We start from the raw sequence: 144,179 nt of genomic DNA on the forward strand, positions 1-144,179 counted from the left end.
TTCAAGTCTGTGTCTATTATTACCACAATTTCTATTCCCATGGGTCTTTTTTAAATGTCTGCTGTTTTCCTTGATTTTTAGCTTGTGTTTTGTTTTCTTGTTTCATTTGTGTCTGATTATTTTTTTTTTAGTTTAAGATATTGCATATGAAAAACTATTATAACAGTAATTTCACGCCAAAGATGAGTTTTTTTTTTTCTTGTGAAAAAATTTACATTTGATCTAGGGCCACTGGTAATCCCTAATCACCTTATTTAGTCCCTACTCACCTTTTATTTAGTTTTGGATATTGCATATGAAAAACTATTATAACACTAATTTCACGCCAAAGATGAGTTTTTTTTCTTGTGAAAAAATTTACATTTGATTTTGGAAATCAAATGTAAATTTGAAAAAAATTTACATTTGATCTAGGGCCGCTGGTAATCCCTAATCATTTTAATCCAATTATAGGGATTGAAATGACTTGACACTGTGTTCCCATCACTGAGAGTGCAGGTTTATTTACAGAATCATCCTTCTAGGATGGAAATTTTTAAGGTGCCATTCCAAAGGATGGAAATTTTATTAGGGTGTTCCCTTGTTGACAGAATTTAATAAGAATTTTTGTTCTCTTCAGCCATGTAAAGTTCTTAAATTCTATTCTCAGTCTCCTTGTCAATTAGTGCTTCTTATGGAATTAGCAGGTGACTCTAAAGGAAAAGCTACCATAAATACTGGGTTCACATCTCTGGGTTCCCATATTCTCCACATCTTAAGGCCATAGGTATTTACCACAGTTTTAGCTCTTCATTGCTTTTAAGCATGTTTTTGTAATATTGTGCCCAGGTTTTTTAGTTTTACTCAATAGGAGCATTGTTTTATATTGTTTAGACTGAAATTAGGGTAGATATATATTCTTGTCTTATTTAGGTGACTCTAACTTTTAGAAAGTTCTTGCTATTAGTCAAATATGTTTCTTTATAGCTTTCACTAATTGATACAAATTCTACCCTCATAGATTCATAGCAAATATCCGATCCAACTTCTACATAATTACCTATAAAATACTTGAAGAGAACTGCATTAGCATAAGGCTTAGCTGCTAGTAACAGAAAACTCAAACTAATATTATTTCAAATAAGATAAAATAACTTTCTTATCATATAAACAAAATCCAGAGATATGCATTCCAGGTCTGTACAAAAATTCTATGATTTCAGGATGCCTGAGTGGCTCAGTCAGTTAAGCGTCTGCCTTCAGCTCAGGTCATGATCCCAGGGTCCTGAGATCAAGTCCCACATCAGGCTCCTTGCTCAGTGGGGAGCCTTCTTCTCCCTCTGACTGCTGCTCCTCCTACTTGTGCTCTCTCTCTACAAACAAATAAATAAAATCTTTAAAAAAAATCTATGATTTCTAGTGTATGGGTTCCTTCTAAGTTGTTTTAGTACAATTCTAAGATATGGCTTCCACTTTAGGTAAAAAAGTGGCTGCTCCAGATTTATTTACCAGGTCTGCATTCCAGTCATATGTTCAAAGGAAAAGAAAATAGGTCACACCTCTAACTTTGTAGACAATTTCCAGAAGATATACTTATGACTTCTGATGATTCACATTTTAAGGAAACTAGTCATATCATTTAGCTTATGTATAAGTGAAGCTCCTAAATACCATCTTTAATTTTGGAAGGCATTGCCCACATTAAATTGATGGTTGTATTCCTCAGAAAATAAGAATGTGTGTTGCAATACAATTTTCTTTGCCACAGTGATAGATCTATTTCTCTGCCCTCCCAAATGAAATTGTCTCCATATTTCTTTTTATCTTTCCTCATATGACATAATGCTTTTTCTCTCCATCTAATTGTTAGTTAATGGGCATCTCTTATGTACTAAATATTATTATGTTCATGGAATAAAACGTTTAATGAGACTTGGTCCCTGCCCTAATATATAACTATGACTTGTACAAGGTAAAATGTGTAATTTTATTGTCTCCCTAACTTTATCAATTGAGGATAATATTACATTAGCTTTTTGGCAACCATCTTATTCTATTGATTCCAGGTCTGTTAAAGGACAGTTTTAAAATGTTCTATTAAGTCACATTTCTTCAAATATGTTTTTATGTACTTCTTTTTTTTTCTAGCTCTATTAAATTTTGTCATGTTGCATATATTCTCAATGTTTAGTACATTTATATCCAATAGTGTGTTATCCAATAATGTTGCCCCTTACAGTATTGGGTCATCTGCAAATTGTATTATCACAGTCTTAATGTGCTTTTCCAAATCATTCAATAATGATAACAAGGAAAACATTTATATAAATATTTCAAAGGGACACCAACATATCTTGATAAAAATCCTTTCCTTTAGTGTTAATGTTCCTATTTAGTAATTATGGATGGTTCATTTTGAATAATGTTTTAATAACTACCATTTGTTATTAAAAACATTTCAAATAAGTTTCTTAATATTTGTAGATAAAAATGCATTCCCAATAGATATCCTTAGTAACAACAATTGTTTATGTGACTTTTTCTTTTTCCATTTGCCTCTTCAACTATCAGCTTTAATAGATACTTATATAATCACACACACACACAATAGGAGCATTGTTTTATTTTGTATATTTTGGAATATTGCATATATTGCATATATTTAATAGATACTTATATAATCACACACACACACACACGCACACACACACACACACACACACACCAGCTTTCCCACTTAGAAATTTTAGTCATAGATGCCTTAGTATAATTCTATTCACATGGAATAAAAAAGCAACAAAAATAAAAAAATTCAGAGCTGGAAATATTAAAATTGCCAATTGTTGCTGTAAGGAACACCCAGAGTTCTTTCACTTTGTAAATGATTGCCTGTTCTCAATACCCACTTTAGTTTTTGACCTGTGGTCTTCAGGGCTAATTTATGTGAGTTCTTTAAAAATCATTTATTCATTGGTTTTGCACTAAAAATAAACAATACATCAACATTTTGTTTTTATTCTCATATACTATGTGGCATACTAAGTGGTGAAACTATGGAGCAGGCTTTGGCTAACTGTAATCCCATAAACAATAAATAAAAGCTGATTGTATATATACTTTCTATATGCCATTGATTTCCCACAAAACTATTCCAAGTGACTTCTAAATTGTTTTTAATTTCAAGCAAATTGCTTCCTATCTAGCTGCATTTTTTGCTCAAATACCATGTCTAAGTCTAGAAACATAAATATATACTTTAGCTGGATGAATTAATTTGTAAGTTCATGGTAGGAGAAAAGACAAATTTTAGAAGAGAATGAGAAGATCTTGTGTATATATTTATGATTTTCTGATTATAAGTCATATAGCTAAAAGTGTTTATGAAAAATAAACTTTACGTAGTACATCATCTTGATCCACTTTTAACCACAGTTTTTCTCTCTTTTTTTCAAAATAACGTCATTTCCACCTTTTTTTTTTTTGGAAATGATGTCATTTCCACCCTTCTTTCCATACTTGAGTTAATCACCCACTATTTGATTTCTTGGGTAATGCATTGGTCTGTGTCTTGCTATTTGTTAGTGAGAGTTAGACAATCTGATAACTAATTTTCAGAGTTATTAAACAGTCGATCACAGGTATCTGTGTGCATTAACAGGTGCTTTCTGGAGACATTAGCCAAATCTAAAGATATAATTCTAATGCTGACAATTTCAGATAGCAAAATAAACCTGAAAGCATCATTTATGGTTTTTCATATAGGTAACTACCTTCTGTATTTGGGCAGAGCAGAGGCCAATCTTGTTGTTTCCAAGGTCTTTTAAAGACACTTGTCATCTTCAATTATCCATTTAGACCCCAAACAATGTGATTGGCATAAAACTCCCTTTGTCTACAATGAGGTGGTTATCCTATTTATCCTAGTTATCTAATAAATAGATAAAGTGTAAGAACTTTTGTTTAAAAAACATATTAGGCGAAATTAAGTAATAACATGGTTTCCCTTTTTATGGCAGTAGTCTTCAGATTTATCTTTGATGTAAACAACCAGATACATAAAGATATTTTCAGTTTAAAAAGCCAGTTAAGTAATATTCTTACTTTCTAGGTAATATTTCTGGCTAGATTTCAAAATATTCAATTTTAGGAAAAATCAATAACTTAATTGTATTAATATGCATCAAGATCATTAGTATTTGGAGAAAATTTTTATTTACCTATACTACTGAAAACTTTTGTTTATCAGTTATGTATGTTTGGAGTGTGTTCAAGAGAAGATGGGATAAATGGATAGTGATTGTAAACATATCTTTTGAGAGTTTTGCTAGAAAAAGGAATAGAGAAATAGAGGGATTTCCAGAGTGGTATAAAAAGTAAGTTTGCTCTTTTTTTTATTCCAAAATAGAAGATATTATAAGATGCATTAACTTTTAATGCACCTTGGTACATATAACATCTTGGCATATTTGGTAAGAATGCTTTTATCATTTACCTAATCTATCATTTCTAGGATTTTAAATAACATACTTTTATGAACTGATTATATTATTGAATAGATATCTAGGTCAAGGGAGCCCAGAGAGTTTCAAATAAGATGAACCCAAAGAGAGCCACACTGAAACACATTATAAGTAAAATGTCAAAAGTTAAAGACAAAGAATCCTAAAAGTATCAAGAAAAGCAACTTGTTTACAAGGGAACTTCCATAAGGCTATCAGTAGATTTCTCAGGAAAAAAAAAAGCAGGCTTTAAAGGAGTGACATGACATATCCAAAATGCTGAAAAGAAAACCTTCCAACCAAGAATATTCTACCCATTAAGGTTGTCATTCAGAATTGAAATATTGATAAAGAGTTTTCTAGATAAGCAAAAGCTAATGGAGTTTATCACTACTAAACCAACCTTCTAAGAAATATTAAAGGGAATCCTTAAAGCTGAAAAAAATGGCACAAATTAATAATTAGAAAATACACAAAAGTACAAATCACATTAGAAAAAGTAAATATATAATAAAGATAGAGAATAAATCACTTATAAAGCTAGTATGAAGGTGAAAAGACAGAAGTAGTAAAATGAACTAAAACTACAATAATTAATTAAAGGATACATAAAATAAAAAGAGGTAAAATATGACATTAAAAACATTAAATGTGTAGAGGTAAGCAAAAGTGTGGAATTTTGGAATGTGTACAAATTTAATTTGCTATCAACCTAAAAGACTGTTGTACATAGGATGTTATATTTGAATGTCATGGTAACCACAAAGCAAAATCTTATAGTAAATACACAAAAGAAAATGAGAAAAGAATCTAAACCTAACACTAAAGAAAGACATCATACCACAAGGGAAAAAAGAAAGAGGAAAAGGAACAGAGAGAAACTACAAAAACAGGCAGAAAGCAATCAACAAAATTGCAATAAATATGTACCTGTCAATAGTTATTTTGAATGGAAATTGACTAAATTCTCCAATAAAAATACAGAGTGGCTGAATATATTAAAAGGAAAAAAGATCTAGACACTGCCTACAAGATACTTATTTCAAAAATAAGGACACACACAGACTGAAATTGAAGGGATGAAAAAGATATTCCATGCAAATTGAAATAAAAAGAAAGCTGGTATAGCTATACTCATATCAGATTAAATAGACTTTAAAACATAAAAAAGTAGAGCATTATATAATGATAAAGGGGTCAATCCAGCAAAAAGTTATAACATATATAAATATATATGCACCAACATAAGAACAGAAAAATAAATAAATATTAACAAAACTAAAGGGGGAAATTGACAGCAATTCAATAATAATAAGGAACTTTAACACCCCACTTACATCAATGGAAAGATCATTCAGACAGAAAGTCAATAAGGAAACATTGACACTAAATGACATATTAGGCTGATAAACTTAATTAATAGATATATACAAAACAGTCCCTCCAAAAACTTCAGAATAAACATTTTTCTCAAGTACACATGGAACGTTCTCTGGCATGTATCAAATGTTAGGGCAAAAAATAGTCTTAATAAATTCAAGGAAATTGAAATAATATCAATTTTTTTACCATAATGATATGAAACTAGAAATCAATTACAATAAGAAAACTGGAAAAAACATAAATACATGGAAATTAATCACATGCTGCTGATCAACTACTGGGTCCTCAAAGAAATCAAAGGGGAAATGAAAGAATACCTAGAGACAAATGAAAACAGAAAATTGACATACCAAAATCTATGGTACACAGGAAAAATGGTTCTAAGAAGGAAATTCAGAGCAATAAAGGCCTACCTCAAGAAACAAAAACATGAAATAGACAATATAACTTTAAACCTAAATGAACTATAAAAAGAACAAATGAAGCTCAAAATTATTAGAAGGAAGGGAAGCAGATCAGAGTGGAAGTAAGTGAAATAGACATTAAAATACAATAGAAAAGATCAATGAAACTAAGAGTGGGTTGTTTGTAAAGATTAACAAAAATGACAAATATCTCAACTTACCAAGAAAAAAAGAGGGCTCAAGTAAATATGAAATGAAAGAGAAGTTACAGTCAATACCACAGAAATACACAGGATTATAAGAGACTATTATAAAGCATACAGCAACAAATAGGACAACATAGGAAAAAAAAAACAGATAAATTCCTAGAAACATACACTCTTCCAAGACAGAATAAAGAAGGGAAATCTGAATAGACTGATTACTATTAAGGAGATTCACTCAACAATCTAAAACCCCACACAAACAAAACTCCATGACAAGATGGCTTCACTGGTGAATTCTACCAAACATCCAAAGAGGATTTAATACTCATTTTTCTTAAATTCTTCAAAAAATTGAAGAAGAGGGAATGCTCCCAAACTCATTTATGAAGCAAGCATTACCCTGATACCAAATCCAGAAAAAGATACCACAAAAAAAGAAAATTACAGGCCAATATCTCTGATAAACATAGATGTAAAAATTCTCAGCAAAATAGTATAAAACTGAATTCAACAATACATTAAAGGATCATAAGCAATGACCAAATGGAATTTATTCTAGGAATATAAGGATGGTTCAACATCTGCAAATCAATCAATGTGATACACTACATTAACAAAAAGAAGGATAAAAATCATGATTATATCAATAGATGCAGGAAAATCATTTGACAAAATTTAACTTTTTTAATCATAAAAACTCTACAAAGTGGGTATAGAGGGAACATAGCTTAACATAACAAAGGCCATATATAACAAACCCTCAGCTAACATTATTATAGCTAATAAATTAGTTCAGTAAATTTACAGGATACAAATTTAATATACAAACATCTGTTGTGTTTCTATACATTAATAACAAAATAACAGAAAGGGAACTCAAGGGAAAAAAATCCCATTTACAGTTGCATCAAAAAAGAATAAAATACCTAGGAATGAATTTAACCAATGTGTTGAAAGACCTGCACAATGAAAAGTATAAGACTTTGATAAAAGAAATTGATGAATACACAAACACAAAAATATCCCATGCTCATAGATTAGAAATTTGATATGGTAAAATGTCCGTACTACTCAACCAAATCTACATACATAATGCAATGCCTATCAAAATTCCAATGGTACTTTCCACAGAACTAGAACAAATAACTCTAAAATTTTTATGGAACCAAAAAAGATCCTGAAAGCCAAAGCAACCATTATGAAGAACAAAGTTGGAGGTATCACATTAATAGATTTCAAACTATACTACAAAGTTATAGTAATCAAAACAATATTTTATTGGCATGAAAACAGACACATAGATCAGTGGAACAAAACAGAGATCCCAGGAATAAACACACTTAGATGGTCAATTAATTTATGACAAAGGAGGCAAAATATACAACGGGGAAATGATCTTCTCTTCAATGGTATTGGGGAAATTGGACCACTATCTTACATCATATACAAAAATTAACTCAAAATGAATTAAGGGTTTAAATGTAGGACCAGAAACCATAAAACTTCTAGAAGAAAACATAGGCAATAAGCTCCTTGACATCTGTCTTAGCAATGTTCTTTTGGATCTAACTCCAAAGACAAGTTTAACAAAAACAAAAATAAACTATTGGGACTACATCAAACTAAAAAGCTTCTGCATGGTGAGGGAAATGATCAACAAAATGAATATGTATGAGAGAAGATATTTGGGAGAAGATATTTGCAAATCATATATTCAAGAAGGAATTAATATCCAAAGTGTATATAGAACACTTACAACTCAATATTTTAAAAAATCCAATTTAAAAATGGGCAGAGGATCTGAATAGATACTTTTTTCAAGGAAGACATACAGATGGCCAAAAGGCACCTGAAAATATGTTCAATATCATTAATCATCAGGGAAATGCAAATTAAGACCATAATGAGATATCACCTTACACCTATCAGAATGGATCTTATCAAAAAGATAGAAAGCAAGTATTTGGTGGGGATGTAGAGAAAAGGCAACCTTTGTGCATTATTTGTGGTAATGTTGGTGCAGACAATATGTAAAACAGTGTGGAGATTCCTCAAAAAATTATAAACAGAACTACCATATGATCCAGCAATTCTGCTTCTGGGTATCTACCTGCGAAGAACACAAAACAAAACAAAAAAACAAAACACTAATTCAAAAAGATATGTTCGCCCCTATGTTCCAAGATATGAAAACATAGATGTCCATCAATAAATGAACAGATGTGGTGTGTGAGTGTATGTGTGTGTGTTTGTTACAAAACCCAGATTCATAGGCACAGAGAACAGATTAGTGGTTGCCAGAGGGGAGGATGGCAGGGGGGTTGAAATGTGAAGGGAATTTAAAAGGATACACTTCCAGTTATAAAATAAGTCATGAGAATGTAATGTATAGCATGGGGAATACAGTCAATAATACTATACTAATTTTGTATAGTAGGGGATGGTAACTGGACTTATTGAGGTGATCTCTTCCCAATATATACAAAAGTTAAATCACTATGTTTTACACCTGAAACTAATATAATATTGTATGACAATTATACTTCAATAAAAACTATTTTTAAAATAATCCCTAAAAAATTAGCCATGACCTGCAAATTTTGCCTTAAAAATAGTAAAGTGTTCTGGGATCCTTTTGGAGGAATCTTGTCACTTCAGGATGAATTCTGACTGCAAAACTACTGAGGATATTTTTAATATGCAATAAAAATTATACTTTAAAGATAGTTAATTTTCAGGAAAGACAATATGCTGGTTAGATTTAGAAGGGGACACAGATACACAGCCAAAAATACATGATTAATATATGAAAATATGGAGATGTTGTTTAATTATATTTAACAGACAAAAAAACTGAGGCCAAGAAACAGTAGGAGCTTGACTGGTAACAGAATGACCTGGCTGAAGACTTCACAAAATGCTGGTATCATGTTCTTCTCCATGGAAATCAATGTGAATATCCATTTTACTCAGAGTGCTGTCAAATCTTGATTTATTCTCTACTCATTCTCATTCACTATAATTAACTTGTCTTCTACTCAGTGATGTGTAGTAGAGAAGCACTTGTAGTGAGGATAAGAAGTTGATGTCAAGAACCATAAGATGTTTTTATGTAGGACAGGTTAAAAAAAAACACAACCACCAACTATTGAGATGTAATTCATATACCATAAAATTCATCTACTTAAAGTGTACAATTCAATTGATTTTAGTATATTTGCAGAGTTGAGCAACCATCAACCATCACCACAATTGATTTTTGAACATTTTCATCACCTTGAAAAGAAACCCCAGAAACCTAAGCCTTCAGCCCCAGTCCCCCATTCTCCCAGGCACTATGAAAATATTTATTTTCTTTCTCTATAGAGTTGCCTGTTTTGGACATTTTATATAAGTGGAATCATACAATATGTGATCCTTCGTGACTGAATTCTTTCACTTAGCATAATATTTTCAAGGTTCATTCATGTTGTAACATGAATCAGTAGGTTATTCTTTTTAATGGCTACATAATACTTCATTGTGTGGATATACCCTGTTTTTAAAATCCATTCATCAGTTGATTGACATTTGAGTTGTTTCCATCTTTGGCTATTATGAATAATGCTGCAATATACATTCATGTGTAAGTTTTTGTGTGGCTTTATGTTTTCATTTCTTTGGGGTATATATCTAGGAATGGAATTGCTGGGATATATAGAATTTCTGTTTAATGTTTTAAGGAACTTCTAGATGTTTTTCCAAAGTGCCTGCATTAATTATATTCCTACCAGCAACTTCTCCACATCCAATATTTGTTATTATCTGTCTTTTAATTATAGTCACCCTAACAGATATGAGGTGGTATTTCATTGTGATTTGACTTGCCTTTCCCTGATGGCTAATGATGAGCGTATTTTCAGGTGCATATTGGCCATTTGTATATCATTTTTAGAGAAATATATATTCAGATTCTTTGTTCATTTCTCTTTAATATTGAGTTGTAAGAATTGTTTATATATTTTAGATGCAATTACCTTGCCAAATATATAATTTGAAAAATTTTATCCCATTTTTATGTTGTCTTTTCATTTTTTGATGGTACAAAAGATTTTAATTTGATAATATCCTATTTATTTTTTTGTTGCTTGTACTTTTGGTATTACACCTGAGAAAGTGTTGTATAGTCCAAAATCTGGAAGATCTATACTACATTTGCATATGTTTATTCAGTAAAATTTGTTGAAAAGATTATTCTTTCCCCACTGAACTTTCTTGGCACTCAAGTTCAAAATCAATTGCTCATAAACATGAGGGTTCATTTCTGGACTTTCAATTTCATTCTGTTGATCTATTTGTCTATCCTCATGAAAGTACCTCCATTATTTTGATTAATGTAGCTTTTAGTAAATTTTGAAATCAGGAAGTGTGAGTCCTCAAAATTTATTCTTTTTCTATTTTTTTTTTTTTTTTTTTTTTTTGCTATTCTGTGTCCCTTGCATTTCCATATGAATTTTAAGACGAAATTGTTAATTCCTGAAAAGAATGCAGTGGGAATTTTAATAAAAAATTCATTAAATCTGAAGATAAATTTGGAAAGTATTACCATTTTAACAATATTAAGTTTTTAAACTAAATCACACTACATGTCTTGCCATTTATTTAGATTTTCATAAATTTCTTCCAACAGTGTTTTGTAGTTTTCCCAGTATAAATTTTATATTTATTTCTGTTAAATTTGTTCATAAGTATTTTTTTTTCTGTTATAAGTAGAATTGATTTCTTAATATAATTTTTGGATCACTCATTGCTAGTAATTGTTTTTGCATATCAATCTTGTATCCTTCAACCTTGCTGAATTTATTTATTAGTTTTATTTTTTTAATAGATTCCTTAGGACTTTCTTTATATAAGATCATGTCATCAGCAAATAGAAATAATTTTATTTTCTTCATTTCCAATCTGGATGCCTTTTTTAAAGATTTTATTTATTTATTTGAGAGAGAGAATGAGATAGAGAGAGAGAGCATGGGGGGGGGTCAGAGGGAGAAGCAGACTCCCCGCTGAGCAGGGAGCCTGATGTGGGACTCAATCCCAGGACTCCAGGATCATGACCTGAGCCGAAGGCAGTCGCTTAACCAACTGAGCCACCCAGGCGCCCCAATCTGGATGCCTTTAATTCCATTTGCTTATCTAACTGCCCTATCAGAACCTACAGTGACATGTTGACTAGAAGTAATCAGAGTGGATGTACTTGTCTCATTCTTGATTTTAAAGGAGTGGTATACAGTTTTACAACATTAAGTATTACTTTTGTTGTGAAATTTTACTAATGAGCTTTATCAGGCTAAGAAAATTCCCTTCCACTCCTAGTTAGTGTTTATCACAAAGGAATGTTGAAATTTGTCAAATGTGGTATTCTGCATCAATTACAATGACATGTTGTTTTGGTCTTTTATTCTACTAATAGAACATATTAGTAGGTTTTAGGAAAATCATTAATGATTTTGGAATATTAGACCAATCCTTGAATTTTTGAGTAAAGTCCATGGTTTTACTTGCTCCTGGTATATAATCCTTTTTATATATTTCTGGTTTCAGTAAACTAGCTTTGTGTTAATGATTTTTGTCTATTTATGAGATATTGATCTATGATTCTCTTTCCTTGTGATAGCTTGCCTGAGATTTTGCTATCAGGTTACTACTGGACTCATGAAATGAGTTGGGAAATATTCCTTATTCTCCATTTATTTGAGAAAACTTTTGAATAACTAGAATTAATTATCTTTAAATATGTGTTAAAAGTCACCAGTGAATCCATGAAGTCCTGCTCTTTTATTTTTAAGTAGTTTTAAAATTGCCAACTTAGTCTCTTTACTTGTTATAGGTCTTTTTATGTTTTTTATATCCTCTTGAGTCAGTATTTGTAGTTTGTATATTTCTAGAAATTTGTCCATTTCAACTAAATTATCTAATTTGTTGGCATATGACTACTCACAGTATTCCTTTGTAATCTTTTTTTTTTTTCCCTCCAAGGTGATTAGTGATGTCCTCTTTTTCAGTCATAATTTTAGTGATTTGAGTCTTTTCTTTCTCTCTCATCAGTCTCTCATCAGTCTAACCAAGTTTGTCAATTCTGTCAATATTTCCAAAAACCAAATTTTAGTTGTGCTAATTTTCTTTATTGTTTTTCTTTTCTCTAATATAATAATTTCTGCTCTAATCTCTATTATTTTCTTTCAATTTCTTTAGGTTCAGTTTGCTTTCCTTTTTTCAAGTTTCATAAGATGGAACCTTAGGTTGTTACTTTAAGATCTAACTTTTTATTTTATTTTTATTTTATTTTTTTAAAGATTTTATTTATTTATTTGGGAGAGAGAGCATGAGCAGAAGGAGGGGAAGAGAGACAGACTCCCTGATGAGTGAGGAGCCTGACCTGGGGCTCGAGGTGAGGCTCGATTCAAGGACCCTGAGATCGTGACATGAGCTGAAGTCAGAAGCTTAACCAACTGAGCCATCCCAGTGCCCCTAACTTTTTTTTAATCTAGGCAATTCTAACTTTAAATTTCCTTCTAATGACTGCTTTTGCTATATCCCTTTAGTTTTGGTATATCTTTATTCTCATTTATCTCAATATATTTTCTGATTATCTCTGCAATTTTTTTCTTTCATCTATTAGTTGTATAGGAGTGTTGCCTTATTTCCACATAATTTTGAATTTTCCAAATTGTGTTGTTATTTGAATTTCCAATTTCATTCCATTTTCAATGGAGAACATACTTGTATGCTTTTAGTATTTTTAACTATATAAGATTATTTTATGGCCTACCATATACTCAATCATAGAGAGTGATTTAAGTGCACTTGAGAAGAATTTGTGCTATGTTGCTGTTGAATTGAATGGCCTATAGATGCTTATTGGGTCTAGTTATTATATAATGTTGCTGAAATCTTCTATTTCCTTGTTGATTGTTTGCCTATTTGTTTGCTCTGTCGTTAAAAACATAATGTCTTCAAGTCTCTATTATTGTTGAATTGTTTATTTCTCCCTTCAATTTCGTCAGTTTTTGCTTCATGTACTTTAGAGCTCTGTTGTTAGGTGTGTATCTGCTTATAATTTTTATATCTTTCTGATAGATTTACCATTGTATAATATCCATCTTTAACATATTTTAAAAAGGCTATTTTGTTTGATATTAGCATAGCCAATCCAACTACCTTATGGTGCTGTTTGTACAATGGCTTTTTCACCTTTCTATCCTCAAATTATTTGTGTCTTTGAGGGCATTCTGTGTGTCCTATAGATAGCATATAATTGGATCTTTTTTTTAATCCACGGAAAATCTCTGTCATTGGATGGAACTATTTAATATATTCTCAATCTTATTGACATTGGATTTGTACTTGTCATTTTAATGTTTGTTTTTTATGTCTCAATATTTTCTTAAAGATTTTATTTATGAGAAAGAGAGAGAGAGTATGAGCAGGGAGAGGGGCAGAAGCAAGCTCCCTACTAAGCAGAGAGCCCAAGGGGGTGGCTTGATACCAGGACCCTGGGATCATGACCTGAGCCAAAGGCAGATGCTTAACCAACTGAGCCACCCAGACATCCCTGTCTCAATACATTTTTATTTTTCTGCTCTTCTTTTACTGCTTCTTTTTTGCATCATGGCAGTTTTTTATTGTTTCATATTTCATTGCATCAGTGATTATGTTACTCTATTTTTTAGAGTTATTTTGCATTGTTTCCTCTAGGATTTACCACATATACATCTTAATATAAGTGAATCTACTTCAGATTCATAATAACCTAATTTAAGTGAGATTTAGGATTGTTATTCACATAATACTTTAACTCTCTATTTTGCTAATATTGTTATACATATTATGTCTATGCATTAAAACCCAACATTACATTGTTTTAATGATTACTTTGTAAAACACTATGTGTATTAAAGAAGCTAAGAGAAGAAATAAAAACAAATTTGTATTTAGGGATTTTGTTATATTTGCTTTTTTATTTACCAATTCTAGTTCTCAATATAGGTTTTTATGGATTCAAATTACCATCTAGTGTCACTTCCTTATTTCATACAAATTTGCTCTCACTTACCTATTCATGTTATTATTGTCAGATATATTACATTCCAATATGTTATACACCCAGCACTATATAGATAGATAGATATAGATATATAATTATATAATTACTTTGCTGGTGCTCTTTGTTTTATTATGTGGATTTGAATTACTGTCTGGGATCATTTGTTTTTAAGCTGAAGAACTTTCCTTAGTATTTGTTTTAAAGCATGTTCACTATGAAAGGATTCTGTTTTTGCTTATTTTAGAATGCCATACCTCATTTTGATTTTTGAAAGATGATTTTGCTGAATAAAAGTTTCTTGATTGCCACTTTTCCCCCTTCTATTAGCTTTTTAAGTATGTTATCCCACTGTCTTCTGGCATCTGTTATTTTTTTAAAGGTTTTATTTACTTATTTGACAGAGAGATAGCGAGCACAAGCAGGGGGAGCAGCAGGCAGAGGGAGAGGGAGAAGCAGGCTCCCGGCCGAACAGGTAGCCCAATGTGGGGCTCGATCCTGAGACCCTGGGATCATGACCTGAGTTGAAAGCAGACGCTTAATGACTGAGGCACCCAGGTGCCCTGGCATCTGTTATTTTTAAAAAGTCAGGTGTTAAACTTACTGACATTCCCTTGTAGGCAATGAGTTATTTTCTTTCCTGTTTTCAAGATTTCCTCTTCTCTTTGTGTTTATCCTTTGTGGACTTTCTTTATCCTTTTGGATGTATAGATAAATGCTTTCCAGAAAATTTTAGAAGTTTTTAACCATTATTTATTTGAATATTTTTTCTACTCCATTCTTCCTTTCCTCTCATTTTGTCATTCCTAATATGTATAAATTGGTTCATTTAAAGATGTCCCATATTTCTCTGAGACTTTGTTAATTTTTCTTTTTTCTCTGTTCTTTATGTTGCATAATCTGTATTGATCTAACTGCATGTTTACCGACTCTTCTGCTAGCTCAAATGAACTCTTGCACCCTTCCAGTAAATTTTTCAGTTTGGTTATTGTTCAACTCCAGAATTTAAATTCAGTTCTTTGTTATAATTTCTCTTTATTGATATACATTTGATGAGATATTGATATTATAGCTACTTTTATTTTTTAACCATTATTTTCTTTAGTTAATTTAACATATTTGATGTTGCTCTTCAGGGAGCTCAGCCTTGGGCATATACACAGTAACTGTGATTATAATAGTTGAGCAGGGCTCATTTTGACAATTTTTTTCCTTGATTTCTCTGTTAACCTATGCCTCATTTGTTATCAGTTGCAGCTGTTAGGCTCCACTGATTTACCTATTTTTTCAGTAATTCTTTAGGGTATACATTGCTCCACAATCTAATCCAAACAACTTCAGGAATGAGCAGAATTTTAAGCCAGTCTCTGAGGTTTGTTCTAACTTCAGGAAGCCTCTTCTTCTCTGGCTCTTTACCAGTTTTCTCTCATGAACTACCTGGCCTATGGTCTAGCTTGTTGCTATTAATTAAGAAAAGGCATATTTGAGTGCCCTTAGACTTGAACTTCCTTGTATTCTGTTCACATAAAGTCAGTTCATTTGGGTAGGTATAGGTATTTTTAGCTTTCGTTTCTTATGAACTTCCTTTATACCTGTGAAAATTTGCTGAACCACTACACTGGGCTGGGGAAAAGGTTTGAGCCCCTAGCTTTCTTGGCTCGCTTCTCCTGGTGTGGACTCTCTGCCCTAAAAGTGAAGTGGTAGAGCATGATTGAGACTAGTATTTCTCAGCCTGATGCACCTGAAGTAGATCCTTCATTTAATGAATGGTGCCTGGTTGGAGTAAGAGAGCCCCTGATCTTTTGGCTACACTCACAAGGAATTTAGCCTCTTCCACTGAGATGGAAGGTATTTGAAATGTGGAAGCTTACTCCACCCAATGAGAATTTATACATTTGATTGTGCACTAAATGTTTTAGAAGTCCCGTCTTCTTGACCATACCCACTGGATTGGTGCTTTTGTTGAGCTAACCTGCAGACAAGGGAAACTGAGACTCAGGCCATTGTTGAAATACCACAGATTCCACTTGCTCTTAGAAAGTTTTAGTTAATTTTCTTGGATATTCGTTTGTTTGCTGCATGAACATATGACAGTTTCCAGAGACTTTAGATTCATTAAAAAAAAACAACAACAGATTTCGACATTTTGCTTGTTTCACTGAGGATTGGGTCCAGTGAGATCCTTACAATGCCATCTCAGAAGTACAGCTAGAAGATGACATGATTTTAACATTATCAATCTTTATAAGTTTTATGTCATTTTTTCTAGCTCTTAGATTTTATAGAACACTGTGTATGTAGGTATTAACATATAATTCTTTAGTGTATTTATTAGTTTCTCAAGTTAATATGAATTTTCCCATTACCTTCTTTGAGAAAATTCGAGAACATAATAAGAGCCCTCCATTCTATCATTTGATTATATGAACACAAAAAATAGAATCGAGTATTTAATGTATGCAATTCTCGGTGCTATGTAGTGATTGATAGAGGTATAAGCTATGACTTCTGCTCTTGTGGTGGTTAATTTTGTATCACCTTGACCTGCCTTGGGGGCCCAGATTAAACATTATTTCTGTGTGTGTCTGTAAGGGCTTTACTGGGTGAGATGAACATTTGATTTGATGGACTCAATAAAGAAGATTGCACTTCGCAATGTGGGAAGGCATTATCAATCCACTGAGAACATGAATAGTACAAAAATCAAAGGAAGGAGGAATTTGTCTCTTTTTTCTTGCCTCACTATTTGAGCTGGGGCATATCATAATGTCTGCTCCTGCTCTTGGACTGGGCTCTTGGTACTTCAGGCCTTTGGACTCAGAATGAATTAAACCATTGGTGTTCCTGGGTCTTCAGCTTGTAGATGGCAGATAAATCATGAGACATCTCAGTCCCCATAATCATGTGAACCAATTCCTCATAACAAATCTCCTTTTATCTATATATATATATCTATATCTACATCTATCTCTCTGTAATTTTTATTGGTTCTTATTAATCTCTGGAGAACCCTAATAAAGACTTTAGTACCAAAAATGGCCCTAGAGAAAGAGAATTTTAAGGATAAGTTTTCTAAATTGGTCTTAGGATTTCTAAAATTGGCTCTTTAATATAATTGGTTTTGAAAATACTGATATCCCTACTTCCAGTAGTAAAGAGAGTACTGAAAACCCATGGTGTAAACTGTTTATAGAGACATGCAAAATATCTGCATTGGAGGGGCGCCTGGGTGGCATCTGCCTTTGGCTCAGGTCATGATCCCAGGGTCTTGGGATCGGGCCCCACATCGGGTTCCCTGCTCGGCGGGAAACCTGCTTCTCCCTCTCCCACTCCCCCTGCTTGTGTTCCTGCTCTCGCTGTCTCTCTCTCTGTCAAATAAATAAATAAAATCTTTAAAAAAATCTGCATTGGATACACCTAATCAACTATTTACAAGAATCAAAGAGCAAGGTGATTCTGTATATACTTTTGAATATTTTTTTGAACACTAGCAAATATAATAACGTTGGTAGTTTGCTCCTAATTTCCCTTGACAAAGTGGTGAAGGTAAAAGATGAGCTCAGGGTTTCAAATCCCCAGCTCAGGTACCATATAAATGACCTGAGAGCTTCTAAGTGTACCCTGAAGGAGACCTTTATTTCCTGTAGCTGCAGGGCTGAAATTGCTGAAAATCAGACATAGAACCTCATACTGCAACTGACTGAATTACATTGCAGTTTGAACTTCCAGTCTCATAAAGTGTCTACTGTTAAATTGAGGACATTGATTAAGAAACAATGGGATCTAAGTTGGGATAACGACAAGTGGGCAAAACCTATTGAAGTTGGGGACATTAAGCTCCTAAACTTTGATGATACTTTACCTGTAGAAGAGTTCTCTCCAATTGCCAGTGAGATTGGCCATTTTAACTCAAGCAGAAGTGACTTCCCCACTCCCACTGGCAGCAGTATCCCCATCCCAAGTGATATTGGCCTCTTTACCCAAAGTGATATCAACCTTTTCATCTCAATCTGATTAGATTAATGTGGCATTGCATGTGGAAACTGTAATGGCTTTACCTAAGGGAGTTGTCATGCAAGATAATGCTGATTCTTCTTAGGACCAAACTCCACCATCCCTCTTGGTTTCTATAACTATAGCTAGACTCAAATCCCATCAGGCACCTAACGATAAGATCCAGCAAGCCCTTAAATGTGACCCATAAGGAGGTGTACTACACCCCAAAAGAACTACTTGCAGTTTCTAATGTACAGACAGAAATCTGGGGAACATGTTTGAGAATAGATACTAAGAATGTGGAATAATGATGAAAGGAACATAAAGTTGGATCAGGTAGAATTCTTGACATGAGCTTACTAACAAAAGGTTCTGCATTTAATGTTGCATCTGTATAGTTAGAAAGAACCCTAATGGTTTTTTGTTTAATTGGCTGAAGCATGAACCCAAAGGAGACCCACCATGAGCAAATTGGAAACGACAGATATGTTTTGGTTTAATATAGTAGTTGGGAGTCAAAGGCTTAAGGGGATTGGAATGTGAGAAAGGATTTGTCAACAAAGAGTTATCCACACTGGGAGGATCCAGATTATATATCTTTTACCAACACTATGAGAAATAAATTTGTGATGGGAAATAGGCATCCCTGAAGAGCTCTGGGATCATTTCTTTTTAATGTAGGACAGACTGCACAGTAGGAACTGCAATCACTGAATTGAGAAACCAGAATGCAATGCAAGAGTTCTTGGAGTGACTTCAGCAAAATGGTGCTGTAAGAATTTCTACCCTTTGCCCTTCTCCCCAAAACATTAATTTGAGCAACTGTGTGCATATAAAAATACCTTCACAAGAGTGAAGGGCTGCATTTGAGGGATAACAACAACTGGATGAAGACCAGAAATAAGAAAAAGACACATTGAGAATGTTAGAAAAGATAGAACTCCTATTACTCCTCCTCCAAGCCTGGGCAGCCCAACATGGAGGCACATTCCTCATGAGAGGAGAGTAAAATGACCACCTGACTTCACTGTGGATTAAAGAGACTGCCCACCCCAAAACCAGGTCAAATCTTGCCATCCTAAGTGGCTACCTGTGGGCTCCCACAAACCCAGGGCCCAGGCCCACACTAGCACCTGTAGGCTCTGGTGGCCCCAAAGGGATCCTTGGCTCCAGGCTCCTGGCAGGCTCTTATGAACCCAGACCCCGGCTCATATTGGTGCCTGCCTACTTCAGCAGCCTAGGAAGCTTCTATGACCCCAGGCAGCTTCCATGGCAGGGTTCGTCATGGGTTCTAAGGCCCCAGGCTCACCCTGGCATTTGCTGGCTCAAGAAACCTGAGGCATATCCCATAGCAGTAGGTTCCCTTCAGGATCCTGGAAATTCAGGCGCCCATCTCATCCAGTCACCTGCTGGCTTAACATAAGACTTAATGTAAGACTGCATGTGAAATCCAAAACTGTAAAACTACTAAAAGATATCATAGGTAATCAGCTATATAACATTGGACCTGGGGATGAGTTTTTGGATATGACACCAAAATCACAAGCAACACAAACAAATATAAACAATTGGGGCTACATCAAACTAAAAAGTTTTTGCACAGAGAAATAAACAATCAGCAAAATAAAAAGCTGTTCTACAGAATGGGGGAAAATTTGTGCAAATCATGTATCTGATGAGGGGTTAATATCCAAAATATATAGGGAACTCATACAACTCAATAGCAAAATAACAAGCAGACCAATTTAAAAATGGGCAAAGGACTTGAATACACATTTTTCCAAAGACATGCAAATGGACAATGGGTACATGAAAAGATGCTCAACAATGCTTTTATCAGCATTATCCTAACCCATTTACTAATTGACCTGAAAAGACACTAGTTTTGAGTAAGGCCCAGAAGAGAAGGTTCTGCAACTAGTCGAGGGTGCTGCTGCTGTGCAAACTGCTCTGCCACTTGAATTATATGATACCACAGGTCAAATGGTGCTTGAGGTATCAGTTTCAGATAGGGATGCTCTTTGGAGCTTTTGGCAGGCCCTTATACGTGAACCACAGTGCAAGCTTGTAGGATTTTGAAGCAAGGCCTTGCCATCATCTGCAGGTAACTATTTTCTTTATTATAAACAGTTCTTGGGGCACCTGGGTGGCTCAGTCATTAAGCGTCTGCCTTTGGCTCAGGTCATGATCCCAGGGTCCTGGGATTGAGCCCCATATTGGGCTCCCTGCTCAGCAGGAAGCCTGCTTCTCCCTCTCCCACTCCCCTTGCTTGTGTTCGCTCTCTTGCTGTGTCTCTCTCTGTCAAATAAATAAATAAAATCGTTAAAAAATAAAAAATAAAAAATATATATAAATAGTTCTTGGCATATTACTGGGCTTTAGTAGATCCTGAATACTTAACCATGAGCCACCTGAATTTGCCCATCATGAACTGGGTAAGCCTACCAAGCCATAAAGTTGGGCTTGCCCAGCAGCACTCCATCATCAAATGGAGATAATACACATATATCAGGCCCAAGTAGGCTCTAAAGGCAAATTAAGTTACATGAAGAAGTATCCAGAATGCCCATAGTCCCCATTCCTGCTACACTGCCTTCTCTCTCCCAGCTTGAACTTACGGTCTCATGGTAAGTTCCCTATAATGAGTTGACAGAGAAAGAGAAGATTCAGGCCTAGTTTACAGATCACCCTGCATGATAGAGAGGTACCACCTAAAGGTGGAAAGCTGCAGCACTATAGCCCCTCTCTGGGACATCTTTGAAAGATAACAGTAAAGAGAAATCCTCCCAGTGTGCAGAACTTGAGCAGTATACCTGGTTGTTCACTTTGCCTAGAAGTAGAAATGGACAGGCATACATTCATGAGCCATGTCCAATGATTTGGCTATATGGTTAGGGCTTTGGAAGGAACATGATTGGACAATTGGGGGCAAGGAAATTTGGGGAAGAGGTATATGGTTAAACCTCTCTGAATAAGCAATAAACATGAAAATATTTGTGTCCCATGGGACTGCTCACTAAAGGTTGACCTCAGTCAAAGAAGATTTAAATAAGCAAGTGGATAGGATGACCCATTATTTGGGTACAAGTCAGCTTCTTTCCCTGGCCACTCATATCGTTACCTGGTTGGTGAACAAATTGACCATAGTGGCAGTTATGGAAGTTATTCATGGGCTTAAAAATATAGACTTCTATTAACCAGCTTGCCTATGGCTACTGTTGAGTGCCCAATATGCTGGCAACAGAAACAAATACTGATTTTCCTGTATGGCTCCATTCCCTAGGGTATCAGTCAGTACCTGCTAGTGTATTAATCACATTGGATTCCTTTCATCATGGATGAGACAGCATTTTTTTTTTCTTAACGGAATAGATATTTACTGTGGATATGGATCTGCCTTTCATGCATGCACTGATTTTGCCAAAACTATCATCAATGGGCTTATAGAATGCTTTGTTCACTATCATGTTTCTGAACTCACTTTATAGCAAAATAAGTACAACAGTGGGTCCTTGCTCATAAAACTCACTAATTTTTACATGTTCCCCACCATCCTGAAACAGCTGGCTTGACAGAATGGTGGAATGGCCTTTTGAAGACTTGTTACAGTGCTAGCATGGTGGCAATACCTTGCAGGGCTAGGGAACGGTTCTCCATAGGCTTTTTATGCTCTGGATCAATATCCAATATATTTGCTACCCATTTACTACCATTTATTTAATAGCCAGATTTCATGGATCCAGGAACCAAGGGCTAGAAATGGGTGTGGCATCAATCACTATTACTCTTAGTGATGCACTAGCAAAATATTTGCTTCCTGCTTCCTTTCTTATGCTCAGCTAGCCTAAAGATCTTTGTTCCAGAGGGATAAATGCTCCCACCAGGAGACAGAACAAAGATTCCTTTGAACTGGAAGTTAAGACTGCCATTCAGCACCTTTGACATTCTCATGCCTCTGAATCAAGAGGTAAAGAAAGAAAGGTGTTACAAGGTTGGCTGGGGTGATTAATCCTATCCAGGGGAAATTGGATTACTACTCTACAGTGAAGGCAATAAATAGTATGTCAGGAATAAAGGAGATCCATTAGAGTGCTTTAATGTTACTGTAATCTGTGATTAAGGATAATAGAAAACTACAACAATCCAATCTAGGCAGGTCTAGTTATGGTCCAGACCCTTCAAGAATTAGTTTGAGTCATCCTACCAGATAAAGAACCACAACCAGTTGAAGTGAGGTGCTTGCTGAAGGCAAAGGAGATACAGAATGGACAGTGGAAGAAGGTATTTATAAACAACCACATAACAAGTTACAGAAAATAGTATTGTAATTGTCATGGGTATTCTCTCCTTATTTTGTTATGTTTGCATGTGTATGTGTGTGTGTGTGTGTGTGCATGCACACACTATTTATTTATTTATTTACCTATGTACTTACCATATATATCTGTTTTCTTTTATCTTTTATTCCATTATTATATAACATAAGATGTATTGATGTTTTATATCATAGTATTTAAGTTATGAGATATCAAGAACAGTAAACAATGCTCAAGGACTTTACCTCCTCCTCTGGGGAAGGGGTTAGTGCATGTTCAATTGTATGCAGGATAGTTCTATAATGTTAGGTGGGATTATGATCACTCTTGTGTTTATTGGGGGATTAAGTATGGTTTAAAGAGATGCATATGGGTGCCAGATTAACAAGATGTGGACTTGTAATGGTTATCTTTATATGTCAACTTGACAGGTCATCAGGTACCCAGATTAAACATTATTTCTGAGTTTTTTTCTGGGCGTTTCTAGATGAAATTAGCATTTTATTTGGTGGACTCAGTAAAGTAGATTACCCTCCCTGATGTGGGTGGGCATCACCAATCCACTGAAGTCCTGAAAAGAACAAAAGACAGAGGAAGGAAGAATTTGTATTTTCCCTGTCTTGCTGTTGAGCTTGGACATCTCATCTGTCGAAATTGGGATTTATACCATCAGCTCCCATGGTGCTCATGCCTTCAGACTCAGACTGAATTACACTACTGGCTTTCCTGAGTCTCCAGCTTGCAGATGGCATTTCATGGGACTTCTCAGCTGCCATAACTAAGTGAGCCAATTCCTCATGGAGAACCCTGACTAATACTGTTCTTAAATAACTTTCAATTCAAGGTATAGAGAAAGACATGTGCTGTCTGGGATGGAAAGTTTCTTCCTCGTTCCTGGCTCCTTCCATATATACTAGTGATTCCACCCATTATCATAACACCCCAAGACATTCACTTTTTTCCTCCTCAGTGGAGGAACTAATATGGAAATGAATAAAGTATTTGCTAAAAATAAACTGGGCATGCTTGATTCAATTCCTTTTTCCCTTTTCACTCCTGTCCTTCTAAACTCCACACCCACTTTGGAATCAGATTTTCCACAGGGACCATTTGCTCTGCTTTCTTCCTACATGGCTTAATTTTTATAGGATTGGACTATACTATTGAAAAAATGGGTTTTGGGAGCAAATATAGTGCAATAGACAAAAAACTTGAAAAATATACAGAAAGTAGAATTTTGAGACAAATATATAGGTCAAGTTAGAGAACATTTATGTTCGCTGTGGTTGAATGGTGAGTCCATTGGCACATCATTGGGTTTCCAAAGACAGTAGAGTGGGTAGTGGGAGTGAATGTCCAGTGGAAATTGTTCTATTAACAGAATCCTAAGCAGATTTTTCATTTGGTACTATCTTGGGTATGGCTTGTTTTCCTCTGCCTTCCCACTTTCAAGTTCATTTATGAACTACCTTTCCAATAAATTAATTTTAGATTTAAGTTAGTCAAAAATGGTTTCTGTTTGGGGCACCTGGGTGGCTCAGTCTGTTAAGCATCTGACTCTTGATTTTGTTCAGGTCATGACCTCAGGGTCGTGAGATCAAGCCCCATGTGGGGCTCCACGTGGAGCTCTACAATGAGTGTGGAGCCTGCTTAAGATTCTCTCTCCCTCTGTATTATGCTAAGCGAAATAAGTCAATCAGAGAAAAACAATTATATGATCTCACTGATATGAGGAATTTGTGAAACAAGGCAGAGGCTCATAGGAGAAGGGAGGGGAAAAAAATATTCCTCTTATAGAAACAAGAGGAAACCAGAGAGGGAAACAAACCATAAGAGACTCTTAATCTCAGGAAACAAACTGAGTGTTGCTGGAGTGGAGCAGGGTGGGAGGGATGGGGTGGCTGGGTGATGGACATTGGGGAGGGTATGTGCTATGGTGAGTGCTTTGAATTGTGTAAGACTGATGAATCACAGACCTGTACCCCTGAAACAAATAATACATTATATGTTAATAAAAAAAAAAAAAAGAAAAAAAAAAGAGAGAGACACATGTATCTTAAGCCAAATGGGAAATCCTCAGCTCCTGTTGGACACAGTGGTGGAGGTGTGGGCCGGTGTAGTGTGCTGCAGGAAGGGACCGTGAGCTTCTCTGGTTCAACCCTCCTGATCCCCTGCCTCCCCAGCTTCCCCTGGGAACTGCAGCAATTTCTCTGTGGTCCCAAACAATCCAAGGTGTCAGCCTCTCCACTCTTCCTCCAGAGCCCTCCGTCCTCAGCGTGGGCCATCCTAGCTAGGAGATGGGAATGGAGTGGGGTAACCCAATTCATCAGCTACAGCTGACCTGCTCCAGCCTGGGTGAAGGGGGGAGGAGTAGGTTTTCAAGAGGCTTTCTGGGAGCATGTGCTGAGACATCTTAAGTGACAAAATGATGTCTGCATCCCTTACATATTCTGGGGTACCTCCTCCCTCACAATTTAAAATCTGAATGCGGAAGTGGCCACGACTCTTGTGTGCCAGGCACGTTCCCCCGTGAGCACCTTCTAAGCTGAACTGGAAGTAATTCACACCCCCCATAGTCTGAGACCATATAGATAATTACCTCATTCTGCTTCTCATATTCATATATCACCTTTCTTCTGTTTCGTTATAGGGTTTTCAATTAATAAAAATGAATTTAACAGAAAAAAAAAGATTCTCTCCCTCTCCCTCTGCCCCTCTCCCCACTCGCACACGCATGTGTGCACACTCTCTAAAAAAAGTAGTTTCTGTTCTTTGCAATGAAGAACCAAGTACACACTGTCACTTGTAAGTGTCACTGTCACTTGTAAGATAAGGATACTATTAGTAGAGGATTTCATGAGAACCCTCATAAAAAGTTTTTAGCACAGTGTGTGACATCTAATAAGTGTTCTATAAATGTAATTTTAGACATGTATTATTTTGACAGATTTCAACAAATTTATAAAATGAGAACAGACCCTAATCAGGGCAGTAAAAGTCATCTAAATGAATTATGTCATTTAGCACAGCCTGGCAAAACAAGGTAAATATATCAATATGTTAATTCCTGTGGTACAATGGCTGGCTAACATTTTGGTTATTAAAGTCATATTAAAATATAATGGATGATAAAATTATAGTTAATGATCAAATGGGTTAATTAAAAAATATGACATGATAGACTGATTTGAAACTATTATGAAAAATAAAAATGTTCCAGTTTAAGTACCTGAGAGTAGTTGTTATAATAAAATATTGAATAAGCCTAGGTTATTGTTTCAAAGGCAAAATCTATATTTCTTATATACTTAGGAAATTCATTTTATAAAACAAAAAATAATTTTTGGCATAAATGAACTTTAAAAATTTAAGCTAGTTTATTCAAAGAGAAAACTACAGTTGATAGAAATATACTAATGATGAAGATTAATGATATAAATTTTTATTATTTAATTAAGAGCTATTATTTTGCCTTTTACTCCAAAGCAAAGTATTTTATTGTTTCAGTAAAATCTAAATGTTGGTATCTAGGTTCAGGGCTACACATTATACATTAAAGAGTAGAGCTGTAAACTGTTTTGTTAATTAAAATTACACAGAACCTAAAAGGACAATTTTGATTTAAAAAATTATACCTTATTTTGGGCTCTGAAATATCAAGATGATCCATCTACATGGATCATGTTAATAGAATTATCACCACCTTTCTTTTCATTTCATGCCAAGTAAACAATGTTCTGTATTTCCTATTAAAAAACAGTGAAAACAGGGCTCACATTTCAGACATTGTGGTGCCACTGCATTTTTTATTGCATAGTAAAGCACATTTATTTGAAGCAGTCACTTTGACAGTTTTTATATATTATATCCCTCGTATACTATAGTTTACAGATTAGGTAGTAATTCACAATGAATTCTAGTAGAAAAAAGTGAGGAACTTACTGTGAAAGTAAATCTATGGTCTATAACTAATAGTAGTTAGGAATCTATAACTATTTAAGCATAGTAAGAGGTGAAATTGCTTGGTAGTAGTCTGCAGTATCCCAAATCTCCAATTTGCCAAAATTTTTTCTATGATTGGTAATTAACATATGTAACAAAGTCTGACTTTAATAGTTAAATGGTTAGGGGCCCTCATTTTATCAGTTTTTTCTTTTAGTATAAACACTTAATATGTGATTGATGTTATTCACAATTTTTTTTCTTCACAATTTTCAAGTGGATAATTCCCCATTTCTCCCATGCCCCAGCCCCTGACAATCAACATTCTATCTTTATTTCTGACTTTGAATATTTTATATACCTCCTATAAATGGAATCTTGTGGTATTTGTTTTGTGTGACTGGCTTATTTCACTTAGCGTAATGCCTTCCAGGTTCATTTATGTTGTCACATATGGAATAATTTCCTTATTTTTTAAGGTGGAATAATATTCAACTGTGTGTACACAGCACATTTTCTTTATCCATTCACCTGTCCACATCTTGGCCATTGTGATAATGTCACACTGAACAGATATTTTTTGGAGATCCTGATTTCAAAGCTTTTAGATATATACCCAGATATGGAATTACCAGATCATATGATAGTTCAATTTTTAATTTTTTGAGTAACTGTGTTCCATTGTGGCTGCACCATTTTACATTCCCATTAACAATTAACAGTGTACAAGAGTTCCGATTCCTCCTCATCTTCACCAACACATATTATTCTATCATGTATTATTATTTATAATGTGATAATAGCTATCCAAACAGATTTGAGATGATATCTCATTTTGGCTTTAATTTGCATTCTCCTGATAATTAGTGATGTTGAACATCTTTTCACATATCTGTTAATTATTTACATGTCTCTTTTAGAAAAATATCTATTCAGATCTTTCCCCATTTTTTTAATTGCGTTATTTGCTTTTTGATACTAAGTTGAAGGATTTCTTTATTTTGGATTTCAAGCACTTAGCAGATAGAGCCTTTGCAAATACTTTCTCCCATTCTGTATATTTCCTTTTGACGCTATTGATTGTTTCTTTGCTGTGCAGAAGTATTTTAGTTTTATATAGTCCCATATGTCGATTTTTGCTTTTGTTGCCTATGGTTTTAATGTCATATCTAAGAAATCATGCCCAGACAACATTATATTTTTGCTTGTAGTGTAAGATAAGGGTCTAGTTTTATTTTTTTTTTGCATGTGGAAATCCAGATTTCACAGCACCATTTGTTGAAGAGATTATCTTTTCTCATTGTGCATTTCTAACACCCTTGTTAAAAAATTAACTGTATGTGCCTGGATTTATTTCTGGACTCTTTATTTCATTTGGTTTATATGTCTATTTTTATGCCAATGCCATACTATTTTAATAACTGTAATTTTATTATTTTTTTTCTATTTTTTACTATTTCTGTGAAAAATGCATTAGAATTTTGATAGGTATTGCATTGAATCTGGAAATTGCTTTGAATAGTATTGACATTTCAACAGCACTAAGTCTTCCAACGTATGAACAGAGAAGTCTTTGCATTTATTTATGTCTTCTTTAATTTCTTTCACTAATATTGTCATTTTCAGTGTACAAAGCTTCAGCCCTCTTGGTTAAATTTATTTCTAAGTATTTTATTCTTTTGATGCTTTTGTAAATGGAATTGTTTTCTTTATTTCTTCTTTGGACACTTCATTAGTAGCATATAGAAACAAAACTTATTTTTGTATTTTGATTTTACATTGTGAAACTTTCCTGAATTTGTTTCAACATTCAAAAAAATTTGACTGGAATTTAAATAGAAACTGAGTGTATATTAGAGTCTCTAGGGCTTTCTACATGTAAGATTATGCCATATGAAAACAGAGATAATTGTACTTCATATTTTTCAATTAGAATGTCCTGCCCTGACAGCAGGAGAAGATGGGGAGGAGTAGGGGACCCTATTCCAACCGGTCCCCAGAATTGAGCTGGATATCTACCTGACCACTCTGAACACCTACAAAATCAGCCTGAGATGTAAGAAGATAGATCTGGATCTCTACAAACAGAATATCGCAGGCGGTTGGTTTTGAGGTACAAAGCGGAAAGCCATGATTCCGGGCAGATATCAGAGGATAAACGACAGTGGGAGGGAGCCTGTCCATGGGGATCCTACACCACCAGGGAGCGATAGCCTCCCACTCTGGGGATGGGGCACAGACTCACAGACCAGTAGAGGTGGGGAAAGGACTTTAGGGCAGCCCCCTTGACAGAAACCAGAGCGGCAGTGTGGTGCATGTGAACTGGGGGCAGCTGGTGGTTTTAGAAGCACAAAGGGCAGAGATGTGCCCCAAACTGGAGGAAAGGACTGGGAGCGCTCCTGAGGGATTGCACAACCCAGGACGCTGCAGTTTATACCAGCACAGACAGAAACGGAGACAGTGTGGTCTGGAGAGCTCACTGAAGAACAGACTGCGATCTCTCTGCCCTGAGGCAGAGGGTTGGGAACGGTGTCTTCTGCTCTGACTCTCGGAAGAGATGTGGAAAGCTGCCAGTGAACAAAAGCCCCCAAAAACACATTTTCACTGAGCCCATCCCCGGCCACAGGGGTCAGGGCAACTCTGCCCAAACAGGGTTGCCTGAGTAACAGCATGGCAGACCCTTCCCCCAGAAGACAGGCTGGGAGAACAAGAGGCCAGCAACCCTAAGGTCCCTATGAAACAGGTGCATTTTCCTAGAGTTGTGGTCAATAATTTGGACTCTATACATTCCCTCAACTGCCCATCAACAGAATGACTAGGAGGAGGAACCCCCAAAATAGGAAAGACTCAGATTATGACTTATGCCACAGATTTACAAATGGATGCAGATATAACCAAGATATCAGAGATGGAATTCAGGCTAGCAATTGTGAAGACAATGGCTAGAATGGAGAAATCGATTAATGGCAACATAGAATCTATAAGGGCAGAAATGAAAGCTGAATTGGCAGAACTTAAAAATGCTATCAATGAGATCCAATCCAATCTAGATAATCTAACAGCTAGGGTGAGGCAGCAGAACGAATTAGTGACCTGGAAGACAATTTAATAGATAAAAAGGGAAAAGAGGAAGCAAGGGAAAAAACAACTCAGAATCCATGAAAATAGAATCAGAAAAATAAGTGACACCATGTAACATTCCAATGTCAGAATTACTGGAATCCCTGAGGGAGTGCAGAGAGAGAGAGGACTAGAAGATATATTTGAGCAAATTGTAGCCGAGAACTTTCCTAATCTGGGGAATGAAACAAACATCCATGTCCTGGAGGCAGAGAGGACCCCTCCCAAGATCAAGGAAAACAGGCCAACACCCCGGCATGTAATAGTAAAACTCTCAAATCTTAGAACAAAGAAAACCATCTTAAGGGCAGTTAGGGGGAAGAGATTTCTTACGTACAGAGGGAGGAAGATCCAAATAACATCAGACCTCTCCACAGAGACCTGGCAAGCCAGAAAGGCCTGGCAAGATATATTCAGGGTACTAAATGAGAAGAACATGCAGCCAAGAATACTTCATCTGGCAAAGCTGTCATTTAGAATGGATGGAGAGATGGAGAGCTTCCAGGACAGGCAGAAACTGAAAGAATATGTGACCACTAAGCCGCCCCTGCAAGAATATGAAGGGGTGTTCTGTAAAAGGAGAAAGACCCCAAGAGTGATATAGAAAAGAAATTTACAGAGACAAGCTCTAAAAACAAGGTCTTTACAAGAAACATGATGACAGTAAATTCATATCTTTCAATAATCACTCTCAACGTGAATGGCCTAAATGCTCCCATAAAATGGCACGGGATTGCAGATTGGATAAAAAGACTGGACCCATCCATATGCTGTCTACAAGAGACTCATTTTGAACCTAACAATACACCCAGACTGAAAGTGAAGGGATGGAGATCCATCTTCCTTGCCAATGGACCTCAAAAGAAAGCTAGGGTAGCAATTCTTATATCAGAAAAATTAGATTTTAAACTAAAGACTGTAGTTAGAGACACAGAAGGACACTATATCATTCTTAAAGGGTCTATCCAACAAGAAGATCTAACAATTGTAAATATCTATGCCCCCAACATGGAAGCAGCCATCTACATAAGCCAACTGTTAATCAAAGTAAAGAGTCATATTGATAACAATACGTTAATTGTAGGAGACCTCAATACTCCACTCTCAGCAATGGGCAGATCATCTAAGCCGAAAATCAACAAAGAAACAAGAGCTTTGAATGACACAGGGGACCAGATGGACTTCATAGATATATACAGAACATTCCACCCTAAAACAACAGAATACTCATTCTTTTCAAGCACACATGGAACTTTCTCCAGAATAGACCACATACTGGATCACAAATCAGGTCTCAACTGATACCAAAAGATTGAGATTATTCCCTGCATATTCTCAGACCATAATGCTTTAAAACTGGAACTCAATCACAAGAACAAATTTGGCAGAAATTCAAACACTTGGAAGCTAAAGACCACTCTGCTCAAGAATGTTTGGGAAACCAGGAAATCAAAGAAGAACTTAAACAATTCATGGAAACGAATGAGAATGAAAACACATCAGTCCAAAGCCTATGGGATCCTGCAAAGGTGGTCCTAAGGGGGAAATACATAGCCATCCAAGCCTCACTCAAAAAAATAGAAAAATCCCAAATTCACCAACTAACTCTACACCTTAAAGAACTGGAGGGCGCCTGGGTGGCTCAGTTGGTTAAGCGACTGCTTTCAGCTCAGGTCATGATCCTGGAGTCCCAGGATCGAGTCCCGCATCGGGCTCCCTGCTCAGCAGGGAGTCTGCTTCTCCCTCTGATCCTCCCCCCTCTCATGCTCTCTGTCTCTCATTCTCTCTCTCTCTCAAATAAATAAATAAAATCTTTAAAAAAAAATAAAAAAAAAAATAAAGAACTGGAGAAAAAGCAACCAGCGATGCCTAAGCGATGCATTAGAAGAGAAATAATTAAGATTAGAGCAGATATCAATGAATTAGACCCAGAAATACAGTAGATCAGAAAAACGAAACTAGAAGCTGGTTCTTTGAAAGAATTAATAAGATCGATAAACCACTGGCCAGACTTATCCAAAAGAAAAGAGAAAAGGCCCAAATTAATAAAATTATGAATGAAAGGGGAGAGATCACAACTAACACCAAGGAAATAGAAACAATTATTAGAAATTATTATCAACAATTATATGCCAATAAACTGAGCAGTCTGGATGAAATGGATGCCTTCTGGGAAACCTATAAGGTGCCAAGACTAAAACAGGAAGAAATTGACAACCTGAATAGGCCAATAACCAGTAACAATATTGAAGCAGTGATCCAAAACCTCCCAAAAAACAAGAGTCCAGGGCCTGATGGATTCCCTGGGGAATTCTACCAAACATTCAAAGAAGAAATAATACCTATTCTACTGAAGTTGTTTCAAAAAATAGAAACAGAAGGAAAGCTTCCAGACTCATTCTATGAGGTCAGCATTACCTTAATCCCCAAACCAGGCAAAGACCCCATCAAAAAGGAGAATTTCAGACCAATATCCCTGATAAATATGGATTCCAAAATCCTCAACAAAATCCTAGCTAATAGGATCCAACATTACATTGAAAGGATCATCCACCATGACCAAGTGGGATTTACCCCTGGGATGCAAGGGTGCTTCAACATTCACCAATCAATCAATGTAATAGAACACATTAATAAGAGGAAGGAGAAGAACCATATGGTCCTCTCAATTGATGCAGAAAAAGCATTTGACAAAAATACAACATCTTTTCCTGATTAAAACTCTCCAGAGTATAGGGATAGAGGGAACATTCCTCAAGCTCATAAAATCCATCTATGAAAAACCCACAGTGAATATCATCCTCAATGGGGAAAAGCTGAGAGCCTTTCCCTTAAGATCAGGAACATGACAAGGATGCCCACTCTCACCACTATTGTTCAACATAGTACTAGAAGTCCTAGCAACAGCAATCAGACAACAACAAGAAATAAAAGGTATTCAGATTGGCAAAGAAGAAGTCAAACTCTCTCTTTTCGCAGATGACATGATACTTTATGTGGAGAACCCAAAAGACTCCACCCCCAAATTACTAGAACTCATACAGCAATTCAGTAATGTGGCAGGATACAAAATCAATGCACAGAAATCAGTTTCTTTCTTATACACTAACAACGCAAGTGTACAAAGAGAAATTAGAGAAACGATTCCATTTACAATAGCACCAAAAACCATAAGATACCTCAGAATAAACCTAACCAAAGAGGTAAAGGATCTATACTCTAGGAACTACAGAACACTCATGAAAGAAATTGAAGAAGACACAAAAAGATGAAAAAATATTCCATGCTCATGGATCGGAAAAATAAAGATTGTTAAAATGTTTATGCTACCCAGAGCAATCTATACCTTCAATGCCATCCCGATCAAAGTTCCAATGACTTTTTTCAAAGAGCTGGAACAAACAATCCTAAAATTTGTATGGAATCAGAAAAGACCCTGAATTGCCAAGGAAATGTTGAAAAAGAAAAACAAAGTTGGGGGCATCACGTTGCCCGATTTCAAGCTATATTACAAAGCAGTGATCACCAAGACAGCATGGTACTGGCACAAAAACAGACATCTAGACCAATGGAACAGAATAGAGAACCTAGATATGGACCCTCAACTATGGTCAAATAATCTTCGACAAGGCAGGAAAAAATATGCAATGGAAAAAGGACAGTCTCTTCAATAAATGGTTCTGGGAAAATTGGACAGCCACATGCAGAAGAATGAAACTCGACCATTCTCTAACACCATGCACAAAGATAAACTCAAAATGGATGAAAGACCTCAATGTGAGGCAGGAGTCCATCAAAATTCTAGAGGAGAACATAGGCAATAACCTCTTTGACAATGGCCACAGCAACTTCTTTCAAGATACATCTCCAAAAGCTAGTAAAAAAAAGCAAAAATGAACTTTTGGGACTTCATCAAGATAAAAATCTTCTGCACAGCAAAGGAAACAGTCAACAAAACAAAGAGGCAACCCACAGAATGGGAGAAGATCTTTGCAAATGACACTATAGATAAACGGCTGGTATCCAAGATCTATCAAGGACTTCTCAAACTCAACACACAAAAAACAAATAATCAAGTCAAAAAATGGGCAGAAGACATGAACAGACACTTCTCCGAAGAAGACATACAAATGGCTAACAGACGCATGAGAAAATGTTCATCATCATTAGCCATCAAGGAAACTCAAATCAAAACCACATTGAGATACCACCTTACACCAGTTAGAGTGGCAAAAATTGACAAGGCAAGAAACAACAAATGTTGGAGAAGTTGTGGAGAATGGGGAACCCTCTTACACTGTTGGTGGGAATGCAAGTTTGTACAGCCACTTTGGAAAACAGTGTGGAGGTGCCTCAAAAAATTAAAAATAGAGCTACCCTATGACCCAGCAATTGCACTCCTGGGTATTTACCCCAAAGACACAGATGTAGTGAAAAGAAGGGCCATATGCACCCCAATGTTCATAGCAGCAATGTCCGCAGTTGCCAAACTGTGGAAATAGCTGAGATGCCCTTCCACAGAGGAATGAATAAAGAAGATGTGGTCCATATATATAATGGAATATTACTCAGCCATCAGAAAGGGTGAATACCCAACTTTTACATCAACATGGATGGGACTGGAGGAGATTATGCTAAGTGAAATAAGTCAAGCAGAGAAAGTGAATTATCATACGGTTTCCCTTATTTATGGAACATAAGGAATAGCATGGAAGACATTAGGAGAAGGAAGGGAAAAATGAAGGCGTGGAAATCGGAGGGAGAGATGAACCATTAGAGGCTATGGACTCTGAGAAACAAACTGAGGGTTTTAGAGGGGAGGGGTGTGGGGGGGATGGGTTAGCCCAGTGGTGGGTATTAAGGAGGGCATGTACTGCATGGAGCACTGGGTGTCTTATGAAAACAATGAATCGTGGGTCAGTACATCAACAACTAATGATGTATTATATGGTGACTAACATAACATAATAAAATAAAATTTAAAAAAAAAATGTCCTGCCCTTTCTTTCTTTTTTCTTGTCTAATTGTTCTACCTAGGACTTCTGATACCACGTTAAATAAAAGTTGTGAGAGTATATCCTTGTCTTGTTCCTGATATTAGATGAAAAACTTTCAGTTTTTCATTAGCTGAGGAATTTTCATTTATTATGTTGAGGTAAATTCTTTCTTTAACTATTTTTTTAGAGTTTTTACCGTGAAAAGGTGTTGAATTTTGTCAAAAGTTTTCCTGTATCTACTGAGATAATCATGTGATTTTTATCCTTCATTCTATTAATGTGGTGTGTCGCATTAATTGATTTGTATATGTTGAATCATCCTTGCACCCCAGGCATAAATCCCACTTGGCTTATGGTATATGAATTTTCAAGGTACTGTTGAATTTGGTTTGTTATTACCCAAAAGAGAGCAATGGTGACTGTATTTGTGGGAGACCAAAGAGTTTTTAAGTCAAAAACTGTCACGAGAGACAAAAAGGGACATTCTGTAATGTTAAAAGAGACAATTCACCAAGGAGATATACCAATTATAAATATATATGCACTCAACATCAGAATACCTAAATATATATAACTTTAAGGGAGAAATACATAGCAATGTAATAAAAGCAGGGAACTTCAATGCCACAGTTTCAATAATGGATGAAACATCCACGCAGAAAATTAATAACAAAAGAGTAGGCTTGAATAATCCTAAAGACCAAATTAACCTAACAGGCATATAGTACATTCTACCCAACAGCAGCAGAATATACATTTTCCTCAAGCACACATGGAATACTCTCCAGGATAGATTCCAAGTATTAGCAAATTTACCTAGCAAATCCTACCAAGTATCTATTCTTACCACATTGGAATGGAACTCAACTTTCATTCTTGTTATTGGTTGAGAAGATTTCCTGTTTCTTGGATTCAAAATTTATGATTCAATTGTAACGCCTTGTGCATTTTTTGGAATTATCTGTGTTTTTTTTCTAAGATATCTGATTTGTTCGTATATAATTGTTTATAGTAATTGTTAACACACTATGTATTTCTGTGGTTATGTTGTATTATTTTCTCTTCCATTTCTCATTTTGGTTTTTGGGTCTTTTCTTTCTTAATGTAGTTAAAGCACTGGTAATTTTGTTTATTTTTTTTAAACTTGTCATTACTTTCAACGTCATGTTATTATTTATTTTGCTCTCTATTTATTTCAGATTTTTCTTTGTTATTTTCTTCCTCTACTAAATTTCAGCTATGTTTCTTCTTTTTCTAGTTACTTGTGGTTCAATGTTTTTTGGACTTTTTTCTTAATACAAGCATTTATAGCATAAATTTCACTGTAACATCTGCTTTTGCTGCATCCCCTAGGTTTTGGAATATTGTGTTTTTTTTTTCTTTTGTTTTAAGACATATTTTAATTTGCCTTTTGATTTCTTACTTGGCCCATTAGTTGTTCAGTAATGTGTTGCTTAATATTTACATATTAAAATTTAATATTTACATTGTAGGTTGTAGATTTTCCAGCTTTGTTTTATTATTGATCTTCAGTTTTGTACCATTGTGGTTGGAATATATCCTTGGTATGATTTCAGTCTTCCTAAATTTGTAATATTTGTTATGTCTCTTTTTATGTGATTCAACCAGGGGATTCTTATGTGTGTACTTGAAGAAAATGTGTATTCTGTTTTTCTTGGATGGAATTTTTTAAAAGATTTTATTTATTTGAGAGAGAGAGAGAGTATGAGCAGGGGTAGGGGTAGAGGGAGAAGGAGAAGCAGACTCCCTGTTGAGTGTAGAGCCTGATGCAGGGCTCGATCCCACCCCAGCACCCTAAGATCATGACCTGGGCTGAAGTCAGATGCTTAACTGACTGAGCCACCCAGGCACCCCTGGAGATAGATAGATATATATATATATACACACACATACACACACATATCTTTTAGAACCATGTATTCTAAAGTATATGTCAAGTAAAAAAATGTTCTTATTGAAAAAAAATCTTTAACTGAGGGTACTCACTTAAAATAAAGCATATCAAATATAAATAAATAAATAAAGCATATCAGAAGGGAGGTGGGTGGGGGGAAGGGGTGAAGGGGATTAAGAGCACACCTATCATGATGAGCCCTGAGTAATGATGTATAGAATTATTGAATCACTGTATTGTACACCTGAAACTAATATAACACTCTATGCTAACTATATTGGAATTAAAATTAACTTAATAAAAAAATCCATAACAAAAGGAAAACGTGAAGATACACAAATAAATGGAATAAAACAATACATTCTGGAACAATCAGTGTATTAAAGAAGAAATCAAAAGGGAAGTTAGAAAATATCTTGAGACAAATAAAATGAAAATAACTTACCAAAACTTATGGGATTCTGTGAAAGTAGTACTAAGAGGGAACATTTTAGTGACAAATTCCCATATTAAAAAAGAAGAAAGATCTGAAATAAACAACATAACTTTATACCTGAGCCATAAAGAAATAGAAAACATGAATAGATCTATAACTAGCAGGAGATTGAACTGATAATCAAAAACTTCCCAATAAAGAAAAGCCCAGGACCACATTGTTTTAAGGGTGAATTCTAACAACATTAATACCATTTTTTTCAAACTCTTTCAAAGAATTGAAAACACTCCCAAATTTATTTTATGAGGCCAGAATTACCCTGATACCAAAGCTGAAGAAACTATAGGAAAAGAAAATTATAGGCCAATATCCTTGATAAACATAGATGAAACACAAAACAAACAAACAAACAAAACCTCAACAAACTGCTAGCCTCCAAATTTATCTTAACACAAAATATAAGGGCCTGCTGCTATAACCAAACAATCCATTGAACAATTTCATACATTTCTAATTTCAAGATCTAAGATTTAGCTCACACCAGCACACACTTTTAGAATACGCTCTTGCTCCCTGGTAATTTAATTCCATGACTTTTCTTAACCAGTATTGGAAACTTTTGAGCATCACCACTTCCGAAAGAGTTGACAAACCTCAACTTACTCCATCTGTTATCTTAGTTTTAGTCTTTTCATCACTTGAGTACATTATTTATACTAAATATAAATTTTACTATATAATCATTATTTGTTCACATAGTATTCTTCTATCTGTATTGTAATCTGTTCCTGGTTATCAGCCTGGTTTTTCCCTCTCAGACACACATAATCATGTAAGTACATATCATACTAATTAAATAAGTGTCTGTGAAGGACTAACTGTACAGTTTAACTGAAGTACACAACCATAATGTTTAGCTTACTGAAGTAAACTCAAAATTTCATGGGCTATTCTTGTTTCCCCAGTAACTTAATAAAAATCTGTAAATGGTTAATATTCAGCTACACCATGAAAGTTTTAAAATGTGCCCCTACTTTATGTTCTAGAATTCTGAGTGGTGGTTTTGTCTTTAAAGAAAAGTGATAAAAGAGAGCATTTTTTCATATAATTTTTAAAGAAATGAAAGTAAAATGAGTATTTTAAAATAGTATTCACAATTTAATGTAGCTATTTTATGAGAAGAAAGTACTACTATTATAGAATGACCCTGGTGTTTGGAAAAATTCACAATGAAAAAAAATTCTCAGTGAGTCTTCGAATTCTTATTTTATATACACATTACCCTAGCTAATATTTCTGGTTGTTGGCTATATAGTGGCTGACAAGGCCTTCAGAAAGCAAGTAGGATACAGAGGTATTTATCATTTAGGTTGATAATTCAACATTCTTTAGATATTTTCAAGTGTTAGCTTCATGGCTGAACCTTCTATGGCTAATGAGGAAGTATTGTTACTGTGGAAATCTATTCTTGAATCATACTAGCTTGAACACATTTATATACTATATTGAAGTTTTTTAAAGGAATTAGTAATTAGTGTAACAATAAACAACAACATATTGTCTTCATACATTGAAGTGGTAGAACCACTTTATTTTGTACAGCATTCAATGATCCTTATATTTTGAAGGAAGAAACCATATCCTATATTCTCAAAATTTTACTAGGTTTAGGAATTAAGTCAAGTGGAGAATTGAAACTTTCAAGCAATAACAGTTATTTTTATTACAGAAACAAGAATAATAAAGATAAAGGAAGAAATTTCTTGGTGAAATATCACTGAATATAACTTCTATATATGACTCAAAAAAATTATAGTCTGTAACTTTTGGATCAGTCAGAAACATCAGTTGAACATTGAGGAGTGGGTTGTGCTCACCCCCTCCATTCATATGTTGAAGATCTAACATCCAATACCTCACAATGAGACTGTATTTGGAGATAAGGCCTTTACAGAGGTAATTGAGGTTAAGTGATATAATAGTTATAAATATATATACTCAACATCAGGGCACCTAAATATATAAAACAAATATTGATAGATATGAATGGAGAAATAGCAGTACAATTATAATAGGAAAACTCCATACCCAATTTTCAGTAATGGATAGAATAACTAGACAGAAGATAAATTGACAAAGGACTTGAATAACACTATAGACCAAAGAGACTCAACAGATATACAGAATACCCAATAACAGCAGAATATACATTCTCCTCAAGTGCACATGCAACATTCTCCAGGATAGACATGTGAGGCCACAAAAAAGCCTCATTTTTTTAATAAAAGAAATTATACAAATAATCTTTTTCTGATCACAAAAGAATGAAACTGGAAAGCAATATGAGAAGGGGAATTGGAAAATACCTTGAGACAAATGGAAACTTAAAGACAACATACCAAAACTTATAGGATATATTGAAAGTAGTCCTAAGAGTGACACTTATATCTGTAAATGAATACGTTAAAGAAGAGAAACAACAACCTACTTTATACCTCCTGAAACTAGAAAAAGGAGAAACAACTACAGTCAGGCTAATAGAAGGAAGGAAATAATAAAGATTAGAGCAGAAATAAAATAGGGATTAGAAAACAATAGAAAAAAATGAATGAAACAGTTAATTTTTTGAAAAGAACAATAAAATTGACATATTTAAATAGATTAACTGATAAGAAGGAGAAAAGATTCAAATAAGTAAAATCAGAAGTGAAAGTGGGGAAATTAAAACTGATGACACAGAAATAAAAAGGATTATAAGAGACTACAATGAAGCATTTTGTGCCAACAAATTGGATAACTTAGGAAAAAATGGATGAATTCCTAGCAACGTTCAATCTACCAACACAGAATCATGAAGACATAGAAAAGCTGAACAGACTAATTATGAGTAAGGAGATTGGATCAAAAATTTTTTTAAAAAGCCTCCCAAAAGAGAAAATTGCAGGACCATATAGTTTCACTGGAGAATTCCATCATATATTTAAAGAAGAAATAATATAAATATTTCTGAAACTCTTTAAATAATTAAAGAGGAGGAAAACTACTAAGCTCAATCTATAAGGCCAGCATTATTCTGATGCCAAAGCCAGACAAAGACTACAAGAAAACTATAGACCAATATCCATGACTACTACCGATGCAAAAATTGCCAACAGAATCCTGGCAAACTGAATTCAACACCACATTAAAGGGATTATATACTATTAAACAATGGGAGTTGTTCCTGGAATCCAAGGGTGGATAAACATATGGAAAATCAATCAATGAAATACACCATATTTTTTTTTTTTAGATTTTTTTTTATTTGACGGAGTGTACAAGCAGTGGGAACAGCAGGCAGATGGAGAGGGAGAAGCAGGCTCAACAGGGAGCCCAATGTGGGGCTCGAGCCCCTAAAACCCTCAATTGTTTCTCAAAGTCCATAGTCTCTCATGGTCCATCTCCCCCTCTGATTCCCCTCCTTCATTTTTGCCCTCCTTCACCTAATGTCCGCCATGCTATTCCTTATGTTCCACAAATAAGTGAAACCATTTCATAATTGTCTTTCTCTGTTTGACTTATTTCACTTAGCATAATCTCCTTCAGTCTCATCCATGTTGATGTAAAAGTTGGGTATTCATCCTTTCTGACGGCTGAGTAATATTCCATTGTATATATGGACCACATCTTCTTTATCCATTCATCTGTTGAAGGGCATCTCAGCTATTTCCACAGTTTGGCTATTGTGGACATTGCTGCTATGAACTTGGCCTTTTGGCTAAGATCAAGTGTATGAACATTGCAGTGCATATGGTCCTTTTTCTCACTACATCTGTGTCTTTGGGGTAAATACCCAGGAGTGCAATTGCTGGGTCATACGGTAGCTCTATTTTTAATTTTTTGAGGCACCTCCACACTGTTTTCCAAAGTGGCTATACCAACTTGCATTCCCACCAACAATGTAAGAGGGTTCCCCTTTCTCCACAACCTCTCCAACATTTGTTGTTTCTTGCCTTGTCAATTTTTGCCATACTAACTAGTGTAAGCTGGTATCTCAATATGGTTTTGATTTGAATTTCCCTGATGGCTAATGATGATGAACATGTTTTCATGTGTCTGTTAGTCATTTGTATGTCTTCTTTGGAGAAGTGTCTGTTCATGTCTTCTGCCCATTTTTTGACTTGATTATTTGTTTTTTAGGGGTGGAGTTTGAGAAGTTCTTTATAGATCTTGGATATCAGCCCTTTGTAGTGTCATTTTAAAAATCTTCTCCCATTCTGTGGGTTACCTCTTTGTTTTGTTGACTATTTCCCTTTGCTGTGCAGAAGCTTTTTATCTTGATGAAGTCCCAAAAGTTCATTTTCTCTTTTGTTTCCCTTGCCTTTGGAGATATGTCTTGAAAGAAGTTGTTGTGGCTGAGGTAGAAGAGGTTACTGCCTATGTTCTCCTCTAGGATTTTGATTGATTCTTGTCTCACATTGAGGTCTTTCATCCACTTTGAGTTTATCTTTGTGAATGGTGTAAGAGAATGGTGGAGTTTCATTCTTCTGTATATAGCTGTCCAATTTTCCAAGCACCATTTATTGAAGAGACTATGTTCCATTGTATATTATTCTCCTGCTTTGTTGAAGATTAGTTGACCATAGAGTTGAGGGTCCATATCTGGGCTCTCTATTCTGTTCCATTGGTCTATATGTCTGTTTTTGTGCCAGTACCATGCTGTCTTGGTGATCACAGCTTTGTAATGTATCTTGAAATCAGGCAACATGATGCTCCCAGGTTTGTTTTTCTTTTTCACCATTTCCTTGGCAATTCGGGGTCCTTTCTGATTCCATACAAGTTTTAGGATTGTTTATTCCAGCACTTTGAAAAATGCCATTGGTAATTTGATCAGGATGGCATTGAAGGTTTAGACTGCTCTGGGCAGCATAGATATTTTAACAATATTTATTCTTCCAATCCATGAGCACGGAATGTTTTTCCATCTTTTTGTGTCTTCTTCAGTTTCTTTCCTGAGTGTTCTGTAGTTCCTAGAGTATAGATCCTTTACCTCTTTGGTTAGGTTTATTCCAAGGTATCTTGTGGTTTTTGGTGCCTCTGTAATTGGAATTGATTCTCTAATTTCTTTTTTACAGTTACATTATTAGTGTATAAGAAAGCAACTGATTTCTGTGCATTGATTTTTGTATCCTGCCACATTACTGAATTGCTGTATGAGTTCTAGTAATTTGGGGGTGGAATCTTTTGGGTTTTCCACATAAAGTATCATGTCATCTGCAAAGAGAGAGAGTTTGACTTCTTCTTTGCCAATTTGAATACTTTTTATTTCTTGTTGTTGTCTGATTGCTGTTGCTAAGACTTCTAGTACTATGTTGAACAATAGTGGTGAGAGTGGGCATCCTTGTCATGTTCCTGATCTTAAGGGAAAGGCTCTCAGCTTTTCCTCATTGAGGATGATAGTCACCACGGGTTTTTCATAGATGGATTTTATGAAATTGAGGAATATTCCCTCTATCCCTATACTCTAAATAGTTTTAATCAGGAAAGGATGCTGTATTTTGTCAAATGCTTCTTCTGAATCAATTGAGAAGACCATATGGTTCTTCTTTCTCCTCTTATTAATGTGTTCTATTGCATTGATTGATTTGTGAATGTTGAACCACCCTTGCATCCCGAGGATAAATCCCACTTGGTCATGGTGGATGATCCTTTTAATGTAATGTTGGATCCTATTAGCTAGGATTTTGTTGAGAATTTTGGAATCCATATGCATCAGGGATATCAGTCTGAAATTCTCCTTTTTGATGGGGTCTTTGCCTGGTTTGGGGATCAAAGTAATGCTGACCTCATAGAATGAGTCTGGAAGCTTTCCTTCTGTTTCTTTTTTTTTTTTTAAGATTTTATTTATTCATTTGAGAGAGAGAATGAGATAGAGAGAGAGCATGAGAGGGGGGAGGGTCAGAGGGAGAAGCAGACTCCCTGCTGAGCAGGGAGCCTGATGCGGGACCCGATCCCGGGACTCCAGGATCATGACCTGAGCCGAAGGCAGTCGCTTAACCAACTGAGCCACCCAGGCGCCCCCTGTTTCTATTTTTTGATACAATTTCAGGAGAATAGGTATTATTTCTTCTTTGAATGTTTGGTAGAATTCCCCAGGGAATCCATTAGGCCCTGGACTCTTATTTTTGGGAGGTTTTGATCACTGCTTCAATCTCGTTACTGGTTATTGGCCTATTCAGGTTGTCAATTTCTTCCTGTTTCAGTCTTGGCAGCTTACAGGTTTCCAAGAAGACCTCCATTTCATCCAGATTGCTCAATTTATTGGCATATAGTTGTTGATAATAATTTCTAATAATTGTTTCTATTTCCTTGGTGTTAGTTGTGATCTCTCCCCTTTCATAATTTTATTAATTTGGGTCCTTTCTCTTTTCTTTTGGATAAGTCTGGCCAGTGGTTTACCGATCTTATTAATTCTTTCAAAGAACCAACTTCTAGTTTCGTTGATCTGATCTACTGTATTTCTGGTTTCTAATTCATTGATATCTGCTCTAATCTTAATTGTTTCTCTTCTAATGCATGGCTTAGGCATCATTTGTTGTTTTTTCTCTAGTTCTTTAAGGTGTAGAGTTAGTTGTTGAATTCAGGATTTTTCTATTTTTTTGAGTGAGGCTTGGATGGCTATGTATTTCTGCCGTAGGACCACCTTTGCAGTATCTCATAGGTTTTGGACCAATGTATTTTCATTCTCATTGGTTTCCATGAACTGTTTAAGTTCTTCTTTGATTTCCTGGTGGACCCAAACATTCTTCAGCAGAGTGGTCTTTAGCTTCCAAATGTTTGAATTTCTTCCAAATTTTTTCTTGTGATTGAGTTTCAGTTTTAAAGCATTGTGGTCTGAGAATATGCAGGGAATAATCTTAATCTTTTGGTATCGGTTGAGACCTGATTTGTGACCCAGTATGTGGTCTATTCTGGAGAAGGTTCCATTTGCGCTCAAAAAGAATGAGTATTCTGTTGTTTTAGGGTGGAATGTTGAATGTTCTATGAGGTCCATCTGGTCCAGTGTGTCTTTCAAAGCTCTTGTTTCCTTGTTGATTTTCTGCTTAAATGATCTATCTATTGCTGAGAATGGAGTGTTGAGGTCTCCTACAATTAACATATTCTTATCAATATGTCTCTTTATTTTGCACTTGATCTTAGCCAAAAGATTGAGAAGCAATATATGTCTCTTTATTTTGGTTAACAGTTGGTTTATGTAGTTGGCAGCTTCCATGTTGGGGGTGTAGATATTTACAATTGTTAGATCTTCTTGTTGGATAGACCCTTTAAGTATGATATAGTGTCCTTCTGTGTCTCTAACTACATTCTTTAGCTTAAAATATAATTTGTTTGATATGAGAATTGCTACCCCAGCTTTCTTTTGAGGTCCGTTGGCATCAAAGATGGACCTCCATCCCTTCACTTTCAGTCCTGATGTATCTTTAGGTTCAAAATGAGTCCCTTGTAGACAACATATGGATGGGTCCTGTCTTTTTATCCAATCTGCAACCTTGTGCTGTTTTAGGGGAGCATTTAGGCCATTCACGTTGAGAGTGATTATTGAAAGATATGATTATATTGTCAACATGTTGCCTGTGAAGTCCTTGTTTCTATAGATTGTCTCTGTAAATTTCTGTTCTATACCACTCTTGGGGTCTTTCTTTTTTTATAGAACCCCCCTTAATATTTCTTGCAGGACCGGCTTAGTGGTCACATATTCTTTCAGCTTCTGCTGGTCATGGAAGCTCTGCAACTCTCCATCCATTCTAAATGAGAGCCTTGCTGGATGAAGTATTCTTGGCTGCATGTTCTTCTCATTTAGTACCCTGAATGTATCTTGCTAGCCCTTTCTGGCTTGCCAGGTCTCTGTGGACAGGTCTGACGTTATTCTGATGTTCTTCCCTCTGTACATAAGGAATCTCTTCCCCCTACCTGCCCTTAAGATAGTTTCCTTGGTTCTAAGATTTGCGAGTTTTTCTATTACATGTGGGATGTTGGTCTGTTCTCCTTGATCTTGCGAGGGGTCCTCTCTGGTTCTAGGACACGAATGTTTGTTTCATTCCCCAGATTAGGAAAGTTCTCAGCTACAATTTGCTAAAATATATCTTCTAGTCCTCTCTCTCTCTCCACCCCCTCAGGGATCCCAATAATTCTGACATTGAAATGTTTCATGGCCTCACTTTTTTCTCTAATTCTGTTTTCACGGATTTTAAGCTGTTTGTTCCCGGCTTCCTCATGTTCCTTCTTTTCTATCAGTTTATCTTCTAGCTCACTAATTCGTACTTCTGCCTCATTTACTCTAGCTGTTAGAGTATCTAGATTAGATTGGATCTCATTGGTAGCATTTTTAAGTTCTGCCAGATCAGCTCTCATTTCTGCCCTTAGAGACTCTATGTTGCCATTAATTGATTTCTCTATTCTAGTAATCATCTTCATAACTGTTATGCTGAAGTGTATTTCTGACATCTTGCTTATATCTATATCCATTTGTTCTGTGGCCAAAGTCACAGTCTCTGAGTCTTTCCTGTTTTGGGGGTTCTTCCTCCTAGTCATTCTGTTGAGGGGTGGTTGAGGGAAGGTACAGAGTCCAAATTATTGACCACAACCAAAGCAAGAGTCACCTGTTTTATAGGGACCTTAGGGTTGTCGGCCACTTGTTCTTCCATCCTGTCTTCTGGGCGAGGGGTCTGCTGCACTGTTACTCAGGCAACCCTGTTTGGGCAGAGTTGCCCTGCCCCTGTGGCAGGGGATGGGCTCAGTGAAAACCGGTTTTTTGGGCCTTTTGTTCTCTGTCGGCTTTCCCTTGCAGCTTTCCCCGTCTCTTCTGAAAGTCAGAGCAGAAGTCACCGTTTCCAAACCTCTGCCTCAGAACAGAGAGATTGCAGTCTGTTCTTTAGTGAGCTCTCCAGGCCACACTGTCTCCATTTCTGTCTATGCTGCTAAAACCTCAGCATCCTGAGTTGTGCCCCACAGCAGCACTCCCAGCCCTCACTTCCATGCCCAGGCCCATCTCTGCCCTTTGTGCTTCTAAAACCAAGCAAGCATGCCTCCACAGCTCCAGGTTTCAGTCAGGGGGCTGTCCTAAAGTCCTTTCCCTGCCCCTACCAGTCTGCAAGTTTGTGCCCAGTCCCCAGCATGGGAGGCTTTTGTGCTCCTGTGATATTTCACCCCTCCCAGCTCAAGTGCTTATGGCAGCTCCCTTCCCCTTCCATTTATCTTCTGATATCTGCCCACAGAATCACGGCTCCCCACTTCATACCTTGAAACCAAACCCTGGGGATATTCTGTTTGTAGAGAACCAGATATATCTTCTTACATCCCAGGCTGATTTTGTGGGTGTTCAGAGTGGTCTGTAGCTATCCAGCTCTATTCAGGGCACTGGTTGAAATAGGGTCCCTTACTCCTCCACCATCTTTGCCACTCCCCCAGGACCCTGGAATCATGACCTGAGCTGAAGGCAGATGCTTAACTGTCTGAGCCACCCACATGCCCCATGAAATACACCATATTAACAGAATGAAGGACAAAAATCACATCATCATCTCAATTGATGCAGAAAACTGTATTTGACAATATTCAATACCTTTTTATGATAAAAACATTCAACAAACTAGGAATAAAAAGAAAGTACCTCAATATAATAAAGACCATACAGTTACCATCATACTCAATATTGAAAGACTGAAATATTTCCTCTAAGTTCAGAACAAGGCAAGGATGCCTTGTCTCAGCACTTCTATTCAATACCATAATGGAATTCCTAGTAAGAACAATTAAGGGACAAATAAATAAAAGGCATCAAAATTGGAAAGGAAGAGGTAAAATTATCTTTTTTTCACAGCTTGCATAATCAAAACTCTAGATATTTCACAAAAACCTGTTTACAACTAATAAAATAGCTCGTCAAAGTTGTAGTATACAAGTTAACACACAAAAGTCAGGCTTCTATACATTAATAATGAATAATTGGGAAAGTAAATAAAGAAAAATTCCATTTATAAAAGCATCAAAAGTAATAAAATGTTTAGGAATAAAACTTATCAAGGAATTGAAAGACTTGTACACTGAAAACTACAAATTATTGCTGAAAGAAATTAAACCAGACACAAAATGAAAGTCATCCATGTTCATGGGTTAAAAGACTTAATATTGTTAATAGGCCTTTTCTACCCAAAGCAATCTACAGACTCAAGACAATCCTTATCAGCATTCAATGACTGTTTTTGCAAAAATATTTTTTTATTATATTATGTTAGTCACCATATAGTACATCATTAGTTTTTGATGTAGTGTTCCATGATTCATTGATTGCGTAAAACACCCAGTGCTCCATGCAATGCATGCCCTCCTTAATACCCATCACTGAGCTAGCCCATCCCCCACCTCCTCCCCTCTAAAACCCTCAGTTTGTTTCTCAGAGTCTAAAAATATTTTTAAGAAATCATTCTAAAACTCACATGGACTATTGAGATCCTGAACAGCCAAAACAATTTTGGAAAATAAGAACAATGTTAAAAATGTCACACTGCCTGATTTCAAAAAACTACAATGCCACAGTAATCAGAAAAGTGTATTACATGCATGAAGTCAGACATGTAGACCAATGGAATAGAGTAGAGATTCCAGAAATAAACTCTTGTGTATTTTGTCAATTGATCTCAAGGGTGCCAAGACCATTTAATGGGGAAAGGGCTATCTCTTCAACAAATAGTCTTGGGGAAACTAGATAATTTCTACAACTAAAAATAACAACAACAACAACAACAACAACAAAATTTAAAAATTGGCAAAGGACTTGAATAAACATTTCCCAAAAGATGATATATAAATGGCCAGGAAGCCTAGGAAATTATGCTCAACATCAATCTCAGAAAAATGCAAATAAAAGTGACAATGTGTTGTTATATCACAACTATTAGGGTGACTACTATCAAAAATAAAACAAAATAGGAGAGTTCTGGGAATATGGCAGAGTAGGAAGATCTTGAGCCCACCTCATTCCATGAATACATTAAGGTAACTGCCATATCAGTGTAACTAACTCTGATAATGATTTGAAGACTGGCAGAACAGACTTTCTACAGTTAATCATAGAGAAGAGGCCACATCAAAAAGGATAGGAGGGGTAGAGAGTGGTTGGGAACCAAATTCCCCAGCAAGACTAACCAAAAATAGAAGGGACACCAAGAGCACAGAAAAACGAGAGGATCAGACCCTACATCAGGAACCCCAGACTCAGGTCCCACACTGGGAAGATGAGTCCCCAAAGCATTTGGCTGTCAGAACCAGTGAGGCTTAACTTCATAAATTTTTATAATTAGCTGGGATTAACTTCTGACACTTTAAAAATTAATGGGTTTAGGAGAGCTGGAAGGCTATTAGGCAACTCAATCCCTACCCTTAAGAAGGCAGCATAACAAAAACTTCTCTGAGATATAGCATGGAAGCAGAAGTTTGAAAAAACACCTGGGGTATATTGAAGAAAATATATTTATTAATTGCAAAATGTCCACTGGAGGGACAGGGATCTTTAGGAGACTTCTCCAAGAACAAAGTGCTGGCAGGGCAGGTGCCATTTCTCTCCTTCCCCCCTGGCCTAGATTGTCAGACACTTGAAGGAACCAGCACAAACACTCTCCACCTATCTTGCCAGCACTGCATATCTTGCACCCTCACTGTCCAGTGGATCTGCACAATCAAACACACTCCACTTGGAGGCATTCCTACAAAGCATCTCATGCACCAATATACCCTGTAAGCAACCCCAGCATGGACCTGCACCACTCTAAAATGACTCCTCCCCTGTGGATAGGGGAAGATAACCACACACCACTGCACCTGAAATCCCAATAGCCAAAGCTTATAGCTGGCAATACAGAGAGTGCCCTACCAATCAGTCCTGGAATTGGGCCAGACATCTGGTCTGATTACAGGCCCTGCCCACAATAAAAGTCTCTCAGGGGATAATGCAGGGAGAGCACCTTGCAGGTCAGTGCAATTGCAGCCCCAGCATATTAGATAAGGGCAGGTATCTTGTCTGACTGTTGACACCACCCAACTACAAGACTGCTGTGTTCCCAGACTGGCCTCTTAACAGCATAGGAACCAAACCCTGCCTGGTGTGCCCACAACTGGCCAGGTGGGCCATAACACCCAAATGGACTAAAAGCAAATGTGGCTCAGCCACAACAGTAGGGCACACCCCTGCACACATAGGAGACACTCCTAGAATGCCTGGTTTTGGTGAATGGGGGTCATTGTGCTACAGGTTACCACGGGACCTCCTCATAATGCCCCTACTTTCAAGATCAGGAGACATAGCTAACTTTCTTACTACATAGAAACAAACACAGAGAGTTAGACAAAATGAGACAGAGGAATACATCCCAAATGAAAGAACAAGACAAAACCACAGCAAAATAGCTAAATGATATGGAGATAATCAATATTCCTGACAAATAATTCAAAGTAATGGTGGTAAAAATACTCACTGGACTTGAGAAAAGAGTGGAGGATCTCAGTGAGCCATTCAACAAAGAAAATATATAAAAAAAGACCCAGAGATGAAAAATCAATAACTGAAATTAAAAAATACACAAGAGGGAATTAATAGAGTAGAGCAGGCAGAAGAGTGTATCAGCTATATGGAAGACAGGTAAATGGAAAGCAACCAAGCTAAACAACAAAAAATAAAAAAAATAAAAAAATGAGAATAGTTTAAAAGAACTCATCATCATCAAATGTAATAGCATCAAATGTAATGACATCAAATGTAATAACAGTGACATCATCAAATGTAGTAACATTCACATTATATGATACCAGAAGGAGAAGAGAGAGAGAAGAGGACAGAAAATTTATTTGAAGAAAAAATAGCTGAAAACGTTCCTAATCTGGGGAAGAAACAGATGTTCAGAACCAGGAGGCACAGAGTCTCCCAACAAAATTAACCCAAAAAGGTCCACCTCAAGACACATAATAATTAAAATGGCAAAAAAGTAGTGATAAAGATTTGCATTTCCTTGATGATAAGTGATGTTGAGCATCTTTTCATATGTCTGTTGGATATCTGTATGTTTTCTTTGGAAACATGTTTATTCAGGTCCTCTGCCCATTTTTTTTTAAGAGGGAGAGAAGGGTGGAGGGGTAAAGGGAGAGGGAGAGAGATAATCTTAAGTGACATGGGGCTCAATCTCACCACCCCAAGATCTTGACCTGAGCCAAAATCAAGAGTCAGATGCTTAACCAACTGAGCCACCCAGGCACCCCTCCTCTGCCCATTTTTAAATAAGACTCTGCTTTTGGGGGGTTTTGAGTTGTATAAGTTATTTATAAAATTTGGACATTAACCCTTTTATCAGATATATCACTATCTTCTATTCAGCAGTTGCCTTTTTATTTTGTTGATGGTTTCCTGTGCTGTGAAAAAGCTTTTTATTATGATGTAGTCCCAATACTTTATTTTGCTTTTCTTTCCTTTGCCTTGGGAGATAACCTAGAAAAATGTTGCTATGGCCAATGTGAGATAAATTACTGCCTGTGGTCTCTTACATGATTTTTTAATTTCAGGTCTCCCATTTAAGTTTTAATCAATTTTGAGTTTATTTCTGTGTATGGTGTTAGAATGTTGTCTGTTTTTATTCTTTTACATGCAGCTATCTGGTATTCCCAGTGCCATTTATTGGAGAGACTGTCTTTTCTCCATTGTATATTCTTCCCTCCTCTGTCATACATTAATTGACCGTAGAAGCATGGGTTTGTTTATGGGATCTTTATTCCATTCTATTGATCTATGTCTATTTTTGTGCCTGTACCATACTGTTTTGATTACTATAGTTTGTTGGTGGGAATGTAAATTGGTACAGCCACTATGCAAAACTGTATGAGGTTCTTCAAAAAAATTAAAAATAGAATTATGATATGATACAACTATTCTAGTACTGGGTATTTACCCAAAGAAAGCAAAAACACTAATTGAAAAGATATATGCACCCTTATGTTTAATGCAGCATTATTTCCATTAGCTAAGATATGGAAGCAATCTAAGAGTCCGTCAATAGGCAAACGGATAAGAAAAATGTGCTACATACATACAATGGTATATTACACAGCCATAGAAAAGGCTGATATCATGCCATTTGAGACAACATAGATGGACCTAGAGGTTATTATGCTAGTGAATTAAGTCAAATTGAGAAAGAAAAATACCATATAATTTGATTCATATAAAACATGAATAAACAAAAAAGCAGAATCAGACCTGTAAATACAGAGAACAAATTGATAGCTGCCTGAAGGAAGGGGAGTTGGGGGATGGACAAAATGTGGAGGGGAGTGGGAGATACAGGTTTCCAACCATCTCTTCACCTCTCCTACACTTTTTTGATGTGGCATCCTCTGTATAACTGTGAAAAGTCTGTTTTGCTAGTCTTCACGTCAGTTTCAGAGTTAATTTTACAGATGTAGGTACTATCTCATTGTGTCTGTGAGATGAGGTAAGCTCAGGATCCTCCTACTCCACCATCTACCTAGAAGTGCTTTATTTATTGCCATTTTCAAGTGTACAGTTCTGTCACACTAAGTACTTTCACATTGTTGTGTAACTATCATCACCACCCTTCTCCAAAACTATCTGATCTTTCCCAAATGAAACTCTGTAAGCATTATACACACTACCCTGGTCTCTGGAAACTACCATTCTACTTTCTGTCTTTATGAATTTGACTCTTTTACGTTCTTCATATAAGTAGAATCATTCAGCATTGCCCTTCTGTAACTGGTTTATTTTACTTAGTGTCTTTAAAGTTTATCCATGTTGTAACATGTGTCAGAATTTCCTTTCTTTTTCAAGCTCAATAATCCATTTTATGCATATACTATATTTTGGTTATCCATTCATCTGTCAATGAACACTCAGGTTTCTGGGTTGCTTTCACCTTTTTCCTATTGTGAATAATGCTGCTGTGAATATGTATATACAAATATCTGTTTGAGTTGAGTCTCTGATTTCTTGGTACCTTATTAAAAATCAGTTGACTGTATGAAGATTTATTTCTTGACTTTTTAATATACTCCATTGTTGTGTATGTCTGTTCTTATGAAAGCACCATGCTGTTTTAATTACTGTAGCTTTGTAGTAAATGTCAAAATCAGGAAGTGAGAGTCTTTCAACATTATTCTTCTTTTCCAATATTGTTTTGGCTACTCTGGACTTCTTTCAATTTCACATATATTTGAGGATTTGATTTTCCATTTCTGTGAAAAATGCTGTTGCAATTTTGATAGGGATTTTGTGGAATAGGTACACTGGGGATGTAGTATTGACATCTTAACAAAGTTAACTCCTCCTGGGCGCCTGGGTGGCTCAGTCGTTAAGCGTCTGCCTTCGGCTCAGGTCATGATCCCAGGGTCCTGGGATCGAGTCCCACATCGGGCTCCCTGCTCTGCGGAAGCCTGCTTCTCCCTCTCCCACTCCCCCTGCTTGTGTTCCTGCTCTCGCTATGTCTCTCTCTGTCAAAAAAATAAATAAAATCTTTAAAAAAAAAAAAAAAGTTAACTCCTCCTATCCATGAACATGGGATAGGTTTTCATTTATTTAGATCTGATTTAATTTGTTTTAGCAACATTTTATAGTTTTAACTTACAAGTCTTTCACCTTTTTGATTGTTTATTTCTATATATTTTATTCTTTTGATTATAAATGAAATTGTTTTCTCAACTTTCTTTTCACATTGTTCATTGTTAGCATAAATAAACAAAGCTGGTGTGTGTGTGTGTGTGTGTGTGTGTTAGTTTGTGTGTTATGCAACTTTACTAATTTTTTTATTAGTTCAGGTAGCCTTTTTATATCAAGAGACATAACCAACAAGTTGACTGACAAAGAAGAGAAGCCAGAAAAGAGACAAAGAATAAATATTAAAATCCTATAGTGTCACTGTGAGCATGGAGACATATATGGGCTCCAAATGAGTTGGAAATATTAAATTGGATGAAAGATAACACAAATGATTTCTTTTTTTTATAGGGGACAACAGAAATTTGAACAATTTTTTATTGTTTTATACTTGTTTAGTATAAATTTTTGTCTGCAAAATTTTATTCTTATTCAAATTTCTTTTATTGTGAGGTTTAATGTTAACATCCATTGAGAAATTTGTTTTATTTTTGATCTTTGTCACATGGAGATTACTATTTTATGAATGTATCAGGACTTGTTTGTACAGTTTGCATTACACAGGCATTCACTTGTTTGAGGTAAATGAATGAATAACAGCTTGGTTATTTTTTGGTACCATGGGTTTGAAATGATCACATCACTCTAGGGGGAGTGCCTGTCCTCTTTTACCTTCTCCATCTTTCCTTTTATTTTTCACATATCCTTTTTTCCCAAGGCTTAGGGGAGGGAGATTTTGGGACATAATATCGAAGGGAAAAAAAAAAAACCACAAATTGTTCTGTTCTGACACTATTATTTTAGTCTCAGGTTAACATTAGTTTTCTTCTCCTTTCATTAAGTAAGCTTCTTGAAAGCAGGGTTGCTATATAAAACTTCTTTGATAACTCTTATATTACCAAATATAATATATTGAACCAAAACCAGATATTTAGGGTATAACCATTGAATGAAAAAAATGAATGAATGATTATTCAATCATTAACACCAGATAGCTAATATGCCATGTAGACACAATTCTAATGCTAATTAGAGTGTGTGAAAATAAAAATTCCCTTCCCTGGGTATTTAATTGAAATATTATTTCAAAGTTAGTGTTGACTACTTAACATAAATGTAACACACTTTTATGTTTCTTACCAACTGTTTCATCACAAGGTTCATATAAAGCAGAGCTTATTAAAGAAAATAAGAAGAGAATCATATAATTTACACTGGCAAGGGGAAATATCAAATTAAAAAAGACATACTTTAATATATTATTTAGATGGTCTGAACATCAAGACATACTTTATTATTTAGATGGTCTGAACATCAGGTTACTAACCAAATTGATCTCAAAAATGAAGAAGAAAGTGAATTTTACAAAATAGGTTATTATAATGCTGTTTTAACATAAACTATGTGTTATGGCCTAAATTATGTCCCCTTAAAATTTGTATGTTGAAGGCTAAGCCCAGTACCCCAGAATGTGACCATAGTTGAAGATAGGACCTTTAACGTGGTAATTAAAATAAAATGATATTATTTGAGTGGTACCTAGTCCAATGACTTGTAGTCTTATAAGAAAAAATAGGACACAGATATACATAGAGGGAAGAAAATGTGAAGACATAGAGGGAAGATGGCTATCAGTAAGTAAAGGAAAGATACCTTAAAAGAAACCAACCGGTCTACATGTAGATCTTGGACTTCTAGCCTCCAGTAGTGTGAGAAAATAGATTCCTGTTTAAGTAATCCAGTCTGTGAGATTTTTAATGGCAGTCCTAGAAAATAATACACTATGATTATTTAATTTTTCACAGTGTCAATACATACAGAGATACTTATACTTCTAATGAAGGAGTTAGAACAATATAGTGGAAAACACTATAAATGAGATAAATTAATAAATTAGAGCTAACCATTCATTATTTAAATAAATAAACAAACAGTATCCTGCCCTAAGAGAGGAAATATTAAACTGGAATCTCTAAATATAATAATAAGACATTTTTCAAAGCTCTTCAGGTGATTCCATGGATTTTAGTGAAAGACTTTAATTCTTCTTTCCTTCAGTTTCCCTCTCAATATATTGGTGTTAGAATCCTTATCTGAATATTTTTACAGAGGTTTTATAATGTACCAGCATGAAAAATTTGAGAAACTTTGAGATATTAAAGAAATATTTATGAGTTTATTCAAAATATTCTATATTTGAATTTTATTTTTTATTTTATTTTATTTTTTATTTATTATTTTTTAAAGCTTTTATTTATTTATTTGACAGAGAGAGACACAGCGAAAGAGGGAACACAAGCAGGGGGAGTGGGAGAGGGAGAAGCAGGCTTCCCGCTGAGCAGAGAGCCTGATGCGGGGCTCAATCCCAGGACCCTGGGATCATGACCTGAGCCAAAGGCAGACGCTTAATGATTGAGCCACCCAGGCGCCCCTATATTTGAATTTTAAATCTATTCAAAATATATTTTGAATTTAAAATATAAATGTTTAGGTATTTTAAGATTTTTGTTTATTTATTTGACAGAGAGAGAGAGATAGTGAGAGCAGGAACACAAGCAGGGGGAGTGGGAGAGGGAGAAGCAGGCTTCCCACCAAGCAGGGAGCCCCATGCGGGGCTCGATCCCAGGACCCTGGGATCATGACCTGAGCCGAAGGCAGATGCTTAATGACTGAGCCACCCAGGTGCCCCAGGTTTAGGTATTTTAAATAGAATATACTTTGGAAATAAAATTTTACTTGAAAGTGTAGTTAATAAAAGATCCACTCTTTTAACAAATTAGAATTCTGCAAGCTCCATAATTTTTAAAAAGATTTTATTTATTTATTTATTTATTTATTTATTTATTTATTTGAGAGAGCACACATGAGCAGGGGGAGGGGCAGAGAGGGAGGGAGAGAGAGAATCTCAAGCAGATTCCATGCTGAGTGCAGAGCTGATTTGGGGCTCAGTCTCACCACCCCGAGATCATGACCTGAGCCAAAACTAAGAGTTGGATGCTCAACCAACTGAGCCACCCAGGTGACCCTGCATGCTTCATACTTTTATTCATTCATTCATTTATTTATTATAATTTTTTAAATTATGTTATGTTAGACGCCATAGAGTATATCATTAGGGTTTTTTTTATTATTATTCATTTGAGACACAGAAATACAGACAGAGAGAGAGCATGAGAAGGGGGAGAGGCAGAGGGAGAAGGAGAAGCAAGCTCTCCGTTGAACCAGGAGCCCAATGTGGGGCTTGATCCCAGGACCCTGGGATCATGACCTGAGCTGAAGGCAGATGCTTAACCATCTGAGCCACCCAGGCACCCCAGTACATTCGTTCTTGATGTATTGTCCCATGATTTATTGTTTGCATATAACACCCAGTGCTCTATGCAATACGTGTCCTCCTTAATACCCATCACCAGGCTAAACCATCCCCCCATCCCCTCCCATCTAAAGCCCTCAGTTTGATTCCCAGAGTCCATAGTCTCTCATGGTTCATCTCCCCCTCTGATTTCCCACCCTTCATTTTTCCCTTCCTTCTCCTAATGTCCTCCATGCTATTCCTTATGTTCCACAATAAGTGAAACCATATGATAATTGTCTTTCTCTGTTTGTCTTATTTAGCATAATCACCTCCAGTTCTATCCATGCTGATGCAAATGTTGGGTATTCATCCTTTCTGATGGCTGAGTAATATTCCATTGTCTATATGGACCACATCTTCTTTATCCATTCCTCTGTTGAAGGGCATCTCTACTCTTTCCACAGTTTGGCTATTGTGCACGTTGTTGCTATGAACATTGCGATGCATATGGCCCTTCTTTTCACGACCTCTGTATCTTTGGGGTAAATACCCAGTAGTGCAATTGCTGGGTTATAAGGTAGCTCTGTTTTTAATTTTTTGAGGAACCTCCACACTGTTTTCCAAAGTGGCTGTTCCAGCTTGCATTCCCAACAACAGTGTAAGAGGGTTCCCCTTTCTCCACAACCTCTCCAACATTTGTTGTTTTTTGCCTTGTCAATTTTTGCCATACTAACTGGTGTAAGGTGGTATCTAAATATGGTTTTGATTTGAATTTCCCTGATGGCTAATGATGATGAACATGTTTTCATGTGTCTGTTAGCCATTTGTATGTCTTCTTTGGAGAAGTGACTGCTCGTGTCTTCTGCCCATTTTTTGACTTGATTATTTGTTTTTTTTGGGGGTTGAGTTTGAGAAGTTCTTTATAGATCTTGGATATCAGCCCTTTGTCTTTATTGTCATTTGCAAATATCTTCTCCCATTCCGTGGGTTGGTCTTTGTTTTGCTGACTGTTTTCTTTGATGTGCAGAAGCTTTTTTTCTTGATGAACTCCCAAAAGTTCATTTTCACTTTTGTTTCGCTTGCCTTTGGAGATGTGTCTTGAAAGAAGTTGCTGTGGCTGATGTAGAAGACGTTACCGCCTATGTTCTCCTCTAGGATTTTGATTGATTCTTGTCTCACATTTAGGTCTTTCATCCATTTTGAGTTTATCTTTGTGTATGGTGTAAGAGAATGGTGGAGTTTCATTCTTCTGTATATAGCTGTCCAATTTTTCAAGCACCATTTATTGAAGAGATTTCATTCCATTGCATATTTTTTCCTGCTTTGTTGAAGATTAGTTGACCATAGAGTTGAGGGTCCATATCTGGACACTCTATTCTGTTCCATTGATCTATATGTCTGTTTTTGTGCCAGTACCATGCCGTCTTGGTGATCACAGCTTTGTAATGTATCTTGAAATCAGGCAACATGATGTTCCCAGGTTTGTTTTTCTTTTTCAACATTTCCTTGGCGATTTGGGGTTTTTCCTGGTTCCATACAAATTTTAGGATTGTTTGTTCCAGCACTTTGAAAAATGCCATTGGTATTTTTTTTTTAAGTTTTAATTAATGATGGTTAACTTTTAATGCTCGGTATTTTTTTTTTTATTATGTTATATTAATCACCATACAGTACATCATTAGTTTTTGATGTAGTGTTCCATGATTCATTATTTGTGTATAACACCCAGTGCTCCATGCAGAACGTGCCCTCTTTAATACCCATCACCAGGCTAACCTATCCTCCCACGCTGCTACCCTCTAGAACCCTCAGTTTGTTTTTCAGAGTCCATCGTCTCTCATGGTTCATCTCCCCCTCAGATTTCCCCCCCTTCATTCTTCCCCTTCTGCTATCTTCTTCTTTTTTTTTTAACATATAATGTATTATTTGTTTCAGAGGTACAGATCTGTGATACAACAATCTTGCACAATTCACAGTGCTCACCATAGCACATACCCTCCCCAATATCTATCACCCAGATATGAGGAATTCTTAATCTCAGGAAACAAACTGAGGGTTGCTGGAGTGGTGGGGGGTGGGAGGGATGGGGCCATTGGTATTTTGATCTGGATGGCATTGAAAGTATAGAGTGCTCTGGGCAGCATAGACATTTTAACAATGTTTATTCTTCCAATCCATGAGCATGGAATATTTTTCCATCTTTTTGTGTCTTCTTCAATTTCCTTCATAAGTGTTCTGTATTTTCTAGAGTATAGATCCTTTACCTCTTTGGTTAAGTTTATTCTAAGGTATCTTAAGGTTTTTGGTGCTATTGTAAATGGAATTGAATCCCTAATTTCTCTTTCTACAGTTACATTGTTAGTGTATAGGAAAGCAACTGATTTCTGTGCTTTGATTTTGTATCCTGCCACATTACTGAATTGCTGTATGAGTTGCTCCATACTTTTAAAAATTAAGTGTGTTATTTACTTTCTTGCCATGGATATACAGAGTTCTAAGACTGTATATTTTATATACATAGAGAATATGTACAGCTTAGAACAAGTTCTGCTGCACCAAGAGCATACATAAATGTCTTTGAAACTTCCCTCCAGCTGCAGCATTTCCTAATCATTACATGTAAAAACATGATTCTCCCCAAATTTAATGGTTTAAATTAACAATTGGGAAAGTACCTCTATTGCAAAAGGATTGGTTTCAGAAAAATTTTAAACTATGCTCTTAATAGATATTAAAATCCCAAATATCAAGGTTATAATGAGAAAAAATCTTTTGTTTTAACCAAAGCATTGTTTGCAAAATATAAACATGGCACTATAGTATAAAATTTTTCTCTAATAAATACTAAATCATAGGGTGTACTACTTTTAGATAAAATTGTGTAACTAGAGCCAATATTTAAAAGAACATACAGAAAAAAATTAGAAATTTAACAAAGAGAAATCCTAAAATAACAGATATTCTTGAGCTGAATAACTCAATGAATGAAATTAAAAAAAGACATAATAAAGAGCATTTACAACAGCATAGAACAAACAGATGATAGAATCAGTGAATTAGAGAATAGGAATTTTGAAAAAACCCAGTCTGAGGAGAACAAAGAAAAAGAATGAAGAAAGAGTACATAATCCATGGACACCATAAAAAAAAATGAATATCAGAATCATTGGATTGCCAGAAGGAGAAGAGAGGGAGAAGGGGGAAGATGAAATTTATTTAAAGAAATAACAGATGAGAACTTCCAAAGTCTGGGGAGAGACTTGGATGTCTAAGTTCATGTAGTTAATATATTATCTCATTATTTCAATTAAAAATTACCTTCTCTAAGAAACATTGTAATGAAACTATCAAAAATCAAAGACAGAGAATCCCAACAACAAGAGAAAAAAAATATTGTAAACTGGAAAGGAAACTTGATTAGGCTATCAGTGAATTTCTCCTCAGAAACCTTAAAAGAAAAGGAGAGAATGGAATGGTGGATTCAGTGTTTAAAAAAAATTATCTACTAAGAATACTCCATCCATCAACATTATCTTATAGAAATTAAGGAAAATCAAAGACATTCTCAGACAAACAAAAGCTAATTAAATACATCATGACTAGACCTGCTTTACAAGAAATGCAGAAACGGGTGTTTCAAGCTGAAATGCAAAGACACTAATTAGTAGCATGAAAACATACCAAGATACAATACATTGGTAAAAGTAAATATAAAGTCAGATTTAGAAAATTCTAATTCTATAAGATGATGTGTTAAACACTTAGCTATAGTAATAAGGTTAAAGGACACAAGTGTTTAAAATAACTATAGCTACTATAATTTGTTAACAAATACACAATATAGAAGAGATAAATTGTGACATGAAAAAGATACAAGGGGGGAAAGGGTAGAGTTTTTGTATGCAATCAAACTTAAGCTGATATCAGCTTAAAAGGGGCTGTTTTATTCTACAACTGTTCTGTAAGTTCTACATCTATACTTCCTCAGGCCCATTTTCTGTTGATTTATTTTGTTCACTTGAATGGGTCATGCTTTCCTCTTTTATTATATATCTTGTGAATTTTTGTTTTTGTTGGAAACTGGACATTTGAATCTTATAATGTGGTGACACTGAAAATGAGATTCTATCCCCTCTCCAGGGCTTGCTGTCTTTTTTAATTATTTTAGTCTATGTGCCAAGGAACAAACTAATGTGAAAGCTGAAGGTCCTCAAAAGTCTTTCCTGAGCTTATATCTTTCCCTGGTTTTGCATGGTGGATTTTTTTTTAAGATTTTATTTATTTATCAGAGAGAGAGAGAGAGAGAGAGAGCCAAGCAGGGGGAGCAGCAGAGGGAGAGGGAGAAGCAAGCTCCCTGCTGAGCAAGGAGCCCAAAGCAGGACTCAATCACAGGGCCCTGGGATCGTGACCTGAGCCAAAGACAGATGTTTAACCGACTGAGCCACTCAGGCATCCCTGCATGGTGGATTTTTTAATTTCTCCATATATGCAGTTTTTTAATGTTCAGAAAATAGGCCTTGTGCCTTTAAATCTCTTGGAAGTTTCTTCAGCTAGTGGGGGTTAAAACAATGGTATCTCACTTCTGTGCCTATACTTTTTTTTTATTTTACATTTTTTAAATTTTATTATGTTATGTTAATCACCATACATTACATCATTAGTTTTTGATGTAGTGTTCCATGACTCATTGATTGCGTATAACACCCACTGCTCCATTCAATACATGCCCTCTTTAATACCCATCACCAGGCTAACCCATCCCCCCACCCCCCTCCCCTCTAGAACCCTCAGTTTGTTTCTCAGAGTCCATAGTCTCTCATGGTGTGCTTATACGTTTTTTTTTTTTAATTTATTTTTAATTTATTTTTTTTCAATTTTTTTTTATTATTATGTTATGTTAATGATAACAAACAGCAATCTAAAATCAGAGCAAGTATCCCAGTATTTGGAAGGATGAGGTTCTTATTGCCCACTCTGGCTTCAGCAAGCTGCACCAGAAACAAGTTGCTGTTCTTAAGACTACCAGACATGGAGCTGGGATGGTGGGGGATGGGTATTCACTTCCATACTGAAGGCTGAAATCTACCAGCATTAATTAATTCCCCAACCTATCTTTCTCCTGAAGCTACAAGCATTCAAATTAACTCCACAATTCCAAAATAGTCACTTCAGATCATTTCTGCCAGTGTAGTTGTTCAGGTGGAGAGATGGATCCCTGGCACTTTTTATTGTACCATCATACCTGACTTAACTATCATAGTCTGTTTTTATCCTTTTAATACCTATTATGTCTGTAATTATAACACTCTTTCATTCCTGATATAGGTGTTTTGGGTTCTTCCTCTTTTTGTCTTGATCCTTTTATGGGTGTTTATTGATTTTGTCGATTTTTTATGACAATTTTTGGCTTTGATAATTTTCTCTATTTTTGCCTGATTTCAGTTTTTAAAAATTTAATTTTGGTCTCATCTTTATTATTTCCTTCTTTCTACTTGCTTTGATTCATTTTGTTTTTCTTCATTTTCTGTCTTCTTGAAGTGCAATATTAGTCATCTGGTTTTATTTCTAATTTTCTAATATAAAGTAATATAATGTAAATAGTATATACATATATCAGATATATAGGTTATATTTGTTAGATTAAATTATACTTATAATATGATATTTCTTATTTTCTAATATAAATTTTAAAGTTATAAATCTCCCTCTAATTTATTGCTTAAGAAACATCTCATAATTTTTGATATACTACATTTTCTATATCAAAAAGTTCAAAATAGTTTCTACTTTAATTTGTGGATTATTTAGAAGTGTGATGATTAGTTTCTAAATAACCGGGGGTTCTCTTGATGTATTATTTTTATTAATTTCTAATGTAAATCCATTGTGGTAAGTGAACACCTTGGGTCTGAATTTAATCTCTTTAAATTTATTGAGATTAATTTTATGACCCAGCATAAAATCTATCTTGGTGAACTTACCATGTGCACTTGCTAGGAATGTGTATTTTTTTAGTTGTTGGTTGGTGTGTCACCTAAGTTAAAGTCACTGACAGCATTGTTCAAGTTATCTGTCTTTACTGACTTTTAGGCTAGTTGTTCCATGAATTGCTGATTGAATGGTGTAAAATATCCTTTAATTTTCTGAATTTCTACCTTATATACTTTGAGGATCTGTTGATAGATGCATAGATGTTTATTATTGTGATATCTTCTTGATAATTTGTCTTCTATTATGAACTGTAATCTTTACCTCAGGTCATACATATTTCATGCTCTATTTTGTCTGATGTTAACATAGCCACTTCCACCTTATTATGATAGTTTTTTGTGTGGTATATCTTTATTTACCATTTATCTTTAACATCTCTGTGACTTTACACTGAAAGTGCTGTCCTTATAGAGATCATATACTTGGGTATTTTTAAAATCTACTTTGATATTCTGTGCCTTCTAATTAGAGGGTTTAGCTATTTACCATTTCGTTTAATTATTAGAATGGTTGAATTAGGTCTAACATTTTGTTATGTATTTCCCTCTCAGTTATGTATTTCTCTGTTCTACCTTTCTGGCCTTCTTCTGCATTATTAGAACAACTTTAAATTGTTTTAAAATAGCTATTTAATTTTTAGCTATACTTTATTTTTATAGGTATTATAATATATATCATTAACTGTTCACAGTTTACAGAATATTGTATTGCTTCACATGAAATATAGAAATCTTGCAACTTGATATATCTATTTAACCCCAACCTCATTCCTTCCAGTAGTTTTCATATGCAGTACATATAAATCTATTTCAATCTTGTATTAAATCTTTTATTTTAAAATACATTAGAGAATAATGTAATTTCTATACTTTTCAACATTTTTAAAAGTAAACATACTTTCTTATATTTGTCCAGATATTTACTATTTCTGATGCCTTTTTCCCTTCCAGGACATCTAAGTTTTCATGTTATTATAGTGTTTCAGCCTGAAGAATTTCCTTTGGCATTTTTTTTTTTTTTAGTGCAGGACACCTGACACCTTATTGTCTTTTTTTTTTTTTAATGTCTTTACTTCACATTTACTTAAATTTTAATAGACTTTTTTGGGGAGCAAATTTAGGTTCACAGTAAAATTGAGCAGAAAGTACAAAGAGTTCCCATATACTTCCTGCCCCCCAAATGTGCACAATCTCTATCACTAACACCATCCTGCACCACAGTATTATATTTTTTAGAATTGATAATACCACATTAATACACCCTCATCACTCACAGTTCATAGTTTACATTAGTGTTCAGTCTTTGTTGGTGTTGTAAATTCTATGGGTTTTGACAAATGCATAAAGATATGTATCCACCGTTTTAGTATTATGTAGAATAACTTTACTGCCTGAAAAATCCTCTGTGTTCCATCTAATTCATTCTTCCCTGCTCCTTAATCCTTGACAGCCACTAACCTTTTTATTGTTTCCTAGTTTTGACTTTCTCACAATGTAATGTAGCTAGAATGATATAGTTATTGATCTGTTTTTGTTGATTTTGAGGGGAGTTCCCTGTGGTTCTTGGACTTGAATGCCTGTTTCCTTCCCCAGATTAGGGAAGTTCTCAGCTATAATTTGTTCAAATAAACCTTCTGTCCCCTTTTCCCCTGCTCTTCTTCTTCTGGGACTCCTATGATACAGATATTATTGTGCTTTGTGGAATCGCTGAGTTCCCTGAGTCTATATTTGTGATCTAAGAGTTTTCTTTCCCTCTTCTTTTTGGCTTCATTATTTTCCATAATTTTATCTTCTATATCACCTATTCATTTCTCTGTTTCTTCCGTCCTCCCTGTGATTACATCCAGTCAGTTTTGCATCTCAGTTATAACATTTTTTATTTTGGCCTGACTAGTTTTTAGGTCTTTTATCTCTGCAGCAAGGGTTTCTCTGGTGTCTTCTATGCTTTTCTTCAAGCCCAGCTAGTATTCTTATGACTGTTGTTCTACATTCTTGTTTGGATATATTGCTTATATCTGTTTTGAGCAAAACCCTGGCTGTGATTTCTTCTTGATTTTTCTTTTGGGGAGAACTCCTCTGTCTTATCATTATGTCTAGGTTTCTGCCTTTTGCATGTTATGAAAACTTGTTATGTTCCCTGCTCCTGAGAGTAATGCTATATTAAAAAGGGGTAATTTACTACCCAGGACCTGGCACTTCAGGAAGTATTTCTGGTGTATGCTGTGTGCACTCTGCTACTGTGTTTTGGCTGCTCTTTGACACAGGTCAGTCCTCTGCAGAGTTCCTCCCTGCTTGCAGTGGGGAATGTTTGGATCTTTAACTAGGTGTGCTTTGATTTGTTTGTTAAAATAAGCCTGATTTTTAAAAAAAAAGCCTGATCCAAAAAAGGAGAAAAGAAAAGGAACCAAAAAAAGCAATTTGGCCTGACTCCAAAGAAAAAGAAACAAAGAAAAAAAGAAATAAAAATGAAACCTGATCCAAAAAATGAGAAAAAGTAAACAACAACAAAAAAAACTATAAGCCTGATGCCAAAGAAAAAAGGAAAAAAGAAGAAAGAAAGAAAGAAAGAAAGAAAGAAAGAAAGAAAGAAAGAAAGAAAGAAAGAAAGAAAGAAAGAAAGAAAAAGAAAGAAAAAGAAAGAAAAAGAAAGAAAAAGAAAAAGAAAGAAAGCCAGCCTGGTCTTATTTCCACTATAACTGAAGCTGATGCTTTGGAACACTCTATGTTCAGTAGACTTTGGTGCATGCCACCGGGGGAGGGGGGAACATCTTAACTAGGGCAGGTCTGACTGTGAGCCACTACAATGGACCTCTCCCTCAGAGGACCAACACAGCCTCCCCACCCTGCAGGGGTGCCCCATGCCATGAGGGTGGGGTTTTGGGGTTTGGTGTAAGCAGCTCCCACTGGGGTTGCTGTGTGTTTCACTGAAGTCCCATATGCTGGTGGGCTGGGGTGGAGGTGTTAGGAGGGTGGAAGATGGTGTCACCCCGCCCTGTCATCCAGGGGAGGGTAACCCACACCCACTACTGTTCAGGAAGCCCACACATAAAAGCGAACAATCTCCCCTCCTATATCCCAGCCTTCCATCAGATCCCTGCCCTCACCCTGTGTCCAGGCCTATGGCATGTCTGGCACCACAGTTTTGTGTTTTATCTCTGGTGCACAGCTGGGATTCAAATCTCCAAATCTTAAAGGACCCAGCAAGGCACAGACCTGCTCCCCTCTCCCGGAGGAGAGCCTCTTAGTGCTGCACCCACTGCTGTTCTGTCCCAGAAAAGCAGTAGCTGGGCTGCACAGGTACCTGGAGTATATGGTGAAGCACAGCAAAAAGCTGCAACCAGGTTATCTACCCTCTGGGTGTCCCTGCTGTTGAATGGCCATTCAAGGGTGCCCTCCGTGTCACTTGTCCTTGGAGAGGCAATATGCCCTCTTCCAAATATACTCCAGGAAGGGGAACGTTCTCTCCCACTGTGACCCAGGGGATCCCCACTCCACTCTGTCCACTGTCTGCTCCCAGGCCTCTGCCCTCCCTCTCCCCAGGAGCACCACTGCCTGCCAGGCTTGACTCTGGCAAATGGCATGGACTTCTAAAACCTCAGAATTTGAGGTCCACTGTTTGCAAAATACTTGCCATAGTCAGTTCATCCCTATTTCCCAGTCAATGGTCTTGAGGGACTGTTTCCTTGCGTGAACCCAATACACCAATCTCTCTCTCCCTCTCTCTTCTTCAATTCCGGTCTTCTCTCTGCAAAAAGGGTTCCCGCCCCTCTTGGATAAACACCAAGAAGTGAGACTGCTGGTTTGTGTGGTAGGAGTATGTTTAGTTTTGTACACATTTATTTTTGAATTATATTTACACCAGATATAGAATACCAGGTTGAAGGTATTTTTTTTCTGTATCTTAAAGATGTTTTCCTCCTCTCTTCTGGTCCACATTGTTTCTAATATCAGTGGTCATTAGAATCATTGTTTCCTTGAATTTACTGTGCCATTTTTCTATGCTTTCAAGATTTTCTTTTTTTTTTTTTCTTTAGCTACTTGACTATAATGTGCTTAGAGATATTTTTCATTGTGTGTATCTGGTTGCCTTCTCTAACCTTCTTAAATCTCTAAATATACCTTTGTCATTAAATTTTTGAAATACTAATACATTTTTTTTGTCAAGCAATTATTTTTTTCCTATCTCTCCCTCCTCTCATTCTGGAATGTCAATTACAAGTATGTTAGATATTTTGTCACTGTCTTACAGTCTCCTGAGGCTCTGATTATTTTTTCCATCAGATTTTTTTTTCCATTTTAGGTTGCATTAATTTTATTTACTAATTTTCAAGTTTATAGGCTCTTTGCTCTGTCAACATTATCCATCTAAATCCATCTAGTAATTTTTATTTATTTTATTTCCAGTATAGTTAACATACAGTGTTATATTAGTTTCAGCTGTCCAATAAAGTGATTCAACAGATCCCATACATCAGCCAGTGCTCGTAACCACAAGTGCACTTTTTAATCCCTATCACTTATTTCACCCCTCCCCCTGCAACTTCCCCTCTGGGTAATCATCAGTTTGTTCTCTATAGTTAAGGGTCTGTTTCTTGGTTTGTCTCTCTTTCTCTCTTTTCTCCTTTGCTCAGTTGTTTTGTTTCTTAAATTCCACATATGAATGAAATCATATGGTATTTGTCTTCTTCTGACTGACTTACTTCATTTACCATTATACTCTCTAGCTCTATGATGTCATTGCAAATGGTAAGATTTCATTCTTCTATATGTCTGAAGAATATTCCATTCATCTATCAATGGACACTCGGGCTGCTTCCATAATTTGGCTATTGTAAGTAATGCTGCTATAAACATTGGGGTGCATATATCCCTTTGAATTAGTGTTTTTGTATTCTCTGCATAAATACCCAGTAGTGTGAATGCTGGATCTGGGGTAGTTCTAATTTTGACTCTTTGAGGAACCTCCATACTGTATTTCACAGTGGCTATACCACCTTGCATTCCCACCAACAGTGCAAGAGGGTTCCTCTTTCTCAGGGCATCTGGGCCACACAGTGGGTAAGCATCCAGCTCTTGGTTTCGACTCAGGTCATGATCTCATGGGTTGTGAAATTGAGCCCTACATCAGGTTCCGTGCTCAGTGGGGAGTCTACTTGAAGATTCTCTCCTTCTCCCCCTCCCCCCACTCTCATGTACTCTCTCTTTCTCCCTCTCTCTCTAAAATAAATAAATAAATGCTTAAAAAAATAGTTGGTTTCTCTTTCTCCACATCCTCATCAACACATATTATAGCTTGCTTTTGAATTTAGCCATTCTGACAGGTGTGAAGTGATATCTCACTGCAGTTTTGGTTTATATTTTCCTGATGGTAAGTGATGTTGAGCATCTTTTCATGTGTCTGTTGGCCATCTAGATGTCTTCTTTGGAGAAATACCCATTCATGTCTTTTGAGATATGTTCCCTCTAAGCCTACTTTGTTGTGGGTTTTTATCATGAATGGATATTGTACTTTGTCAAATGTTTCTCTGCATCTATTGAAATTATCATATAGTTTTATCATTCCTTTTATTGATAAGATGTATCACATTGATTGATTTGTGGATATGAAACCACCCTTGCATCCCAGGAATAAATCTCACTTGATCCTGGTGAATGATTTTTTTTTTTTTTTTTAATAAATGTGTTGTTGGATTCAGTTTGCTAGTATTTTGTTGAAGATTTTTTGCATGTTTTTTCATCAGAGATATTTGTCTGTAGTTCTCTTTTTTGGTGATACCTTTATGTGGCGTTGGTATTAGGTTGATACTATCCTCATAGAATGAACTTAGGTTTCCCTTTCTCTTCTATTTTTGAAGTAGTTTGAAGAGAATAGGTATTAACTCTTCTTTAAATGTTTGGTAGGGAAAACAAGATTAAAAATATTCTGTAGAATTTGTCTCTGATGTCATTTGGTCCTGGGCTTTTATTTGTTGGGAATTTTTTGATTTCTGATTCAATATCCTTGCTGGTAGTTGTTCTGTTCAAATTTTCCATTTCTTCCTCCTTCAAATTTGGCAGGTTATATGTTTCTAGGAATTTATCTGTAGCTTCTAAGCTGTCTAATTTGTTGGCATACAGTTTTTCATAATATTCTTTTACAATTTCTCTGCTGTTGGTTGTTATTTTTCTTCTTTCATTTGTGATTTTGTTTATTTGAGTCCCCCCCTTTCTTTTGATGAGTCTGGCTAGAAGTTTATCAATTTTGTTGATATTTTCAATGAACCAGCTCTTAGTTTCATTGATCTGTTCTATTGGGTTTTGTTTGTTTTTTTCTTTTTTTTTGTTTCTTTACTGTATATATTATTTATTTATGCTCTATTCTTTATTATTTCCTTCCTTCTGCTGTTTTTTTTGTTTTGTTTTGTTTTCTTATTGTTAGTTTTCTTTAGGTGTGAGGTTAGGTTGTTTGCTTGAGGTATGTCCTGCTTGTTAAGGTAAGCCTGTATTCATATAAACTTCCCTCTTAGAACTGCTTTTGTCGCATCCCAAAGTTTTTTGGTCATTGTGTTTTCCTTTGTTTGTCTCCAAGTATTTTTTATTTCTTCTTGATTTCTTGGTTGACCCATTCATTATTTAGTAGCATGTTACTTAACCTCCATGTATTTGTGGTCTTTTCAAATGTTTTATTGTGGTTGATTTCTAGTTTCATAGAGTTGTGGTCAGACAAAATGAATGGCATGTCTTCAATCTTTTTGAATTTTGAGAGGCTTGTTTTGGGGCCTGATATATGATCTATTCTGGAGAATGTTTCATGTGCACTTGAAGAACATGTATATTCTGCTGTTTTAGGATGGAATGTTTTGACTATATCTGTGAAATCCATTTGATCCAGTGTGTCATTCAAAGCCACTGTTTCCTTGCTGATGTTCTGTTTGAATGTCTGTTGATCAGTGTGAGTGGGGTGTTAGGGTCTTCTACTATTAATATATTACTATCAATTAGTTCCTTTATGTTTGTTACTTACAGTTTTATGTATTTGGGTGCTCCCATGTTAGGTGCATAAACATTTACAATTGTTAGATCTTCTTGTTGGATTGTCCCCTTTATGATTATATAGTGTACTTTGTCTCTTGTTACAGTCTGTTTTAAAGTCCACTTTGTCCGATATAAGTATTGCTACTCCATCTTTCTTTCAACATCCATTTGCATAACATATGTTTCTCCATCCCTTCACTTTCAGTCTGCAGGTGCCTTTAGGTCTGCAGTGAGTCTCTTATAGGCAGCATATAGATGGGTCTTTTTTTTTTTCTACTTTGCACCCTATGGCTTTTGATTTTGGCATTTAGTCCATTTATATTCAAAGTAATTATTGATAAATAATGTATTTATCATCATTTTGTTATTTGTTTTTGTAGTTTTTCTCTGATCTTTTTTTCTCTTTCTGTCTTTTATAGTTTGCTGGTAGTCTTTACTGATATATTTGGATCCCTTACTCTTTATTATTTGCATATCTATTACTGTTTTTTGATTTGTGCTTACCATTTGGTTTATATATAGCATCTTCTGCATATAGCAGTTTATATTAAGCTGATGGTCGCTTAGTTTTGAACCCATTCTTTACTCTTCTACCCTCCACATTTCAGGTATTTGGTATCATATTTTACATCATTTTATTTTGTGCTTTTCTTGACTGATTTTTATAAGTACACTTTTTTTTTTTTTTTTTTGCTTTTGTGCTTCCTACTTTTTTCTCTTACTTATTTTTGTTTGTTTTCCACTCACAGAGTCCCCCCTAACATTTCTTGTCAGGATGATTTACTTGTCATGAATTCTTTTAACTCTTGTTTTCTGCAAAACTCTTTCTCTCTCCTTCTTATTCTGAACAATAGCCTTGCTGGAATAAGTATTAGTGGATGTAGATTTTTAACTTTCAGCATTTTGAATATATCATGCCACTTTCTTCTGGTCTGCAAGATTTATGCTGAAAAATAAGCTGATAGCATCATGGGGTTTCCTTTGTATGTAACTATCTTCTTTTCTCTTGCAACCTTTAAAATTCTTCCTTTATCACTATTTCTTGTCATTTTAATTATTGTGTGTCTTGGTGTGGACCTCCTGGGATGAATTTGTTTGGGGATTTCTGTGCCTCCTGAATCTGGATCTCTGTTTCTGTCTCCAGATTTGGGAAATTTTCAGCTATTATTTCTTCAAATGCATTTTCTGCCTCCTTTGTCTTCTTCTTCTGGGAAACATATAATGTGAATGTTATTATGCTTGTTGGAGTCACTGAGTTCTCTAAGTTTATTCTCATCATGCAGTATTTGTTTGTCTCTCACCTGTTCAGCTTCATTGCTTTCCATTGCTCTATTCTCAGGTCACTGATACATTCCTCTCCTCTTGTAGCCCACTATTTATTCCATCTATTGTATTTTTAATTTCATTTATTGAGTTCATCTTTGATATGTTATTTTTTATCTCTTTGTCAAGGGTCTCACTGATATCCTCCTCCCTTTTCTGAAGTCCAGTGAATATCTTTATGATCATTTAAGTTCTCTATCACGCATATTACTTATTTCTGTTTTGGTTAGATCTCCTGCTGTAATTTTGTCCTGTTCTTTCATTTGGGATATATTCCTTTTTTTTTTTTTTTTTTTTTTTTATTTATTTATTTGAGAGAGCGAGAATGAGAGAGAGAAAGAGTACATGAGAGGGGGGAGGGTTAGAGGGAGAAGCAGGCTCCCCGCCAAGCAGGGAGCCCGATGCGGGACTCGATCCAGGGACTCCAGAATCATGACCTGAGCCGAAGGCAGCCGCCTAACCAACTGAGCCACCCAGGCGCCCCTCATTTGGGATATATTCCTATGTCTCCTCATTTTTTCTACCTATCTGTGTCTGTCTCTGTAGACTAGAACCTGGCACTTGAGGGGAGTCTCCTACGTGTGTTGCTTGTACCCTTTGTGTTTGAGTCACTTTTTCTTTCATTCCAGATGTTGGCACTGACTCTCTGCCTGTTGTGGGCTGTGCTTGTTTTCTGCGGTGTCAGTGAGACTCAGGCAGGCTGGCTTTGAGGGGACAAGGGCACAGGAGGGCTGGGGAGGGGCTATGGTGTTAGCAAAATTTTCTATGAGCCCTAGGTCTAGGCCAGATCCTGGAAGTGCTCTAGTGGTGGCAGCCAGGTCATGAGGCACAGAAGTGTTGAAGAGGGCAGGAGTGCCTGGTGTCTGTGTGTGTGGTGGCTTGGCAGGTTGCAAGCAAGGCTTTAGCAAAAGTTGTGCTGAGCTTCTAGCCTAGGCCAGATCCCCCAAGTGTGGTGGCCACCGAGGACACAGCACAGTGGTGGCTATGGGCATGGTAAGCGTTAGTGGCTGTGGTGGCCAGGAGTACAGTGCACAGAGATGGTGGTGGCCTGGGGCACGCAGCAGCTGTGTGAAGGGTGTAGTGTCTGTGTGCAAGGTAGCTGTATCTGGAGACAGTGGTGGTGGCCTGGAATGCAGGGTGTCTCTGTGTGGGGCAACTGGGTGTGGTGCACATGGAGTTAGCAAAATTTGTGCTGAGCTGCTAGTCCTAGGCTGGATCCTCTGAAGCTTGGTGGCCACTAGGGGTGAGGCTTGTGGCAGTGGCAGCAACTGGGGCACAGTGTGCAGCAGCCATTGGTCCTTGTCAGCTGGGATGGTCACATGTGGCTCTAAAAAATTTTGCTTTGATCCCAGGACCAAGGCCTGCAGGCTTGGAGTGAGCAGGTGTTCACAAGAACTCAGGTGGGGCACACTGCTAGCAGGTTAGGTAGCAAGTGTATGTGTAGCACTACTTCCCGCAGGTAGCTCTGTGTTTATGCTGGGGGGCAGGGGAGGAAAATGGCACCTGTCAGCTCCTTTGTTCCCAGAAAAGTCCCCCAACATGCTCCAAAATCCATTTAAGCAGATAGAGCTCCTGTTTGTCCCATGCTTTGTGCAAGCTGTGGCTTCTATGTTGCCTCTCTGTGGACTGTTATCTCTTTAAGGGCAGGGTCCCAGCTATCCCTAGCCCTACTAGCTTGCTCAGTGCTGAGTCAGCTGACTTTTAATGCTCCAGGCTCCAAGTCCTGCTGGTTATATAAAATCATGGATTTCAGCCCCTCTGGTTTTGAAGGCCAGACGTTATAGGGATTCATTTCCTTGTGTGGACTCCCTGGTGCTTTCCCCTCTCTGTTCTTGCAGCTCCCTACCTCCTGTGGCCAGCTCCAGACCACTGTTTCTGGCCTTCCTAAACTCTCAGATGTGGTTTCTTCTCTAAATTTAGTTGTGGAGTTTGTTCTGCTGAACTTCATGTCACTCTCCAGTTTATTTACTCTGATGTGAGTGATATTGAGTTGTAAACGTGGCTCAGGGTGAGCTTGGGGTTCTCCTATTCCACCATATTCCCCAAAATCCCCATCTAGTAATTTATATTTTATTTTTATATTTCTAAAATTTTCATTTTTTTTCCTTTTTAATGGTTACCTCCATTATTCACTTTTTAAATTCCAGTATAATTAACATACAGTGTTATATTCACTTCAGGTATACACTATAATGTTTGAATAATTGTGTACATTAGTCAGTGATCATCATGATAAATGTACTCTTACTCCATCTGTTTCACCTATTCCCCCACCCATCTCCCCTCTAGCAACCACCAGTTTGTTCTTTATATTTAAGTGTCTGGTTTTGTTTATCTCTTTTTTTCTTTGTTCCTTTGTTTTGTTTCTAAAATGCCACATATGAGTGAAATCATATAATATTTGCCTTTCTCTGACTAGCTTATTTCACTTGGTATTTATTATATCTTCTAGATCCATCTATGTCATTGCAAATGGCAAAATTTCATTCTTTTTTTATGGCTGAGTAGTATTCCATTATATATATAATATTCCTCATAATATGTATATAGATATATAGATTATATTATATTAACATTATATAGATCTCACATCTTCCTTATCCATTTATCCATCTATTGATGAAGACTTGAGTTACTTCCTTATCTTGGCTATTGTATGTGGTACTGTAATAAACATAGAGGTGCATATGTTTTTTTGGATTAGTGTTTTCCTTTTCTTTAGGTAAATTCTTAGTGGTGGATTTACTGGATCACATGGGTAATTCTATTTTTAATTTCTTGAAGAACCTTCATATTATTTTCTATAGTGGCTGCACCAACTTGCATTCCCATCAACAATGTACAAGAGTTCTTTTTTCTCCATATCTTCACCAACACTTGTTATTTCTTGTTGTTTTGTTTTGTTTTTTAACTATTCTGACATATGTGAGGTGATATCTCATTGTGGTTTTGATTTTCATTTCCCTGATAATTACTGCCGTTACACATCTTTTCATGTGTCTTAGAAAAATGTCTATCCATGTCCTCTGCCCATTTTTAATTGTATTATTAGGTTTTTAAGTGTTGAGTTGTGTAAGTTCTTTATGTATTTTGGATATTAACTCCTTATCAAATATATCATTTTAAATATATTCTCCCATTCAGTAGGCAGTCTTTATGTTTTGTTGGTGGTTTTCTCCAGTAAGCAAAAGCTTTTTATTTTGGTTAGTTCCAATAGTTTAATTTAGCTTTTGTTTCCCTTGCCAAGGAGATATGAAAAATTGTATAAAAATGTTTCTATGACTGATGTCAAAGTGATTACTTCCTAAGTCTTCTTCAAGGATTTTTTTTTTTTTTTTTTTTTTTGGTTTCCAGTCTCATATTTAGTTCTTTAATCAATTTTTATTTTATTTTTGCTTGTGGTGTAAGAAAGTGATCCCATTCCATTCTTTTACATGTAGCTGTTCAGTTTTCCCAGTACCATTTGTTGAAGACACTCTCTTTTTCCCATTGTATATTCTCACTCATTTGTTGTAGATTAGTTGACCATAAATGTGTGGGTTTATTTCTGGGCTCTCTCTTCTGTTCCATTGATCTATGTGTTTATTTTTGTGCCACTACAATACTGTTTTGATTAATACAGCTTTGTAATATATGTTGAAATCTGGTATTGTGATTCCTCCAGCTTTGTTTTTCTTTCTAAATATTGATTTGGCTATTTTGGGTCTTATTGTGGTTCCATACAAATTTTAGGATTATTTGTTCTACTTCTGTGAAAAATATTCTTGATATTTTAATAGGGATTCATTAAATCTGTTGATTGCTTTAAGTAGTATGAACATTTAAAAATATTGATTCTTTGAATCCATGAGCATGCAATATCTTTCCATTTGTGTCATCTTCAATTTCTTTAATCAATGTTTTATATTTTTCAGAGTACTGGTCCTTCACCTTATTGGTTAAGTTTATTCCTAGGTATTTTATTCGTTTTGGTGCAATTGTAAATGAGATTGTTTTCTTAATTTCTCTTTCTGCTATTTCATTATTAGTGTATAGAAATTCAACAGATTTCTGTATATTAATTTGTATCCTGTGAATTTATTGAATTCATTTATCAGTTCTAGTAGTTTTTTTGGTGGAGTCTTTATGGTTTTCTGTATATATATCATGTCATCAGCAAATAGTGAAAGTTTTACTTCTTACCAATTTGAATGCCTTTTATTTCTTTTTGTTGTCTGATTGCTGTGGCTAAGACTTTAAGTAATATGTTTAATAGAATTGGTGAGAGTGGACATCATTCTTATTCCTGAATCGTAAAGAAAAAGCTATTAGCTTTTCACCACTAAGTATGATGTTAGCTGTGGGTTTTACATATATGGCCTTTATTATGTTGAGGTATGGTCCCCCTAAACTTACTTTGTTGAAAGTTTTTATCGTGAATGGATGTTGTATATTGTCAAATGCTTTTTTGGCATCTATTGAAGTGATTATATGGTTTTCATGTTTTCTTTTGTTAATATGATGTTTCATGTTGATTTAGTTGTGAATATTGGACCACTCTTGGTGCCTGGAATAAATCCTGCTTGATTGTGATGAATTTTTTAATATATTGTTGGATTTGGTTTGCTAATATTTTATTGAAGATTTTTGTATCTATGTTCATCAGAGATATTGGACTATAGTTTTCTTTCTTTATTGTCTCTATTTGGTTTTGGTATCAGGGTAATCCTGGCCTTGTAGAATATATTTGGAACTTTTTTCCTGTTTTAAAAATTTATTGGAATAGTTTAAGAAAAAAAATATTAACTCTTCTTTAGATGATGGTAGAATTCACCTGTGAAGCCATCTGGTCCTTGACTTTTGTTTGTTGGAGTTCTTTTTTTTTTTTTTAATTTTCTCAGTTTATTTTTTCCAATATTTATTTATTTATTTTTAAATTTAAAATCAATTAATTAACATATAATGTATTATTAATTTCAGAGGTAGAGTTCAGTGATTCATCAGTCTTACATAATACCCAGTGCTCATTACATCACATGCCCTCCTTAATGTCCATCACCCAGTTACCCCATCCCCCAACTCCCCTCCCCTCCATCAACCCTCAGTTTGTTTCCTATGATTAAGAGTAGTCTCTATTTCATTTTTTTCTGCCCTAATATTTATTATTTCCTTCCTTCTACTGGCTTTGAGCTTTGTTTATTTCTTCTTTTTCTAACTCCCTTAGGCATAAAATTAGGTTTTTATTTGAGTGGGTTTTTGTTTGTTTGTTTTTGCTTCTTGGAGTAGGCCTGTATTGCTATAATCTTCCCTGTTAGAATAGATTTCGCTGCATCCAAAAGATTTCAGACCATTGTGTTTTCATTTTCATTTATCTCTCTCTTTTTTTTAATTTCCTCTTTGATTTCTTGGTTAACCCATTCATTTTTTAGTAGCATGTTATTTAGCTTCCAAGGATTTGTGTTCTTTTAAGAAATTTTCTTGTGATTGATTTCTAGTTTCACACCGTTGTGGCTGAAAAGATGCATGATAAGATTTCAATCTTTTTTTTCCCTAAGATTTCAATCTTTTAAAATTTGTTTTGACTTATTATGTGGCCTAACATGATCTATTCTAGAGAATGTTCCACTTGAAAAGAATGTGCATTCCAATGTTTTTGGATGGAATGTTCTAAATGTATCTGTTAGATCCATCTGGCCTAATGTGTCATTCAATGCCAATGTTTCTTTGTTGATTTTCTGTCTAGATGATCTATCCAGTGATGTAAGTAGGATGTTAAAATCCCTTCTATTATTTTTTTCCATCAATTTCTTCCTTTATGTCTCTTATGGTTGCTTTATGTATTTTAATGCTCCAATATTAAGTGCATAAATATTTACAATTGTTTTATCTTCTTGTTGGATTCATCCCTTTATGATTATGTAGTGTCCTTCTTTGTCTCTTGTTACAGTCTGTGTTTTAACATCTATTTTGTCTGATATAAGTATTGCTACCCCAGCTTTCTTTTTGCTTCCACTTGAATGATAAATGTTTTTCCATCCTTTCACTTTCAGTCTGCATGTGTCTTTAGGTCTGAAATAAGTCTCTCATAGGCAGCATATCAATGGGTCTTGCTTTTTAAAATCAATTGCATCACCCTATATGTTTTGATTGGAACATTTAGTGCATTTACATTCAAAGTAGTTATTGATAGGTGTATACCTATTGCCATTTTGTTACGTGTTTTATGATTGTTTTTATAGTTCTTCTCTGTTCATTTCTTCTCTTGCACTCATCCCTTGTGGCTTGATAGTTTTCTAAGTGATATGCTTGGATTCCTTTTTCTTTATTTTTTGTGTAGCTATTACAGCTTTCTGATCTGTGGTTACCATTAGGTTTACATACAACATGTTATGTTTATAGCAGTCTCTATTAGCATGATGATCACCCTCCTCCATGTTTAATGTATATGATGTCATACTTTACATCCTTTTATTTTGTAAATCACTTGGCTGATTTTTATATATAATTTATTTTACTGCTTTTCTTCTTTAACCTCTGTACTAGTTTTATAAGTGATTAATCTACTACTTTTATTATGTTTGTATGTACCTTTGAATTTTTTTCTTTTCTTAATTTTCTTATTCTTGACTATGGCCTTTTCTTTCCACTCAAATAATTCCCTTTAACATTTCTTATAGAATTGGTTTAGTGGTGATGAATTTCTTTAACTTTTATTTGTCTGGGAAAATCTTTCTCTCTCCTTTTATTCTGCATATAGCCTTGTTGGATAGAATATTCTTGGCTGCAGTTTTTTTTTTTTTTTTTCCTTTCAGCACTTTGAGTATATCATGCTACTCCGTTCTGGCCTACAAAGTTTCTACTGAAAAATAAGCTGATAGCCTTATGAGATTTCCCTTATATATAACTGTTTTCTTTTCTCTCACTGCTTTTAAAATTGACATTTTAATTTTTATGTGTCTTGACATATACCTTTTTTGGTTCATTTTTTGGGGGCTCTCTGTACCTTATGGATCTGGATGTCTGTTTCCTTCCTCAGATTAGGGATGTTTTTATTTCTTCAGATAAGTTTTCTTCCCCCTTCTCTTTTTCTTTTGGGATCCCTATAATGCAAAATTATTACACTTCATGATGTGCCTGAGTTCACTTAAGGTATTCTCTCTTTGTAAGATTTGTTGTTGTTGTTGTTCAGCTTGGTTGCTTTCCATTACTCTTTCTTCCCAGTTTGCTGATCCATTTTGCTCCCTGTTATCTACTGTTTATTCTCTTTAGTGTACTTTTAATTTCAGTTGAAGGTCTTACTGAACTCCTCCACTCTTTTCTCAAATCTAGTATCTTTGTGAACGTTCTTTGGATTCTCTATCAAGCATATTGCTTATATTTATTCCAATTAGGTCTTTTGCTGTGATTTTGTCCTGTTCTTTCATTTGGGATATATTCTTCTGTCTCCTTATTTTGTCTAACTCTCTATGTGTGTTTCTTTGTATTAGGAATGTCAGCTATGCCTCCTGATCTTGAAAGTAGTGACCTTATGAAGAAAAGGTCTTATAGTACCCTGTAATGCAATGTCTGCTGTTCACCAGCTCCTGGCACTGTAGGGGTGCCTCGTTTGTGTATTGTATGTGCCCTACTATTGTGGTTGAGGTGTGTTTGCATTCAGTCCAGGTGGCTGTAATGGCCCTTTTAGCCTGTTTTGGGCAGGTTTCATCTCTTTGCAGTTAAGGGGCCAGTTTGGGGCTGCCTTGGGTTTATAGTATGGTCAAACCAGATGCCTTCCCTCAGTTCATTTGCTGTAACTGTGGTCACACCAAACTGCAGGGGACTCTCTTTGCCTTGTCCCCTGAGAGCCTTTCACTGGTGTGCAGGGCCTGTAGTCAGACCAGATGTCTGCCCCCCAAACTGTTGGGTTTGCAGTGACCCCAATTTACAGAGCTCTCTCTTTGTGCTGCCTCCTGTGAGGTATGTATTGGTGGGTGGGGCTGGCAGTCAGATCAGATGTCTCCTCCTAGCTCATTGCTGGGGCTACAGTGGAACTGGTGTGTGTGATTATCTTTCTCTTTCTCTAGGGCAAGAGTCACTTTGCAGTGGTGTTGGCCACTTTCAGGGCTTCTTACAGAATAAAACATGACAGGAGCCACCTTGGACATAATCTTGTCCAGTGGGGTGGGTTGGATGGGGCAGTCTGCAAAAGAATATGAGGGGCAGGGCATGCAGTATTTGCAAGCTAGGTGGTGAGTGTTCATGCTGATTCCTGCAGGTGTGTAGGTATCTAGGCTGGATAGGTAGAGATAAATGGTGCTAACCTGCTCTTTTCTTTTTTTCTGGAGATGTTTTCCAAAAATCCCTGCCTCTTAAGCACATGTTCTGAGATTAGTAAATTAATCTTCATGTATAACCCAGGAATTTTTCCAACTGCTGCTTCTATGCTGTTTCTTGGCAGGGTTGTTTGTTATGCTGTCTCTTTAAGGGTGAGGACTCAATTTTCTCTCACCCTCTAGCTCTACCAAAGGTGACCCAGAGATTTTTAAATTTACTAGTGTTAAGCCCTACTAATTGTAAAAACTTGCAGAGTTAAGCCCCTCTGGTATTCACAGCCAAATACAATGGGTATTCATCTTCCCAGTGCGGGTCCTTCTTGTGTGGGGTGCCTAGTGTGGAGTCTGTTCCATTCCCCACCCCCTTTTAACCACTCCCATATGTGGTTATTTGCAAGTTAGCTTGGTTCCAATTCAAGACACTACCTTTCCTGTGATGTTTAATATGCCCCCCTCTCTATGATTAACTGTGGAGAGTCTTTTTCTGCCAGTCTTCAGTTTGTTTCTGGGTTAGTTATATTTTTTTTTTTTTTTTAAAGATTTTATTTATTTGAGACAGAGAGAATGAGAGAGAGAGAGAGAGCACATGAGAGGGGGGAGGGTCAGAGGGAGAAGCAGGCTCCCTGCCGAGCAGGGAGCCCGATGCGGGACTCGATCCAGGGACTCCAGGATCATGACCTGAGCCGAAGGCAGTCGCTTAACCAACTGAGCCACCCAGGCGCCCCTGGGTTAGTTATATTGATATGGCTTTTTTATCTAGGCATATCCATGGGGGGAGGTGAGCTTAGGATTCTCCTATTGCACTATCTTCCCATGTTCCACCTCTATTATTCACTTTTTACTTTTATGATATTTCCATTTCCAAAAGGGCAATCTCCAAAACTATTAACCATCTTTATAGTTCTTTTTGGGACAGGCTTCCCTGGATGCCACTATTAACTTGCTATTTATTCTGCTTATTATGCCTACTTTACTTCTTACATATAAATGTTTTCACTTAGCCTTTATTATTTCAGGCACCTATCATTGGCATTGCTATCAAGGAGCCCCATTCTATAACAGCATCTCTTACCAGCAGCCATGACCTTTGGAGGATATCCAAAAGATTGTCAACAATGCTGGTGTCCTTCTCACCAGCAGATTTATTATTTTGAAAACTAAAACCCTCCCAGAGAACATAGTTGGTTGGTAGGTTTTTATCATCTCTATGTGGTATACATACTCTGGCAGTCCTACTTTTCTAAAACTTTTGATCCCTTCTACTGTCTTACGTGGGAATTCATTTATTTCTTATCTAGGATGGGCCATCACATTGCCTAAGCTTCAAGGGCCATCTTTTTTTTTTTTTTTTTCCCAAGAACCATCTTAGAAGTGCATTAGCACCACCTTCCAGAGTTACTGCTTTGTTATTAAAACTGATATTAACAGGCCCACCCTTCCTTGTTCAAATTATGTTGTGATTTGACTACAGTTATTTGTCTTAGTGGCCAGAAGCACTATAGATAAAGCCTGAAGGAGGGCATGTGATGTAATGAGTACTGGGTATTATATGAGACTGATGAATCACTGACCTCTACCTCTGAAACTAATAATGCATTACATATTAATTAATAAAATTTAAATATAAATAAATAAATAAATAAATAAATAATAAATTCATTAACAAAAAAGCCTGAAGGGACCTTTGAAGTTTTCTAATGCAGAGACCTCCACATCATCTCAAAAGAAGAAAGGTGTCAGACTGTAACAGGGAGCAGTGGACCACCTTTGCCGAATCATATGTTTCGGTGCAATATGGTGATTCAAGATTTTTAAGTCTGTTTCTTTGGATGTCTCCGTCTTATATCTCAGGGCCTCACTCCTTCCCAAATAGGGCCCTGACCTTAACATAGCAGCCATGCAAAGGCTGAGAGTTAAAACATATCTGGAACCCCACTACCCTTATAATTAAATTCTGAACCTGATTCTTATTTTTGTCCTCTGGATGTGAGAGATGAGAGTCTCTTTAGAAACTGTCAAAGAGGTCCTCACTTTTGCACTTTGCATTATATTGTTGATTAATTACCTTTCATTGTCTTTCTCCAATGTAATGATGTTACTCAACAGGAGCCATCAAATTCCATTGTCCTTATAATTACTGCTTTCCCCAAACTTCTCAGAATCCTGAGATACAGCACCCACCAGTGTATTCCTTCTCATTAGTATATCTGATTCCAGCCCATCACTGGTGAGATTATTTTTCTTTTACAACTGCACCTCTAGAGCATGATAGATACCATCTGTGGGGTCATTGCCTCCTGGCCAGTGAATTATTAAGATTCAAAATTCCATTTTAGATTCTGCTTCCTCAAATTACTTCAGAGGCAAACCCTTTTATGTTATGTTTTCTAGGATATGGGCATTAAGACTGATATTTGCATTCAGAGAGTATGTTGGTGAGTGCTATTGACAACAATACATAGAAGGGAGTGAGGGTAGCAAAACTGAGCAGTCATAAATTGAACTGTGTGGTTTATTTGCACAACAAGCTTCAGCTAATCCCATGCGGAGCAATTGACCTGGTATGGGTCTTCACAGTTCATGCAATTTGGATCAAGGGGGCTAGGACAATACCTCCCTCATTGACCAGTCACTGGATGCAGGCTGCTCCTAGCGACGCAACACAACCTTAGGCAATTTAGCTCCCATTAGCTGAGAAGAATATCTAGGAAGATCCCTGGCTGTGAGTCATCAGCAGGCAACACTCCTGGCAGCTGGGAGATAAAAATACATTGGTTCTGAATGGTGGGAACTGGGCAGTACAACATAGCCCTTACTACTATATTATAAATAGTCACAACACCTATCTGCCATGTTTTCTGTTTATGTTCTTTTCTCTTCCAGTTGAAATCCTTCTATTCCTGCTTGTAAATGCATTTTCAGACTGTTCATTGGCCTTGTATAAAATAAAAACTATTATATTGATTTTTTAATTGAATATTGATTATATTGATTTTTTTTAAATTCCACAACCTTGCTGACATTTTGTTTGTTTGTGGATTCCTTAGGATTTTCTATATATAGAATTATGTTATCTGTAAATGCATATAATTTTATATCCTCCTTTCCAATTTGGAGGCCTTTTATTTTATTTTATTGACTAATAGCCCTAGCAAGAATGTTCAGTATAATATTGAATAAGAGTAGTGAGAATGAACATCTCATTTTGTTCCTGATATAAGGGGAAAGCATTCAGTCTATCACTATTATGTATAATGCTAGCTATAGATTTTTTCATAGATGTCTTTTATGAATTTGAGGAAGTTAAATTCTATTACTCATTTTTGAGTGTTTCTATTATGAAGGATGTTGGATTTGGGCAAATGTTTTTTCTCTACTGAGACTATATGGTTTTTATCTTTTATTAATATGATATATTATATTGATTGATTTCTTCATTTGAACCAACCATGCATTGCTGGAATAAATTCCACTTGGTCATGGTATATTATTCTATTTCTAATTTACTGTATTCAGGATAGCCACATGCAAAAGAATGAAGTTGCGCTTTTACCTCACACCATATGCCAAGTTAAATAAGTATGGATTAAGACATAAAAGTTTGATTTAAAATTGTAAATCTCATAGAAGAAAACATAGGGGTAAATCTTCATGAATTCAGATTTGACAATAGAGTCTTAGATATGACACAGATAACACTAACAGCAAGAGATAAAATAGGTAAATTGTAGTTCATCACCAATGCAAATGCCTGTGGGGCACCTGAGTGGCTCAGTCAGTTAAGTGTCTGCCTTCAGCTCAGGTCATGACCTTGGGGTCCTGGGATCAAGCTCCACATCAGGCTCCATGCTCAGTGGGGAGTCTGCTTCTCCCTCTCCTTCTGCCCCTCCCCCCACTCCTGCTTTCTCTCTCTCAAATAAATAAATAAAAATCTTAAAAAAATACAAATGCTTGTGATTTGAAAGACACTATCAAGAAAGTGAAAAGACAACTCACAGAATGAGGAAAATATTTGAATATCATATATCTGATAAGGTAGGTTTTTTTAAAGATTTTATTTATTTATTTGTGATAGAGAGAGAGCAGGAGCAGGGGAGCAGAGAGAGAGGGAGAAGCAGGCTCCCTACTGAGCAAGGAGCCTGATGTGGGGCTCGATCCCAGGACTCCAGGATCATGACCTGAGCTGAAGGCAGATACTTAACCGACTGAGCCACCCAGGTGCCCCTAATAAGGTAGTTTTATCTAGCATATTTAAAAAACCATCATGACTCAATAATAAAAAGACAAACTTACTTTATTTTTTATTTATTTATTTTTATTAAGTTCAATTAGCTAACATATAATATATCATTAGTTTTTGATGTAGTGTTCAAGGATTCATTAGTGCGTATAACACCCAGTGCTCATCGCCCTCCTTAATACCCATCATCCGGTCACCCCATCCCCCACCCCCTCCCTTCTGTAACCCTCATTTTGTTTCCTGGAGTCCAGAGTCTCTCATGGTTTGTCTCCCTCTCTGATTTTTTCTCATTCAGTTTTCCCTCCCTTCCCCCATGGTCCTCCACACTATTCCTTATGTTCCATATATGAGTGAAACCATATGATAATTGTCTTTCTCTGCTTGACTTATTTCACTTGGCATAATCCCCTCCAGTTCCATCCATGCCAATGCAAATGGTAGATATTCATCCTTTCTGATGGCTGAGTAATATTTCATTTTATATATGAACCACATCTTCTTTATCCATTCATCTGTTGAAGGGCATCTCAGGTCCTTCCACTGGGGGCTATTGTGATATTGCTGCTTTGAACACTAGGGTTCATGTGCCCCTTCTTTTCACTACATCTGTATCTTTGGGGTAAATTCTTAGTAGTGCAATTGCTGGGTCATAGGGTAGCTCTATTATTAATGTCTTGAGGAACCTCCATACTGTTTTACAGAGTGGCTGTACCAGCTTGCATTCCCACCAACAATGTAAGAGGGTTCCCCTTTCTCCACATCCTCACCAACACTTGTTGTTTCCTGTCTTGTTAATTTTTGCCATTCTAACTGGTATAGGAGGTATCTCATTGTGGTTTTGATTTGTATTTCCCTGATGGCTAGTGATGTTGAACATTTTTTCATGTGTCGGTTAGCCATTTGCATATCTTCTTTGGAGAAGTGTCTGTTCATGTCTTCTACACATTTCTTGACTTGATTATTTGTTTTTTGGGGGTTGAGTTTGAGAAGTTCTTCATAGATCTTGGATACTAGCCCTTTATCTGTAATGTCATTTGCAGATGTCTTCTCCCATTCTGTGGGTTGCTTCTCAGTTTTGTTGACTGTTTCCTTTGTTGTGCAAAAGATTTTTATCTTGATGAAGTCCCAAAAGTTCATTTTTGCTTTTGTTTCCCTTGCCTTTAGAGACCTGTCTTGAAAGTAGTTGCTGAGGCCAATGTCAAAGAGGTTACTGCCTATGTTCTCTAGGATTTTGCTGTATTCCTTTCATCCATTTTGAGTTTAGAAACATTTAGGTCTTTCATCCATTTTGAATTTACAAACTTACTTTAAAATGGACTGAGCAACTGAATAGATATTTCTCCAAAACAATAAACTAATGGCCAATAAACATATGAAAAGATGCTTGACATCTTTAGCTATCAAGGAAATATAAATCAAAACCACCATGAGATGTCATATCATACTTAATATAATGCCTATAATAAAAAAGTCAGATACTAATTAGTGTTTGTGATCATGTGGAAAAGTATAAGCTCTCCTACACTGCTGGTTTGAATGTAAAATGCCTCAGACACTTTGGAAAACAGACTGAAAGTTCCTTAAATGATTAAACATAGTATTATCATATTTCCAAGCTTTTCCATTTCTAGATATATAACCAAGGGAAATGAAAACATAAGTCTTTCCAAAAACATATTCAAGATTTTTTTAGCAGCATATTTCTTAATAGTCAAAGATGGGAAAAATCCAAATGTCTGTTAACTGATGAATGAATAAACAAAATGTGCTCTCTCTAAGAAATGTATTAACCTTGAAAACAATATATAAAGAAAATGAAATTGGTCACAAAAGTTAACATATTTTATGCTTCCATTCATAATATGTAAAAGAGGTAATAAATCCATAAAGACAAAAAATATATTAGTGGTTGCTTAGGGCTTGTGGGGAATGGTCTGAAGATGTGCTGTTTGAAGGGTATGGGATTCTGTTTGAGCTGATGAAAATATTCTAAATTGATATCTATTATGTTTGTACCTATCAGTGGATATACAAAGAAGCATCATGTTATATACTTTAAATGGGTAAATTTTATGGTATGTGAAATTTGTCTCAATAAAGTTGTTTAAAAATAATTGTAAGAAGGGGGAAAGACAAATGTTCTGAGTGGTGCTGGAACTGAGTTACAGGAATCCCCACTCAGACCCAGACTTGTATCTGGTGCTTAGCTTCTCCCCTTACAAAAGGAAGGGTATTTTCATCATCCCATAAACATCAGATGAACAGAGCAGAAGAAACCAGTTCTCTGGGACAAGGACATAGCTTTGTAGCTTCACTTGGTACTAAAGCTTGGTCTCTGCTTCAAGTTCACAGGTTTATCAAAGCTGTTCATAGGTATAATTTGCCTTACTCTGCTTATGTTTCACCAAGCAGGACATGCATATGGCTCAGAAACCATACTCTTTAAAATCTCTCTGATATTCTCTGAGGACTATTTTTGCTATGGCTAGATTGTTACATAGGGGGAAATCATCCCTGAAATTGCCTCAGTGGGCCTTGGGCTCTCTGAAAGGAGGCAAGATTCACGGGTTGAGGACAGTGTGTTTAGGGGAATTGGGGACAACCTGGTATCTCTGCCTGAGTGTCAACATGAGAACTTTGGAATCCTGTGGTTGTAAAACATCCAGAGGTGCTTGTTGTCTTACAAAGTGACCCAGTTTCCTTTATTTTGTTGAAGTTTGGAAGAGCATACTGTAGAAATATTTAACACATATGTATTAGATATTCCAGCTATAATTTTTGACAATGGACCAAGACTCTGCAAAGCAGCCATATCTGGAGAGATTGGACCCCATCATGTCATCAGTTTTGTCATGGGGCATCCAAAATTAAATATGCTTTTGTCAGGAGCCTATTAGAAAAAGTACTTTATAGGGAAGAAACCCTGTACAAGTATGAAGTCTTGCATTTACACTACCCCCATGAGTGTGGACTGGTAATAGGATATGATGACAAGGAGAAACTCTGAAAGTATCTTTTTGAGTGGGAGCTGGAAGTAAAACCCTATCAATGGGCTGTGCTCATGACTAAATCCTTCTTGGACCCAAGAGAGATTTGAGAAAAAATAGCAGAAGTGATGTTTGAGACCTTTGATGTGCCTGCCTTCTACCTGTCTAACCATGCAGTGGTAGCTGTATAGCTCTACACAGCTATACAGCTCTACCTCTGTCATGGGACTAATGGTGGACAGTGGGGATGGGGTTCCTTGCACTGTCCCTATCTTTGAAGATCATTCCCTACCTGATGCTCTCACCAAGCTCTAAATGGCAAGGAAGGACATCACAGAGCATATCACCTGGTTCCTCCTCACTAGTGTGAGCACCTTCCCTCATATATTTGACAAGTCTTACTGGGTGATATCAAAGAGAAGCTGTGTTATGTGGCCTTGGAGCCAGAGAAAGAACTATGTAAGAGGCCAGATGATATCATGCCAACTGAGAGAATATAAACAGCCAATTGAGAATGTCATCTATATTGAGAACCAGCTGTACCAGATGCCTGAGATTCTTTTTGCACCTGACCAGCTGGGTATCCACAATCTGGGACTCTCAAAAACAGTCTCCAGCAGCATTATGAAAGGTAGCACTAAAATTCAGAAGAATCTTTTTGTGAAAATTGTGCTGTTTAGGGGCATTACTTGCTTCTCTGGGCTTGAGGAAAGTCTTATGAAAGAACCGGAATAGCTGGCTTCCAAAGGGACCCCCCATCAATATCACAGCTTCTTCTGATGTGTTTATCTGTGTGGATTGGTGCATCCATTGAGACTTCTCTGAACAATTTTAAACAGATGGGGATTATCTGTGAAAGTCTTAAGGAGTTTGGGAGATTTATCATTTAGAAAAGATGATTTTTAAAAACCTCACATGGTGGGGACAAGTCTAAATGTCAGATCATAGGAACACCAGTGGGAGGTGATATTGTTCTTCAAGCAAGATATTTAGTAAAAGTATTTTGCCATTTTGGGTTTCAGTTCACTCTTGGTGGCACATTGTTGTAACCACTGGTGTATAAATATCAGTGTCTCCACTTTCAACTCTTTTGGGTATATATTTAAGAGTGGAATTTCTGGGTCATATGTTAATTTTATGTTTAAATGTTTGAGGAACTACCAAAATGCTTGGTTAGCAGCTGCACCATTCATTTTACATTCCCAACCACAAAGCATGAGGGTTCTTTTTCTTCACATATTTGCCTACACTTGTTATTTCCTGTTTTTGAATAATAGCCATTCTAAAGTATATGAACAGGTATCTCGTGTTTTGATTTGCATTTCCCTAATGATTAGTGATATTCATTATCTTTTAATATGTTTATTTTCCATTTGCATATTCTCTTTGGAGAAATATCTATTCAAGGCTTTGGCCCAATTTTTAATTGGGTTGTTTGTTATTTTTGTTGTTGAGTTGTCAGAGTTGTTTATATATTCTGGCTATATAACCAAAATCATATATGTGGGTTTTCTTTTCTTACTATTTTTTTTGGATTGACTTTTCACTCTCTGAACAATGGCCTTTGATGCATAAGAGAATTTAATTTTAATGAAGTACAATTTAACAATGTTTTCTTTTGCTACATGTACTTTTGGTGTCATTTCTAAGAAACCATTGCCAAATTGAAGGTCGTGAATATTTGCCCTTATGTTTTCTTCTAAGAGGTTTATAGTGTCAGTTTTTAAGTTTGTTTTTAATCCATTTTGAGTTAATATTTGTATATGTTATAAGTAATCTAACTTCATTCTTCTGCATGTGGAGATCTAGGTTTCCCAAGGTCATTTGTTAAGAAGACACTTCCAATTGTATACTCTTGGCAGCCTAGTAGAAAATTGATTGAATGTACACATATGGACTTATTTCTGGAATATATATTTTATTCCATGGATCTGTAAGCCTATCCTTATGCCACTACCACACTGTTTTGATTGCTACAACTTGGTAGTAAATTTTGAAATTGGGAAGTGTGAGTCTTCCAACTTTGTTCTACTTTTTCAAGATTGCCTTGGTTATCCAAGGTCTCTTTAAATTCCTTATGAATTTTAGATTATGTTTCTCAATTTCTGTAAAACCACCATTAAGATTTTAATGAATCTTAAATTATTAATGTTGAATTTGTATATCATTTTCAGTAATACTGTTGTCTAAGCAATAGCAAGTTCTCCAATTCATTCAGACAAAATATATTTTTTTCTTATTCCTTTTTTTTATGTTCAATTAGCCAACATATATATAATACAGCATTAGTTTTTGATTGATGTAGTGTTCAATGATTCATTAGTTGCATATAACACCCAGTGCTCATCACCACACATGCCCTCCTTATATTTTCATTTTTAAGGTACTCTTTGTTCTGTTTTATTTTTCAACAATGTTTTACAGTTTTCTGTGTACTAGTCTTGTGCCTCCTTAATCAAATTTATTCCTAAATATGCTTTCTCTTCTTTTTGATGCTACTGTATACTGACTTTGTTTTCTTAATTTCGTTTTCAGGCTCTGGGCTAATTTTAACTACATGTTTCAACTCTATATATTATCTATTGACTATTATAAAGATGAGGAAATTAGCATAGTAACACTTCCTTCATTGTCTCCTTCCTCCTATCATGAGAGAGTTGTGATTCTGGACAATCCTTAGCCTAAATTTGTGTTTATTGACTTATTTACCAAATTTATGTCTTCTCCCCTGGGGAAAATCCTCTCATGAAATTCTGACCTTCAAAAATTATGTGGGAAATCATGTTGAACCCTGTTAAGTCAGTATTTTTCTATATTGTGACCTGGAAAATGCTAATTATCCTTTTTTCTTCAAGTTGCCATTGCTCACCACTCTTTGTCAGCTAGGAAACTAATAAACACACACACACACACACACACACACACACATGATGTTCCATTGATATGATTTCTCCTTCACCTCCACATCCTTTGCTTTTCTTCTATAAAGATCTGATCTGCAGAAACAGTCCCCATTTCTCCTTTGGTATTGTTCATGTTCTCAGGTTTATTTATTTAGATTACTACTTATCCAGATTATTATTGCATATGTCTACTATAACTCTGAATTTTACTTTTGGAGAAAGCTGTATCATATTGTAAATATGAAATTATATCTGGATATAAATATTATCTCTCATTTTTGTCCTTATTGCACAGATGTTTTGTATTTTGTGTCAGTTTGTGACATTGTTTTAAATTGATGATAGAGTGTTATCTATTACTATTTTGGGGGATATTTTTCAAAAGAAGGAAGAGGAGTTAAGAATAGCTACATTTCTAACTTGAAGTTTGAAACTCAACTGCTTTTTAAACTATATATTTATAATATATCATGACATGTATTACAAACCTGCTTTATTTTTCTCTTCATTATCATCAACATTCCTGCCATTTTCTTTTTTCAGATGAATTATGGATCAGTCTGTTATTTTCCACAAAAAGTATTCTAAACTTCATTAGGATTATATTTAATTCATACATTTATTTGTAGAGTTTTTAACTTTATAATAGTAAATCTTCCAGTGCAGGAATATTCCATGACTTTCTATTTACTCAGGAAAACTTCATAGATTGTTTTTCATTTAGGTCATTCAAATTTAATCTTAGATTTAGTTTCACATTTTTTATGGTATTGTACTGTTATGAATAGGAGATATGTCTATAATATTTTCAAATTGACCATTGCAAGTGCATAGGTAATCTATTTTTATGATAATCTCATATTTCACACTTTTCCGGACAATTCTAAAATATTTTGTAATCATTCTATTAGATTTTTTAAGTAGATGATCACAATTGCAAAAAGCCATAGTTTTGTCTCTTTCTTTCTAGTATAGAATATTTATTTATTTTTCATTACTTAGTGAAATAGTAAATAGTATTGGAATATTAGTGTGATATATGGTGCTCATATATTTCCTTTTGCTTTATTAAGAAAAATTCCCATATTTCTCAATTAAGTATAATATTTACCAGAAATTTATGAAAGTTACTATCATAAAATTTCAGAAATTTAGAAATATTTTTCTATTTTTAAAAAAATTAGGAAATGGTAAAATTTACAAAATGCAACTCTGGCATCTACTAAAGCAACCATATTTTTCTCCTTTATTCAATTCATGTGGACAAATATTATTAATAGGTGGCTATATTTGGTGATCTAATATTTTATTTAAGAACATTAAATCTGATCCTAAGTGAGTTTGGTATAAAAAGTATTTTTTTTGTTAAATTTATTCCTAAGTATCTTATTCTTTTTAATGCTATCATACAGTGTGGCCTGGAGAGCTCAGTGAAGAGCAGACTGTGATCTCTCTGTTTTGAGACAGAGGTTTGGATGCAGTCACTTCTGCTATACACTCTATAAAAACTGAAGTTTTATAACTGAGGATGTGATGGCTTCAGAGAATGAGTTTGGAATCCGCATATCTCTAGGGACAGTGGCATCCACGATTTTGTCTTTTCATAATTCTTTCTCATTCATCTTCTTAAATAAATACTATATTTTTATATTCCTAAATATTTTAGAGTTGTGTTCTTCAATTTTGATTCATTAAGCTATCTGAAAATTTATACACATTATTTAAGAAATGAGTCCAATTTAAATATTTTTATTTTCTTTCAGCCTTAATGAAATATGATTGACAAATCAAAATTATATGTATATAGGCTGTACATTGTACCTTTTTTAAGGTAAACAAAATTGTGGTTTAATATACACATGCACTGTAAGATGATTATCACCATCAAGTTAATTAATACATTCATCATCTCATATAGTTATCTTTTTTTTGTGTGTGGTAAAAAGACTTAAGATTTTTCTCAACAAATTTCAAGTATATAATACAATGTTATTAACTATAGGCACATGATGTACATTACACTCCTGGAATTTATTCATCTTATAACTGAAATTTTGTATCCTTTGACCAACATCTCCCCATTTCCCCCACCACCCAGCACCTGACAACCACCATTTGACTCTCTGGTTTTAGGTATTTGATTTTGATTCCACCTATGAGTATTCCACAATACAGTATTGTCTTTCTGTGTCTGGATTATTTCACTCAGCATAGTGTTCTCCAGGTTCATCCATGTTGTCACAAATGGCAAGATTTTCTTCTTTTTATGACTAAATTATATTCAATTATATATATTATAGATATAATACATGTAGATGTAGATACATATAGATATATATTGTAATAGATATATATATAACATGTAATATATAATAAATACATAGTGTAATAGATATGTAATAATAATATATAATGCATAGATATATAGATATCTATTATAATATATATTATATTTATATATATATAATATTTTCTTTGTCTATCAACAACAGATATTTAGGTTGTTTCCATATCTTGGCTATTGTTATTCATAATAGCATTATTATTAATATTGTTAATAACATTATTCATGCTACAGTGGACATGGGAATGTACATATCTGTTTGAGATCCTGATTTAATTTCCTTTAGATATATACCCAGAAGTGGGATTGCTAGATCATATGGTATTTCTATTTTTAATTTTTTGAGGAGAATCCATACTGTTTTCCATAATAGCTGTACTAACGTACATCCTCACAAACTGTATAAGGGTTCCATTTTCTCTACACACTTGCCAAAACTTATCTCTTGTGTTTTTGATAATCGACATTCTATCAAGTGTAAGGTAATTTCTCATTGTGATTTTGATTCCATGATGGTTACTAATGTTGAACACCTTTTCATATACCTGGTGGCCATTTGTAGGTCTTCTTTGTAGAAATGTCTATTCAGACACTTTGCCCATTTTTAAACTGTGTCATTTGTTACTTTGCTATTGAGTCGTAGGTGTTCCCAATATATTTTGGATATTATCCTCTTATCAAATATACAGTTTGCAAATATTTTTTTCCATTCAAAAGATGGCCTTTTCATTTTGATTGTTGCCTTTACTGTAGAAAAGCTTTTTAATTTTATGTAGTTCCATGGTTGATTTTTTCTTTTGTTGCCTTGCTTATGGTGTCATATCCAAAGATTCATTGTCAAGACCCATGTCAAGTAGCTTTTTCTTTATGTCTCTTTTAGGAGTTTTATGGTTTTGGGTATTACACTTAAATCTTTAATCCATTTTGAGTTAATTTTTGTTAAGGATCCAGTTTCATTCTTTTGCATGTGGTTATCCAGTTTTGCCAAAGATATTGAAGAGACTATCCTTTCCCCATTGTGCATTTTTGGCAACCTTGACAAACATTAATTGACTGCCTATGTGAGGAATTATTCCTGGGCTCTTAATTCTGTTCCATTGGTTTATGTGTCTGTTTTTATGCCATTACCATACAGTTTTCATAGCTTTGTAATAACAGTTTGAAATGAGGAAGTGTGATGTCTCCACCTTTGTTCTTTCTCAAGATTGCTTCAGCTATTCAGGGTCTTTTTTGGTAGCATATGAATTTTAAGATTGCTTTTTCCTGTTTCTGTGAAAAATGCCATGGGAATTATATTGAATTTGTAGATTGCTTTGGGTAGCATGGAGAATTTAACAAAATTAATACTTTCAATCCATAAACATGGGATACCTTCCATTTATTTGTGTCTTCTTTCATTTCTTTCATAAATGTCTTGTAGTCTTATAGTTTTCAGTGTACAGATTATTAACCTCTATTGTTAAATTTATTCCTAAGTATCTTATTCTTTTTAATGCTATCATACAGTGTGGCCTGGAGAGCTCAGTGAAGAGCAGACTGTGATCTCTCTGTTTTGAGACAGAGGTTTGGATGCAGTCACTTCTGCTCTGACTCACAGAAAGCCACCAGGGAAAGCTGCCAGAGAACAAAATCCCCCCCAAAAATGGTTTTCACTGAGCCTATCCCCTCCCCCACAGGGGGCAGGGCAACTCTCCCAAGCAGGGTTGCCTGAGTAACAGCCCAGCAGGCCCCTCCCCCAGAAGACAGGCTGGAAGAACAAGAGGATGACAACCCTAAGTTCTCTATAAAGCAGGTGTATCTTGCTTAGGTTGTGGTTAATACTTTGGACTGTGTACATTCCCTCAACCACCCCTCAACAGAATGACTAAGAGGAGGAACCCCCAACAAAGAAAAGAATCAGAGACTGTGGCCTCTGCCACAGACCTAATGGATATGGATATAACCAAGATGTCAGAAATAGACTTCAGAGTAACAATTATGAAGTTGTTATGTATGCATGAGAAAAATATTAATGACAATATAGAATCTCTAAGGGCAGAAATGAGATCTAATCAGGCTGAACTTAAAAATGTTATGAATGAAATGCAATCTAAACTGGATCCTCTGACTGCCAGGGTAAATGAAGCAGAACGAATTAGTGAGCTAGAAGATAAGATGATAAAAAAGAAGGAAACCGAGGGGGCATGGGAAAAACAGATTAAAGCCCAAGGGATCAAACTGAGAGAAATTAATGACTCAATGAAATGTTCCAATATCAGAATGATTGGGATCCCTGAGGGGGTGGAGAGAGAGAGAGGTCTAGAAGATATACTTGAGTAAATTGTAGCTGAGAACTTCCCTAATCTGGGGAAGGAAACAAGCATTCGTGTCCAAGAGGCAAAGAGGACTCCTCCCAAGATCAATGAGAACAGACCTACACCACAACATATAATAGTACAATTAGTAAATCTTAGATCCAAGGAAACAATCCTGAGAGCGGTGAGGGGGAAGAGATTTCTTATGTACAGAGGGAGGAACATCAGAATAATGTCAGACCTGTCCACAGAGACCTGGCAAGCCAGAAAGGGCTGGCAAGACATATTCAGGGAACTAAATGAGAAGAACATGCAGCCAAAGATACTTTATCCAAGAAGGCTGTCATTCAGAATGGATGGAAAGGCAAGGAGCTTCCAAGACCAGCAGAGACTTTAATGCTATTATAAATAAAATTGTTTTCTTAATCTTATTTTTGGTTAGCTCATTGATAGCATATAGAAATAGAAATGATTTTTGTATATTAAGTTTGTGTCCTGCAGCTTTACTGAATTTATTTGTTAGTCCTAACATTTTTTTTTAATTTTTAAGGTTTTGCATATTTAAGATTATGTGAACTGGAGATAAATTTGACTAATCCTTTTCTCATTTGGACCCTCTTAATATTTTTTCCCTAATTGTTCTGTGCAGGACATCCAGTATTATGTTGAATGGAAGTGGTGAGAGTGGGCATCATTATCCTTTTCCTGATCTTAGGGGTAAAGCTTTCAGCTTTTTTACTAGTAAGTATGATGTTAGCTGTGGGCTTGTCCTATATGGCCTTTATTATATTAATGTATATTATTTCTATAACTATTTTATTAGAATTTTTGTCATGAAAGGATGTTCACTTTTGTAAAATAGCTTTTTCCTCATCTATTGAGATGATCATATGTTTTTTATCTTTCATTTTATCTTTCATTCTATTAATGTGGTATCACATTTATTGATTTACATGCATTGAACCATTCTTCCATCCCAGAGATAAATTCCAGTTGATCATGTTGTATGATCCTTTAATTTTATTTTATTTTCATATTTTTGTGCTTCAATGTGCCCTTGAATTTGTTTCTATATTTTGTTGAAAATTTTTGCATCAATATTCATTAAGGATGTTGGCATATAGTTTTCTTTTCTTGTAGTGCCCTTATCTGACTTTGGTATCAAGGTAATGCTGGTCTTGTAAAATGAATATTGGAGTTTTCCCTCCTCTTCGAATTTTTAGAAGATTTTAAGAAGGATTGACATCAACTGTTCTTTAAGTGTGGTAGAATTCACCTGTGAAGTCCTGGGCTTTTTTTTCTTGGGAGGATTTTGATTACTGATTCAATCTCCTTACTCTTTATTAGTCTGTTCAGATTTTCTATTTCTTCATGTTTCAGTTCTAGTAGATTGTATGTTTCTAGGAATTTATGTTGTCTAATTTGGTGGCATAAATTTTTTCATAACAGTCTCTCATGATACTCTATTTCTGTTGTAACATCTCTTCCATTATATTTTATTATTTGAGTCCTCTTTTTTTCTTGGTAAGTGTATCTAGAGGTTTGTCAGTTTTGTTTATTTTTTAATAAGCCAACCCAGTGTCTTTGGTATTTTCTATTCTTTTCTTTTTCTTTTTTTTAATTTAAATTCAATTAGCCAACTTATACTGTTTTCTTATTCTCTATTTCATTTATTTCTGTTTTACACATTATTTTCTTTCTTATGCTAACTTTGGGTTTAGTTTGTTCTCCTAATTCCTTGAGGTGTAAAGTTAGGTTGTTTATTTGAGATATTTATTTTTTCTTAGCATATGCATTTATCACTATGAACTTCCCTCTCAGAACTGTTTATGGCGCATCCCATAAGTTTTGAGATGTACTTCCATTTTTGTTTGTTTCAAACGTTTTTTTAAGTTTCCCTTTGGTTTCTTCTTTGAACCATTGGTTGTTCAGAAATGTGTTATTCAATTTCCACATATTTGTAGATTTTCAAGTTTTATTTCTGTTATTGAATTTTAGTTTCATACCATTGTGGTTAGAAAAGACAGTTGGCATGATTTAAATCTTTTTAAATTTGCTAAGACTTGTTTTGCGAGCTAGCATATTATCTGTGCCAGAGAATGTTCCATGAGTACTTAAGAAGTATGTATATTTTACTGCTGTTGGAAGGAATGATCTTTATGTTTATTAAGTTTACATGATCTAAAGTATGGTTGAAGTCCAATGTTTCCTTATTGATTTTATGTCTGGATGATCTACCCATTGTTGAAAATGGGGTATTGAAGACGTCTACCATTACTGTATTTTTCTTTTTTTTTAAGATTTTATTTATTTATTTGACAGAAAGAGACACAGTGAGAGAGGGAATACAAGCAGGGGGAGTGGGAGAGGGAGAAGGAGGCTTCCCGCCAAGCAGGGAGCCTGATGTGGGGCTCAAACCCAGGACCCTGGGATCATGACCTGAGCTGAAGGCAGATGCCCAACGACTGAGCCACCCAGGCGCCCATTATTATTGTATTTTTCTATTTCCCCCTTCAATTCTGTTAGTATTTGTTTAATATATTTGTCATCTCTGATATTGAGTGCACATATATTTACAACTGTTTTATGCTCTCGATGTATTTATTCCTTTATCATAGTATAATGGTCTTCTTTGTCTCTTATAGTTTTTGACTTGAGGTATGTCTTGTCTGATATAACTATCTTTTTTGTCTTTGAGTTTTCATTTACATAGGTTATCTTTTTCCATCCCTTCTCTTTGAGCTAATATCTATATATATCTATATATATCTATATCTATATTTATATCTATATCTATATCTATATCTATCCTTATATCTATATATCCTTAAAGCTCAAGTGAGTCTCTTATATATAGCATATAGTTGGACCTTGTTTTTTTTTCTTTTCGTTAAGATGTGCACTTTATTGAACTGGTCTCAAGTCAGTGAGTCAGTGTACTGGTAAGCCCTAGCAGCTTCCATGCCTCAACCATACTCCCAGGGAGACCAAAAGCCTTCATACATCTCAAGTTGTGGGGAGGGAGGGCATAGAAGGGGGCCATGATGGCAGACCATTCAAAATAAAACAAAAATAACAAGTATTAAAATGAAGATTTTTTTTAATGGACTGCATAATTTACACAGAAGCAATGCTATCACCCTCTCCTGTGTGAACTCCACAAGTACTGGCCTTTCTATCTCAGGGAGAAATGGAGTGGCTTTTGGGAAGGCAAGGGACTTCCTGTAACAATGAATCTCATGATATTTGGAGTGACTATTTTAGAAAAAGAACAATGTATAAAGTCCTTGACCACACTGTAGTACTTTGGGGATGCTCTCCCCAACCAACTGCTGTTACCTTTACTGTTCTAGTCTTTAAATCCTGAGTCAATCACCAAAAACAAAATGAAAAATAAAACAAAGCAAAACAAAAAAACCCAAAATAAAAAGAAATTTTAAAAAGTCAAAGACCAAAACACATAAAGCCATGCCAATCTCATTTTGTTTTCTGTGCAAGTTAGGTTTTGTCAAGAAGGGGTGTGACTAAAGTAACAGTCTGCCTAAAAGCATTTGCAGTGGATGATGAAGAGACCTTACTTGTGGTACTCCTGCTTGCTGATCCACATCTGCTGGAAGGTGGATAGTGAGACCAGAATGAAGCTGCTGATCCACCCAGAGTACTTGTGTTCAGAGGGTGTGATGATCTTGATCTTCATTGTGCTGGGTGCCAGGACAGTGATCTTCTGCATTCTGTCAGTGATGCTGGGGTATATGGTGGCCCCACCAGACAGCACCTTGTTGGTGTAGAGGTCCTTGCAGATGTTTACATCACACTTCATGATGGAGTTGGAGGTAGTTTCACAGATACCACAGGATTCCATGCCCAGGAAGGAAGGCTGGAAGAGTGCCTCAGGGCAGTAGAACTGCACATTGTCAATCGTGATGACCTGCCCATCTGGCAGCTCCTAATTCTTCTCCAGGGAGGAGCTGGAAGCCACAGTGGCCATCTCCTGCTCAAAGTCCAGGGCAATGTAGCAGAGCTTCTCCTTGATGTCACACATAATTTCCTGCTCAGCAATGGTGGTGAAGCTGTAGCCATGCTCCATGAGGATCTTCATGAGGTAGTCCATCAGGTCCCAGCCAGCCAATTCCAGATGCAGGATGGCTTGGAGGAGGGTGTACCCCTCGTAGATATGCAGAGTGTGGGTGACCCAGTCACCAAAGTCCAACACGATGCCAGTGGTATAATGAGAGGAATACAGGACAGCATGGTCTGGATGGCCACCTACATGACTGGGATGTTGAAGGTCTCAAACATGATCTGGGTCATCTTCCCATGGTTGGCCTTGGGCTTCAGGATGGCCTTGGTTAGTAGCATGGGGTGCTGCTTGGGGGCCACATGCAAATCATTGTAGAAGTTGTGGTACCATATCTCCATGTCATCCCAGTTGGTGATGATACCATGCTCAATGAGGTACTTCAGGGTCAGGATGCCCTTCTTGCTCTGGGCCTCATCACCCATGTAGGAGTCCTCTGGCCCATGCCCACCATCACACCGTGGTGCCAGGGGTGCCCCACTGTGGAGGGGAAGACAGCCCTGGGGGCATCTTGGGCTGTGAAGCCAGCCTTGCACATGTTTATTAAATCATTTCAGCCATTCAATGCCTTTTGATTGGAGAATTTAAACCATTTACATTTAAAATAATTATTGCTATATAAGAACTTAGTAGTACTATCTTATCAATTATTAAATATAATTATATATAATTGAATTTGTATGTATTTATGAATGTATTTATATATTAAAATATATTACATATATACATATGTATAATTGGTATTTGCCTCATGTTTGTCTATCATCTTATTCATTTCTACCTTAATTTTAAGTGATTTAAAATATCTTTAGTACTCTATTTTATTTTTTCTAATGGTGTATTACATCTACTTTTTAGCATTTTTATTGATTTCTCTAGGGATCAACATGTGTATCCTTTTTAGAATTAATATTTTACCCTTTCACATAAAATGTAAGATTCTTATAGGAATTGAGGTCCATTTACCCCCATTAATTGTTCTGTTGTTTTTCATATCTAGTCCCATGAGTATTTTAAAACAAAATACAAAAAAAAAAAAAACTTTGAAAAGTCAGTTGTTTTTACAGAAATTAAGAGAAAAAATAGTCTTTTATATTTAACCACATATTAACCATTTCTGGCGTTTTTATTCCTTCCTGGAGATTTGAGATTCCATCTAATATGGTTGTCCATTATCCTAAAAAATTTCCTCCAGCATTATTTATTAAGGGTATTCTTGTAATTAATTCGCTCATCTTTTGTTTATCTGAAAAATCTTCATTTTTCTTCATTTATAAGAAATTTTTTCACTGTATAAAGAATTTTAACATTTTAGAATCATGTGGCCTCCATTGTTTCTGATAAGAAGGTCACAACAATTTTGTGTAAATTTCTCTCCTTTTATAATATAGCCTTTTTTTCTGTTTTCAAGATTTTCTCTGTACTCCGGTTTTCATCAGTTTTACTATGATGTTCTTAGATTTTATTTTATTTGTATGTTTTAAATTTGCTGCATACTGATATTTTTCACCAAATTTGGATGCTTTCAGGTATATTTTCTGATATTCTTTTTACTTTAGAGCAGTTTTAGATTTACAAAGTAATTTGAAGTTAGTACAAGAGCTCCCATTTCCCACACACCTACTTTCCCCTATTATTAACAACTTACCCTAGTGTGGTATGTTTGCTACAATGAATGGACCAATATTGATGCATTATTATAACTAAAAGACCACAATTTATTTAGATTTACTTAGTTTTTACTTAATGTCATTTTCTGCTTCAATATCCCATCCAAGATAATGCTTTATATTTAGTCATCATGTTGCTTTAAGTTTCTCTTGACAGTTTCTTAGACATTTCTTGATTTTGATAGCATTGGTAATTTTGAGGAATATTGATATTGTAGGATGTCTACCTTTATAGAAAACATAAATTTTAAGATGTCTGATATTTTTCTCATGGTTCGTTTGGGATTTATGATGTTTTGGAGGAATACCACAGAGATAAATTGCCATTTCCCTCACATCATATCAAGGGTACACTCTGTCAACATCACTTATCACTGATATTAACCATGATTACTCTGCTGAGGAAATATTTGTTAGTTTCATGCACTGTAAAGTTACTTTTCCTCCTTTTTTGTGCTGTATTCTTTGGAAAGACGTCATTATGCAAAGCATAACCTTAGGTAAGGTATGGAGAGATATGCTCCACTTCACTGGAGGTGGAATATCTAAATGAACTATTTGGAAATTTTTCTGCATGGATTATTTGTCTCTTCTTCCTAATTTATTTATTCTTTCAACCATTCATTAATATAAACATGAATTTGAAGGTATTTATTTTCAACATTAGATTATTATCTCATACAGCTTTACTTACTGTGTTGCTCAAATTTCTAGACAGCTTTGGCCACGGGGAATTCACTTTCAGTTGCCTCATTTAATAATTTGTTGTGAGTCATATTTTTAGTACTTTTTTACTTTTTGGCACTACAGGTTCTTTTTTATACTTTCTTCCATAGTCCTAACTTAAGGTTTTTCTTCAATATGTCCTGACTTTTTTTGATTAGAGAATATAGTATTAGAAATCAAGTCTGGTAGCTAGATGTGCACTTTGCTATTGGGGTGGCATTATTTCTATCCCTCTCAGCTACAAAGCATGGAAATATGCATATGTATACTAACCCATGTACATAGTTATAAGTATTTTTATAAGAAATCATTTGTACCTATATTAAGCTAAATATGAGTTTATATAGATGTTTCAAACTCTAATTTATGAACACATTGATCATGTTACCTTCCTGCCCTTTCTTACTTGTAACCTCTCACTCCAATAGTGAGAAACCTGACTCCCTCCTTGCACTATGTGTTTATTTAATTGTTCAATTTCAGCATATGTTTATAGTGGAGTCAGAATTGTTTACCTCTACCCCTGAGGGAAATAACTTAATTCACTATAGTCCAGTGCTTATATACAGAGTCTTTTGCCTTTAATCTCCACTCATTCCCAAAACTATTTAGGTTAGAAACTTTATCCCTCACCCTCTACAGTGTGTCTGTTTCATGCATTTTGTATACATTTTTAATACAGTGAGATTGTTTTGTTACGTCATGTGATCCATCCTGAGGTCCCTTAATCTCCTAAGTGATTTTTTTTAATTTATATTCATTTAGGGTCACTCATGTACTATAAATTTCCATGGATTTTCATCAATGCACAGTGTCATGTGTCTACCCTTTTAGTATCAGAAAGATTAGTTTCACTGCTCTGAAAATTTCTATTTGCTTTAACTAGTCAACCCTCCCCTTTTCTCCTGAAGCCCTAGAAATCATCAATCTTTCTACTGTTGCTATGTTTTGTTTTTCATTTTCTGGAATGTTATATAAATACAGTATGCAACCCATACAGACTGGCTTCTTTCACTTAGCAATATACATTTAAGATTCATCTATGGCTTTTCATGACTTGATAACATTCATTTTCGTCATGGAATAATATTTTATTTTATAAATGTACCAATGTTGTTTTTTCATTCACTACTGAACAGTATTTTGGTTACTTCAAGCTTTTGACAATTATGACTAAATCTCCTGTAAACATTATCATTCAGCCTGCAGCTTTCTGAAGTCATTTGTATAAATCCCTAGGAGCATGATTGCTGGTTCATAAATTCATATGTTTATGACATGTTTATTTATAAAAAGAACTGTGTTTATCTATGTTTGTCTGTGTAAGAAACTTCCAGCTGTATTCCAAAGTGGCTGTACCATTTTGCACTTTTATCATCAGTGATTTAGAGTTCCTGTTGGTCTGTATCCTCATTAGCAATTGACATTGTTAGTTATTTGTACTTTTCTAATTGATGTATAGAGATAACTCGTTTTAATTCACAGTACTCTAATTATAAATGATGCTGATCATCATATGATTATGATTATTCTCCATCTGAATAATTCTTCCATGGAGTGTTTTTTATACTTTTGTCCATTATGGGTTGTTTGTTCTGTTATTTTTGAGTTGCATATATTGGAAAGAAGCCCTATAACAGATAAGTGTTTTGCAAATATGTTCCCTCAGTTTGTAGCTTGTCTTTTCACTCTTAATTGTGTCTTCAGAAAAACAGATTTTTTTTAGTTTTCATAAGGTCCAGATTATTTTGTTTTCTTTGACTAATCTTGTTTTTGGTGTTACACTAAAAACTCATTACTAAATCGAAGTTCACCAATATTTTTCCTATGTTTTCTTCTACATTTTTTATAGTTTCACATTTTAAATTTAGGTCTATGATTCCTTTTGAATTAATTATGTTGAAATATGTAAGGTCTTTGTCAGATTTATTTTTGTTTTTGCTTATGAACATATAATTGTTCTGGTGACATTAGTTGGAAAGACTATTCTTTCTCATTAAATTAGCTCTGCTCCATTGTCAAAGTTCAATTGGCTATATTTGTGTGGGTTCATTTCTGGAATTTCTATATTGTTCCACTAACCTATGTAGTTATTATTGTACTAATACCAAATTATTTTCATTACTGTAGGTTTATATGGAACCTTGAAATCAGATAGTGAGATTCCTCCAACGTTGTTCTTTTTCAGGATTATGCTGGATATTCTAGGTGTTTTCCTTTCCATATAATCTTTAGAATTAGTTTGTTAAAATCTACAAAATAGCCTTATGGTTTTAATTGGAGTTTTGTCTAATCTAATGATAAAGTTGGGAAGATGGGACATATTAATAATATAGCATCTTCCAGCTCATAAACACACAAAAAACTTTTAATTCCTTTAGATCTTTGATTTTTTTTTTTTGGCTGAAATGAATTTTTTTTATTATGTTATGTTATCACCATACATTACATCATTAGTTTTTAATGTAGTGTTCCATGATTCATTGTTTGCATAAAACACCAGTGCTCCATTCAGTACGTGCCCTCTTTAATACCAATCACCAGGCTAACACATCCCCCCACCCCCCTCCCCTCTAGAAACCTCAGTTTGTTTCTCAGAGTCCATAGTCTCTCATGGTTCGTCTCCCCCAACCATTTCCCCCCCTTCATTTTTCCCTTCCTGCTGTCTTCTCTCTTATTTTTTTTAAGATATAATGTATTATTTGTTTCAGAGGTACAGGTCTGTGATTCCACAGTCTTACACAATTCACAGCACTCACCATAGCACATACCCACCCCAATGTCTATTACCCAGCCAACTCATGCCTCCCACCCCCACCACTCCAGCAACCCTCAGTTTGTTTCCTGAGATTAAGAATTCCTCATATCAGTGAGATCATATGATACATGTCTTTCTCTGATTGACTTATTTCGCTCAGCATAATACCCTCCAGTTCAATCCATGGCGTTGCAATTGGCAAGATTACATTCCTTTTCATGGCTGCATAATATTCCATTGTATATATATACCACTTCTTCTTTATCCATTCATCTGTCGATGGACATCTTGGCTCTTTCCATAGTTTGGCTATTGTGGACATTGCTGCTATAAACATCAGGGTGCACATACCCCTTCGGATCCCTACATTTGTATCTTTGGGGTAAATACCCAATAGTGCAATTGCTGGGTCGTAGGGTAGCTCTATTTTCAACTTTTTGAGGAACCTCCATACTGTTCTCCAGAATGGCTGCACCAGCTTGCAATCCCACCAACAGTGTAGGAGGGTTCCCCATTCTCTGCATCCCTGCCAACATCTGTTGTTTCCTGACTTGTTAATTTTAGCCATTCTGACTGTTGTGAGGTGGTATCTCATTGACGATTGGATTTGGATTTCCCTGATGCTGAGTGATGTTGAGCACTTTCTCATGTGTCTGTTGGCCATTTGGATGTCTTCTTTGGATAAAAGTCTGTTCATGTCTTCTGGCCATTTCTTGATTGGATCATTTGTTCTTTGGGTGTTGAGTTTGATAAGTTCTTTATAGATTTTGGATACTAGCCCTTATCTGATATGTCATTTGCAAATATCTTCTCCCATTCTGTCGGTTGTCTTTTGGTTTGGTGACTGTTACTTTTGCAATGAAAAAGCTTTTTATCTTGACGAAGTCCCAATAGTTCATTTTTGCCCTTGCTTCCCTTGCCTTTGGCGATGTTTCTAGGAAGAAGTTGCTGCGGCTGAGGTTGAAGAGGTTGCTGCCTGTGTTCTCCTTTAGGATTTTGATGGACTCCTGTCTCACATTTAGGTCTTTCAACCATTTTGAGTCTATTTTTGTGTGTGGTGTAAGGAAATGGTCCAGTTTCATTCTTCTGCATGTGGCTGTCCAATTTTCCCAGCATTTGTTGAAGAGACTGTCTTTTTTCCATTGGACATTCTTTCCTGCTTTGTCGAAGATTAGTTGACCATAGAGTTGAGGGTCCATTTCTGGGCTCTTTATTCTGTTCCATTGATTTATGTGTCTGTTTTTGTGCCAGTACCATACTGTGTTGATGATTACAGCTTTGTAATAGAGCTTGAAGTCCGGAATTGTGATGCCACCAGCTTTGCTTTTCTTTTTCAACATTCCTCTGGCTATTTGAGGTCTTTTCCGGTTCCATACACATTTTAGATTATTTGTTCCATTTCTTTAAAAAAGTTGATGGTATTTTGATAGGGATTGCATTAAATGTGTAGATTGCTAGAGGTAGCATTGACATCTTCACAATATTTTTTCTTCCAATTCATGAGCATGGAACGTTTTTCCATTTCTTTGTGTCTTCCTCAATTTCTTTCATGAGTATTTTATAGTTTTCTGATACAGATTCTTTGCCTCTTGGGTTAGATTTATGCCTAGGTATCTTATGGTTTGGGGTGCAATTGTAAATGGGATTGACTCCTTCATTTCTCTTTCTTCTGTCTTGTTGTTGTTCTATAGGAATGAACTGATTTCTGTGCATTGATTTTATATCCTGCCACTTTACTGAATTCCTGTATGAGTTCTAGCAGTGTTGGGGTGGAGTCTTTGGGGTTTTCCACATAAAGTATCATATTAACTGCAAAAAGTGAGAGTTTGACTTCTTTGCCAATTTGGATGCCTTTTATTTCTTTTTATAGTCTGATTGTTCTGGGAAGGACTTCTAATACTATATTGAATAGCAGTGGTGATATTGGACATTCCTGCCATGTTCCTGAACTTAGGGGAAAGCTCTCAGTTTTCCCCATTGAGAATGATATTCGCTGTGGGTTTTTCATAGATGGCTTTTATGATATTGAGGTATGTACCCTCTATCCCTATACTCTGAAGAGTTTTGATCAAGAAAGGATACTGTACTTTGTCAAATGCTTTTTCTGCATCTATTGAGAGGATCATATGGTTCTTGTTCTTTCTTTTTTTAATGTATTGTATCACATTGATTGATTTGCAGATGTTGAACCAAACTTGCAACCCAGGAATAAATCCCACTTGGTCGTGGTGAATAATCCTTTTAATGTACTGTTGGATCCTATTGGCTACTATTTTGGTGAGAATTTTTGCATCCATGTTCATCAAGAATATTGGTCTGTAATTCTCCTTTTTGACGGGGTCTTTGTCTGGTTTTGGGATCAAGGTAATGGTGGCCTCATAAAATGAGTTTGGAAGTTTTTGTTCCATTTCTATTGTTTGGAACAGTTTCAGAATAGGTATTAATTCTTCTTTAAATGTTTGCTAGAATTCCCCTGGGAAGCCATCTGGCCCTGGACTCTTGTTTGTTGGGAGATTTTTGATGACTTCTTCAATTTCCTTAGTGGTTATAGGTCTGTTCAGGTTTTCTATTTCTTCCTGGTTCAGTTTTGGTAGTTGATACATCTCTAGGAATGCATCCATTTCTTCCATATTATCTAATTTGCTGGCATATAGTTGCTCATAATATGTTCTTATAATTGTATTTCTTTGGTGTTGGTTGTGATCTCTCCTCTTTCATTCATGATTTTATTTATTTGGGTCATTTCTCTTTTCTTTTTGATAAGTCTGGCCAGGGGTTTATCAATCTTGTTAATTCTTTCAAAGAACCAGCTCCTATTTTCGTTGATCTGTTCTCCTGTTCTTTTCATTTCTATTTCACTGATTTCTGCTCTGATCTTTATTATTTCTCTTCTCCTGCTGGGTTTAAGCTGTATTTACTTTTCTTTCTCCAGCTCTTTTAGGTGTTAGGTTGTGTATTTGAGACCTCTCTTGTTTCTTGAGAAAGCCTCGTATTGCTATATACTTTCCTCTTAGGACTGCCTGTGCTGCATACCAAAGATTTTGAACAGTTGTGTTTTCATTTTCATTTGTTTCCATGAATTTTTTAAATTCTTCTTTAATTTCCTGGTTGACCCATTCATTCTTTAGTAGGATGCTCTTTAGCCTCCATGTATTTGAGTTCTTTCCGACTTTCCTCTTGTGATTCAGTTCTGGTTTCAAAGCATTGTGGTCTGAAAATAGGCAGGGAATGATCCCAAACTTTTGGTACTGGTTGAGACCTGATTTGTGACCTAGGATGTGATCTATTCTGGAGAATGTTCCATGGGCACTAGAGAAGAATGTGTATTCTGTTGCTTTGGGATGGAATGTTCTGAATATATCTGTGAAGTCCATTTTGTCCAGTGTGTCATTTAAAGTATTTATTTCCTTTTGATCTTTTGCTTAGATGATCTGTCCATTTCAGTGGGGGGTGTTAAAGTCCTCCACTATTATTGTATTGTTGTCGATGTGTTTCTTTGCTTTTGTTATTAATTGGCTTATATAATTGGCTGCTCCCATGTTAGGGGCATAGATATTTACAATTGTTAGATCTTGTTGTTGGATAGACCCTTTAAGTAGGATATAGTGTCCTTCCTCATCTGTTATTATAGTCTTTGGTTTAAAATCTAATTTGTCTGATATAAGGATTGCCACCCCAGCTTTCTTTTGGTGTCCATTAGCATGGTACATGGTTTTTCACCCCTTCAATTTCAATCTGGGGTTGTCTTTGGGTCTAAAATGAGTCTCTTGCAGATAGCATATCGATGGGTCTTGTTTTTTTTTATCCAATCTGATAGCCTGTGTCTTTTGATTGGGACATTTAGCCCATTTACATTCAGGGTAACTATTGAAAGATATGAATTTAGTGCCATTGTATTGCCTGTAAGGTGACTGTTACTGTATATTGTCTCTGTTCCTTTCTGGTCTATGTTACTTTTAGGCTCTCTCTTTGCTTAGAGGACCTGTTTCAATATTTCTTTTAGGGCTGGTTTCGTGTTTGCAAATTCCTTTATTTTTTGTTTGTCCTGGAAGCTTTTTATCTCTCCTTCTATTTTCAATGACAGCCTAGCTGGATATAGTATTCTTGGCTGCATGTTTTTTCTCCTTTAGTGCTCTGAATATATCATGCCAGTCCTTTCTGGCCTGCCAGGTCTGTGGATAGGTCTGTTGCCAATCGAATGTTTCTACCATTGTAGGTTACAGATCTCTTATCCCGAGCTGCTTTCAAGATTTTCTGTTTGTCTCTGAGACTCGTAAGTTTTACTATTAGATGTCAGGGTGTTGACCTAATTTTATTGATTTTGAGGGTGGTTCTCTGTGCCTCCTGGATTTTGATGCCTGTTTCCTTCCCCAGATTAGGGAAGTTCTCTGCTATAATTTGCTCCAATATACCTTCTGCCCCTCTCTCTCTTTCTTCTTCTTCTGGGATCCCAATTATTCTAATATTGTTTTGTCTTATGGTATCACTTATCTCTCAAATTCTGCCCTCGTGATCTAGTAGTTGTTTATCTCTCTTTTTCTCAGCTTCTTTATTTTCCAACATTTGGTCTTCTATATCACTGATTCACTCTTCTGCCTCATTTATCCTAGCAGTGAGAGCCTCCATTTTTGATTGCATCTCATTAATAGCCTTTCTGATTTTGACTTGGTTAGATTTTAGTTCTTTTATTTCTCTGGAAAGGGTTTCTCTAATATCTTCCATGCTTTTTTCTATCCCAGCTAGTATGTTTAAAATCATCATTCTGAACTCAGTTCTGACATCTGAGTAATGTCTGTATTGATTAGGTCCCTGGCAGTCGGTACTGCCTCTTGTTCTTTTTTTTTGAGGTTATTTTTTCCATCTTGTCATTTTGTCCAGTGGAGAATAGATGAATGAGAGAACAAAATGCTAACAGGGTAACAACGACCTCAGAAAAATATACACTAAACAAATCAGAAGAGACCTGAAACCAGGGAAAAGAAAGGGAAAGAAAGAAAAAAGAAAGAAAGAAAATTTTAAAAATTAACTTTGAAAGACTAAAGAATCATGGGAAAAAAGCCATGAATTCTATGTGCAGTATTCCCCTAGTGCTGGAGTTCTGCCCTTCTCATTGATCGGTAAACTTGGTCTTGGCTGGCTGTTCTTGCCAATCTTCTGTGGGAGGGGCCTGTTGCCCTGGTTCTCAAATGTCTTTGCCGGATGCGGAATTGCCCCCCCTTGCTGGGGGCCGGGCTAAATAATCTGCTCGGGTTTGCTCTCGGGAGCTTTTGTTCCCTGAAAGCTTTCCCTACAGCTTTGGAGGAAAAGAGTGAAAATTGTGGCCTCCCAATCTCCACCCTGGAGGAGCAAACAACTTGGGTCCCCACTCCTCGGTGTGCCCCCAGAGAGAAGCAGTCAATCACTCCTGTATCCCCAGTCTCTGGCCACACTGCATGCTCAGCTGGCCTGTGACTGAGCATTTCTATCTCTGGCACACAACCCCGTGTGGAGTCTCCAAACCCAGCAGATTCCTGGGGTGTGCTCCCACGCCACTCCTCCCGGCAGAGGAAGGGGAGTCTCCCCCGATCTGCCGCTTGTTGGGTCCCTGCTGGAGAAGCAGTGGCCTGACTGTGCTGCAGATCACGGTTTATGGCAACCCCGAGTTGAGAGCCCACTCCTCGGCTCTGTCTCTGCAGCCGGCTTCCCCGTCCCATACCTGGGAGCTCTGCCGCACTCAGGCACCCCCGGTCTTTCTGTGACCCCGAGGTTCCTGAGACCACACTGCCCCAGCAAGGGTTCCACCCCCCACTTAGCCACTGGAGCGATGTCCCTCAGCAGAGCCGAATTCTAAAATTTCCGATTTTGTGCTCTGCTGCTCTGTCACTAGCCAGTAGCAGCTGATGGAGGCCCCCTCCACTGCCAACTATCTTCCCGAATATCACCTCAGATTCACTTCTCCGCATGTCCTACCTTCCAGAAAGTGGTCGCTTTTCTGTTCAGAGAGTTGCTGCTATTCTTTTCTTCCGTCTCCTGTTGAGTTTGTAGGTGTTCAGAATGGTATGTTCCCTATCTAGCTGAATTCCTGGGACCTAGATCTTTGATTTTTATCAGACATTTTAAATTTTATGCACTTAGATCTAGTACATATTTTATTAGATTTATACCTGAGTATTTTATTTTGGGGATGCTATTATAAATGGTATTGTTTCATTTTTTTAGGGGATTTCAAATTCAAATTGTTCATTTCTTGTATGTGGAAAAGCAATTGATTTTGTATACTAACCTTTATACTTCAACTTTGATATACTTGCTTATAAGTTACAGTATTTTTTATTTGCTAATTCTAAGAAATATTCTAAATAGATAATTTTTTTCATCTGCAAACAAAGGCAGCAACACAAAGGAGTCTTTGTTTCTATATTCCCAATCTGTATAATTTTTATTTCATTTTATTGTTCTATTACAATAGAATAGTAATGTTTAGTTTGTTTAGTAGGAATGGTGAGAGAGGACAGCTTTGCCTTATTCCCGCTCAGAGAAAATAATCCATTTTCTCACAATTAATTAGCATTTAAAATTTTTTTTTTGGTAGATATTTACCAAGTTGAGGAAGTTCTCTTCTATTTCTAGTTCAATAAACATTTTTTTAATCAATGGATGTTAGATTTTTCCAATTGCTTTTTCTACATCAATTAATATAGTCACATGGTTTTTCTTCTTTAACCTGTGGGAGTGGTGGATTAATTTAATAGATGTCCAAATGTTGAACCAGCTTTGCAAACCTGGAATATCACAACTGTTTGTGCTCTGTAATTCTTTTCATACACACTGGATATTATTTGCTACTATTTCCTTGATGATTTTTGCATTTATGTTTGTGAGAGATACTGAACTATAGTTTTCTTTTTTTGTAATGTGTTTATCTGGTCTTAATATTAGTGTAATGCTGGACTCACAGAATCAATTAGGAAATGTTCCTCCTACTTCTATTTTCTTGAAAAGATTGTGGCAAATTACTATCATTTCTTCCTTGAGTATTTGGTACAATTCACTACTAAGACTAGCTTGTCCTGGTGCTTAATTTTTTGAAATTTATTATTCATTCATATACTTTAATATAGTCCAATTCAGATTATTTTTTTCTTCTTCTATGAGGTTTTGTAGTGTTTGTCTTCTAAGGACTTGGTCCATTTTATTTAAGTTATTAAATGTGTGGGCATAGAGTTGTTCATAGTATTATATTTTATCATTTTATGGTTCATAGTAATAACAGTGATGAACTATCTTTCATTTATTTTATTGATAATTTGTGTCTTGTTTGTTTGTTTACCTGGTTAGAAGTTTATCAAAATTATTGATCATTTCAAAGAACTAGCTTTTGGTTTCATTAATTTTCTCTATTATTTTCCTCATTTCAATATCATTGATTTATGCTGTAGCTTTTATTATTTCTTTTCTAATAATCACTTTAGGATTAAATTGCTGTTTTTTTTCCTAGTTTCTTAAGATGGAGGCCTAGATTATTGATTTCAGATCTTTTTTTCTTATATACAAATTTATTGCTCTATACTTTGATACTTTTGCTGTGTTCTCCCAAAATTTGAAAACATTTTCATTTTAATTTAAAACAGAATATTTTTAAGTTTCTCTTGAGACTTGTTCTTCTTATAGTATTTAAGAGTGTGCTTTTAAATTTCTAATTCTTCTGGAATTTTCTATCATCTATTGTTAAATTCTTATTTAATGTCATTGTGTGCTGATTACATACTTTGCATGATTTCTATACTTTAAATTTGTTAAATTATTTTATGGCTCAGACTGGTTCTAACTCTGGGAATGTTCCATGTGAGCTTGTGAATATGTATATCCCACTGTTTTTAGAGACAGTATTCTCTAAATGTCAATCAGATTGAGTTGATTGACAGTGTTGTTTGGGTCAATTATATTACTAATTTTTTGTCTGCTTGATGATCTATCAATTATTGAAAGAGAGGTGCTGATATCTCCAACTGTAAAAGTGTATTGTCTATTTCCCCCTTTAGTTTAATCCGTTTTTACCTCTAATATTTTGTCACTCTCTTTTTACGCACATAAATAAGATTGTTATGTCTTCTTGGAGAACTGACCACTTTCTCATTATGTAATGTCCCTCTTTATCCCTGATAATTTTCTTTGTTCTGAGTTCTGCTTTGTCTGAAATTAACATAGCTACTCCAGCTTTCTGGAGTATATCTCTCATTCTCATAATATTTAACTGAGTGTATTTGTGTATAGTGAGGGATATAAATTCATGCTTTTTTCATATGAATACCCAGTTATCCTCTTACAAGTTTTTGAAGATAATATTCTTCTCCTACTTAATGGTCTTGATACCATTATTGAAAACCAACCATCCATAGATATATGATTTTCTTTTAGACTTCCTATTCTTTTTTTAAATTTTATTTTATTTTATTATGTTACATTAGTCACCATCATACAATACATCATTCGTTTTTGATGCAGTGATCCACAATTCATTGTTTTCATATAACACCCAGTGCTCCATGCAGTATGTGCCCTCCTTAATACCCATCACCAGGCTAACCCATCCCCCCACCCCCCTCCCCTCTAAAACCCTCAGTTTGTTTCTCAGAGTCCATAGTCTCTCATGGTTCGTCTCCCCCTCCAATTCCCCCCGCCCATTTTTCCCTTCCTTCTTCTAATGTCCTCAATGCTATTCCTTATGTTCCACAAGTAAGTGAAACCATATGATAATTGACTTTCTCTGCTTGACTTATTTCACTTAGCATAATCTCCTCCAGTCCCATCCATGTTGATGTAAAAGTTGGGTATTCATCCTTTCTGATGGCTGAGTAATATTCCATTGTATATATAGACCACATCTTCTTTATCCATTCATCCATTGAAGGGCATTTCAGCTCTTTCCTATTCTATTCCATTTTTCTATACATCTATCTTTATGCCACATTGTTTTGATTACTATAGCTTTGTAGAAGGCTATGAAATGTGAGTACTTCAACTTTTATGAAAATATATCTTCATAGAATAAATTAGCAAGTGCTCCCTAATCATCTGTTTTTGGAAGAGTTTGAGTAGGATTGGTGTTCTTTAAGTGTTTGATATAATTCACAAATTAATGAGATTTCTTTATTTGGATTTTCTAAATTAAAAACTTTATTTTTGGTTCGTCTCCAAACCATGAGATACTATGGACTCTGAGAAACAAACTGAAGGTTCTAGAGGGGAGGGGGTGGGGGGATTGATTAGCCTGGTGATGGGTATTAAAGAAGGCACCTACTGAATGGAGCACTGGGTGTTATATGCAAACAATGAATCATGGAACACTATATCAAAAACTAATGATGTAATGTATGGTGATTAACATAACATAATAAAATTAAAAAAAAAACACTTTATTTTTTTAAAGCAATTTTAGGTTACCAAGCAAAATTAAGTGGAAAATACAGAGTACTCATATTTCCCTGTCTCCCACTTTTACCCACACACAACCTCTTCTACTACTGACATTCTGCACCACAGTAGTACATTTGTCTAAATCAATAAACCTATATTGAAACAATTTCGCTCAAAGTCCATAGTTTACATAAAGATTCACTCTTGGTTTTGTACAGTTTGTGGGTTTTGATAAACTTTTAATGACATGTATCAACCATTGTAGTATCATACAGAATAGTTTCAGTGTCCTAAAAATCTTCTACGCTCTTCCCAGTCATTCCTCCCTCCCCAGTAACTTCTGGCAACCACTTACCTTTTTACTTTCTGCATAGGTTTACTTTTTCAGAATGCCATGTAGTTGCAATCAGAATATGTAACAAAGATACTTTGTATGATTTCAAACTTTTAAAATTTATTTAGAGTTGGTTATTGGCCTAACATGTGGTCTAGGAGAATGCCCCATGTGAACTTAAAAAGAATGTATGTTCTGCTGTTTGGGGGTATAGTGTTTGGTTTAGTCTGTTAGATATACTTGGTTTATAGTGTTAAATCTTCTTTTTCTTTTATTGATCTGGTTGTTCTATGCACTATTGAAAGTGGAGTGTTGAAGTCTCCAACTATTATTGTAGAACTGTGTATTTCTTTCTTCACTTATGGCAATTTTTGCTGCATATATTTGGGGACTCAGTTGTTAGGCATTAATAGTTCATATTTTTTTATGTTCTTGATGACTATACAATCCTATTGCTATTTAATATCCTTCTTTGTCTCATAAGTTTTTAATTTAACTTTTTTTACATCCTTTCACTTAATCTATTTGTATCATTGGATCTAAAATGAGTCTGTCTAAACTGCATAAAATTGGATTATATATATATATTTTACCCATTCTGCCAGTCTATATCTTTTATGCATTTATTTATTTTTTCATAGCAATCATTTACTGGGAAACTATTATGTGTCAGACAATATTCAAAGAACACTACATATAATAATTCATTTAATTTTTCTCATAACGTGTCCACTTAGCTTTTTACATGAAGTTTTTATTTTAATTCCAGTATAGTTAACATTCAGTGTTATATTAGTTTCAGGTGCACAAAACAATTCTATACATTACTCAGTGATGATAGGTGTACTCTTTTATCCCCATCACCTATTTAATCTATTCCCCCGCCTATCTCTCCTCCAGTAATGATCAGTTTGTTCTCTATAATTAGGTGTCTGTTTCTTGATTTGTCTCTTTCTCTTGCTTTCCATTGTTTGTTCTGTTTCTCAAATTCCACATAGTAGTGGAATCATATGGTATTTTTCTTTCTCTGACCGACTTATTTCCCTCAGCATAATACTCTCTAGCTCAATCCATGTTGTTGCAAACAGTAAGATTTCATTCTTTGTATGACTAAACTCTTCTTTATCCATTCATGTGTTGATGGGCACTTGGGCTGCTTCCATAATTTGGCTATCATAAATAATGCTGAAATAAACTTATAGGGGTGTATGTATCCTTTTGAATTACTGTTGGGGAAATACCCAGTAGTGTGATAACTGAATCATAGGGTAGTTCTATTTTTAACTTTTTGAGGAACCTTTGTATTGTCTTCCATACTGGCTATACCAGTTTGCATTCCCAGCACAAAGACTCCTTTTTTTTTCTACATTCTAACCAACAGTTATTTTTTTTAAGATTTTATTTGACAGAGAGAGATGGCGAGAGCAGGAACACAAGCAGGGGGAATGGGAGAGGGAGAAGCAGGCTTCCCACTGAGCAGGGAGCCTGATGCAGGGCTTGATCCCAGGACACTAGGATCATGACCTGAGCCAAAGGCAGACACCTAACGACTGAGCCACTCAGGTGCCCCTTTTCTTTTGTTTTTGATTTTAGTCATTCTGACAGGTGTGAAGTGATATCTCATTACAGTTTTGATTTGCATTTCCCTGATGATAAGTGATGTTGAGCATCTTTTCATGGGTCTGTTGGCCATCTGTATATTTTCTTTTTTTTTTTTTAAGATTTTATTTATTTATTTGACAGAGAGAGACACAGCGAGAGAGGGAACACAAGCAGGGGGAGTGGGAGAGGGAGAAGCGGACTTCCCGCCGAGCAGGGAGCCTGATGCGGGGCGTGATCCCAGGACCCTGGGATCATGACCTGAGCCGAAGGCAGACGCTTAACGACTGAGCCACCCAGGCGCCCCAATCTGTATATTTTCTTTGGAGAAATATCTGTTCACGTCTTCTGCCCATTTTTAATTGGATTATTTGTGGGTTTTTTGGTGATGAGTTGTATAAGTTCTTTATATATTTTGGATACTAACCATTTATCAGATATGTCGTTTGCAAGTATCTCTCCCATTCAGTAGATTTTCTTTTAGTTTCATTATTTGTTTCCTTTGCTACACAGAAGCATTATATTTTGATGTATAGCCAAAACAATATTGAAAAAGAAAGACGAAACTGGATGCATCACAATTCGACTTCAAGTTATATTACAAAGCTGTAGTAATCAAAACGGTATGGTACTGGCACAAAAATAGACACATAGATTAATAGAATAGAAGAGAACTATGGAATAAACCCATGTTTATATGGTCAATTAATATTCAACAAAGGAGGCAAGAATATGCAATGGGAAAAAGACAGTCACTTCAACAAATGGAATTGGGAAAACTGGACAGCTACATGTGAATGAATCAAACTGGACCACTTTGTTACACCATACACAAAAACAAACCCAAAATGTATTAAAGGCCTAAATGTGAGACCTGAAACCATAAAAATCTTAGGAGGGAGCACAGGGAGTAATTTCTCTGACATCGACTATACCAACATTTTTCTAGATATGGCTCCTTTATTTCCTGCAGCTGAAATAAAAACAACAATAAACTATTGGGACTACAGTCTCTGTCTTTTAATTAGAGAGTTTAATTCATTCTCATTTATACCAATTATTGACACAGAAGGCCTTAGTTTTATTATTTTGTTTTCTGTATTTTTTAAGGTTTTATTTAAATTCCAGTTAGTTCACTTACAGTGTAATATTGGTTTCAGGTGTACAATATAGTGATTCAATGCTTCCATATAACAGCTGGTGCTCCCACAACTAGATCCCCATCACTTATTTAACCCATCCCCCATCCCACTCCCATCTGGTAACCATCACATTGTTCTCTATAGTTAAGAGTCTGTTTCTTGGTTTGCCTCTCCCTCTCTTTTTTCCCCCTTTATTAATTTGTTTTGTTTCTAGAGATTACAATTAACATCTTAAACGTAACAGTTTTGTTTCAATTAATGCAAAATGAACTTCAATAATATACAAAAATTCTGTTCTTATATAGCTCCATCCTTTTCCCTTTATGTTGTTGCTGTAACAAATTACATCTTTATACATTTTGTGTCCATTGATATTTTATAATTATTATTTTATTTATGTTTTAAATAATATTCGAGAAAAGGAATTATGACTCAAATTTCAATAATAATACTTGAAATTCAATAATAATTCAGCAAGTACTCAAAAGATACTTTATCAGTGTTTATTTTTATTCCTCTTTATGGCTTTGAGTTAATGTTTAGTCTTCTTTAATTTTAGCCTAAATAATTTTTATTAGCATTTCTTTTAGGGGATATTTATTAACAATGAAATAGTTCAGCTTTTTTTTTTTTAATCTGGGAATTTCTTAATTTCTCCTTAATTTTTTAAGTATAGTTTTGTCAGATTAGAATTCTTGGTTGAAGTTTATTTCACCACTTAAATGTGTTATCCTAGTGCATTCTGGCTTTTATGGTTTCTGTTGAGAAATTGCTAATCTTATTGAGGATCTCTGTATACAACAACTTGTTTCTCAAAGACAATTCTCTTTGTCTTTGGTTCCTAGCAATTTGATTATAATGTATCTTGCTGTATATCTCTGTTTTTGTCTTACTTGAAGTTCACTGAACTTCTTGAATTTGTAGATTTATGTATTTTATCATATTTTGGAAGTTTTTGGCCAATATTTCATCACATAGCTTTTTGGATCTTCCCTCCTCCCTTCCTCCCTCCCCACCCCCATCCTCTGCTCATTTTATATCTTTCTATTCCTCTGACTAGATAATTTCAGTTAACCTATAGAAGGAGAGAGACAAGCAGACTTCATGCTGAGCACAGAGCTCAAAGTGGGACTCCATCCCACAGACCCCAAGATCACGACCTGAGCTGAAATCAAGAGTCGGAAGCCACCCAGGTGCCCCTAATTTAATCTGTTTTTAAGTTCACTGACTGTTTTTTCTGCATTCTCAAGTATGTTGTTCAAATGATTTACTGAATGTATTTTTTAATTTCAACTATTATACTTTTTATCTTAAAAATTTTTTCAGTTTCTATAATTTCTATCTTTACTGATATTCTCTCTGTTGAGACATTGTTTTGCTAATTTCATTTACTTAATCCACGATTTTTTTTTAGCTCTCTGAGCTTAAGAAAGTTTATTTGAAGTTTTAGTCTCATAAGTCCAATGTCTTGTTCTTCCTTATGCACAGTTTCTGTCAGTTTGTTCTGTGAATGGGCCATATATTCTTGTTTCTTTAAACAACTCATAAATCTTTTATCAAAAGTGGAAATTTTGAATAATATATTGTGGTAATCCTAGAAATCAAATACTCCCTCCTCCTCTAGGTTTTGTTGTTGTTTGCTGTGACTGGTCCTTGCCTTTTCTTAAATTTGCTTTCCTAACTATTTTTTAAAACTGTATTCTTTAATATATATGATCTCTGAAGTCTCTGTTCTTTAGCTTGTGGTCAGTTAGTGGTGTGATAGAGAATTTTGAAAAGAAAAATATGGAGTCAAAAAAAGAACAAAAGATAATTTCAAAAATATTTATGCAACCTTTGCAGATTGGCTTTCTGTTGGAATGCACCTTTAATACACAGCCAAGTCTATTATAATTCTGTCTTAGCTTTCACTTCCTGCTCATGGCTATCCTCAAAATAAACCATAGATGAAGGCTTAGCATCTTCCCAGTCCTTTTCAGAACATATGTCTAGCCATGGGCATGCATGCAGTTTTCTAGAAACTCCATTAGTTCAGGAGCTTTAAAACTCATATCCCCCAAAGTAATACTCTCCCCAGCTTTTCTTCCCAGGATTTTGGTATGTCTGTTGCTTGACTCAAGTCTAATATCCTGATCCAGGCAACAGGGTTTGTTAATTTCCTTTTCACCATTTTTGATGACCATTACTTAGCTGCTTTTCTTTCATGAGAGTTCTGATTGAGGTGAAACAAAGGCAAGCATCTCTTAGTGGTCAATGAGGGGAAACCACAGAGAGGTCAAACGACAAACACAATTACTTGAAAACAAGGTCTATTCTGCTGCTTCTAAGATACAGGTACCCTCACCGGGAATACAAACTGCCACCTTCAAAACTACTGCCACACCAGGGCTAGGGTTGGGCAAGACTAGATTAAAATCACATTAAGCTCTATTGCTCTATTCAAGTCAACTATTATCTCATTCAGTGTCCAATTGGAAGCTATAATCCTTTGACTATTATTCAATGCTCCAACAAAACTGATTCTGACAGTTTTTGCTCATTTATTCAGTATTTCTGTGGAGAGATAGGTCCTTAGAATCTTCTACTCTGGGATTTCTTGTTTACATTACAGTACTTTGATTTATAGAATTTTTTATGAGTTTCCTTATCTCTACTTTCATCATCTGTTTTTTTCATGGTGTCTACTTTCCATTAGAGTCCTTAACATAGTAATGATGGTTAATTTATCTTCCTTTTCTGATAATTATCAAGTCTGTGTTATATATGAGTTGGTCCTGATGGTTGCTTTCTCTCTTCATACTGTGCTTTTTCTTCCTTTTGTTATGCCTTGTGATGTATTTTTCTATTTTTTTGTTTCAAATTTTTATTTAAATTCTAGTTAGTTAGCATACAGTGTAATATTGGATTCAGGAGTAGAATTTAGTGATTCATCACTTACATATAACACCCAGTGCACTTCATAACAAGTGCCCTCTTTAATACTCATCACCCATTTAGCCCATACCCCACCCACCTCCCTCCATCAACCCTCAGTTTGTTCTCTATAGGTAAGAGTCTCTTATGGTTTACCTCTCTCCCTCTTTTCTTTTTTTTTTAAAGATTTTATTTATTTATCTGAGAGAGAGAGAATGAGAGACAGAGAGCATGAGAGGGAGGAGGGTCAGAGGGAGAAGCAGACTCCCTGCCGAGCAGGGAGCCTGATGCGGGACTCGATCCTGGGACTCCAGGATCATGACCTGAGCCGAAGGCAGTCGCTTAACCAACTGAGCCACCCAGGCGCCCACCTCTCTCCCTCTTTTTTTCCTTCCCCTATGTTCATCTGTTTTGTTTCTTAAATTCCACATATGAGTGAAAGCATATGGTATTTGTCTTTCTCTGATTGACTTATTTCACTTAGCATAATACACTTTATCTCCATCCATGTCATTGCAAATAACAAGATTTCATTCCTTTTTAGAGAGGAGTAATATCCCATTACATATATATATATATATATATATATATATATATATATATCACCTCCTCTTTATCCATTCATCAGTCGATGGACATTGGGGTCTTTCCATAATTTGGCTACTGTTGATAATACTGCTGTAAACATCAGGGTGCATATGCTTCTTCATATCAGTATTTTTTTTTAAGATTTTATTTATTTATTTGACAGAGAGAGGGACAGTGAGAGAGGGAACACAAGCAGGGGGAGTGGGAGAGGGAGAAGCAGGCTCCCCCGCAGAGCAGGGAGCCCGATGTGGGATTCGATCCCAGGACTCTGGGATCATGACCTGAGCCGAAGGCAGTAGCCCAATGGACTGAGCCACCCAGGTGCCCAATATCAGTATTTTTGTACCCTTTGGGTAAATACCTAGTAGTGCAATTGCTGGATCATAAGGTAGTTCTATTTTTAACTTTTTGAGGAACTTCCATATGTTTACCAGAGTACCTGCACCAGTTTGCAGTCATCCCAACACTGTAAGGGAGTTCCCCTTTGTCTGTATCCTTGATAACATCTGTTGTTTCCAGTGTTGTTAATTTTAGCCATTCTGACAGGTGTGAGTATCCCATCATGGTTTTGATTTGTATTGCCCTGATGATGAGTGCTATTGAGCATCTTTTCATGTGTCAGTTAGACTTCTGGATGTCTTCTTTGGATAAATTCATGCCTTCTTTGGATAAATTCATGTCTTCTTCCCATTTCTTAACTAGACTATTTGCTTTTTGGGCGTTGAGTTTGAGAAGTTCTTTATAGATTTTCGATACTAACCCTTTACCAGATATGCCCTTTGCAAATATCTTCTCTCACTCCATAGGTTGCCTTTTAGTTTTGTTGATTTTTTGCTTTTCTGTGCAGAACTTTTTTATCTTGATGAAGTCCCAATTGTTTATTTTCGCTTTTGTTTCCTTTGCCTCCAGAGTCATGTCTAGTAAGAAGTTATTATGGATGATAGTAAAGAGTTGGTGCCTGTATTCTCCTCTAGGATTTTGATGGTTTCCTGTCTCACATTTTGGTCTTTCATTCATTTTGAATTTATGTTTGTATGGTGTAAGAAAGTGGTCTAGTTTCATTCTTCCCTATGTTGCTGTGCAGTTTTCCCAACATCATTTGTTGAAGAAGCTGTCTTTTTCCATTGGATATTCTTTCCTGCTTTGTTGGAGTTTAGTTGACTGTACAGTTGTGGTTCCATTCCTAGGTTTTCTATTCTGTTCCATTGATGTATGTGTCTGTTTTTGTGTGAGTACCATACTGTCTTGATCACTACAGCTTTGTAATATAGCTTGAAGTCCAGAATTTCGATGACCCCAGGTTTGCTTTTCTTTTTCAGGATTGTTTTGGCTATTCAGGGTCTCTTCTGCTTCCATACTACAGGATTGTTTGTTCTAGCTCTTTGAAAAATGCTCATGGTATTTTGATAGGGATTATATTAAATGTATAGATTGCTTTGGGTAGAATAGACATTTTAACAATATTTATTCTTCCAATTCATGAGCATGGAATGTTTTTCCATTTCTTTGTATCATCTCCAATTTCTTTCATAAATGTTCAATAGTTCTCAGAGTACAGATCTTTTACCCCTTTGGTTAGGTTTATGCCTAGATATCTTATGGTTTTTGATGCAATTTTAAATGAAATAATTTCCTTGGTTTATCTTTCTGCTACTTCATTATTTGTGTATAGAAATGCAGCCAGATTTCTATACTTTGATTTTGTATCCTGCAACTTCTATACTTTGATTTTGTATATCAGTTCTAGCGGTCTTTCGGTGGAATCTCTCAGGTTTTCTACATAGAGTATCATGTCATCTGTGAATAGTGAGTTTGACTTCTTCCTTGATGATTTAGAAGGCTTTTATTTCTTTTTGTTGTCTGATTGCTGAGGCTAGGACTTCCACTACTATGTTAAAAACAATGGTGAGAATGGATATCACTGTCTTATTTCTAACTGTAGAGGAAAAGCTCTCACTTTTTCCCCACTGAGGATGGTATTAGCTATGGGTCTTTCATATATGGTCCTTATGATGTTGAGGTATATTCCCTCTATCCTTACCTTGTTTAAGGTTTTTATCAAGAGTGGATGCTATATTTTGTCAAATGTTTTTTCTGCATAATTGAGAGGATCATATGGTCCTTATCATTTCTTTTATTAATGTGGTGTATCATGTTGATTGATTTGTGAATATTGAACCACCCATGCAGCCCAGAAATAAATCTCATTTGATCATGGTAAATAATTGTTTTAATGTACTGTTGGATTCAATTTGCTAAGACCTTATTAAGAATTTTTGCATCCAGATGTGTCTGGGTGGTGCAGTCAGTTAAGCATCTGACTCTTCATTTCAGCTCAGGTCATGATCTCAGGGTCCTAGGATTGATCCCCGTGTGGGGCTCCATGCTCTGTGGAGAGTCTGTTTGGGATTTTTCTCTCTCCCTCTGCCCCTCCTGCTCATACTCTCTGTCTCTCTAAAATAAAGAAATAAATTAAAAAAATAATTTTTGTATCCATATGCACCAGGGATATTGGCCTATATTTCTCATTTATAGTGGAGTCTTGTTTGGTTTTGCAATTAAAGTAATGCTGGCGGGTGCCTGGGTGGCTCAGTTGGTTAGGCAACTGCCTTCAGCTCAGGTCGTGATCCTGAAGTTCCAGGATTGAGTCCCACATTAGGCTCCCCACTCAGTGGGGAGTCTGCTTCTCCCTCTGACCCTCTCCCCTCTCATGCTCTCTCTCACTCTCTATGTCTCAAATAAATAAATAAAATCTTAAAAAAAAATAAAGTAATAAAGTAATGCTGGCTTTGTAGGATGAGTTTGGAAGTTTTCCTTCCATTTCTATTTTTGAAACAATTTGAGAAGAATAAGTATTAACTAATCTTTAAATGTCTGGTAGAATTCCCCTGGTAAGCCGTATGGTCCTGGACTTTTGTTTGGAGATTCTGATTACTGATTCCATTTCTTTGCTGGTTATAGTTCTGTTCACATTTTCTGTTTCTCCCTGTTTCAGTTTTAGTAGTTTATATGTCTCTAGGAAGTTATCCATTTCTTCAGATTCTCCAATTATTGGCATATAATTTTTCATAATATTCTCTTATAATTGTTCATATATCTATGCTGTTGGTTATGATCTCTCTTATCTCATTCATGATTTTATTTATTTGGGTCCTTTCTCTTCTTTTTAATAAGTCTGGCTAGGGGTTTATGAATTTTATTAATTCTTTCAAGAACCATCTCCTAGTTTCATTGATCTTTTCTACTATTTTTTTGTTTCTATATCATTTATTTCTGTTCTAATCCTTATTATCTCCCTTATTCTGCTGGCTTTACAGTTTATTTTGTTTTGTTTATTTTGTTTTTCCTTTCTAGCTTATTTAGGTGTAAGGTTAGGGTGTGTATTTGATACTTTTCTTGCTTCTTGAGGTAGGCCTGTATTGCTATATGCTTCCCTCATAAGACTGCCATTTGCTGCATCTCACAGGTTTTGGACCTTATGTTTTCATTTTCATTTGCTTCCAAGTATTTTTTTTTATTAAATTTATTATTTAAATTCCTGGTTAACTCATTCATTCTTTATAGGATGTTCTTTAGCCTCCATGTTTTTGTGGTCTTTCCAAATTTTTTCTTGTGTTTGACTTCAAGTTTCATATGTTGTGGTCTGAAAATATACTTGTTATGATTACAATCTTTTGTACTGGTTGAGGCCTGATTTGTGACCCAGTATGCAATCTATTCTGGAGAATGTTTCACGTACACTTGAAAAGAATGTGTATTCTGCTGCTTTAGGATGAAATATTCTGAATATATCTGTTAACAGGTCCATCTGGTCCTGAGTGTCATTCAAAGCCATTGTTTCCTTGTTTATTTTCTGCTTAGATGCTCTGCAAGTGGGGTTGTAAAGTCCCCTATTATTATTGTATTGTTATCAATGAGTTTCTTTATGTTTGTTATGAATTGATTTATATATTTGGGTGCTCCTAAGTTCAGGGCATAAATATTTACAATTGTTAGATCCTCTTGTTGGATAGACCTCTTTGTTATGATGTAGTGCCCTTCTTCATCTCTTGTTAATCTTTGGTTTATAATCTAGATTGTGTGATATAAGTATGCCTACTCTGACTTTCTTTTGTTGCCATTAGCATGATAAATGGTTCTCCATCCCCTCACTTTGTGCAGATATCTTTAGGTCTAAAATGAGTCTCTTGTAGGCAACATATAGATGGATCTTTTTTTTTAATCCATTCTGATACACTATGTTTTTTGAATGGAGCATTTATTCCATTTACATTCAGAGTGATTATTGATAGATATCTATTTTGTGCCATAGTATTACTTGTAAAGTCAGTGTTTCTGTAGATTTTTTCTGTTCTTTCCTAGTCTTTGTTGCTTTTGGTCTTTCTTTTCCACTCAAAGAGCTCCCTTTCATATTTCTTGCAGGGGTGGTTTAGTGGTTATGAACTCTTTTTATTTTATTTTATTTTATTTTATTTTATTTTATTTATTTTTTATTTTATTTTGGTCTGGGAAACTCTTTATCTCTCTTTCCATTCTGAATGACAACCTTGATGGATAAAGCATTCTTGGCTGTATATTCTTCCCATTCAGCATGTTGAAGATATGCTACTGCCTTCCGGCCTGACAGGTTTCTGTGGAGAAATCTGCTGCTAACCTGATTTGTCTTTCCTTGTATGTTAGGGATTTCTTTTCCCTTGCTGCTTTCAGGATTCTTTCCTTATTTCTCTATTTTTCAAATTTTGCTATGTCATGTCTTGGTGTTGGCCTACTTTTGTTGATTTTGCTGGGAGTTCTCTGTGCCTCTTGGATTTAGATGTCTGTTTCTTTCCTCAGGTTAGGAAAATTTTCAGCTATAATTTGCTCAAATAAACCGTCTGCCCCCCTTTCCCTTTCTTCTTCTGGGATTCCTCTGATACAAATGTTATTACACTTTATGAAGTTGTTGAGTTTCCTAAGTCTACATTCATGATCCAATATTTTTTCTTTCACTTTTATTTTCAGCTTTATTTTTTCCATAATTGTATTTATTATGTCACTTATTCATACCCTGCTTCTTCCATCCTTGTAGTCATTACATCTAGTCAGTTTTGCATTTCGATTATAGCATTTTTTATTTTGACCTGACTAGTTTTTAAGTCTTTTATCTCTGCAGTAAGAGTCTTTTTTTTGGTTTCTTCTATGCTTTTCTCTAGCCCACCTAGTTTCTTTATGATTGTTGTTTTAATTTCTGGTTCAGGCATTTGATATCTGTTTTGATTAGATCCCTGGCCATGACCTCTCTTGTTCTTTCTTTTGGGATGAATTCCTCCATCTTGGGATTTTGTCTAGGTCTCTGTCATGTTTGTTAGGAAAGCCTGTTATATTTCCTGCTCCTGATAGTAATGGCTCTATTAAGGAGAGTTTGTACAGTGTCCATGCCCTGGTGCTTCAGGAGATGTTTCTGGTGTATGCTGTGTGCACTCTGCTGTTGTGTTTTGGCTGCTCCTTCCCCCAGGTCAGTCCTCTGCAGAGTTTCTCCTTGCATGCAATAAGGAGTATTTGGACCTTGCCCACTGTGTTGCAAGTTTTAAGTAGGGTATGTTTTGGTCTGCTTGTTAAAAGACATTAGATCTTATTTCCCCTAGTACTGAAGCTTTGCAACACTCTTTGATCCGTAGATTTGGTACATGTGAGGGGTTTGTGCTGGTCTTCTGGGGGAGGGGCCCCCTTCTGCTTTGACTCTCAGGCCCACTAGCTCTAGTAAAGAAGCATCTGCAGAGTGCAAGGAGGCAGAGCTTGTTGTAAGTGGTTCAAGCCTTCACTGTGGGAGCTGTGCTGCTCACTGAAGTCCTTCCATGCTGATGGGCTTGGATAAAAATAACATTAGCCGGCTCTCTCATCCCAGGAGAGGGGAGTTTATGTCCACTGTTGTTCAGGAGGCCTTCCCAGAAGAGTGAACATTCTATCCTCATACATCCAGGCATCACTCAGACCCGTGCCTTCACCCAAGCCATCTACTCATCTGGCAGCACAGTGCTCCTGTTTTATCTCATGCATGCCAGCTGCATTTCAAAACTCCAAATTTTAGGGACTTGGCATGGCATGGACCCATGCTGATCCTCTGGGTGAGGGTCTCACTGTATTTTGACTGGTGTCAGTTTGTCCCAGAAGGGCAGTTGCATGAACACACAGGGGCTTGGATTTTATGGTAAAGCACAGCAAAAAGCCAGTCCAGGTTAGCTGCCCTCAGCAGGTTCCTCTGCTCATATGCTAATGAATGGAGCAGCTCAATGGTGTCCACTTGCTCTTTTGTCCCTGGAGAGACAGTGCCACCTCTCCTAAATTCAATCCAGGAAGGGGAACCATCTCTCCCAGTGTGACCCAGGGGATCCTCAGACCATGCTCTCCACTCTTGGCAGTCTTGGGCCTCTGCCTTCCTTCTGCACAGGAGCACCTCTATGCCCACCAGGCTCTACCCTGGCAATGGTGTGGACTTCTAAAACTTCAGACTTTGAGCTCTGCTGCTTGTGAAAACTTGAGATTATCAGCCCCTCTTTTTTTCCCCTGTCAATGGTTTTGGGGAAGTGTTTTTCTTGTGCAATGCCCTGCATGCTGCACTTTCTCTCTCTCTCTTTCTCTCCTCTCTCCCTGATCAGGGCTCCCTCCTCTCCACAGCACCAGCAACCTTTTTCTCCCCAAAATCACATCTTTGCACCTCCTACCTTCCATGATGTGGCCTCTTTTCCCCTTCTATTTGCACACTTTCTTCTCTCAGTCCTCAGATCAAGTTCCTGGGTATTCAGAATGATTTGATATTTATCTAGTTATGTTTGAGGGATGAGGCAAGTATAGGGTCCCCCTACTACTCTGCCAAGTTAACCAGATCTCCTTTCCCTTGTAATGTGTTTGTTGAAAGTCGTTCATGTTGTATCAACAGTAGGATCTGAGGAGAATAGACCTGTAGTGCAAAGAGGTATGTTAATATGGCTAGGAGTTGGACTGTTTGTGATTCTTGATGTATCTATAGCTGGTAGAGACTTGAAATACCTCTTGTGTCCCTCTTTTTGTTTCCTCTCTTGATTTTCAGCTTTCCTGAGTACTTTTTTTCAGGGAACATCTGCATCTTGTAGATATTTTATCTCTAATCCAAAATTATACTGCAACTTGTTAGCATGGTAATAAGATGTGGAGGCGGAAGCCTTCTATTATCTTATGTTAAATCTCAGTGTTTTAGTGCACCTGTGTCTCTGGACTTTGAGACTTATGCGTGTTTCTTCAGGGGTATAGCTCTTCCCACTTTGGTGAGACAAAAGTCTAGAGGGGAATGGGTTGGGAATAATGCCCTTTTCCCAGTTAGAATAAGGCTCTGGTAAAATCTTTTTCCCTGTAGAGTCACTCTTAATTTTGGAAAATTCTTTTGAAACATTTTAGAAAAAATATTCTTCCCATACCCCTGCCAGATACAAGAGGGGAGATTTTTTCACATGTTTACTTTGAGAACCTGGTGCTATTCTTGAGGTAAAACATACAAAAAGTCATGGTATCTAACACTTTCAATCCAGATTTTTTTTTTACTTTCATAGTAGTTTACACTGAGCCCTCAAGATTTGTCAAAATTATCACTTCAGTGTTCCAACAAGTTTATACCTCCTGTGGCTTCTGCCACAGGTAAACCAATCTCAAGTGCAACTCTGTATATTTCTATTTCTACAGATTTTGTGATGGTGGTTTACCTTGCAACATGTTTTTTGATGGGGGAAAACTCACTTCTTTTTAGTTCGTTTTACTTTTTCTTGTTTTAAGGGTTGGAGTGATAATTTACAAGTTCTTTACACTTCAGAGGTGAAAATGCAAGTTCTACATAGTTTTTCTCTTACTGTTTTTCCTTTCTGCTTTTTTAGAGCTTTAACTTCTCATTTGTTAGACTGCTTAATAGTTTACTGCAGATCAGTGTAGTCATGCTAATTATTTAATCATAGGGATGTCAGTTCAGAGATACATCTTGCCCAATTCCTGAAAACAGTTGTCTCATATACTTTGTTCACTCATAATTGTTCACAGTGGGGGCGGGGCATGTCTCAGACTTATTTCATCATGAGCAGAAAATATTTTCTTTGTTGAAATGCCATCTTTCTAGCTTCTACCACATTACACTTTTTGCCTACCTTTCTTCTCACTATTCTACATAAAATCAATGAACACACTAATTTAGCAACTGTTAATGGACAAATCCCTTTTTCGAGAAATCCGGAAACTAGTTGAGAGGCTCCTAAACCTGAAGTGAGTGTGAAAATCAGCCACATTGAAACTGGTAGGAAAATAGAAAAGACCATTTCACCAGAATCCCTGCCTCTAGCATAGTGTCATATTATCAGAAAGAAATTCTCAGCTCCTAGCTTCTTCCTGGAAAGGGTGAAGGTGGATTACATGTCCAACATCCAAACTTTTCATGGGCCACCAAAGATAATGGTTTCTGTCTTGCCTACTTCAGAGCCTTGACAGGACCTGGCATACTCTAGACACCTGAGGATCACTGAGAACAAATATAGTTGTTTGGACAGCACACAAGAACTCATCATAGTCCCTTCCTCCAGCTAAGCAGAGTGAGTAGGTGAAAACCCCAGATCCTCCTTCTCTCTGGGGAGGGAGAATTGGAAGACATGTCTAATATTTTTACATTCTTGGGGCTACCTAAGGGACTGGATTTTGTCTCACCTATCTCAGAGTCCTGATAGGATAAAAATATTCTACATGCCAGGAAGCCATTAAGAACAATTATGGCAGTTTGGACTAGCATGACATTTTGTGAAGTCCTCAGAATCTCTGGCCAGACTGATTGGTGAGGGCTTCCTCCTATACAAGGCTAGTCCATGAAGACTGAGAGAACTGGATGATTGCTAATAAGCAGATACCAACACAAAGAGTTAAGGAAAGTTAAAAAAAATTGGATATATCCCCCCAAAAATAAACAAGACTAATCTCCAGAAACTGACCCTAATGATATGGTAAGAAATGATGTAGCAAACAGATCATTCAAAATATCCACAAAATACAGTGCATAAAAAGATGTAAAATATGACATCAAAAACACAATAAGTAGAAGGTGAGTAAAAGATAGAGTTCCGTATGCAAATAAAGTTACGTTTTTATTAGCTTAAAATAAACTGTTATATCAATAAGATGTTTCAAATAAGCCTCAGGGTACCCACAAAACATTAACCTAAAGTAGAGAAATATAAGATAAAGAGAAGAGAATCAAAGAATACCACTATGGCAAACCTTCTACTTACAAAGGAAGGCAGCAAGAGAGGAAATAGGAACAAGGGAACTAAGAATAGCCAAAAAACAATTAACAAGATGGCAATAGTGAGTTTTTACCTATCAATAATTATTCAAACGTAAATGGATTGAATTCTCCAATCAAAATTATAGAATGGCTAAATTGATAAAACAAACAAGATTTAAATATATAATCCCTACAAAAGACTCACTTCAGATTTAAAGGCACACTTTGGCTCAAAGTAAAGGGATGGAAAAAGATATTCCATACAAAAAGAATACAGAAGAGAGCAGAGGTAGCTATACTTTGCCAGACAAAATAGACTTTAAGTCAAAAAACTGTAACAAGTGACCAAGAAAGTACTTATACATTGAAAAGTGGTCAATAAATCAATAGGGTAAAACAATTGTAAATATATATGCAACCAAAATCAGATCATCTAAATATATTAGGCAAATAATAACAGATCTGAAGAAAGTAATAATCAAGAATAATATAATAATATTAGTAGACATCAAAACCTCTCTTTCAACAATAGACCACCCAGATAGAAAATCAATAAGCAAACATTGGACTTGAACTATAGTTTAGACCAAATGGACCTGACAGACATACAGAACATTCCAACCAAGAGCAGAATACACATTTTTTTTCTGAAGCACATCTAGAACATTCTCCAGAATATAAGACGAGGATGGTTCAACATATGAAAATCAATAAATATGATACACCACATTAATAGAATGAGAAGCAAAAATTATATGATCACTCAATAGATGCAGATAGAGCATGTGACAAAATTGAACACCTTTTCATGATAAAAACTCTCGATACATTGGGTATAGGAGAAACATGCCTTAAAATAATAAAGGCCTTATATAACAAACCCAGCTCTAACATCACACTCAATGGTGAAATGTTGAAAGGTTTTTTTTCTAACATGAGGAACAAGACAAAGGTGCATACTCTCATCATTCCTATTCAACATAGTGCTGGAAGTCTTAAACATTAGGCAAGAAATTAAGCAAGAAAAAGAAATAAAAGACACCCAAATCGGAAAGGAAAAAGTAAAATTATTTCTGTTTCAGTGACATGATCTTATATGTTGAAAACTTTAAAAACTACACACACACTCACACACACACACACACACACACCTGTTAGAACTAATAAACTCAGTAAATTTGAGGATACAAAATCAATATACCAAATCAGTTGCATTTCTCTATGTTCACCCTAAACTATCCAAAAGTAATAATAATTTAAGAAAACAATTGCATTTATATTAGCATCAAAAATAAATACTATGGATTAACTAAATAAGTAAAAGACTTATACACTGAAAGTAGGTAATGTTGACTGAAGAAATTAAAGAAGAGGGGTGCCTCGGTGGCTCAGTTGTTAAGCATCTGCCTTCGGCTCAGGTCATGATCCCAGGGTCCTGGGATCGAGCCCCGCATCCGGCTCCCTGCTCAGCGGGAAGCCTGCTTCCCCTCTCACACTCCCCTTGCTTGTGTTCCCTCTCTCGCTGTCTCTCTCTCTGTCAAATAAATAAATAAAATCTTTTTTAAAAAAGAAATTAAAGAGGACACAAGTAAATGAAAAGACATGCCATTTCTTGGATTAGAAGACTTTATATTGTTAAAATGTCCATTTTACCCAATATGATCTGCAGAGAGAGTAAAATATCTATCAAAATCTCAGTGGTGGTTTTGTTTTTGTTTTTGTTTTTGTTTTTACAGAAATAGAAAAGGCATTCCTAAAATTGATATGGAACCACAAAAGGCTCCAAATAGCCAAGGCAATCTTAGTCAAGAAAAGCAAAGTTGAAGACATCACACTTTTTATTTCAAAATTTATTAAAAAGCTATAATAATAAAACAGCATGGTACTGACATGAAGACAGACATAAAGATCAGCGGAACAAAATGCAGGCCATAAATAAATCCACATATATATGTGGTCAACTGATCTTTGACAAAGGTGCCAAGAATACACAGCATAGAAAAGATTGTCTCTTCAATAAATGGTGTTGAAACAAATGGTTATCGCCAAGTAAAAAAGTGAAATTGAACACTTATCTTTTTTTTTTAATTTTATTATGTTATGTTAGTCACCATACAATACATCATTGGTTTTTGATGTGGTGATCCACGATCCATTGTTTTCATATAACACCCAGTGCTCCATGCAGTACGTGCCTTCCTTAATACCCATCACCGGACTAACCCATCCCCCCTCCCCCTCTCCTCTAAAACCCTGTTTGTTTCTCAGGTCCATAGTCTCTCATGGTTCATCTCTCCCTCCAATTCCCCCCGCCCATTTTTCCCTTCCTTCTCCTAATGTCCTCCATGTTATTCCTTATGTTCCACAAATAAGTGAAACCATATGATAATTGACTTTCTCTGCTTGACTTATTTCACTTAGCATAATCTCCTCCAACACTTATCTTACACCATACACAAAAATCAACTCAAAGTAGATTGAGTACTTACAAGACCTGAAACTGTAAAACTCCTAAAAGAAAATACATGGGAAAAGCTTTATGATATTGGTTTGGGCAAATGATTTCCTGATATGACACTAAAGACACATGTAGCAAAAACAAAAATTAACAAGTGGGAATATATCAAATTAAAAGGTTTGCACAGCAAAGGACACAACACAGTGAAAAGGAAATCTATGAAACAAAAGAAAATATTTACAAACTATATATCTGAAAACAGGTTAATCTCCAAAATACATAGGGAACTGCCACAACTCAATAACAATAAAGCAACCTGATTTTAAAATGGTCAAAGGACTTAAATAAACATCTCTTCAAAGAAGACATACAAATGGTCAGCAAATATATGAATAAATGCCCAATGTTACTAATTACCAGTTTAATGCAAATCAAAACCACCAGGACATATCACTTCACACCTATAGTATATCTGTTATCAAAAAGAAAAAAACTATATATATATGCAACTGATGGTGAGGATGTGGGAAAACTGAAACTATTTTTACACTGTTGATGGAAATATAAAATGGTGCAGCCATTAAGAAAAACAGTATAGATTTTCTTCAAAAAATTAAAAAAAAAATAAAACTGCCATATTAACCAATTTCCTATTTTTTTTGAATTTTTTTAAAATTTATTATGTTATATTAATCACCATATATTACATCATTAGTTTTTGAGGTAGTGTTCCATGATTCATTGTTTGCGTATAACACCCAGTGCTCCATTCAGTATGTGCCCTCTTTAATACCCATCACCAGGCTAACTCATCCCCCCAACCAGAACCCTCAGTTTGTTTCTCAGAGTCCATAGTCTCTCATGGTTCGTCTCCCCCTCCGAATTCCCCCCCTTCATTTTTCCCTTCCTACTATCTTTTTTTTTAAAAAACATATAATGTATTATTTGTTTCAGAGGTACAGGTCTGTGATTCAACAGTCTTACACAATTCACAGCGCTCACCATAGCACACACCCACCCCAATGTCTATCACCCAGCCACCCCATGCCTCCCACCCCCCACCACTCCAGCAACCCTCAGTTTGTTTCCTGAGATTAAGAATTCTTAATCTCGGGGCGCCTGGGTGGCTCAGTCGTTAAGCATCTGCCTTCGGCTCAGGTCATGATCCCGGGGTCCTGGGATCGAGCCCCGCATCGGGCTCCCTGCTTGGCGGGAGGCCTGCTTCTCCCTCTCCCGCTACCCCTGCTTGTGTTCCCTCTCTCGCTGTGTCTTTCTCTGTCAAATAAATAAATAAAACCTTTGGAAAAAAAAAAAAAGAATTCTTAATCTCAATTTCCTACTTCTGGGTATTTACCCAAATGCATCTAAATTAGGATCTTGAAGAGATATTTGTACTCCAGTGCTTATTGTAGAATTGCTCATAATTTCAAAGATATGGAAATAACTTAAACATCTATCAAGAGATAAGTGCATATAGAAAATATGGTATATTCATACAATGAATATTATACACCTTTAAAATGAAGGAAATCTTACCATATGTGACAGTGTAAATGAACATCAAGGACATTATGCTAAGTGAAATTAAACCAGTCACAGAAGAACCAATATTTCATAATTCCACCTACATGAAGTATCTAAAATAATTACACTCATGGAAGCAGAAAGCAGAATGGTGGTTGCTAAGAACTGAACAGAGAGGCAAATTGAAATTTATTATTCAAAAGGTTGAAAGTTTCAGGATTTTCATTGTGCTCTGCCTATACATCCCTTCTCCCCACCCACACATACCCCTAGCAACCACTGATCTTTTAATTAACTTTTTATTGTTTCCATAGTTTTGCCATTTCCAGAATGTTATCTAGTTGGAATCATGCAGTATGTGGACAATTTAGATTGGATTCTTTCACTTAGTAATATGCACTTAAGTTTTCTCTGTGTCTTTTCATGGCTTGATAGCTCATTTATTTTTAGCATTGAATAATACTGCATTGATTAGATATAACCAATGTATTTATCCATTCACCTACTGAAGAACTTCTTGGCTGCTTCCACATTTTGGCAGTTATGAATAAAGCTCCTATAAACATCCACGTACAGGTTTTTGTGCGGACATAAATTTTCCTCTCCCTTTGGTAAATACCTAGGAGTATGATTGTTGGATTTTATAGTAAGGACATGTTTAGTTTTGTAAGAAACTACCAAATTGCCAAACTTTCTACGCAATTCCCAACAACAGTGAATGAAAGTTCCTGTTGCTTCACATTCTCACCAACATTTTTGTTGTCAGTGTTCTGCATTTTGGTCATTCTAGTAGGTGTATACATACCTCGTTGTTTTAATTTGCATTTTCCTGATATATGATGTGGGACATTTTTTCATATGCTTATTTGCTATCTGCATATACCTATATAAATTACAGAATGCTCAGAGCCAAAAGAAAAAAGAAACATATTACCAAACAAAGGAATGAAAAACATATTTACTAGTAGTGATGTGATGGAGTCAGTCCATACCACCTTGTAGGGTCTTATTGTTTGATGGATTTACAGCATGACAGAGTAAGGAGCATTTCAGACAAACTTTAAGTAAAACTGGTAAAAATTATTTAAAAAAAAAACAATTTAAAGACTATAAAAATATCCTAAGAATATACAACAAATGAAGAATCATTTATTTAAGAAAATATACTGAAATTTGGTAATAACAATGAGTCTATGGTATTTGAACTGAGACTTGGTTCTTTTCTCCCCTTTCCTAACTCAGTGAGAATTTTCAGACATGTTTAGCCAAGAATGCAGGGCTCCTTGTTCTTAGAGCTTTCAGTTGGAGACTATCTTCCAGGGAGGTACAGCATTCCTCATTCTGTCCCCAGCTACCTGTTGCTAATGCTGTAACAAGTAGATGTGAATGAGAAGTATAAATTCCCTTTTCTTGCTCAGCTCACACAATGATACAGCGGCTCAACTATGGCACAGAAACACTAAGAATGCTGGGATCCCAACTGCCCTTGCCCTGGCTCATATAGTAGTAGTTTCATACCAGGAGAGGCAAGCCAAGAACACCTGAGGCTACTTCCCCCACCACTGAATGATCAATTAAAGTCACTCAGAGGGAAACATGCCTTTGTTTTCACCCCCCAACTCCAGAGCCTTTTCTCAGTGATTATATCAGAAGGAAGAATCAGATTGGAAAATATATATAGCTCCTAATTACTTCATAAAGGAACCAGCTTCATTTAGAACAGTGTGGAGAAATTTAAGCCTATGGCACTCTTGAGGAACACTGGAGGTGTTTGAGAAAATTTTGGAAAATTCATGAACATATAGGTTAAACTGTATGTCGGGTAGTCTGCTGGAGAAACCTGAAAATAAAAAGCTGGAGGAAACATCCTTGGGTTATATAAACAAACAAACAAACAAACAAAAACAAAACTCAAATAGTGACCTCAGGAACTGTCACTTCAAGAGTCTGAATCTGATTAGTATAGAATGTGGGGCATTATGTCTAAAGACATTTTTGAAATCAATAGAGCAATCATCCCACAATTAATGGAGCTTAGTAGATGGATGTGGTTAGGAGAAAATACAGTCAAAGAGAGTCCTGCCAAAACCACTATCATCATCTCAGGGTGACTGTAGGCATATACAAGGCTGATGATTAACACTGCAGAGTAAAAATAGGCACTATTAAAGTAATCCTGTTAGTCATTAAACTAATAATCATATAGTAACAAGTCCTAGAGATGGGGAAGTACCCAGATTTGCTACATTATCTAAATTATCCAGTTTCCAGCAACAACAACAAAAAATATTACAAGACATAAAATGAAACGAGTATGACTCCTATAGACAGGAGAAAGCCAGCAAGAGAAAATATCTGTGAGAGTGACCAGATGTTGCATTTTATAAATTCTTCCAATAAGCCATTATAAAAATGTTCAAAGAGCTAGAGAAAACCATGATCAGAGAAGTAAAGGAAGGTTTGATAACAATGTTGCATTGTATAGAGAATATCAATAGTTAGAAATTATAAAACAGAAGTAAATGGAAATGCTGAAATTGAAAATACCAATAACTGAAATGAAAAGTTCACTAAAGGGGTTCAACAACAGATTGAAACTGGTAGAAGAAAGAATTAGCCAAGTTAAAGTTTGATCAATTGAGATTATGCAATCTGAAGAACAGATGAAAAGGAATGAACAAAAATGAACAGAGCCTCAGAAAGGTGTGGGAAGCCATTAATTACACCAGCATATGCATAAATGGCTGTATCAGAAAGATAGGAGAGAGAGAAGAGAACAGAAAAGAGTTTCAGGAAATAATGGCTGACATTTTTCCAAAATTATTTTTAAAACCTTACTATACACATCCAGGAATCTCAACAATTTCAAGTAAAATAAACACAAAGAGATCCAGAAAGAGACACATCACAAAGAAAATGCAGGAAGATCAAGACAAGAAAAAAATATTGCAAGAACAAGAGAAAGATGACATGACATTTACAAGAGAACATAAATAAGATCATAAATAAAATAAGAACACACTTCCCATCAGAAACGAGGCAAATAAAAATGGCACAACATTCTAAGTATATGAGATTTGGATAAAGTAGTGCTGAGATGGAAAAGTACAGCTTCATATGACCATGTATTGGTCAGGTTTTTCCAGAGAAAGATACTAACAATAGGATTTATATTTGTTTGGAAAGAGGGAAAGAAAAGAGGTGAGAGAGAGAGAGAGAGAGAGAGGAGAAAGAGAAAGAGAGAGAGAAGAAAGAGATTTTGAGGAACTTGTTCATACAGTTGTAGGGCTGGCATGTCCAAAATTTGTAGAGCAGATAAGTGGGCTAATAAGTCAGATAAGAGTTAATGTTTCCCACTTGTCTATTTTTGTTTTGTTGCCTGTGCTTTTAGGATCATATCCATTAAATCATTGCTAAGACTAATGTCATGAAGGTTTTCCCCTATATTTTCTTCTAGTAGTTTCACAGTTTCAGGTCTTATGTTTAAGTTTTTAATCCATTTTGAGTTTATTTGTGTATGTAGTATAACATAAGGGTCCAATTTTATCATTCCGTATATGGATATCCAGTTTTCCCAGCACCTTTTGTTGAAGAGACTATCCTTTCCCCATCGTGTTATTCTTGGCACTCTTGTTGAAGATCATTTGACTATATATACATGATATTGCATTTAGGGCTTATTTCTGGGCTCTTCTTTCCATTGGTCTATATATCTGTCTTTGTCTTGGTATCACACTATTTTGAATATAGTGGCTTTGTAATATATTTTGAAATCAGGAAATGTGATGTCTCCAGCCTTGTTCTTCTTTGTCATAAACATTGACTATTCTGGGTCTTTTGTTGTTACATACAAATTTGTAGTGTTATTTTTTTTTTTAATTTCTGTGAAAAATGCCATTGGACTTTTAATGGGAATAGCATTGAATCTGTAGATCAATTTGAATAGTATGGACATTTAATGATATCAAGTCTTCCAATCTATGAACATGAGATGTCTTTCCATTTATTTTTGTCTTTCTAAATTGTTTTATCAATGCATCTTAGTTTTCAGTGTACAAATCTTTCACTTCCTTGGTTAAGTTTATTTCTAAGTGTTTTATTCATTTTATTGCTAATGTAAATGCAAATGCATTATTAATTTCCTTTTTGGGTCGTTTGTTGTTAGCGTATAGAAACACAACTGATTTCTTTTTTTAATAAAGATTTTATTTATTTATTTATTTAAGAGAGAGAGCACATGAGAGAGAGAGAACATGAGAGAGAGAGAGCATGAGCAGGGGGGAAGAGTAGATGGAGAAGCAGGTTCCCCGCTGAGCAGGGAGCCCAATGTGGGACTTGATCCCAGCACCCTGGAATCATGACCTGAGCTGAAGGCAGATGCTTAACAGGCTGAGCCACCCAGGTGCCCCCACAACTGATTTTCTTATATGTTGATTTTGTATCTTGCAACTTTTCTGAAATTGTTTATTAATTCTAACAGTTTTTTGGGGGAGTATACTATTTAGGGTTGTATATATATAAGAACATGTCACATGAAAACAGAAACATTTTTACTTTTTCCTTTTTGATTTGGATGGCTTTTCTTTCTTTCTTTCTTTCTTTCTTTCTTTCTTTCTTTCTTTCTTTTCTTTTTTTTTGCTTATTAATCTGGCAAGAACTTCCAGTTCTATGTTGAGTAGAAGTGTAAAGATTAGGTATCTATATTAAAGTTCTCCAAAGAGACAGAACCAATAAAATATAATAATACCCTATAGTAGAACCAATATATATAATAGTAATTGGCTCCCATAATTATGGAAGTTGAGAAGTCCCACAATCTACTGTTTGAAAGCTAGAGAACCAGGAGAGCTGTTGACATAATTCCATTCAAATTTGAATGCCTGAGAACTATGGGAACCAATGATGTATTTCCTAGTTTAAGGTCAAAAGTCAGAGATGGGGGGTTGCTGGTGCTGAGTACTGGAGTCCTAAGCCCCAAGAACCAGGAGCTTCAATTGCCAAGGCAATGAGAAACTAAATATTACAGTTTACAAAGAGAGGGCAAAATTTCACTTTTTCTTCACCCTTTTTTGTTGTTGTTGTTCTATTTAGGTCCTTAATGGATTGGATGATATCCACCCACATTGGTGAGTGTGGATTTTCTTTACTTAGTCTATTGATTAAAATAATCTTTTCTAAAAGCATTCTAACAGGCACACCCAGAAATGTTTTACCAGGTATCTGGACATCCCTCAAGTCAGTTGACATTGAAAATTAAGCATCACAACATTCTTTTCCTGTTCCTGATCTTAGAGGAAGAGCCTTCAGTTTTTTACCATTGAGTATGATTTTAAAAGTGGGCTTGTCATATGTGACCTTTGATATGTTGAGGTATATTCCTTTTATTCCTACCTTTTTGAGAATTCTTATCATAAAAAGGTTTTGAATTTTGTCACATGTTTTTACATATCTATTGAGATAATCATGATTTTTTTTTTAAAGATTTTATTTATTTATTTGACAGAGAGAGAGACAGCGAGAGAGGGAACACAAGCAGGGGGAGTGGGAGAGGGAGAAGCAGGCCTCCCACGGAGCAGGGAGCCCGATGCGGGGCTCGATCCCAGGACGCCGGGATCATGACCTGAGCTGAAGGCAGACGCTTAACGACTGAGCCACCCAGGCGCCCGAGATAATCATGATTTTTATTCATTTAATTAATGTGTTATTCCACATTGATTCATATATGTTGAACTATCCTTGTATCTCAGGGTGAAATTTTGCTTGATCATGGTGTATGATCTTTTTAATGTCCTGTTGAATTCAGTTTACTAGAATTTGGTTGAAAAATTTTGCTTCTATGTTCATCAGAGATATTGGCTTGAATTTTTTTTCTTTTGGTGTCTGCTTGGCTTTGTTATTAACATACTTCTGGCCTTATTCAATGAGTTTAGAAGTGTTCAGTTCAGAGGTGCATGGGTGTCTCAGTTGGTTAAGTGTTGGACTCCTGATTTTGGCTCAGGTCACGATCTCAGGGTCATAAGATTGAGCCCTGTGTTGGGCTCCATGCTCAGCATGGAGTCTGCTTGAGATTCTCTCTGTCCTCTCCCTCTGCACCTCCCCCCACTCACTCTTTCTCTGTGTCTAAAATAAATTTTAAAAAATTTAAAAAAAAGAAGTGTTCTGTTCAATTTTTTAAAACAAGCTTGCAAGACAGTGGCATTAACTCTTTGAATGCTTGGTAGAATTCACCAGTGAAGCCATCTGGTGTTGGTGTTTTCCTTGTTGGGAGTATACCTTCAAGGATTCAGTCTTGGTAAGTGATATGTTTGTAGGAACTAATACATTTCTTCTAGATTTTCCGATTTGCTGACAAAAACTTCATGGTAAAAAAAAAAAAAAACAACTTCATGGTATTTTCTTGATTCTTTGTATTTCTTCAGATTAGCTGGAATTTTTCCTCTTTAATTTCTAATTTTATTTATTTGAGTCTTCTCCTTTTCTCTTAATCTAGCTGAAGGTCTTTTTTAAATTTTTTTTTCAAAAACCAACCTTATTTTCATTGATCTTTTATATTGTTTTTGTATATTCTATTTTGTTTATTTCTGCACTAATTTTATATTCTTTTTCTGCTAACTTTAGGTTTATTTTGTTCTTATTTTTCTAGTTACTTGCAGTGTAAAGCGAGGTGTTTTTTTTTTTTTTTGAGATATTTCTTCTTTCTAAATGTAGACATTTATCACCATAAATGGCCCTTTTAGTACTGCTTTTGATGCATCCTATAAGTCTTGGTGTGTTGTGTTTTCATCTTTGTCTCAAGATATGTTTTTACTTCTTATTTGATTTTTTTTTCTTTGCCCTATTGATTGCTCAGGAGTGTGTTTGTCTTAATTTGTTCAGAATTCTATCACAAAAGTAACATAGATTGAATGGATTATAAACAACAGAAATTTATTTCTCACAGTTCTGGAGGCTGGGAAGTCCAATATTAAGGCATCAGCAGAATCAGTGTCTGGCAAGGACCTGCTTCTTGGTTCATAGATGGTTGTCTTCTCACTGTATTATCACATGGCATAAGGGGCAAGGGAACTCTCTGAAGTCTCTTTTTAAAGGGCACTAATCCTTTTTGGTTTTTTGTTTCTTAAAATAAATAAAAGACATTCAAGTCGGCAAGGAGGAAGTCAAACTTTCACTATTTGCAGACGATATTGTACTCTATGTAGAAAACCCGAAAGACTCCACCAAAAATTGCTAGAACTGACACACAAATTCAGTAGTCACAGGATACAAGATCAGCACACAGAAATCTGTTGCATTTCTATACACTAATAATGAAGCAGCAGAAAGAAATCAAGGAATCAATCCCATTTACAATTGCACCAAAACCCAACAGATAACCTAGAAATAAACCTAACCAAAGAGGTAAAAGATTTGTCCTCTGAAAACTATAGGACACTTCTGAAATAAATTGAAGATGACACAAAGAAATGGAAAAATATTCCATGCTCATGAACTGGAAGAACAAATATTGTTAAATTGTCTATACTACCCAAAATAATCACACACTTGATACAATCCCTATCAAAATACCACCAGCATTTTTCACAGAACTAGAACAAACAATCCTAAAATTTGTATGCAACCACAAAAGACTCTGAATAGTGAAAGCAATCTTGAAAAAGAAAAGCAAACCTGGAGGCATCACAATTCCAAACTTCAAATTATATTACAAAACTGTAGTCATCAAGACAGTGTGGCACTAGCACAAAAATGGACACATGGATCAATGGAACAGAAGAGTAAACCCAGAAATGGAACCACAACTATATGATCAACTAATCTTTGACAAAGCAGGGAAGAATATCTAATAGGAAAAAGGCAGCCTCTTCAACAAATGGTGTCGGGAAAACTGCGCAGCAACATGCAAAAAATAAAGCTGGATCACTTTCTAACACTACACACAAAAAATAAATTCAAAATGGTTGAAAGACCTAAATGTGAGACAGGAAACCATCAAAATCCTAGAGGAGAACACAGGCAGCAACCTCTTTGACGTTGGCCATAGCAACTTCTTCCAGATATGTCTCCAAAGGCAAGGGAAATAAAAGTAAAAATGAACTATTGTAACATCATCAAGATAAGAAGCTTCTGCACAGTGAGGGAAACAATCAGCAAAACTAAAAGGCAACCTATGGAATGGGAGAAGATATTTGCAAGTGACATATCTGATAAAGGGTTAGTATCCAAAATCTATAAAGAATTTATCAAACTCAACACCCAAAAAACAAATAATCCAGTCAAGAAATGGGCAGAAAACATGTTGCTCTGAAGTTTTGTGCATATATATTTATAATTGTTTCATATTCCTCATTAATTGACCCTTCTGTTATTATGTTCTGACCTTTTTTGTGTCTTGTGACAATTTTTGACTTAAAATCTATATTGTCTGATATATGCATAGCCCCCTGCTCTCTTTTGGTTACCTTTTGCATGGAATGTTTTTTTCTATCTCTTCACTTTCAGTCTATATGTATCCTTAAAACTAAAGTGAGTCCCTTGTAGACACCATATAATTGGGTCTTGCTTTTTCATCTATTTTGCCAATTTGGGGAATTAATCCTTTTATATTTGAAGTAATTTTGATTTAATAAACTATTTTGTTTATTGGTTTCTGTCTGTATTATATTTATTTTGTTATTTTCTTTCTTGCTTATTGTCCTATTTTGTTATCTGATGGTTAAAGGATCCGCAGAGCAGAAATGGGACATTGTTTTTCAATGGGTATAAAGTCACAGTATTACAAGATGAATAGGTTCTAGAAATCTGTTGCACAATATTGTGCCTGTAGTTAACAATCATTCATGCACTTAAGAACTGTTAAAAGGGTAGATCTCATGCTAAGTGTTTTTTTCTCTAAAGAGTTTATTTATTTATTTGAGAGAGAGAGAGAGAGAGAGAGAGAGAGAAAGCACAAGCAGGGGAACCAGCAGAGGGAGCTGCAGAAGGAGAGGTAGAAGCAGGCTCCCCACTGAGCAGGGATCCCCATGTGAGGCTCGATCCCAGGACCCCGGATCATGACCTGAGCCAAAGGCAGATGCTTACCCAACTGAGCCACCAGGTGCCCATCATGCTAAGTGTTTTTAGCACACACACACAACAAGAGGACACAAGAAATCTTTTGGATGTGATGGATATATTTATTACCTTGATTGTGAATGGTGCCACAGGTGTATGCTTGTGTTCAAACTCATCAAAATGTATACATTATATATTTGCAATTTTGGCGGGGAATGGGTGGCTCAGTTGGTTAAATGTCCAACTCTTGATTTTGGCTCAGGTCATATCTCAGGGTTGTGAGAATGAGCCCCATGTCTGGTTCCATGCTGGATGTGGATCCTGCTTAAGATTCTCTCTCTCGGGCACCCAGGTGGCTCAGTCATTAAGCATCTGCCTTCAGCTCAGGTCATGATCCCAGGGTCCTGGGATCGAGTCCCACATCGGGCTCCCTGCTCCGTGGGAAGCTTGCTTCTCCCTCTCCCACTCCCCCTGCTTGTGTTCCTGCTCTCGCTATCTCTGTCTCTGTCAAATAAATAAATAAAATCTTTAAAAAAAAGAAGATTCTCTCTTTCCCTCTGCTTCTGCCCTTCCCTTCCTGCTCATGCTCTCTCTCTTTAAAAAAAGAAACCCATATATATATATATATATATTTAAAAATTTTGGTATATTAAGTATACCTCAAAAAAGCTGGGAAAAGAAAGAGTTGATGTTTGTATTAAGGTTTTCCAGAGAAATAAAACTAATAGAATAGATAGATGATTGATAGATAGATGATAGATAGATAGATAGATAGATAGATAGATAGATGATAGATAGATAGATGATAGAGATAGAGATAGATAGATTTATTATGGGGGATTGCTCATGCAGTTATGGAAACTGAGAAGTCCTATAAATTGCCATGTGTATCCTGGAGACTAAGGAAAGCTGGTAGTATAGTTCTAGTCCAAACCAAAATAACTGAGAACCAGGGGAATCAATGGTGAAAGTTCTGGTCTAAGTTTAAAGGCCCAAGAGACAAGAGTAGCCATTTTCATTGTCCATTGGCAGGAGATGGGTGTCCCAGAGACATCCATTTCCAGAAAGTAAAATTGCTCTTCCTTTGCCTTTTTGTTCTATTCAGAGCCTTCAACAGTTTGAATGGTGCCCACTTGCATTGGTGAGGCAATTTTCCTTACTTTATCAACTCAAATGCTAATCTCTACTAGAAATATCTTCAGGGATACACTCAGAAATAATGTTGTACAAGCTATCTGGGCATTCCTTAGCCAAATCAAGTTAACATAAATTTAACCATCACAATGTTACTGTCTGTTTCTTTTTTTAATGTCTGTTAATATTTGCTTTATGTATTTTGGTGCTCCTATGTTGGGTACATAGATATTTATAATTGGTATATCCCCTTGTTGGATTGATCCCTTCATCATTATATATATACTTCTTTGTCTCTTGCTACAGTCTTTGTTTTAAAGTCTATTTTGTCTGATATAAGTATTACTACACCAGCAAAAAGCCAGTTCTTTTAAAAAGTTCAAAGAAGTAGAGAGAATATTACTACTGACATTACGTAGATACATGAGGATTATAAATAAATACTTTGAACAATGGTATGTTGTAAGATAGGTAAATAAAATGTATTATATCCAAACAGTGGAAGAACCTTGAAGACAATATGGTAAATTAATTAAGTCAGACACAAAAGGACTCATTACATGCCTCCATTTATATGAAAAAGGCAGAAGAAATTTATAGAGACATAATATATATTAATGGTGTTTAAGTCCCAGGAGGACAGTCTAAAGAGGGTGATAGCTGAAGGATACAAGGTTTCTTTTTGAGGTAAATAAAATATTCTAAACTTGACTTTGGTAACATTTGCACATATCAGTGAATATACTGAAAATATGGGAATGTACCCAAAAATGGGTGAATGTATTATTTGTGAAATTTATCTCAAAAAAAGCTGTTAAAAACAAAAAACATGTATGGGAGGTAATAAAAGATAGTTTTCTGAGCTCTTCTGAAACTGGATTAAGGGCATCCTCATTCTAGTCTCAACCTGTGTCTTGTGGTTAGTTCCTCCCCTTAACAAAGGTAAGGGTATTTTTTTTTTTTGTCATTCCCCCCCTCAAATAACTTAGCTGTGCATAGAAGCCAGTTTTCTGGAAGAAGCCCACAGTTGGGCTACTTCACTTGGTTCTAAGGCTAAGCCTTTGCTTCAGGTTCATAGACATAAGCTGTCCATGGGTATGGTTTGCCTTCCTCTTTTTCATGTTTCTCCAAGCTAGGAGTATTGGTGGCTCAGAGACCCCACCCCTTAAAATCCCTTTGTTGCTCTCTGAGAATAATTGTTGCCTTGGCTAGATTGTTACATAGGGGGGCAATCATCACTGAAATTGCCACAGCAGGCCCTGCACTGCCTGAAAGGGGACAAAATTCATGGGTTGAAGACGGGGTATTCTGGGGGACTGGGGACAGTCTGCTAGCTCCTCCTGAGTGTCAACTTGAGAACTTTGGAATCCTGTGGTTTTAAAACTTCCAGAAGTGCCTGTTATCATACAAAGTGGCAAAGTGTTTTTTATTTTGTTGGAGTTCAGAAGAGCATGCTGTGGATATGTTTAACCCGTATGTATTAGATATTCCAGCTGTAATTTTTGACAACGGATCAGGACTCTGCAAAGCAGGCCTTTCTGGAGAGATTGGACCCCGTCATGTCATCAGTTCTGTCGTGGGACATCCTAAATTCAACATGCCATTATCAGAAGCCACTAAGAAAAAGTACCTTGTGGGAGAAAAAGCCCTATACAAATACGACGCCTTGCATTTGCACTACCCCATTGAGCGTGGACTAGTAACAGGATGGGATGACATGGAGAAACTCTGGAAGTATCTTTTTGAGTGGGAGCTAGGAGTAAAACCCTGTCAACAACCTGTGCTCATGACTGAGCCCTCCTTGAACCCAAGGGAGACTCGAGAGAAAATGGCAGAAGTGATGTTTGAGACCTTCAATGTGCCTGCTTTCTACCTGTCCAATCATGCAGTGGTAGCAC

At 35.8% G+C, this 144,179-nt stretch overlaps 1 protein-coding gene and 2 pseudogenes across 1 annotated transcript in view; 2 read left to right on the forward strand and 1 right to left on the reverse strand.

Annotated features, from left to right (window-relative positions):
• Positions 1-16,258: 16,258 nt before the first annotated feature.
• LOC116647126 lies at positions 16,259-86,994 on the forward strand (annotated as a pseudogene).
• Positions 86,995-97,112: 10,118 nt separating this feature from the next.
• On the reverse strand, positions 97,113-98,274 carry LOC116647172 (annotated as a pseudogene).
• Positions 98,275-143,743: 45,469 nt separating this feature from the next.
• The window catches only part of LOC116647196 (actin-related protein T1-like), a 1,134-nt gene continuing 698 nt past the window's right edge, over positions 143,744-144,179 (forward strand). Inside the window, exon 1 of the mRNA XM_032428380.1 lies at positions 143,744-144,179. This exon is cut by the window's right edge and continues 698 nt beyond it. Within this exon, the coding sequence (XP_032284271.1) occupies positions 143,744-144,179 (436 nt within the window).

Source organism: Phoca vitulina, unplaced genomic scaffold, assembly GCF_004348235.1.
Source record: "Phoca vitulina isolate PV1807 unplaced genomic scaffold, GSC_HSeal_1.0 scaffold39, whole genome shotgun sequence".
Taxonomy (NCBI): domain Eukaryota; kingdom Metazoa; phylum Chordata; class Mammalia; order Carnivora; family Phocidae; genus Phoca; species Phoca vitulina.